General features: G+C 46.5%; 1 protein-coding gene across 5 annotated transcripts; it reads right to left on the bottom strand.

Moving 5' to 3' along the window:
• Nucleotides 1-25,257: 25,257 nt before the first annotated feature.
• On the bottom strand, nucleotides 25,258-108,985 carry EXOC7 (exocyst complex component 7). 5 transcript variants are annotated; one of them, XM_063960556.1, is made up of 21 exons: nucleotides 108,789-108,985; nucleotides 93,313-93,378; nucleotides 92,344-92,528; nucleotides 76,666-76,771; nucleotides 75,130-75,352; nucleotides 73,096-73,263; nucleotides 71,289-71,300; nucleotides 67,023-67,115; nucleotides 65,893-66,038; nucleotides 65,629-65,781; nucleotides 59,065-59,163; nucleotides 58,854-58,916; nucleotides 58,361-58,427; nucleotides 51,784-51,822; nucleotides 43,354-43,419; nucleotides 42,726-42,846; nucleotides 34,660-34,755; nucleotides 32,520-32,580; nucleotides 32,385-32,426; nucleotides 25,699-25,832; nucleotides 25,258-25,451 (listed from the first exon to the last, which is right to left on the bottom strand). In XM_063960556.1, exons 1-21 carry the CDS (start codon nucleotides 108,846-108,848, stop codon nucleotides 25,346-25,348), a joined length of 2,106 nt encoding a protein of 701 aa, XP_063816626.1. In that variant the 5' UTR covers nucleotides 108,849-108,985; the 3' UTR covers nucleotides 25,258-25,345. The 5 variants fall into 5 exon arrangements, with proteins under 5 accessions (XP_063816626.1, XP_063816628.1, XP_063816627.1 ...); XM_063960558.1 differs by lacking the exon at nucleotides 51,784-51,822; XM_063960557.1 differs by lacking the exon at nucleotides 71,289-71,300.
• Nucleotides 108,986-144,179: the final 35,194 nt, after the last annotated feature.

The following is a 144,179-nucleotide window of genomic DNA, read 5'->3' as shown; positions in this document are numbered from 1 at the left end:
TAGTACATGTCAACCTAATGACCATGTTGACCTATTGTCCCTGTCGATCTTCCATGGTTGACCTAATGACTGTCGACCTAAGATGTGTCTACCCAATGACCCATACCCCTTCAGAGGCAGAAAGTTTTGTTTGCAACCACATCATAGGATTCAAATACAATAACAAAGGTACATCGGCCCAAGCGGCACTCTCATTAATAAACATTTCAGCTTTCTTTGCAGCTGATACAGTATTTTCTGCTGGGAATTTACTAAAGACTATGACAACAAAGGAAATCATATCCTTTCAGGGTGGGAGCTCCACAATAAAAATCCATTGCAATATGACCATAATCTGGGAGGGATGGGTAAAGCCTGCAGGGTATTTGTGTACCGCTTCCCTCGCCATGCTTCACTGCACCCGGCCCAGGTTACTATTCTCAAACATAGTCCACGCAGATGGTAAAGTATGAAAATGATGGGAAAAAAAGGACCCCCCCAAACCTTGTGTTGACAATTGCCATGTTGATCTTTTGACCCTGTCGACATAATGCATGTCGACCATTAGTGGTTTACCTATTGACTGTAGACCTTTTTAGTGTGGCTCTATAGATCTGGTACTGCTCTATAGACCAGAGAGGCAGGTGGCAGGAATAGCCCCTGCCAGCATGGGTGCTTAAAAAGTGTATAACATCTTCACCACATTAAGTGTCACTGTCAGTGTGTGTAAAAGCTCTATTTTTTATACCAATTTAATATCACCACTAGTAAAGGCCCTGTTCTGTAAAACATTAAAGTCAGAGTGATTCTGTGACCTACGGATATGAGGTAAGGTAATACTGTAAATCTAGCCTTCCTTGATACTATGCCAGTTACCCTAAAGTGCTGATCCAAAGTATGAAGACTCTCCAGAGTAACAAGAGATGTGCTGCAGCAGTTACACACACAGCCTACAATAAATCAGGGGTGTAGTACGGGTGACCGGCGGTCTCCTGACCGCCGGTCACCTTACCGACGCCGGGATCCCGGCAGCATACCGACGCCGGGATCCCGGCGGGGAGGGGCGAGTGCAGCAAGCCCCTTGCGGGCTCGCTGCGCTCGCCACGCTGCGGTCGCCATGGGTTCTATTCCCACTCTATGGGTGTCGTGGACACCCACGAGTGGAAATAGTCCCTGTTGGTCGGCATGCCGACCATCGGGATAGTGAGCCGTCGGGCTCACGGAGGAGGTCATGTGACTGTCGGTCAGCCGACCGGCGGTCACATGACTACCACCCATAAATCAGTACCAGGTGCCAGTTGAGCAACTTGGTGGCAGAAACTATAGTGAGGGTAACATGTTGCCACATAGTTGACACACTTGTCGAGCGGTTGGTTTGGCCAAGTGGCACTGCTAGGAGTGGTCAGTAACCGCAGTAAAAGTAATGTCAAATGACAGAGTCTATAAATCTGTATTAACTTTTGCCAGCAGAGGGTAAGGGCATAATGTGTCATTTGTCCATGGAAGAAGATAGAGATCTAGAGAACAGTGCTGGATGGATGGAAAATATAGACCTAATTTGGGTGAAAAAGAGCCCAGTAAGCTTATAAGGGGTTTAATCATTTGGCAATCTCTACGTATACTACATTTTTGCAAACTGACAAGATCATTATTAGGATAGCAATGTACTCAATTAAATGTCTCTGTCCCTCCAGCGCTATAAACCCCAGGGGCTTATAACACATTTTGTACAGGAGCGAAAAAACTCTTGGAAATAAAGGTAGTGTTGTAATTTCGTTTCAAAATATTGCAGCGTGAGAGGACTGCGTTAGCCACAGTCTCAGAATCATTAACCTCTAAACTAAACTGCATAATAGGAGCCAGCTGACTGTGAAACCTGGCTGACAGACAGCAGTCACCTGAATATGCCCACCCACTTTGTGACATATTCAATGGCTGCTGCGATAGGTGGGCAGGTCAACCATACACACAGCCACATGTACATATCTGCATGATATATCAGTATCGGCTGCGCTGCAGTGCCAGCACAATTGGTCTGTGAATTACGTCGTTCACAGATATATCGGGTGTACACACTTGCCAAGGGTTACGGTCGTTAGGGCGACACTCATTAGGTCGACCACTGAAGGGCGACAATGACATTATGTCGACATGTCAAAAGGTCGACATGTCAAAAGGTCGACATGAGTTTTTCACATTTTTTCATTTTTTGGATTTTTTCATACTTAACGATCCACGTGGAATACGATTGGAACGGTAACCTGACCGAAGCATGGCGAGCACTTTACGGAGAAATCAACACCAAAAACAGTCAAAAACCTCATGTCGACCTTTTGACCTAACGCCCATGTCGACCTAATGACAATGTCGACCTTCAGTGGTCGACCTAAGTTGGGTCGACCCAACGACCCATACCCCCTGCCAATTTGCTAGGCATATTTCATTTGTTGAGCAAACAATATATTGACTAGTGTGTAGACTAGTTTAGAGAAAGACAGTTATGGATCAATGCCCCATGTCGACCACATTTGGTCAACATGGGACAGGTCGACACATGAAAAGGTCGACATGAGATTTTTAAAATAAGATTTTAAACCTACCGGTAAATCTTTTTCTCGTAGTCCGTAGAGGATGCTGGGACTCCGTAAGGACCATGGGGATAGACGGGCTCCGCAGGAGACATGGGCACTTTAAGAAAGACTTTGGATCTGGGTGTGCACTGGCTCCTCCCTCTATGCCCCTCCTCCAGACCTCAGTTAGAGAAACTGTGCCCAGAGGAGACGGACAGTACGAGGAAAGGATTTTTGTTAATCTAAGGGCAAGATTCATACCAGCCACACCAATCACACTGTATAACCTGTGATTTACTATCCAGTTAACAGTATGAAACAACAACATATCATCGGTCCAAAACCGACGAAACTATAACATAACCCTTATGAAAGCAATAACTATATACAAGTCTTGCAGAAGTAGTCCGCACTTGGGACGGGCGCCCAGCATCCTCTACGGACTACGAGAAAAAGATTTACCGGTAGGTTTAAAATCGTATTTTCTCTAACGTCCTAGAGGATGCTGGGACTCCGTAAGGACCATGGGGATTATACCAAAGCTCCCAAACGGGCGGGAGAGTGCGGATGACTCTGCAGCACCGATAGAGCAAACAGGAGGTCCTCCTCAGCCAGGGTATCAAACTTATAGAACTTTGCAAAGGTGTTTGACCACGACCAAGTAGCAGCTCGGCACAGCTGTAGTGCCGAGACGCCTCAGGCAGCCGCCCAAGACGAGCCCACCTTCCTAGTAGAATGGGCCTTTACCGAATTTGGTAACGGCAATCCTGCCGTAGAATGCGCCTGCTGAATCGTGTTACAGATCCAGCGAGCAATAGTCTGCTTTGAAGCAGGGCCGCCAACCTTGTTGGCTGCATACAGGACAAACAGTGCTTCTGAGTTTCTGATCCTAGCCGTTTTGGCCACGTAAATCTTCAAAGCCCTGACCACATCAAGGGACTCGGAATCCTCAAAGTCACGTGTAGCCACAGGCACGACAATAGGTTGGTTCATATGAAAGGATGAGACCACCTTAGGTAGGAATTGAGGACGGGTCCGCAATTCCGCTCTATCCATATGGAAAACCAGATAGGGGTTTTTATGTGATAAAGCCGCTAATTCCGAAACTCGCCTAGCCGAAGCCAAGGCTAACAACATGACCACCTTCCAAGTGAGATATTTCAACTCCACTGTTTTAAGTGGTTCAAACCAATGTGACTTAAGAAAACTTAACACCACATTAAGGTCCCAAGGCACCACCGGAGGTACAAAAGGAGGCTGAACATGCAGTACTCCCTTCACAAAAGTCTGTACTTCAGGCAGAGAGGCCAATTCCTTTTGAAAGAAAATGGATAAGGCCGAACTCTGAACTTTAATGGAGCCTAATTTTAGGCCCAAATTCACTCCAGATTGTAGGAAGTGAAGAAAACGGCCTAGATGGAATTCTTCCGTAGGAGCATTCCTGGCCTCACACCAAGAAACATATTTTCTCCATATTCGGTGATAATCTGTAGATGTCACGTCCTTCCTAGCCTTTATTAGCGTAGGAATGACCTCATCCGGAATACCTTTTTCCGCTAGGATCCGGCGTTCAACCGCCATGCCGTCAAACGCAGCCACGGTAAGTCTTGGAACAGACAGGGACCCTGTTGCAACAGGTCCTGTCTTAGAGGAAGAGGCCACGGATCTTCTGTGAGCATTTCCTGCAGATCCGGATACCAGGTCCTTCGTGGCCAATCTGGAACAATGAGTATTGTTCTCACTCCTCTTTTTCTTATTATTCTCAACACCTTGGGTATGAGAGGAAGAGGAGGAAACACATAGACCGACTAGGGCGTCCACAGCTACTGCCTGAGGGTCTCTTGACCTGGCGCAATACCTTTGTAGCTTTTTGTTGAGACGGGACACCATCATGTCTATTTGGGGCAGTCCCCACCGACTTGCAATCTGTGCAAAGACTTCCTGATGAAGTCCCCACTCTCCCGGATGCATGTCGTGTCTGCTGAGGAAGTCTGCTTCCCAGTTGTCCACTCCCGGAATGAACACTGCTGACAGTGCGCTTACATGATTCTCCGCCCAGCGAAGAATTCTGGTGGCTTCCGCCATCGCCACTCTGCTCCTTGTGCCGCCTTGGCGGTTTACATGAGCTACTGCGGTGACGTTGTCTGACTGGATCAGAACTGGTCGGTCGCGAAGTAAGGTCTCCGCTTGACGTAGGGCGTTGTATATGGCCCTTAGTTCCAGGATGTTGATGTGAAGACAAGTCTCTTGACTTGACCAAAGGCCTTGGAAATTTCTTCCCTGTGTGACTGCTCCCCAACCTCGGAGGCTCGCGTCCGTGGTCACCAGGATCCAATCCTGAATGCCGAACCTGCAGCCCTCTAGGTGGTGAGCACTCTCCAGCCACCACAGGAGAGATACTCTGGCCCTGGGGGACAGGGTGATCCGCTGATGTATGTGCAGATGTGACCCGGACCATTTGTCCAATAGGTCCCATTGGAAAGTCCTTGCATGGAACCTGCCGAAGGGAATGGCTTCGTATGTCGCCACCATTTTTCCCAGGACTTGAGTGCAATGATGTACTGACACTTGTTTCGGCTTCAACAGGTTCTTGACTAGAGTCATGAGTTCCTGCGCTTTTTCTATCGGAAGAAAAACCCTTTTCTGGTCTGTGTCCAGAATCATGCCCAAGAAGGGCAGGCGAGCCGTAGGATTCAGCTGCGACTTTGGAATATTGAGAATCCAGCCGTGTCGCTGTAACACCTTCAGTGAAAAGGATACGCCGTTCTGCAACTTCTCCCGTGATCTTGCTTTTATGAGGAGATCGTCCAAGTACACCCTGTGACACCCTGCTTGCGCAGGAGCACCATCATTTCCGCCATTACCTTGGTGAAAATTCTTGGGGCCGTGGAAAGCCCAAACGGCAACGTCTGAAATTGGTAATGACAGTCCTGTACCGCAAATCTCAGGTACGCCTGATGAGGAGGATATATGGGAACATGCAGGTATGCATCCTTTATGTCCAGAGATACCATAAAATCCCCCCCTTCCAGGCTGGCGATGACCGCTCTGAGCGATTCCATCTTGAACTTGAACCGTTTTAAGTAAAGGTTCAGGGATTTTAAATTCAAAATGGGTCTGACCGAACCGTCCGGTTTCGGGACCACAAACAGAGTTGAGTAGTACCCCTTCCCTCTCTGAAGCAGGGGAACCTTGGCCACCACTTGTTGAAGACACAATTTGTGAATCGCATGTAACACTATCTCCCTTTCCAGGGGAGAAGTTGGTAGCGCCGATTTGAAAAACCAGCGAGGAGGCACCTCTTCGAATTCCAGCTTGTATCCCTGGGAAACAATTTCTATTGCCCAGGGATCCACCTGTGCGTGAACCCAGATGTGGCTGAAAAGTCGAAGACGTGCCCCCACTGGAGCAGACTCCCTCAGGGGAGCCCCAGCGTCATGCGGTGGATTTTGCAGAGGCCGGGGAGGACTTCTGTTCCTGGGAACTAGCTGTGTTGTGCAGCTTTTTTCCTCTGCCCTTACCCCTGGCAAGAAAGGACGATCCACGTACTCTTTTGCTTTTATTTGAACGAAAGGACTACATTTGATAATGAGGCGCTTTCTTAGATTTTGAGGGAATATAAGGCAAAAAATTAGATTTACCTGCCGTAGCTGTGGAGACGATGTCCGAGAGGCCCTCTCCAAACAATTCCTCACCCTTGTAAGGCAAAAACTCCATATGCCTCTTTGAGTCGGCATCACCCGTCCACTGTCGGGTCCATAAGACTCGCCTAGCAGAAATAGACATAGCGTTTATTCTGGAACCCAGTAAACTAATGTCTCTTTGAGCATCCCTCATATATAAGACAGCATCTTTTATATGCCCTAAGGTCATTAAAATGGTATCCTTATCAAGGGTCTCAATATCCGCTGATAAGGAATCTGTCCATGCTGCAACAGCACTACAAACCCAGGCCGACGCAATTGCCGGTCTGAGTAACGTACCAGAATGTGTGTAAATGGACTTCAAGGTAACCTCCTGCTTGCGGTCAGCAGGATCCTTGAGGGTAGCCGTATCTTGGGATGTGAGCGCTATCTTTTTTGATAAGCGTGTCAAAGCTTTGTCTACCCTAGGGGAGGATTCCCACCGTATTCTGTCCTGTGACGGGAAAGGATACGCTATTAGAATCCTTTTGGGAATCTGCAGTTTTTTGTCTGGAGTTTCCCACGCTTTTTCGCATAACTCGTTCAGCTCAAGTGAGGATGGAAAGGTGACCTCAGGCTTCTTTCCTTTATACATGTGTACCCTCGTGTCAGGGACAGGGTGTTCCTCAGTGATATGCAAAACATATTTAATTGCGATAATCATATATCGAATACATTTAGCCACCCTTGGCTGCAATTTTGCATCATCGTAGTCGTGACTCCGTGTCGGTATCTGTCAACTATTTGGGATAGTGGGCGCTTCTGAGACCCCGAAGGTCCCGGCGACATTGGGACAGACATGGGTTGACTCCCTGACTGTACCCTAGCTTCAGTTTTGTCTAATCTTTTGTGCAATAAATTAACATTAGCACTTAAAACATTCCACATATCCATCCAGTCAGGTGTCGGCGCTGCTGACGGAAACCTAACATTCATACACTCCCCCTCCTCCTTAGGTAAGCCTTCAACCTCAGACATGTCGACACACGCGTACCGACACACCACACACACACAGGGAAGCTCTTTTCTGAAGACAGGTTTCCCACCAGGCCCTTTGGAGAGACAGAGAGAGAGAGTATGCCAGCACACACCCCAGCGCTATATGATCCAGGAAAAAACACAGAATGTTTACCCAGTAGCACTTTTGTAGCATGTATATGCGCCAATTATGTGCCCTCCCTCTACTTTAAAACCCTCTTTCACTGTGTGTCAAGCAGGGGAGAGTCCGGGGAACTTCCTCTCAGCGGTGCTGTGGAGAAAAATGGCGCTGGTGAGTGCTGAGGGAAAAGCCCCGCCCTCTCGGCGGCGGGCTTCTGTCCCGCTCAAATTTCTTAATAACATGGCGGGGGCTCTTTTTATACATGTACAGTGCTCAGCTGTACATGTATATATGTGTATTTGCCACAGGAGGTTTTTATTGCTGCCCAGGGCGCCCCCCCCTGCGCCCTGCACCCTTACAGTGACCGATGTGTGTGAGGTGAATGGGAGCAATGGCGCACAGCTTCACTGCTGTGCGTTACCTCTATGAAGATCAAGGTGTCTTCTGCCGCCTCTGAAGTCTTTTCCTCACATACTCACCAGGCTTCTATCTTCCGGCTCTGCGAGGAGGATGGCGGCATGGCTCTGGGACGGACGGCGAGGGTGAGACCTGCATACCGATCCCTCTGGAGCTAATGGTGTCCAGTAGCCTAAGAAACAGAGCCCTGAAACGCAGAGAAGTGGGTCTGTTTCTCTCTCGTCAGTCCCTCGATGCAGGGAGTCTGTTGCCAGCAGGCTCCCTGAAAATAAAAAAACCTAAATAAAATACTTTCTTTTACAGGAAACTCAGGAGAGCTCCCTGAAAGCACCCAGTCTCCTCTGGGCACAGTATCAAACTGAGGTCTGGAGGAGGGGCATATAGGGAGGAGCCAGTGCACACCCAGATCCAAAGTCTTTCTTAAAGTGCCCATGTCTCCTGCGGAGCCCGTCTATCCCCATGGTCCTTACGGAGTCCCAGCATCCTCTAGGACGTTAGAGAAAATGTTTTTGGTTTCGCTTTTTGCGAAACATGACCAGGAACACCAGCTAGTGCACCGTGTCCTTTTGCACAAGGTTACTAACCCCAATCGTAATCCATGTGGATGATAAAGTATGAAAAAGGTAAAAATAATAAAAAGGTCTAAAAAAGCCATGTCGACCTGTTTAGGTGTTGACCCGCCCCATGTTGATCATTTTACTGTGTTGATTTTTTTCCCATGTCGACCAATAGTGGTCATCCTACCATCCGGATACCGTTTAAAACCAATAAGAACAGGAGACCCATCTGAAAGGCTTCATTTGAAATAACGTATCTCAATTAGAAAGTTTCGCTTGGAATACTACATACAGTATCATATTTGAATTACAGTTGAAAAATGTTTACGAAGTGTGTATAGATGCAATATCGTCCAATATATCGTTCAGATACAGATCTGAATGATATAATCGGCTTTATCATCTAGTGCAGGGGTAGGCAACCTGCGGCTCTTCAGCTGCTGTGGAACTACACATGCCAGCATGCCCTACCACAGGTTTGCTGTTTGGATGTTCTAAAACTGTGGCAGGACATGCTAGGATGTGTAGTTCCACAGCAGCTGGAGAGCTGCAGGTCGCCTACCCCTGGTCTAGTGTGTACTCATGGTATGCACACTCCATAACAATATCCCCCGTCGGTGGCACTAGCAATTACATGCTGCAGAACGCATCATGTCACGCATCTCTCCCCAGTTGGACCTTGCATCAGCAAGTGTGTATGCACTTGCCACATGCCAGTCCCGTCTGCAGCAATGTCAGGCTGGGTACACATCGTCTAGTGTTTACCCAGCCTTAGACTCACGAAAAGATCCAACATATCGCAAAGCTATTAATAAAGTCATGGAAACGTGTTGGAGCATCACTGAGGATATGTCATAAAGGATTCAGCAGCAGAGTCTTGCATCCAACAGACATCCACTGTTTTCCATGTTCCCTTGTCCTGTATCATCTTCAGCTTGCCTGCGCCACTTCAATGTGTTGTCTCACGGCTCCTCCGCCAATTTAGAGGGTAGGCATGTCACCCTGGAACTAAATTCAAAACAGGCTCAGCCTATATAAGCCTGCTCTGAGTACTGATCCGGTTGTGTTTCATAGTTCCAGCGTTATATTCTATATTACCGGTCCCGTGTACTGGACCACTGGTTCGTGTTTGACTATGAATCTGAATCCATACTCGTGACCCTGACCTTTTGCCTGTATACCATATCTGAACCAGTGCCTGTGCCCTGACCTTTGGCTATATCACATACTGTATTAAGGGTGGCAGATAGAGGGGCATGACCTGCAGGCTCCTGGCTGCTTGACAGCAAATTCATTATCACCTTGCTCTGGTCCCTAAGGAATACTAGACATCGATGCAGCCAGTGTTAACCCCTAAGTGGCTTGGAATCCTAAATATTCAGCCTGAAATATTGAAACCAGTTTTCCACTCAACACTCTCTAATGCATATGAGAGTATAGGTTCTGCACAAGCCCAGTTTAATAAATTGGATTCTAGTACATGGCTGAACAACTCACATCATATTCAGTGAAAGACTACATAATTTACTGTATATCTATACTCTATGCCGACGCAAAGTATCCTGTATTTTATAAATAGTTACAATCCATACACGTCTGCACAGGAATCCTCCTTTAAGATTCTCAGTAATATAAATCTTCCTGTATTTGTTCTGTGGTTTGTAAAGACCACATGAAGTAATATGCCTGGCACCAGGTTAAATACACAGTACTATGGCCCTCATTCCGAGTCGTTCGCTCGGTATTTTTCATCGCATCGCAATGAAAATCCGCTTAGTACGCATGCGCAATATTCGCACTGCGACTGCGCCAAGCAATTTAACAATGAAGATAGTATTTTTACTCACGGCTTTTTCATCGCTCAGGCGATCGTAGTGTGATTGACAGGAAATGGGTGTTACTGGGCGGAAACACTGCGTTTTAGGGGCGTGTGGATAAAAACGCTACCGTTTCCGTAAAAAACGCAGGAGTGGCCGGAGAAACGGGGGAGTGTCTGAGCGAACGCTGGGTGTGTTTGTGACGTCAAACCTGGAACGACGAGCACTGAACTGATCGCACAGGCAGAGTAAGTGTGGAGCTACTCTAAAACTGCTAAGTAGTTTGTGATCGCAATATTGCGAATACTTCGGTCGCAATTTTAAGATGCTAAGATACACTCCCAGTAGGCGTAGGCTTAGCGTGTGTAACTCTGCTAAATTCGCCTTGCGACCGATCAACTCGGAATGAGGGCCTATATGAGGTGGAAAAATGTCTGCTTGCTGTTTGTAAAAAAAATATCAGAGTAGGTCAAACATTGATTAGGGAACAATAACGATGGAAACACTAGGGTGAATGGTGGAAGAGACTGGTATTGGAACCAGCAAACAAAAAATAAGATTTTAAACCTACTGATAAATCTTTTTCTCCTAGTCCGTAGAGGATGCTGGGGACTCCGTAAGGACCATGGGGTATAGACAGGCTCCGCAGGAGACATGGGCACTCTAAAGACTTTAGAATGGGTGTGCACTGGCTCCTCCCTCTATGCCCCTCCTCCAGACCTCAGTTAGAGAAACTGTGCCCAGAGGAGACGGACAGTACGAGGAAAAGATTTTTGTTAATCTAAGGGCAAGATTCATACCAGCCCACACCATCCAGACCGTATAACCTGGAATATACGCAACCAGTTTTCAGTATGAACAAAACAGCATCAACCAACGACTGATCTTAACTGTAACATAACACTTATGTAAGCAATAACTATATACAAGCCTTGCAGAAATATGTCCGCACTGGGACGGGCGCCCAGCATCTTCTACGGACTAGGAGAAAAAGATTTACCGGTAGGTTTAAAATCTTATTTTCTCTTACGTCCTAGAGGATGCTGGGGACTCCGTAAGGACCATGGGGATTATACCAAAGCTCCAGACCGGGCGGGAGAGTGCGGATTACTCTGCAGCACCGATTGAGCAAACATGAGGTCCTCGTCAGCCAGGGTATCAAACTTGTAGAATTTTGCAAAAGTGTTTGAACCCGACCAAGTAGCTGCTCGGTAAAGCTGTAAAGCCGAGACGCCTCAGGCAGCCGCCCAAGAAGAGCCCACCTTCCTAGTGGAATGGGCTTTTACCGAATTTGGTAACGGCAATCCAGCCGTAGAATGAGCCTGCTGGATAGTGTTACAGATCCAGCGAGCAATAGTCTGCTTAGAAGCAGGAGCGCCAACTTTGTTGGCCGCATACAGGACAAACAGTGCCTCTGTTTTCCGAACTCGAGCCGTCCTGGCTACATAAATTTTTAAGGCCCTGACTACATCAAGGGACTTGGAATCCTCCAAGTCCCCGTAGCCACAGGCACCACAATAGGTTGGTTCATATGAAATGACGAAACCACCTTAGGCAGAAATTGAGGACGAGTTCTCAACTCTGCTCGATCCACATGGAAAATCAGATAGGGGCTCTTGTGAGACAAAGCCGCCAATTCGGACACCCGCCTTGCAGATGCCAAGGCCAGCAACATGACCACTTTCCAAGTGAGAAATATTAGTTCAACTGTTTGAAGAGGTTCAAACCAGTGTGATTTTAGGAACTGTAACACCACGTTAAGGTCCCATGGTGCCACTGGGGGCACAAAAGGAGGCTGGATGTGCAGCACTCCCTTAACAAAAGTCTGGACTTCTGGATGAGAAGCCAATTCCTTCTGAAAGAATATTGATAGGGCCGAAATCTGCACCTTAATGGAGCCTAACTTTAGGCCCATATCCACTCCTGTTTGTAGAAAGTGGAGAAAACGGCCCAGGTGGAAATCTTCCGTAGGAGCATTCTTGGCTTCACACCAAGATACATACTTCCTCTAGATACGGTGATAATGTTTCGCCGTCACCTCCTTCCTAGCCTTTATCAGAGTAGGGATGACTTCCTCCGGAATACCTTTCCCAGCTAGGATTCGGCGTTCAACCGCCATGCCGTCAAACGTAACCGGGGTAAGTCTTGGAACACGCAGGGCCCCTGCTGCAACAGGTCCTCCCTGAGAGGAAGTGGCCACGGAACTTCTGTGAGCATTTCCTGAAGATCTGAATACCAGGCCCTTCGAGGCCAATCTGGAACAATGAGTACTGTCTGCACTCTTTTTCGTCTTATGATTCTCAATATTTTTGAGATGAGAGGAAGAGGAGGGAACACATAGACCGACTGAAAACACCCATGGTGTCACCAGGGCGTCTACCGCTACTGCCTGAGGGTCCCTTGACCTGGCCCCATACCTCCGAAGCTTCTTGTTGAGGCGTGACGCCATCATGTCTATTTGAGGAAGTCCCCAAAGACTTGTTATCTCTGCAAAAACTTCTCGATGAAGTCCCCACTCTCCTGGATGTAGACAGTGTCTGCTGAGGAAGTCTGCTTCCCAGCTGTCCACTCCCGGAATGAAGACTGCTGACAGAGCGCTTACGTGATTTTCCGCCCAGCGAAGAATCCTGGTGGTTTCTGCCATTGCCACTCTGCTCCTTGTCCCGCCTTGGCGGTTTACATGAGCCACTGCTGTGACGTTGTCTGATTGAATCAGAACCGGTAGGTTGCGAAGAAGATTCTCTGCTTGTCGTAGGCCGTTATATATGGCCCTTAATTCCAGTAAGTTGATGTGTAGACAAGCCTCCTGGCTTGACCATAGTCCCTGAAAATTTCTTCCCTGTGTGACTGCTCCCCACCCTCGGAGGCTCGCGTCCGTGGTCACCAGAACCCAGTCTTGAATGCCGAACCTGCGACCCTCTAGAAGGTGAGCACTCTGCAGCCACCACAGGAGAGACACCCTGGCCTTGAGGGACAAGCTTATTTTCTGATGAATTTGAAGATGGGACCCGGACCACTTGTCCAGAAGATCCCACTGAAATGTCCTCGCATGAAACCTGCCGAAGGGGATGGCCTCGTAGGTCGCCACCATTTTTCCCAGTACTAGAGTGCATTGATGGACTGACACTCTTTTCGGTTTTAACAGGTCTCTGACCATGTTTTGGAGTTCCTGGGCTTTTTCCATTGGGAGAAAAACCCTCTTTTGTTCTGTGTCCAGAATCATTCCTAAGAAATATAGCTGAGTCGTTGGAACAAACTGTGACATTGGTAGATTTAGAATCCAGCCATGTTGCTGCAGCACTCTTAGGGAGAGCGACACGCTTTTTAGCAACTGATCTCCCGATCTCGCTTTTATCAGGAGATCGTCCAAGTACGGGATAATTTTGACTCCCTGCCTGTGCAGGAGCATCATCATTTCCGCCATTGCCTTAGTGAAAATCTTCGGGGCCGTGGAAAGCCTAAACGGCAACGTCTGAAACTGGTAATGACAGTCCTGTACAGCGAATCTCAGGTACGCCTGATGAGGGGGATATATGGGGACATGAAGGTAAGCGTCCTTTATGTCCAGTGACACCATAAAATCCCCCCCTTCCAGGCTGGAGATAACTGCCCGGAGCGATTCCATCTTGAATTTGAACTTTTTCAAGTACAGGTTTAGGGATTTTAGATTTAGAATGGGCCTGACCGAGCCATCCGGTTTCGGAACTACAAACAGGGTTGAATAGTACCCCTTCCCCTGTTGAACTAGGGGAACCTTGACAACCACTTGTTGTTGACACAGTTTTTGAATTGCAGCTAAAACTATCTCCATTTCTGGGGAAGAAGCTGGTAACGCCGATTTGAAAAACCGGCGAGGAGGCACGTCTCCGAATTCCAGCTTGTATCCCTGGGATACAATTTCCATTGCCCAGGGATCCACTTCTGACTGAACCCAGACGTGGCTGAAGAGTCGAAGACGTGCCCCCACCGGCGTGGACTCCCTCAGTGGAGCCCCAGCGTCATGCGGTGGATTTAGTAGAAGCCGGGGAGGACTTCTGCTCCTGGGAACTAGCCGTAGCAGGCATTATTTTCCCTCTACCCTTACCTCTGGCGAGGAAGGAGGAGCCCCGACCTCTTCTGGACTTATGCGGCCGAAAGGACTGCATCTGATATTGTGGTGTTTTCTTTTGCTGTGGAGGAACATACGGTAAAAAAAGTAGATTTACCCGCAGTAGCTGTGGAAAACAGGTCCGCGAGACCTTCCCCAAATAAAACCTCAACCTTGTAAGGTAAGACTTACATATGCCTCTTTGAGTCGGCATCACCCGTCCATTGGCGGGTTCACAGGGCTCGCCTAGCAGAAATTGCCATGGCGTTGGCTCTCGAACCTAGCAGCCCAACGTCTCTCTGACCGTCTCTCATATATAAGACTGCATCTTTAATATTACCTAAGGTCAATAAAATGGTATCCCTATCTAGGGTATCAATGTCAGCTGACAAGGTACCTGTCCAAGCTGCTACCGCGCTACAAACCCAAGCCAACGCTATTGCCGGTCTGAGCAAAGCACCCGTATGTGTATAAATTGATTTTAAGGTAGGTTCCTGTCCGCGATCAGCAGGATCCTTGAGGGCTGCCGTGTCTGGAGACGGTAGCGCCACCTTCTTGGACAAGCGCGTTAAAGCCTTGTCGACCCTGGACGAGGATTCCCACCGTAACCTGTCCTGTGCAGGGAAAGGATACGCCATAAGAATCCTCTTGGGAATCTGCAGTTTTTTGTCTGGAGTTTCCCAAGCTTTTTCAAATAACGCGTTCAGCTCATGAGATGGGGAAAGGTTACCTCAGGTTTCTTTTCCTTAAACATGCATACCCTCGTGTCAGGGACAGAAGGGTCATCTGTGATATGCAAAACATCTTTTATTGCAATAATCATATAATGAATACTTTTGGCCACCCTTGGGTGTAACCTCGCATCATCGTAGTCGACACTGGAGTCAGAATCCGTGTCGGTATCAGTGTCTGCTACAGGGGACGTTTCTGAGACCCTGAAGGGCCCTGTGACATAGTCAAAGCCATGGATTGACTCCCTGTTTTATCCCTGGACTCTGCTTTGTCCAATCTTTTATGTAATAAAGACACATTTGCATTTAAAACATTCCACATATCCAACCAATCATCCGTCGGCGTTGCCGACGGAGACACCGCAATCATCTGCTCCACCTCCTCCTTAGATGAGCCTTCCGCTTCAGACATGCCGACACACACGTACCGACACCCCCACACACTCAGGGATATATCTATATGGAGACAGTCCCTCAATAAGGCCCTTAGGAGACGGAGAGAGAGTATGCCAGCACACAGCCAGCGCCACCGGACACTGGAATAAAATCCCAGTTAGTACAGCGCTTTTATATAAATATATAATTACACTCACTGCGCCAATTAAATGTCCCCCCCCCCCCCTCTTTTTGCCCTCTGTAACCGTGTTAAGCAGGGGAGAGTCCGGGGAGCCAGCTTCTCTGCAGTGTGCTGTGGAGAAAATAGCGCTGGTTAGTGCTGGAGGATCAAGCTCCACCCCCTCACCGGCGGGCTTCGGTCCCGTTTAAATTATTTATACTGGCGGGGGATTTTTAATATACCGCCTCTGCAGTATCTAATCTATCTGCCAGTGTCCCTTGAGGTTAATATTGCTGCCCAGGGCGCCCCCCCTGCGCCCTTACAGTGCCCGCTGTGTGTGCATGTGTGGGAGCAATGGCGCACAGCGTTACTGCTGCGCGTTACCTCAGTGAAGAACTGAAGTCTTCTGCCACCTTCGAAGTCTTCTTTCTTCTTAATACTCACCCGGCTCTGTGAGGGGGACGGCGGCGCGGCTCCGGGACGAACGGCGCGGGTGAGACCTGCGTTCCGACCCTCTGGAGCTAATGGTGTCCAGTAGCCTAAGAAGCAGAGCCCATCATATAAGTAGGTCTGCTTCTCTCCCCTCAGTCCCACGAAGCAGGGAGCCTGTTGCCAGCAGTGCTCCCTGAAAATAAAAAACCTAACAAAAAGTATTTTTCAGAGAAACTCAGGAGAGCTCCCCTGCAGTGCACCCAGTCTCCTCTGGGCACAGGATCTAACTGAGGTCTGGAGGAGGGGCATAGAGGGAGGAGCCAGTGCACACCCATTCTAAAGTCTTTAGAGTGCCCATGTCTCCTGCGGAGCCCGTCTATACCCCATGGTCCTTACGGAGTCCCCAGCATCCTCTAGGACGTAAGAGAAAACAAACAAAAAGAACTGCTACCTTTAGTTTCAAAAATGGTAAATGCTGGAACTCTGGGGCAGATGTATTAACCTGGAGAAGGCATAAGTGATAAACCAGTGATATGTGCAAGGTGATAAAGGCACCAGCCAATCAGATACTAACTGTTAATTTACATATTGGATCTGATTGGCTGGTGTGTTTATCACCTTGCACATATCACTGGTTTATCACTTCCTTATGCCTTCTACAGGTTAATACATCTGCCCCCAAATGTCTAAAGTCAATTGCATCAACAGATCATGGAACCTGTTCCAGAAGACAGGAACACCATGTTGAGTAGTAAAAGATGACCATAAAATCCCCTGCAGTTAAAGAATTCATTAGTACCATAATGTTTATAGGAGAAGCTACCAAAAACAAAGAGTACCAGGAAGGAGTAGATGGATAGCATCTAAGGAATGGCTTAGTAGAGACTAAAAAGCTTCTTGCTCTGAAGTAGGTTAGATAAAACAGGTGGAAATGATATAGTCTTTAACTCCAAATTACAAAGTCAAAGGTAACATCTGCACTATCTTTCATTGTTAGATAAGTAGAAGGTTCTTAAGGTGTTGACACTTAAAACTTGGGGGCTAGGCAGACATAAGATGCTGTTCTACACTTGTTCTTCATCTCTGCATTGTAAATAGCCAACTTATTACAAAAGGCAAAAAGCTCCCACAGTACTTAGGTGAACTGGACAGTCTACCTATCTTTAAAGGTGTTCAGAAAGTCCATGCCAAAAGCAGTCACAGGGGCCTCAACGTTTCAGCAGCAATGGGGTGAAATTCAGTATCATAAGTACTGTAATGTAGCCTCCCTGAGAAGTTCTGGAGCTGATTAGAATTGGAAGAATTACTCCTTGGTAAAAGGCACACACAATATTTAACAGTAATGTCTCCATCTGTCACACAGAAGATGCCACTGCCAGAGCAGTTCAAATTGGATGGAGAAGTGATTAAGAAAGCTTTGGCAGGAATGTGGGTTTACATAGTAACAGGAAGAACAAAAATACTCTTTTGCATGGCTTTGGAAACCCTTTCCAACTTGCCACATGGTTACCCAAGAGTTGTCCTTAGATAGAGTCAGCCAGCCCTACCTGTGCCAGATCTATGTTGGCCCAAGCAATATATAAAGATGCTTGTTACTGACTGAAATAGGACCTGTCTGGCACAGACCAGGACATAATAACAAACCTGTACTCTGATGAACTAGGAAGCAAATACAGGCAGAATACTAAGCAGACAGACAATGTGAGATAAAGGACCAGACAAGGTTTTATAACAGAAGTGCAAGGTCAGGTGAGAAAGGTAGAAATACAGAGACAGAGTGAACAACTGGCAGAGGAATCCTCAAAGCTAATGTTCAGTACTAATACCTTGCTCAGACAAGTAGTGCTGACAAAATGTGCTGTATAAAAGGAGAAATGCAGGTGTAAGCACTGATGAAACATTATGTCACAAACCCACGGTAATTACATACAGTTGCAGATAGGAACAGTAAATCCACATCCAATGTGTGGTGGGGTGCAAACTATGAACTAAACCGCTGCTTAGTAAATTTCACCCCTAATGTCTCTTTTTCAGCACAAACCTTAATATCCCTAGTAAGACGGGTTCATGGCTACTTTGATTTATGGATTCCGGCATGTATCAAGTTGTGGTAATGGTATGTTATTCTACTGACATGGTACTTTTAGGCTCTTTATTACTTTTTTTAATTTAACATTTTATATGTTATAGATGCCAATTTGATACTAAATTTGAAATGTAGTGGTATTAATTACACAATGTAAATACATGAACCCTGACAAAGTTTTGTACTCAGTGGTACAGTTTATACAGATCTTCCCAGCAACAGACAGATAAAATGCCATCAAAATTTGGGTCATGAAGTATAGGTCTCCTTTAAAACCCAACATTGCACAACTTCTTATACTGGAATTAATGACCGAAGTCATGTGGTCATCTCTGAACAAATAAATATTTTTAAACTCCAACGATGAGGGAAGATGGCGTCTAACCTGAAGATAATAGGATTTTGGTTACCTACCGGTAAATCCTTTTCTCGTAGTCCCTAGAGGATGCTGGGGTTCACATTAGAACCACGGGGTATAGAGGGGTCCACCAGGAGCCATTGGCACTTTAAGAGTTTGAGAGTGTGGGCTGGCTCCTCCCTCTATGCCCCTCCTACCAGACTCAGTTTAGAAACTTTGTCCGAGGAGATGGACATCTTCGAGAGAAGGATTTAACACGGATAGTGGCGAGATTCATACCAGCTCATACATACAACCAAGTAACAATGCAGTACATAACTAAAGTTGTACTGAACCAGATAACAATTGCAGGAAAACGAAGCGCTGGGCGGGCGCCCAGCATCCTCTATGGACTACGAGAAAAGGATTTACAGGTAGGTAACCAAAATCCTATTTTCTCTTACGTCTTAGAGGATGCTGGAGTCCACATTAGTACCATGGGGATATACCAAAGCTCCCAGAACGGGAGGGAAAGCGCGGAGGCTCCTGCAGAACTGATTGATACTTTGGCCTCTGATGATCTGAAGTTCAGTCAAACTTGTAGAACGTAGAACTTAGCAAACGTGTTCGACCCAGACCAAGTTGCCGCTCGGCAAAGTTGTAACGCCGAGACACCCCGGGCAGCCGCCCAGGAAGACCCCACCGTACAAGTAGAGTGGGCCTTAACAGATTTTGGACACAGCAATCCTGCAGTAGAATAAGCATGCTGGATAGTGAACCTAATTCAGCGTGATATAGTCTGCTTTGAAGCAGGACACAGTTTTCTTGGGATCATACAAGACAAACAAAGAGTCCGATTTCCTGTGACTAGCAGTCCTCTTCACATAGATTCTCAAAGCCCTAACAACATCCAAGGACTTTTACGAAATTGAGGAGTCAGTAGCAACTGGCACCACAATAGGTTGGTTGATATGAAATGCTGACAAAACTTTTGGAAGAAACTGCTGACGTGTCCGGAGCTCAGCTCTATCTTCGTGGAATATCAAGTAAGGGCTTTTACAGGAGAAAGCCTCCAATTCTGACACATGTCTAGCAGAAGCTAAGGCCAACAACGTGACAGCCTTTCATGTAAGAAATTTGATCTCAACCTCCTGTAGAGGCTCAAACCAGTCTGACTGGAGAAACTGCAACACCACGTTAAGGTCCCAAGGTGCCGTAGGCGGTACAAAGGGAGGTTGAATGTGCAGAACTCCCTTCAAAAACGTCTGAACCTCAGGGAAAGCAGCCAATTGTTTCTGGAAGAAAATGGACAGGGCTGAAATCTGGACCTTCACATATCCCAACCTCAGGCCCATATCCACACCTGCTTGCAGGAAGAGGAGAAAACGTCCCAGTTGAAACTCCACCGCAGGAAACTTCTTGGACTCACACCAAGAGATAGATTTCTTCCAAATATGGTGGTAATGTTTAGACGTTACCCCTTACCTAGCCTGTATCAGGGTAGGAATGACCACTTTCGGAATGCCCTTCCAAGCTAGTATCAGGCATTCAACCTCCATGCTGTCAAATGTAGCCGTGGTAAGTCTTGATAGGCAAATGGCCCCTGCTGCAGCAGGTCCTCTCGAAAAGGAAGAGGCCTCGGCTCTTCCTGCAAGAGATTCAGAAGGTCCGCGTACCAAGCCTGCCTTGGCCAGTCTGCAGCAATGAGGATCGCTTGAACTCTTGTTCTCCTTACGAGCTTTAGAACTCTTGGAAGGAGTGGGAGTGGTGGAAACACATACACCGACTGGAACACCCACGGACACACCAGGGTGTCCACTGCTTGTGGGTCCCTCGACCTGGAACAATAGCGTTGAAGCTTCTTGTTAAGACGAGAGGCCATCATGTCTATTTGGCGTAACCGCAAAGGTCTGTTATTTCCTTGAACACCTTCGGATGAAGACCCCACCTCCGGATGGAGATCGTGTTTGCTGAGGAAGTCTGCTTCCCAGTTGTCCACTCCCGGAAAGAGGATTGCAGAGTGCGCCAACGCGTGTTTTTCTGCCTAGAGGATGATTCTTGTCACCTCTGACATTGCAGCTCTGCTCTTCATTCTGCCCTGTCGGTTTATGTCAGCCACCATCGTTACATTGTCCGACTGTACTTGAATGGCCCGATTTCTTAGAAGATGGGCCGCCTGAAGAAGACGGCTTAGTTCCAGGATGTTGATCGACAGGCCGGCTTCCAGACTTGACCACCTTCCTTGGAAGGTTTCCCCTTGCGTGACTGCGCCCCAGCCCCGGAGGCTCGCATCCGTGGGTTAGAAGGACCCAGTCCTGAATCCCGAGCCTGCATCCCTCCAGAAGGTGAGGCAATTGGAGCCACGAGAGTAGTGAAATCCTGGCCTTTGGCGACAGACGAATTCTCTGGTGCATGTGTAGATGAGATCCTGACCACTTGTCCAGGAGATCCAGTTGGAAGGCCCGAGCATGGAACCTCCCGTACTGGAGAGCCTCGTAAGAGGCCACCATCTTCCCCAAAAGGCGAATGCATTAATGAACCACACCCAGTTTGGCTTCAGGACATCCCGGACATTTGTGTGTATCACCAACGCCTTTTCCTGTGGAAGAAACACCCTCTGCACTTCCATGTCGAGGATCATCCCCAGAAAAGAAAACCTCCGGGTTAGTTCCAAATGAGATTTTGGAAGGTTCAGAGTCCAACCATGGACTCTGAGTAGGCGGGTTGTGAGTACAATGGACAGCAACAGCTCCTCCTTGAACGATGCCTTTATCAGTAGATCGTCCAGATACGGAATGATGTTTACCCCCTGTTTTCGGAGTAGAACCATCATCTCCGCCATCACCTTGGTGAACACCCTTGGTGCTGTAGAGAGGCCGAATGGCAGGGCCAAGAACTGGAAATGACAGTCCAGTAATGCAAAACGGAGATAAGCCTGATGCGGTAGCCAAATCGGAATGTGGAGGTACGCATCCTTGATATCCAGGGATACTAGGAATTCCCCTTCTTCCAGGCCTGATATCACCACCCTGAGAGACTCCATTTTGAACTTGAACTCCTTCAGAAAAGGGTTCAGTGATTTTAGGTTCAGAATGGGCCTGACCGAACCATCTAGTTTCGGTACCACGAAAAGGTTCGAATAGTAACCTGTGGCTTGCAAATGAGGAGGTACTGGCACAATGACCTGTGCCTTCACCAACTCCTGGACCGCTACTTGTAGGACAGTCCTGTCCACCAGCAGAACTGGCAAGCCTGATTTGAAAAATCGGTGAGGAGGGAGATTTTAAAATTCCAACCTGTATCCCTGGGACACAATATCTATCACCCAGAGATTCAGGCTGGACGATACTGAACTGTCTGAGCCTCGCTCCCACTGGCCCCACCTTCAGGCCGCGCGGTCCACCGTCATGCGGAGGACTTCGGCGTACTGGAAGCAGGCTTAGTTTCCTGGGAACCTGCAGCAGCAGGTTTCTTGGATTCAGCTCGACCTCCCCTAAAAAAGATATTCGACGGTTTGGCCTTTCTAGGCTTGTTAGACCGAAAGGACTGTGATGCTGATGAAGACAAGGAATTTTTCAGAGCAGGTGCAGCTGAGGGAAGGAACGGAGACTTACCCGCTGTAGCCGTGGATATCCACGCATCCAAAGCTTCCCCAAAGAGAGCCTGACCTGTGTAGGGTAGGGACTCAACACTTTTCCTGGATTCCGAGTCGGCCGACCACTGGCGCATCCACAGTCCCGACGAGCTGAAACAGACATGGAAGAGATCCCCGCAGCCATGGAACCCAGGTCTTTCATGTATTCTACCATAAAACCTGCTGAATCGTGATGTTACGCAAAAACAATTCAACATCACCCTTATCCATTGTATCCAAATCCTCAAGTAAGGTGCCTGACCATTTTATTATAGCTTTTGCAATCCATGCACTAGCAATAGTGGCACGTAATATGGACCCCGAAGCGGTGTACATTGATTTAAGTGTATTATCAATTTTTCGATCAGCCGGCTCCTTTAAGGCGGTAGATCCCAAACAGGTAAAACCACCTTTTTGGAGAGTCTGGACACAGATGAGTCAACAATTGGCGGGCTTTCCCATTTTTTCCTATCCTCCTCAGGGAAAGGAAACGCCACCTGGACCCTTTTAGGGATCTGGAATTTTTTTCTCAGGGTTTTCCCATGCTTTCTCAAATATAGCATTTAATTCCTTTGATGCAAGAAAGGTTAGCGAGGCTTTCTTATTTTCAGTGGAAAAAGCCTCCTCAACCTGCTCAGGTGTTGTATCATTAATATTCAATACATCCCTGATAGCCTCTATCATCAATTGCACCCCCTTTGCAAGAGAGGCAGACCCCCGCAACACATCCCCAGTACCGTCTGTGGTATCAGAATCGGTATCCGTGTCATCTTGCATGACATGAACAAGCGCACATTTGTGGGGGTATATAGCGGAGCGTCCTGAGGTACCAGAATCGGGCCATACTGCCATAGAGTTCTGTAATACCTGGGTTGCAGATTCATTACTTGCAACCCTATCTGACATCTGAGAAATCCAAGATTTGATAGAGGAAAACCACTCAGTTTCCCTTGCTGGAATCTGTGCTAAACCAGTGCTATCCTGATTACATGGAATGGGATCATCCTGGGAGGACATATCCTCCGCAGCATATGACACAGTGTCCCTGGACATAGCTAAAGGAGACCACAAAACACCCCACACACACACAGGGGAGGGCAGACAGAGTTTCACCTCCAAGAATGGCAAGAGAGACACAGAGATTGGAGCCAACCCACACACAGCGCTTTTAACCAAAGGGAGACCCCTTGTCAGGGCTGACTGTGCACCTTAATAGGATAAACCGTCGTATTGCAGCCTCCCCACCCTTCTACGACCCCCTGATACCGTGAGAGATAGCTGGAGTTGCTGTGGAGGTACCTTCTTTCTCCTGATCAGCGCTGTGCAGGCAGGAAAATGGCGCTGAATGCTGCTGGGTCCGCTCTGAGAAGCTCCGCCCCCCAAATGGCGCTGTCTTCCCGCTCTTCATCTGATTATACTGGCCGGAGGATTGATGCTGGCTGAGATCCTGGGGCCCCGACAGGCTTTGTGACCACTGTAAGGTGTAAGCGCTGGCCTAGGGCGCCCCTCATCGCGCCGCACTATGTACCGCTGAGCCATCCCGGAGCGCAATTAATACTGCGCTCCTACCCTGCTGCCACCATCTTCACACCAGCCCCGCGCTTGCAAGGGGGTCTGTGTCTTACTCATCACAATCTTCAGCTCTGTAAGGGGGCATGCTGCTGGGGTGAGCTCAGTATCCTGTCAGCGGAGTAAGTGGCTCAGACCCCGCAGGGCGGACACTACTCCCCTTCCTTAGTCCCACGCTGCAGGGAGGCTGTTGCCAGCAGCCTCCCTGTAAAATAAAAAACTCTAAAATAACTTTTAACTAGAAAAGCTCAGGAGAGCTCCCCTAGCTGTGACCGGCTCCTCCGGCACATTTTCTAAACGGAGTCTGGTAAGAAGGGTATAGAGGGAGGAGCCAGCCCACACTCTCAAACTCTTAAAGTGCCAAAGCCTCCTGGTGGACCCGTCTATACCCCATGGTATTAATGTGGACCCCAGCATCCTCTAGGACGTAAGAGAAAAATGTTTAATCTAAAGCTGCATTAAGTTTATTACAATACAAAATACAAAGTAAGCTTAACAGAAAAAATATAACTAAGAATTTGGGTTGTATTTTTTTTCTAGGACCTAAAGGGACATTAGTGAATTGCTTGAGTAAACAGGCAAGTATTAAGTTTTTGAAGGACTCTAGAGTGGAAGCCTCTTGAACTGTGCAGGGAAGAGAGTTCTATATAGTTGAAGATGTAAAGCTAAAAGGCTCAACCCCCAGATGATTTCAGGTACTTCTAACAGTCCTTTATATACAGATCGCAGTAAGCTAACGAGGCAAAGAGGAATCAGAAGCTGCTTCAGGTACCTTTTATATGGTTACTATCTGAGGTTGCAAATTTCCTGGTGAGTCCGGCCGATGCTTTAAAGTAGCAATCATTAAAAAGCCCCAAAACAGTTTGGTTTTACCGGTTAATTGATTGCTACTCTAAAACATTTGACAGACTTGCCAGGAACTCGCTATTACATTTACCCCCATGTCTGTGACTTCCTGCTTGCATCTATTCCCGACCTCACATTTTGATACTGCTCCTCTAACTGAGGGGTTTTTATTTATCAAGAGTCAGGTTGTAAAACCAATCATTTTGGATTGTCTTTCTAACCGATATTTAAAAGAGTAATGCTTCTACTAGCAGGACAAGGTTAGTAGAAGCATTGCCCTTTTGAATATCGGGTATAAACACGATCCAAAATGACGGGCTTTATAACCAGACTCTTGATAAATAAACCTCTTATAGGGGTGTATTCAATAATTGTCGGAAGATGTCGTCTTGTCGGAAAGACGGCAGCTTCCGACAGGTTAAGTCGGAAGGGGCTCCGAACCATTTAATGCCGTTAGCTTTTTTCCGACAAGTCAGGAATTCCCAACTTGTCGGAATCCACGTTGGCTGTCTGAAGTGCGGGCAAACCCGACAGGTTTTAGCCCTGTTTCTCACAACGTCAATCTGACTTTAAAGAAAGTCGAATTGCCATTGTTGGGAACGTGCCAAACCTGTCGGGTCTGGCCCGGCATTGGATACTGACATGTCGGATCCTTTCCGTCAGAAAGGATCCGACAGGTATTGAATACACCCTATAGTCTTGCCCTCACCAAAAAATTAAATTACTGTCAAAAGATACATGATCCAGTACATTGGAAGTGTGTGACGGGATTTCAACATTTCAAATGTTCTATTTAAATACAATAAAGAAACATGGAAATAAACTATACAGGAACTTGCATCTCTACAATACAAACATCAAGTCCAGGTATTGCTTTTTATTGAGTATGTACAGTAGTATGGCATATATGTATAACAAATATATACAGGCTTAAATAGGAGTCTTTCATGCAGATGTGTCAAAGAGCCTCTCGATCATCTCCCCAACATGTTCCACTGAGTATTTAATATATTTATCTGGGTTCTTTGTGAAGTTTACACCAGTGCCGTACCTATTTAAAGAAAATAAAATCAAACATTAGAGGGCATGGGGTGATGTAGTGGAAATGAAAACACATACACGAGGGTGGAAAGCCAAACACATAGGAAAATGCAGGTGTAATGTCATGATTTGGAGCAACATTTAACTAGACACTGAACAGACAGTTATTTGGAATATAAAAGCATCATGAGATGAGGGCAAGAGTGGGATGCAAAGAGAACATTAATACTGGAGAAACCGAACACAGCTTGACTGACTTGTGTAAAAATGCGCCATATGCCTCCTGCACAATATTCTTCTGAGCCTGACGTATCCGCTCACGCTGTTTTTTGTCTGGAATAGCCCATGACTTCTGGATTTTGCAGATCTCTTCCAGACCTTCATTAAAACCCTAGGTTCAAATAAAAAAACTAGTTTTATGGTAAGAACTTACATTTGTTAAAACTCTTTCTGCGAGATACACTGGGCTCCACAAGGAATGGACAATGGGGTGTAGAGTAGGATTTTGATCTGAGGCACCAACAGGTTCAAAGCTTTGACTGTTCCCAGAATGCATAGCCCCGCCTCCCTGCACAGGATCTCAGTTTTTAGTTAACCAGTCCAATGCAGTAGCAGGAAAAGAGACGACAACGGTTAGTAGCCACAACACCGCATTCTCACGACAGGAGACGTGTCAGCGGCTAATGCCATACCAACCCAAAGAAGCTAAGTGCATCAGGGTGGGCGCCTTGTGGAGCCCAGTGTACCTCACAGAAAGAGTTTTAACAAAGGTAAGTTCTTACCATAAAACTCGTTTTCTGCTGCGGGGTACACTGGGCTCCACAAGGATGGACAATGGGGATGTCCTAAAGCAGTTCCTTATGGGAGGGGACGCACTGTAGCGGGCACAAGAACCCGGCGTCCAAAGGAAGCATCCTGGGAAGCGGCACTATTGAAGGCATAGAACCTTATGTACGTGTTCACAGAGGACCACGTAGCCGCCTTGCACAATTGTTCAAGGGTCGCACCACGTTGGGCCGCCCAAGAAGGTCCAACAGACCGAGTAGAATGGGCCTTAATGTGATCAGGAGCAGAGAGACCAGCCTTCACATAAGCATGTGCAATCACCATTCTAATCCATCTGGCCAGAGTTTGCTTGTGAGCAGGCCAGCCACGTTTGTGAAACCCAAATACAACAAAAAGAGAATCAGATTTCCTAATAGAAGCAGTTCTCTTCACATAGATACGGAGAGCCCGTACCACATCCAAAGACCGCTCTTTGGGAGACAGATCAGGAGAAACAAGTGCCGGAACTACAATCTCCTGATTAAGGTGGAACGAAGAAACCACCATAGGTAAATAGCCGGGACTAGTCCTAAGAACCGCCCGGTCACGGTGAAATATCAGATATGGGGAACTACAGGACAAGGCACCCAAATCTGACACTCTTCTAGCTGAAGCAATAGCTAGCAGAAACAGCACCTGAAGGGAAAGCCACTTAAGGTCAGCTGAACCAAGAGGTTCAAACGGAGACTCTTGTAACGCCTCCAAAATCACCGACAAGTCCCAAGGAGCCACAGGCGGGACATAGGGAGGTTGGATACGCAACACGCCCTGAGTAAAGGTATGCACATCAGGTAAGGTCGCAATTTTTCTCTGAAACCACACCGACAAGGCAGATATTTGAACCTTGAGGGAGGCCAGACGCAGGCCTAAGTCCAGGCCCTGCTGAAGAAAAGCCAACAACTTGGCTATACTAAACTTGGAAGCGTCATAACCGTTAGATGCGCACCAAACAAAGTAAGAATGCCAGACCCTGTAGTAAATCCGAGCCGAAGCCGGTTTCCGGGCCCGCAACATAGTTTGAATGACCGCCTCAGAAAACCCTTAGACGGAAGCTTCAAGAGCCACGCCGTCAAAGACAGCCGGGCTAGACACAGGGGCCCTGAACGAGGAGGTCTGGGCGTTGTGGAAGTAGAATTGGACGCTCTGACGATAGGCCTTGCAGGTCTGAGAACCAGTGCCGTCTGGGCCACGCTGGAGCTATGAGAAGCAGAATTCCTTTTTCTTGCTTGAACTTCCGAATTACCCTGGGCAGGAATGACACCGGAGGGAACACGTACGGCAGCTGAAACCTCCACGGTACCGCCAGCGCATCCATGAATGCTGCTTGAGGATCCCTTGTCCTTGCTCCGAAGACCGGAACCTTGTGATTGTGTCGAGATGCCATCAGATCTACGTCTGGAAGGCCCCACCTTTCCACTAGGAGTTGAAACACTTCTGGATGTAGGCCCCACTCGCCGGCATGCACGTCCTGACGACTGAGAAAGTCCGCTTCCCAATTCAGGAATCCCGGAATGAATATTGCCGATATGGCTGGTAGATGGCGTTCTGCCCACTGTAGAATCCGTGAGACTTCCTTCATTGCTAGGCGGCTTCGAGTGCCGCCTTGATGATTTATGTAAGCCACTGTGGTGGCGTGGTCCGACTGTACTTGAACAGGACGGTTCTGAATTAAATGCTGGGCTAGGTTCAAGGCATTGAAGACCGCCCGCAACTCCAGAATATTGATCGAGAGGAGGGACTCCTCCTTGGTCCACCACCCCTGAAGGGAGTGTTGCTCCAGCACCGAGCCCCAACCTCTTAGACTGGCATCTGTCGTCAACAGGACCCAGTGGGATATCTAGAACGGACGGCCCCTGCACAGTTGTTGGTCCCGGAGCCACCAGAGCAGCGACAGACAGACCTCCGGAGTCAATGAGATCATTTGAGACCTGATCCGGTGAGGCAGGCTGTCCCATTTGGCTAGAATCAGCCTCTGGAGAGGGCGAGAGTGAAATTGAGCGTACTCCACCATGTCGAATGCTGACACCATGAGGCCCAGCACCTGCATCGCCGAATGTATCGAAACTTGCGGACGAGATAGGAAGCAACGAATCCTGTCCTGAAGTTTCAGGTCTTTCTCCTGAGACAGGAACAACCGCTGGTTGTGAGTGTCCAATAGTGCTCCGAGATGCACCATGCTCTGAGCAGGGATCAGGGATGACGTCTTCCAGTTGATGAGCCACCCATGGGCTTGCAGAAACCGGACCGTCACATCTAGATGACGCAGGAGTAGTTCTGGGGAATTTGCCAGGATTAACAAGTCGTCCAAATACGGCAGGATCCTGACCCCTTGACGGCGGAGTACCACCGTCATCACCGCCATGACTTTTGTAAAGACTCGCGGAGCCGTTGTTAAGGTAAGGTAACGCCCGAAACTGGTAATGGCAGTTGCCAATCGCAAATCTCAGGTATTGCTGATGAGACACTGCCATAGGAATATGCAGGTAAGCATCCTGTATATCCAGGGAGACCATGAAGTCCCCAGGTTCCAAGGCCAGAACTATAGAGCGAAGGGTTTTCATCCGGAACTTGGAAACCTTCACAAACCTGTTCAATGCCTTGAGGTTGAGAATGGGCCGGGAGGACCCATTCGGTTTCGGGACTAGAAACAGCGGAGAATAGTACCCCCGGCCCCTCTGCGCAAGAGGCACCTGTACTACGACTCATGTATCCAGGAGGGTCTGTACCACCGAATGTAGAGTGTCTGCCTTTGTCTTGTCCAACGGGACATCTGTCTGGCAAAATCGATGAGGGGGTCGGTTTTTGAAGGCTATGGCGTAACCTCGAGTGACGACTTCCCGTACCCAGGCATCTGAAGTGGTCTTCAACCATTCCTGGGTATACCCTAGAAGCCGGCCCCCCACCCTGGGATCCCCCAGAGGGAGGCCCGCCCCGTCATGCGGCAGGCTTATCTGTCTTGGAAGCTGGCTGACGGGCCGCCCAGGCTCTTTTGGGCTTAGGCTTACCAGGTTTGGAAGTGCAGGCCTGCTTGTTGTACGCCTGACCTTTTACTTTACCTGAAGGACGAAAGGGGCGAAAGGTAGTACCTTTAGCCTTCGACACAGAAGGAGCAGTACTTGGCAGACAGGCAGTTTTGGCAGTAGCCAAGTCAGCCACAATCTTATTTAAATCCTCCCCAAACAGAATATCTCCCTTAAAAGGGAGTACCTCCAGGGTTTTTCTAGATCCACAGACCAGGATCTCAGCCACAATATCCGGCGAGCCAGGACTGACGTAGTAGAGGCCTTAGCTGCCAGGATACCGGCATCAGAAGCCGCCTCTTTAATATAACGAGAAGCTGTGACAATATAAGACAAGCATTGTCTAGCATGGTCAGAGGAGATTTCAGCACCTAACTCCAAGGCCCATGCTTCAATGGCCTCTGCAGCCCAAGTAGCTGCAATAGTGGGCCTTTGTGCAGCAACCGTGAGGGTGTAAATCTCTTTCAGACAACCCTCCACACATTTATCCATAGGCTCTTTTAGAGATGTGACGGTGGTGACAGGTAGAGCTGAGGAAACCACCATCCTAGCCACATGTGAGTCCACTGGAGGAGGAGTTTCCCAATTCTTAGACAGCTCCGGCGCGAGGGGATAGTGAGCCAGCATCTTCTTTTGAGGCACAAACTTCCCAGGGTTCCTGACATATATCAATTAGGTGGTCAGAGTGAGGTAAAACTTGTTTAATCACCTTCTGACGCTTGAACCTATCTGGTTTCTTAGGAGGAACGGATGGCTCGGGATCATCCGTAATCTGTAAAATTAACTTAATAGCCTCCAACAGATCAGGAACATCCACAAGTGAACCACCCTCCCCATCAGCCGTATCCGAGTCAGAACCTGTGGGGTCAGTGTAAGTGCCGTCTTCATCCGACGAGGTGTCAGTGACAGCAGTGGATTGTGAGGAGACGAGCGCTCGCTTAGAGGACCCCTTGGACGTAGGCGAGCGTCGGTCAGACTTTTTAGTAGTCAGGGACTGGTTCAACTTCTTTATTTGAGCAGATAAATCATCCGCCCATGGCGGGTTAGCTGCAGGGACCACAAACGGTTGTACCGGCATTGGGGGTCCCATAGGGGGTGTTAGTTTATGAACTAGCGTATGCAGAAGCGTGGAAAAAGCGGCCAACGGCGGGTCATTATTTGCCCCCGTTGCCACCGTCCCACTGGGGGGCAAGGAGCCCCCAGAACCAAAGCTGCTATATTCTCCTCATAGGTATCTGCGGCTTCAGCAACACCGGCAGTGTGTTTAGCCCCAGAACCGTTACCCTCAGAAGCAGACATGATATAACTTGCAGTATCAGGTAACACAGTACAATTTGTCAGCAGCACAATACCTAGCCCAAACCCCTGCGCAGTGTAGTCAGCACCAGCAGAAATAAAGGAGAGATATGGTGACTAAATCACAGAGAAAAATACGTAATACAGTATATCTTTGTGAAAATCCTATATTAGATAAAACCTGACGCACCAAGCCCCCTCAGGTTATAGAATATAGGGATAGCAGGTTGAGTGAAAGACACGAAATGGACACCACTCAGCTATCAAATGCACACAGAAATAGTCACAGTTTGTACAATGCAGAGGTTATTACTAACAATAATACTGCACTGGACTAGCTTACACAGCTATATAACAATAGATATAACAGTACACAGTAAGAACTGGATGTATATCACAGGGTAATTGTACTAGGAAACCCTGACTAAATGCACTCTTTCTTAACTAACACTGACTAAAAAAGGCAGGTAGAATACTTAAGTGTCTTGTAAAGTCACAGCACTGACAACCAGGCGGCTTTACATAGGAGGATTTGCCCAAGCATTCCCAGGAACAGTGAGCTGAGGGATAATGGCGCCGCAGACACTGCCAGGGAGTGAGGGAGAGACAGATATGCAGCTCCAGGGCGGGAACATTTTCAGAAAATGGCACCCTGGGGCTGGGGGAGGGGCTTCAGGTCCAAGCTCTATCCCCCTGCTGGCAAAACCACCGGGTACTGCGGGCTCTAATAAAACAGTTTATAGAGAAAACCTGACCTGTCCCATGCCCTGGTGATCTAGTGGGATCGCCTGTACTGCCACAGTGTCCACCGCCAGCGCGCGCTGCCCGCCTCCCACTGACCGCGCTGGATCGCGATAAAGACCGGGTCCCGCAAGCGGGACCCACTTACCACCTCCCGAAGTGCGGCCACGCGATCCCGGAGAGCCCCCGTCGTGTGTGCCTGACAAGAAGAAAACCGGAGCCTCCTGCTGTAGGTACCCGGCAACCAGGGCTCGGGAGTGTACAGCGCCGCTGGGGAGAGCCGGAGCTGCAGCCGTGAATGTCCACTGACATGTAACACTGCTGCTGCCCTTGAAGTCTTCACTTTTTTCCTCAGAAAAAATGCTCTTCTTAGGGCTGCCTGGAGCAGCCCCTCTGTTAAGTGCCTGCTACTGCAGCACCAACTACAAAACTGAGATCCTGTGCGGGGAGGCGGGGTAATATAGGAGGTGGCGCTATGCATTCTGGGAACAGTCAAAGCTTTGAGCTTGTTGGTGCCTCGGATCAAGATCCTAGTCTACACCCCATTGTCCATTCCTTGTGGAGCCCAGTGTACCACGCAGCAGAAACAAGAACCTTCCAATTGATGCTTCAGTGCTCCATCAACATTGATGGCCATACTTCATCATCCAAAAGGGATTCTGTATTATGCTGATATGAACGCACATCAAATCTATAACTCACGTGGCACAGAGGGCCTGATTCAGAAATGGACTCATACGCGTCTGTGTCTTTATGCAAATGATGCATCCCAATTTAAAACAACTGATCACCCACCTGCAGCATCTTAAGTCAGAACATTTCCGTCAATGTGCATATTTCAACTCACCATCGGTCCCACCATCGAAACTTGCACCTCCGAGGAACACCAACTATAACTCTCAGACAGTTTGTCTGAATCTGTGCTGCATCTCTGTGCGCAGACAATCAGGGTGCATGCGTGGTGCGACTCAGGTGCATGTGCAGACTTAAAACGTCAGCCAACTGCATGCGACATCAGCACTGCAGCCATGTCTGGATCAGGCACAGAATGCCTTATTTACCTTAAAGCGTTCTTTAATCATCTGCCGCTCCTTGTCCTTCAGCTGTAATAAAAGATTACAATATTAAGAGTAACTGTACAAATTCATACTTAAATGTATTAAGATAAGTATGTCCTTGGATCATTGGGCAATCACCTTTGTTCCTTGGAATGCTGGCATATTCCTGTCATTGACATATTCCGTCACTTTAAGCCAGCTGGAAGTAAAACATACACCATTAGTAATGGACAAAAACAAAAGCAGTATACAGGGTAATATATGGGAACACTTGTGTGACCAGTAACTGGACTGAATGGGTTTTCTGTATTCCCTATGAGAGAAACCCAGAGCTATGATTCAGAAATACCCCAGTAACAGGGCTGGGGCTGAACACATGTAGGTTTAAAAAAAGATGAAACGGACACTTTACTGCCCGAGAAACGTACCAAGGCACACCCCATTCAAGTGATAAATGCGGAATCTTCTATCCCCGCTCCAAGCGGCAGGGAATCCGTCAGACAGAGCTGACCAGGAAACAACCGGCTAGAGCCGCCAGCACACCAGCAGGGTGTGGTATGGTATGCCGGCGGCCGGGCTCCCGGCGACCAGCATACCGGCGCCGGAAACCTGACCGCCGGCATACAGACAGCGTGGCGAGCGCAAATGAGCCCCTTGCGGGCTCGCTACGCTCACCGCGCTGCGGGCATGTATTTATTCTCCCTCCAGGGGGGTCGTGGACCCCCACGAGGGAGAAAAACTGTCGGTATGCCGGCTGTCAGGATTCCGGCGCCGGTATACTGTGCGCCGGGATTCCGACAGTCGGCAACCTGAAAACCACCCCACCAGCGAGCTCCCAAATCCAGGTTACATCAGGATTGTGACTGGGTAGAGCTACCCACACGCCAGCAGGATTACCCAACTAGGTGCACAGCAAGACTGCAGCCTTTTTTGTATGCCCGCTGGCCACGGCACTGTCCTGGGCGTACTCAATACATCCATCACAGGGTAAGAGCAGTTATCTACAGCAAGGGTCATTTTTGGCCAGTAGACACTGCTGACAACCCCCACAGCACTACATCATTTCAGCAGACTTAAGGTGGGCACTAGCACAATGTCGGCACGATTTGCGATATCAGCACAACAGTCGTGACATCTTACAGACAGCCGCGCTGCACGGCCACCCGGAAAATATATTGCATGCAACCCGGTGCAGTGTAATGAAGGACAGAACGAATTACATCGGGCTAGTGTGTACCGGCAATCTGGCATGGTGCGGGCAAAGGGAAATAGGCCGACCGTCAGCCCGATTGCCGATTGTTTCAATGTGTAATCGGCCTTAGTCTACAGATTATAATAGTGAGGGAGTGAATGTACATTGGCTATTAACAAGCTATTCGGAAGAGACTGAGTGCCTTTATAAAACTGCTTACTAACAAGCATAAATAATCCTCTATAGTCTATACTGTTGCTTCTGCGGATACGAGACCAGCACTACATTACTAAAAGCTGACTGCAGGCGACTATGCAAGATTGTGATACATGGAATGTATACTTTTATAACTGTTTTCAAACACTTACATAAGGTTGGACTGAGCTTATCTACCTCTAATTGATGGCATGAAAAAATATAGCTATATGTGACTCCGATCTTCATATTGTTTGCCTAATTGAATAACCCTTTTAAAGGTAGTTAGGATAATTATTTTTAATAGTATATATTTTAACTGTATGGTTTTATTGTGAAAATAAACACATTTTCTAATATTCACTGAAAAGAGTCAATCCAATTAGCCGTGATGAACTCGCTGGTGCGAATCATCGCTGCAGCGAACGCACTTTACGGCAGCCCGAATTTGTACAAATGTACTCGCTGCCCCATAGGGGTCAAAGCAATTTTGTACAAATTCAGGCTGAAATCAGCCCACGAAGGGTGCGAGACCAGATGCCGTTGAAGCACTGCGGCAACGACCCTTTGTGTATAATTTATTGACCCCTAAGAGTATAGTGTTCCATCTATTTTTCTTTAAGTTTGACAGATGTATAAAGTTAAAAAACCAAGAATACATTGTGTCGAGCAAGAGTACAAAGACTGGCTTCTGGATTACCAGGCTATTGCCCAGTAGTTGCTAATCTCAGCTCCTGAACAACCTGAACAGGGCTGAAGAGCTACCCATAGCCTTGAATTGTTAATAATGGGTTTCCCAATCATGTTCTAACAATATGAAAAGTCCTCTGGTGTTCACTTTGCTGACATAAATAACATAAAGACACTTATATAGTGATTAATATGCTAGACCTTTGCTGGTATGTCTTGATCTGTTTTTCTATGTGGTCACGATACACACTGTCAGGGTTCTTCTGGGTCACAGAGACCACCTGCATAAGTTCTGACCTATGGAAAACCAAACACATACACACCCCTCATCACTGGTCCAGAGATGGTTCCACCCACCTCACAGCCTGTGGATATTCACTATTGTCTTATGTACTTCACTTTACGCTACAAAACCATCAAATATGCATATTATCTGTAATTTAACTGCCTTTCTCTCTTTATGGCATAGCCTCTTTCAGACTGTACTTTATGCAGATCTGTCTTGACAGCATAGTTGGCCCTGGGCAAACAAATGCACTGGGGCCCCATCCCACCTATTCACAGGAACCAATTTAAAAGATTAAGGGGTATATGCAATTTCGACCATTTTTAAATTCGACACAATTCTACAGTGTCCCGCCGGTACCCGAATTCGACATATTCAATAAAAAACGGATTCGACAGTCCCACTGTCGAAAAACGGACCAATTGACGATAGTGTGCGTCCTGGATTCGACTTCATGGACGGCACAAAAGTGTTTAAAAGAATCAAGAAAAAAAATGCGTGGGGTCCCCCCTCCTAAGCATAACCAGCCTCGGGCTCTTTGAGCCGGTCCTGGTTGTAAAAATATGGGGGGGAAAATGACAGGGGATCACCCGTATTTTCACAACCAGCACCGGGCTCTGCGTCCGGTCCTGATGCAAAAAATACGGGGGACAAAAGACATAGGGGTCCCCCGTATTTTTCACACCAGCACCGGGCTCCACTAGCTGGAGAGATAATGCCACAGCCGGGGAACACTTTTATACCGGTCTCTGCGGCCGTGGCATTAAATCCCCAACTAGTCACCCCTGGCCGGGGTACCCTGGAGGAGTGGGGATCCCTTAAATCAAGAGGTCCCCCCCCCCTTCCAGTCACCCAAGGGCCAGGGGTGAAGCCCGAGGCTGTCCCCCCCCCATCCAAGGGCGGCGGATGGGAGGCTGATAGCCAAGTGACAAAAATAAGAATTTACTCACCGGTAATTCTATTTCTCGTAGTCCGTAGTGGATGCTGGGAACTCCGTAAGGACCATGGGGAATAGCGGGCTCCGAAGGAGGCTGGGCACTCTAGAAAGATCTTAGACTACCTGGTGTGCACTGGCTCCTCCCACTATGACCCTCCTCCAAGCCTCAGTTAGGTACTGTGCCCGGACGAGCGTACACAATAAGGAAGGATTTTGAATCCCGGGTAAGACTCATACCAGCCACACCAATCACACCGTACAACTCGTGATATGAAACACAGTTAACAGTATGAAACAATAGAGCCTCTCAACAGATGGCTCAACAATAACCCGATTTAGTTAACAATAACTATGTACAAGTATTGCAGATAAACCGCACTTGGGATGGGCGCCCAGCATCCACTACGGACTACGAGAAATAGAATTACCGGTGAGTAAATTCTTATTTTCTCTAACGTCCTAGTGGATGCTGGGAACTCCGTAAGGACCATGGGGATTATACCAAAGCTCCCAAACGGGCGGGAGAGTGCGGATGACTCTGCAGCACTGAATGAGAGAACTCCAGGTCCTCCTCAGCCAGGGTATCAAATTTGTAGAATTTTGCAAACGTGTTTGCCCCTGACCAAGTAGCTGCTCGGCAAAGTTGTAAAGCCGAGACCTCTCGGGCAGCCGCCCAAGATAAGCCCACCTTCCTTGTGGAATGGGCATTGACAGATTTTGGCTGTGGCAGGCCTGCCACAGTATGTGCAAGCTGAATTGTACTACAAATCCAACGAGCAATAGTCTGCTTAGAAGCAGGAGCACCCAGCTTGTTAGGTGCATATAGGATAAACAGCGAGTCAGATTTTCTGACTCTAGCCGTTCTGGAAACATATATTTTCAGTGCCCTGACAACGTCTAGCAACTTGGAGTCCTCCAAGTCCCTAGTAGCCTAGGCACCACAATAGGCTGGTTCAGGTGAAACGCTGACACCACCTTTGGGAGAAACTGGGGACGAGTCCTCAATTCTGCCCTATCCATATGGAAAATCAAATAAGGGCTTTTACAAGACAAAGCCGCCAACTTTGATACTCGCCTGGCAGAAGCCAAGGCCAATAACATAACCACCTTCCACGTGAGATATTTCAGATCCACGGTTTTTAGTGGTTCAAACCAATGTGATTTTAAGAAACTCAACACCACGTTGAGATCCCAAGGTGCCACAGGAGGCACAAACGGGGGCTGACTCTGCAGCACTCCTTTTATAAAATGTCTGAACTTCAGGTACTGAAGCTAGTTCTTTTTGAAAGAAAATCGACAGAGCCGAGATCTGTACCTTAATGGAACCCAATTTAAGGCCCATAGTCACTCCTGCTTGCAGGAAATGCAGAAATCGACCTAGTTGAAATTCCTCTGTTGGGGCCCTTTCGGCCTCACACCATGCAACATATTTTCGCCATATGCGGTGATAATGAGTTGCTGTAACCTCTTTCCTGGCTTTAGTAAGCGTAGGAATGACTTCCTCCGGAATGCCCTTTTCCTTCAGGATCCGGCGTTCAACCGCCATGCCGACAAACGCAGCCGCGGTAAGTCTTGGAACAGACAGGGCCCCTGCTGCTGCAGGTCCTGTCTGAGTGGCAGAGGCCATGGGTCCTCTGATATAAATTCTTGAAGTTCTGGGTACCAAGCTCTTCTTGGCCATCCACGAGTATCGTTCTTACTCCTCGCCTTCTTATTATTCTCAGTACCTTTGGTATGAGAGGCAGAGGGGAGAACACATAAACCGACTGGTACACCCACGGTGTTACCAGAGCGTCCATAGCTATCGCCTGAGGGTCCCTTGAGCCGGTGCAATATCTTTTATAGCTTTTTGTTGAGGCGGGACGCCATCATGTCCACCTGTGGCCTTTCCCAATGGTGTACAATCCTATTGGAAGACTTCTGGAGGAAGTCCCCATTCTCCCGGGTGGAGGTCGTGCCTGTTGAGAAGATCTGCTTCCCAGTTGTCCACTCCGGGAATGAACACTGCTGACAGTGCTAACACATGATTTTCCGCCTATCGGAGAATCCTTGTGGCTTCTGCCATCCTGCTTCTTGTGCCGCCCTGTTGGTTTACATGGGCGACTGCCGTGATGTTGTCTGATTGGATCAGTACCGGCTGGTTTTGAAGCAGAGGCCTTGCCGGCCTCAGGGCATTGTAAATGGCCCTCAGGTCCAGAATATTTATGTGTAGGGAAATAACCTGACTTGACCAAAGTCCCTGGAAATTTCTTCCCTGTGTGACTGCCTCCCAGCCTCAAAGGCTGGAATCCATGGTCACTAGGACCTAGTCCTGTATGCCGAACCTGCGGCCCTCTTGAAGATGGGCACTCTGCAGCCACCACAGTAGAGATACCCTGGTCCTTGGAGACAGGGTTATCAGCCTATGCATCGGAAGATGCGATCCGGACCACTTGTCCAACAGGTCCCTCTGAAAAGTTCTTGTATGGAACCTGCCTAATGGGATTGCTTCGTAGGAAGCTACCATTTTTCCCAGGACTCGCGTGCAATGATGCACCGCTACCTATTTTGGCTTCAGGAGGTCTCTGACTAGAGATGACAACTCCTTGGCTTTCTCCTCCGGGAGAAACACTATTTCTGGTTTATGTCCAGAACCATCCCCAGGAACAGTAGACGTGTCATAGGAACCAGCTGTGACTTTGGACTGTTTAGAATCCAACCATGCTGTTGTAGCACTTTCCAAAATAGTGCTACCCCGACTACCAACTGCTCCTTGGACCTCGCCCTTATAACGAGATTGTCCAAGTACGGGATAATTACAACTCCCTTTTTTTGAAGGAGTATCAACATTTCGGCCATTACCTTGATAAAACACCCTCGGTGCCATGTACAGTCCAAACGGCAGTGTCTGGACTTGGTAATGGTAATCCTGTACCACAAATCTGAGGTACTCCTGGCGAGGATGGTAAATGGGGACATGCAGGTAAGCATCCTTGATGTCCCAGGATACCATGTAATCCCCCTCGTCCAGGCTTGGAATAACCGCCCTGAGCGATTCCATCTTGAACTTGAATTTTTGTGTTCAAGGATTTTAAATATAAAATGGGTCACACCGAACCATGCGGTTTCGGTACCCCAACCCGTGTGGAATAGTAACCCCGTCCTTGTTGAAGTAGGGGCACCTTGAGTATTACCTGCTGGGAATACCGCTTATTAATTGCCTCTAGCACAGCCTCCCTGCCTGAGGGAGTTGTCAGCAAGGCATATTTTAGGAAACGGCTGGGGGGAGACATCTCGAATTCCAGCTTGTACCCCTGAAATACTACTTGAAAGAAACAGGGATCCACCTGTGAGCGAGCCCACTAATTGCTGAAATTTTTGAGACGGCCCCCCACCGTACCTGGCTACACCTGTGGAGCACCCGCGTCATGGTGTGGCCTCACAGGAGGCGGGGGAATAATCTTGATTCTGGGAACAGGCTGACTGGTGCAGCTTTTTTCCCTCTACCCTTGTCTCTGTACAGAAAGGAAGCGCCATTTGACCCGCTTGCTTTTCTTGTCTGTGAGGAAACCTGAGGTAAAATTATTTCTTCCCAGCAGTTGCTGTGGATACGAGGTCCCAGAGACCATCCCCAAATAATTCCTCACCCTTATAAGGCTCTCTATGCGCTTTTTAAGTCAGCATCACCTGTCCAGTGACAGGTCTCTAATACCCTCCTGACAGAATGGACATTACATTTATTTTGGATGCCAGCCGGCAAAATATCCCTCTGTGCATCCCCCATATATAAGACGACGTCTTTAATATGTTTTTATGTTTGCCAACTAGTATCCCTGTTTGACAGGGTCACCGACCACGCTGCAGCAGCACTATCTGCAGGTCTCAGTCTAGTACCTGAGTGTGTAAATACAGACTTCAGGATAGCCTCCTGTTTTTTATCAACAGGTACCTATTAAAGTGGCCGTATCCTAAGACGGCAGTGCCACCTTTTTTGACAAACGTGTGAGCGCCTTATCCACCCTAGGGGATATCTCCCAGCGTAACTTATCCACCTGGCGGGAAAGGGTACGCCATCAGTAACTTTTTATAAATTACCAGTTTCTTAACGGGGGAACCCACGCTTTCACACACTTCATTTATTCATCTGATGGGGGAACAAAACACTGCCTGTTTTTTCTCCCCAAACCTAAAACCCATTTTTAGAGGTGCTTGGGTTAAAGTCAGAAATGTATAACACATTGTTTATTGCCGGGATCACGTCACGGGTGTTCCTAGTGGATTGTGTATATGTCTCCACCTTGTCGACACTGGAGTCAGACTCCGTGTCGACATCTGTGTCTGCCATCTGAGAGAGCGGGCGTTTTTGAGCCCCTGATGGCCTTTGAGACGCCTGGGCAGGCGCGGGCTGCGAAGCCGGCTGTCCCACAGCTGTTACGTCATCCACCCTTTTATGTAAGGAGTTGACACTGTCGGTTAATACCTTTCACCTATCCATCCACTCTGGTGTCGGCCCCACAGGGGGCGACATCACATATATCGGCCTCTGTTCTGTCACCATATAAGCCTCCTCATTCAACATGTCGACACAGCCGTACCGACACACCGCAGACACACAGGGAATGCTCTAAACGAGGACAGGACCCACAAAAGCCCTTTGGGGGGACAGAGTAAGAGTATGCCAGCACACACCAGAGCGCTATATATATATATATATATATATATATATATACACACATACAGGGACTAACTGAGTTATGTCCCTAATAGCTTTTATATAATATACTGTATACAGTGCCAATTTTAATGCCCCCCCTCTCTTTTCCCTCTTATTGTACTGTAGAATTGCAGGGAAGAGCCAGGGAGCTTCCCTCCAGCCGAGCTGTGAGGGAAAAATGGCGCCAGTGTGCTGAGGAGATAGGCTCCGCCCCTTTTTCGCGGCCTATTCTCCCGTTTTTTATGGAATTCTGGCAGGGGTATTTACCTCATATATAGCCCCTGGGGCCATATATTGAGGTATTTTAGCCAGCCAAGGTGTTTTTATTGCTGCCTCAGGGCGCCCCCCCCAGCGCCCTGCACCCTCAGTGACCGGAGTGTGAAGTGTGTGAGAGGAGCAATGGCGCACAGCTGCAGTGCTGTGCGCTACCTTGGTGAAGACAGAGTCTTCATGCCGCCGATTTTCCGGACCATCTTCTTGCTTCTGGCTCTGTAAGGGGGACGGCGGCGCGGCTCCGGGACCGAACATCAAGGCTGGGCCTGCGGTCGATCCCTCTGGAGCTAATGGTGTCCAGTAGCCTAAGAAGCCCAATCCGGCTGCAAGCAGGCGAGTTCGCTTCTTCTCCCCTTAGTCCCTCGCTGCAGTGAGCCTGTTGCCAGCAGGTCTCACTGAAATTAACAAATTCTAAGACTATAACTTTCTAAGAGCTCAGGAGAGCCCCTAGTGTGCATCCAACCTCGGCCGGGCACGAAATCTAACTGAGGCTTGGAGGAGGGTCATAGTGGGAGGAGCCAGTGCACACCAGGTAGTCTAAGATCTTTCTAGAGTGCCCAGCCTCCTTCGGAGCCCGCTATTCCCCATGGTCCTTACGGAGTTCCCAGCATCCACTAGGACGTTAGAGAAATAAAGAATATTGTTTTTTGTAGCAGAACTACAAGTCCCAGCAAGCCTCCCCCGCAAGCTGGTACTTGGAGAACCAAAAGTACCAGCATGCGGGGGGAAACGGGCCCGCTGGTACCTGTAGTTCTACTGCAAAAAAAATACCCAAATAAAAACAGTACACACACACCGTGATAGTAAAACTTTATTACATACATGCACACCGACACACACATACTTACCTATGTTGACACGCCGACTGTCCTCTTCTCCAGTAGAATCCATGGGGTACCTGTAAATAAAATTATACTCACAAAAATCCTGTGTAGATCTGTCCTCTTCTGCTTGGAATCCACGTACTTGGCAAAATAATAAAACGCAAAACCCGGACCACGCACTGAATGCCGGGACACCCCGTGACTCCTGTCACAGAGGGTCCCTTCAGCCAATCAGGGAGCGCCACGTTGTAGCACTCTCCTGATTGGCTCTGCGCGTCTGAGCTGTCAGGCGGCGCATAGCACTATGCCGCTCCATTATATTCAATGGTGGGAACTTTGCGGTCAGCGGTTGACCGCGAGTAACCTCAACCGCTGACCGCAAAGTTCCCACCAGTAAAAAAAAATAAAAAATATTCTTTTAAAAAATATATTAAATAATACTTGTGGCTCCTAATAGACAAACCAAGTAGATAATAATACATTCTAATATAAATAGATATGCTATTAGCAATAAAAAAACAAACACATGTTTTTAAAAAATGTTATTAGATCCCGCCAGCAAAATGAGGCGGACTGAAATTGACGAAATGACTGTCGAAAAGCACTGTTGTCGAATCGACATTCTTCAGTTGAATATACTTTTGTCGAAAAGCCGCATTTTTACCATTGCAGACATGTCGAATTTGACAAATGTCGAATTGCAAAAAGTCGAATTTGAAACAGACGTTTTTTTTGTCGAAAAGTACTGTATTGCATTGTCGAATCATTTTTTTGTGTCGAAAATGGCCCGTTTTTCGACATTTGCGGCAATTCGACCGCAATTGCATATGGCCCATAATAACCTGCACCTCCTGCGGTTCCATGCCTCCTCTCTACATGCTTCCATACATTGAATGGCTGTCAGCACTGGTGGATAGCTCCAACCATCCACCAATGAGCATGCTCACTGCCATTCACTGTATGGCTGCAGGCTGGGAGGCAGATAGAGAATGCTTATTGTGTGACCACCACCCACCCCTAGAATTGTGGGGCTGGGCAACTGCCCAATGTGCCTATACATTAAGGTCGCCCTGACTATATGTCCCACCAATTCTCACTGTTCGCAAATCCATCAGTAGAGTCACCGATTTCAGTGTGGAACAGCTCTGATGGGCAGCAAACAATACCACCATTTGTCACTATGAGTTTTTCCATTTGTCAATGAGACCTGCTCATTATCCCCCCACAGTAATTCACCAACCAGTTCCTCCTTACTTCTCCAGTGACTTCAGGATATAGTTATAGTTGTTGTGCAGAAATATGGCTCCCAGTGCCAGGTCCTCATACATCTTAGACTTGGACAGAAGTTTCAGCTGCAAGTAACCAAGAACTTTGCCTGCAGGAAGAAGAGTGACAGGTACATCACATCCATCATTTGCTATACACAAGGAGGCACAGATACACAGACATTGCATGTAAGCCACTACAAAGTGTAGAATTGGCAGCAGGTAGATTCCATACTAGATGTGTGTAGGTAAGACAGCCCTGCTAGCTATATTAGCAGCAAGAGGCAGTAATTGTTAGAAACAATGAAGGACATTAGATGCACAGGGTGGACATTTTGCAAATGTAGGCGACGCCTTGAAAATGGTTCCAACGCGTCCATGTTTTTGCCGCCACTCCCCGTTACCTGACACAAAAAACAGCCACTTCCTGTCAATCATTTGCTAATTAATCCTCACTACAAGCGGAATCGCAAAACAATCGCTGCGCTTGCCCCTTGCAGCAGTGACGCATGTGCAGTTTACAGATAATCACTCAATTATGAAAACATCGGCATAGTGAATCAGGCCCTACGTCCTGTATTCCACTAAACACGTCTAATAGGAGGTCCCATACTCACATATATAAGTACTGAGTAGGCGCCTGCTGAATTCAGAGATGTTGCTACTGGCCGTGGAGCTTGTCTCTAAAACACATGCAAGGGTGATAACATCACAAGATTGTTACATTCACAATTTATCATGTATTGTATATTATTACATAGCCAACTAGTAGTACACACCAATACAGTTAGTGACCAGAAAACCTGAAATACAAGTTATGTAGTTCTACTAACTAAATACTAATGTATACTATGGGCAAGTATATATATATATATATATATATATATATTTTTTTTTTTTCAATTGACCCATCAATGACTTGAAGATCCCTTTAAACAAACGAAAAATGTTATTTACAAAGCAATACCCCTGTCCTGTCGGAGTATTGGTATACTTGAATTACAGTCAGCAAGACCAGGTGGTAGGGAATATAGATTATAAGCTCCAATAGTACAGGGAATGATGAATAACTAAATATTCTCTGTAAAGCACTGCAGAATGTGTGTGTGCTACATAAATAAACAAAGGACATACTGTAATATCCAAGGCACAATGTTTGCTGTTCAATTAGGTCTTGAATAACCTATTCCTTCCTACAGCTCTAGCCTCATTTACCTCTGCTAATGACTGCCATCTTACCCCCTCCCCGATCACCACTTCCCACTCTCACAATCAGGATTTCTCCCATGTTACTCTTATCCTTTTCAATGCCTACCCACGCTCCATTAGACTTACATCCAGCATCCCAGCCTTCAAATATGCCCTTAATATAATGTTTTTTTGTTTTGTTTTTTCTCTACTACCTCCTGACTCTGCAGTCTCTGCCCTCTTCTGTGGGTGTGTCCACCTAGGGTAGCCAATTCCAGGATTCCCGATCACATATGTTTTTGAGTCCTAAAAATACCTGGGATTATAATCATTAAATCCCAGGTATTACGGAATTCAAAACACACTGGGCAAGAAGGCAGTGGGTTAATATGTACCTTGACAGTTCATGTCCTTTTAGGCACTCCCTGCTACCCGTAGAATAGATGGAGTGTATTCAAATGATATATCACGCCCAATCTCCTTTCTAAAGTGATCCCCGTTATCGCGCATATCGCGCTCATAGTAATCAGCTTTAGCTGTGTAAAGAGTTAGGGCGCCTCACTACCCTGGGGGTAGCGAGCTGAAATGATGATACCACGCCCAGTCAGCAGAAACAGAACGGATGTGGAAGGGAGTAAAAATAATTGAATACCGCCCATGGCGTACCATGATGAAGTTACTTTCAGTAATTGATAGGCTGGAAACACACTGAGTGGTGACATGATCACTAATTGGTGTACTACCAGCCTTTCAATCAGTGATTGAAAGCAGCCGCATCACACATCAGCCCTATTATTTGGTGAACAAGGAGCTGAAGACAATTATCCGCTTGGTGCTCTCTGATTTCCAAAATACCTGATGTATTGTAGAGGTTTGTGGATCACTGGATGCTGTTAATGCAGCAACTGCCTGCAAGTAACTCTCAGCAGGATTGTGTGTATATATATGAGGGGTGTGCAATAAGTTTCCAGATGCACAAAAGAATTATATTTCCATCCAAAGTGAACATTACATTTTTTCAAAGTATTCGCCAGAGGAGTCTATGCAAAGTTGCATGCGCTCAAACCACTTGGTGAAGCAGCTGGACCAGACCGAAGCAGGTATGTCTTCTACATGCTGGATGACGGTCTCCACTGCAGCCTCCGGTGACTCAAAACAAATCCTAAGCATCTTGTGCTTGATTTGTGAAAACACAAAGAAATCGCAGGCAGTCAGGTCTGGACTGTGCGGTGGATGACCAAGCTCCTGGATGCTTTCTTGGGCCAGAAAATGCACCACTTTCCTGAACTTGCAGACAGGTGCATTGTCATGATGGAGAAGGGCACGACGAGTGAGAGTTCTTGGACAGCACCTGGAAATGGCCACCAGCACTTGCGGCAGACATTAGTTGTCGTATCAGCCCCCAGTGACTGTACGTTACTGCATGAGTGGAACGATAGCTACATGACGAGTCTTGGTCACAAAAACAACCACCGTCTGCGTGGCCATGCTGTGCTTATGTCAGAACTTTTGTAGCAGTGCCCCTCCAACTCTGGTCCACTGGACCGATTGTTGTTTGGTCTTGGGGGGATTGAAACTGTAGATCCAGAGTTCATCGCCACTGATGATCTCCCAAACAGAGTTTGTACTACTGCCATCAAACCTGGCCAGAATGTTGCGGCACCAAGTCACCCAAGCCTCCTTCTGCTCTCAAGTCAGCTGATGGGGCACCCAACATGCAGAAACCTTGCTCAGGCCAAGCTTTTCGTGACACATCAAGCTATGGATCCTGGTGAGATGCCAAATTCCTTCTCTAACTGGGTTATGGCCACCCTGGCGTACTCCTCAACTACGGCCCATACGGCAGCAACGTTGTCCTCTGTGATGGTGGACACAGGTTGGCCACAGCACTAAGCTTCCAAGTCTCCCACTCCGAAGTTCTGCAAACCACTCAAAACACAGTGGTTCGGGATATTACTTCCTCACTAAAAGCAGCTCACAGTCAGTCAAAACTCTCCTGCTGTCGCGGACCTCTCTAGTCGTAGAAGATCATAAGTGGCCTCTGCTAAGCTCCATAATGAGTTTGTGAAGGAATTGAACATGTTCACTTCTTGGTGTACAGTGCTGCTTATATTCTGTTCTGTGACTTGACATTTTAACAGAACCACGTATTGTGTCTTGTGTGTGTGTGTCAGTGACATGCAGTGAGGTGAGGTAAAGCCTTTCCTGTCATACTCCAGTATACACAGTGACGTGCGGTGGGGTGAGGCAGAGCCTTTCCTGTCATACTAATGTATACGCCAGAGTTCTGACTATATAAAGTATATGAAAAATACAAAGAATATATTAGAAATATCGGGGGTCATTCCAAGTTGTTCGCTCTGTAAAAATCTTCGCATCGCAGCGATTTTCCGCTTAATGCGCATGCGCAATGTCCACACTGCGACTGCGCCAAGTAAATTTGCTATGCAGTTAGGAATTTTACTCACGGCTTTTTCATCGTTCTGGCGATCGTAATGTGATTGACAGGAAATGGGTGTTACTGGGCGGAAACAGGCCGTTTTATGGGCGTGTGGGAAAAAACGCTACAGTTTCCGGAAAAAACGCAGGAGTGGCCGGAGAAACGGGGGAGTGTCTGGGCGAACGCTGGGTGTGTTTGTGACGTCAAACCAGGAACGACAAGCACTGAACTGATCGCAGATGCCGAGTAAGTCTGAAGCTACTCAGAAACTGCTACGAGGTGTGTAATCGCAATATTGCGAATACATCGTTCGCAATTTTAAGATGCTAAGATTCACTCCCAGTAGGCGGCGGCTTAGCATGAGCAAATCTGCTAAAATCCGCTTGCGAGCGAACAACTCGGAATGACCCCCATCTTCTTTGTATTATTCTGATCATTTTAATAGTTAAAACTCTGGAGCAAAAAGTCTATGGCAGGTGAGGCACTGCCTACCTTTTCCTCACATCTCTGGTCAAAACTAACGAAATTTCCAGCAGTATATACTGCTGCACCTGTATATAATGCCTACATGAGCGCTTTGGCTCATATATTGTGTGTAAATCTGGCTCTGGTTCTAGCCAGTGCCTCCTGAGCCATTTACCTCCCAGCACGTCCCTGGTGGTGCGTGTATTTCTGTTTGTGTGTTTACAATTCAATGCTGGGATTGAGATTTTTTTTCAATCCCAAATCACGGGATTACAAAAATGGGACTTCCCTGTGTACACATATATCCCCAATAGATTGTAAATTTGTGAGAGCAGGGCAATTACGTATTTATGTGACATTGCTAAATATTTTGTATTTGTCTGTTCTTATGTAACTCTAAGTTTATTTCCCCTTGTTCGGCACTGCAGAACCTTTGTGGCTCCTTATAAATAAAAGATAGTAATAATAATTTTTAAAACATCCACTTGTTATTCTAATGATTACAAGATAGTGCTCTGATCAGAGAGTTCATAATGGTATCCGATCTATAGATCTACACTAAAAAAGTCTAAATCAATAGGTCGATCACTAAAGGTAGACATGCACTAGATCGACATGGTCAAAAGGTCGACATGACAATAGTCGGCACAGTTTTTTTGTTTTTTCAATGTTACATTTTTAAAAAAAAATTCATACTTTACCATCCACGTGAACTACGATTGGAAAAGGTAACCTGTGCCAAGCGCAGAAGTAGTGTAGCAAGGCACCTTGCCCGAAGCGAGCCACGAGAGGGAACGTGGTGCACTAATGGGGCTTGTTTGTGGCAGAAAGTAACAAACCCCCCCCCCCCAAAAAAAAAACAAAAACCCAATATAATAGTTTACCTTTTTTGTGTCGACCATTTCCAAGTTGACCTTTTGACCGTCAACCTTTTCTGTCTACCTATTCTATGTCGACCTTTTGACCCTGTTGACCTAGTGAATGTCTACCACTATTGGTAGACCTACTGACTGTAGACCTTTTTTAGTGTAGGTGTAATAATCCACACCCATTAGTAATACCTGATAGAAAGTACAATGGGGGACATGTTTGTTCACAATATACAACAATATCACTGCAGAATTATTATTTTTTATTAGCAATAAAACCCACTGTTACTACTGTAATTAAAGCCTTAAGATAAGGCACAATAACATGGAATTGTTTGTGGATATACAGGAGGTTGTTCTTGCCTTTGCTGTATTTAGTGTTCACAGCTGGTTAAAGGACTGGTTTGTTGAAGTGGGGAATGATAGGCAGATACCACTCAAACGTACAGTTTGTTCAGCTGTTAACAGGTAAAAAAAAAGTGGCAAATACTGTGGTTTTCTTTTTAAAATGTGTGGTTTAAGAAACAATTTAGCTCTCAGATCTGGGAAAGTAGCAGGTAACACTGCCTGGGAGAGACTATAGAACTCCTGATGTGAAGAAACATTGCTTCATATTGCTGTGTTTTGTTGGGATACTAAACATTCATTTAGAGAGGCACTGGCCGATTTGGTCAGGTAATTATGTTAGCGTATCAGGTTATCCGGTAACACACATCTGCTGGCCTGCGATCCTGTTGTATTTCTGGTTATTACAGACAACACGCATGGAAATATGATGTAGATGATTACAGAGGAAGACAGCTAGACCAGGAAGGGAACCTACAGTGTTAAATATCTTACCTAAGTTCTGTCACTGCACAACAACCAAATACTAAATGCTAGAAAACTAAATACTAATTCTAGATTCAATTAAATTCCTGGTATAAAGGTATGTTTCAGGCTTGTGTAACGTGATCACTGTCAGACTGTCCATTGTGTATTGCAATTATACAGAACACAGGCTCAGTGTGAGAGATAATTAGTAGGACCGCTTTCCTATATTATCTAAACACGTCAACAACTACTCTTTATTTACATTGGTTAATAACTATACAAGCTATAATCATGTATTTTATTAGCAGCTAAAGAGGTCATATTCTTGGTGGATTTGAAGAAGCACCTGGAGTGTTGACTCACAGCATTCAGCATATGGAGCACTAATGGTTAGGAAATAAGCAAATGATGGCGGCTGGGAATACACAACGTGCTCCATTGTCTCCCCGGCCCTAGATAGAGTTTCTACTAACGAAAAGCTATAAATAGAAGCCTTAGGTCTCATATGGTGCACTGCAGCCTTATTGTGTCCATACAATAAACCGTGTAGGGGGATAAATAAAAACAGCAATGCATAAAACATTGCGATTAGTGTGCGATATATTATACATGAAGCCACTGGAAACATCTATAAATTTGCAGTTTTTAATCCACTGTAAAACTAATCTATAGAAAATGGCTGTGTAGATACAAAATGGTCAATAGACACAAAATGGTCAATACAGAGTTCAACACAAGCCAGCGGTAACCGCTCCTGCATTCCATGCACAGAACAAAGGCCCAAATATATTAAGCCTTACTAAAAGATAAAGTGGAGAAAGATAAAGTGTGATAAATGACCAGCCAATCAGCTCCTGTCATTTTTCAAACACAGCCTGTAACATGGTAGTTAGGAGCTAGCTGGCTGGCTGGTCATTTATCACTCTTTCTCCGTCTCCACTTTCTCTTGTTAAGTCTTTTTGGGCCAAAATGTAGTAATTCGCCTGTATACACAGTTGTACTTATCTCTGTGGCCAAACAGCTACTGTCTGTCATTATCAGCGGGCACTTGTAACCACTCTATCCCTGGTGCAAAACATCCGTCTGAAAAATGAGTGTTAACGCCCTGTGACCACCCAATTCCTCCTTCAGCCACAAGTAGAGCTGTGGCTTAAGGGGGTCATTCCGACCCGTTCACACGCAGCGGTTTTTCGCTGTGGTGCAAATGGGTCGGAAACGCGCATGTGCGCCGGCAGCATTGTGCATGTGCGCCGTTGCCTGACGCCGCCAACGAAACATGTGATCACAGCGGCGATCGCAAAAAAACGGACAGGCAGGAGGCGTTCCAGGGCGGATACTCACCGTTTTCCAGGCGTGGTGAGTCCAACGCGGGCGGATCCAGGCGTTTGGAGGGCGGATGTCTGACGTCAGGACCGGGACCTTCATCGCTGGATCATCGCACTGGGTGAGTAACTGCAGGGCTAGTCTTGTTTTGCTTGAAACTTTTGTAGCATAGCAGGGCTGCACAAGCGTTCGCAGCCCTGCTATGCTAAAATACACTCCCCCATAGGCGGCGTCAGGTTCATCGCACGAGCAGCAAAAAGTTGCTACGTGCGATCAACTCGGAATGACCCCTATGTGCGTATGACTCTGCATTATCTGCAGGTGCATACTCTCCGCTCTAAACCAAAAGTAGTGCACCAACACCGTAGCAAGCAAGACATCCCCAAAACTGACTTACCATCAACTTGTATTCAGGGACCTACTATTACACTGCACATTAGATATACGAGTTTGTTACATATAGAGGGGAGTCTCCGATATCCAATATACATTTTTTTTTTTTTGTTTAACACAAGTGAGATAATGACTAATTTGCTGTACACATACATACATACATACATACATACATACATATATATACATACTAGCGTTTGCTTTGCCTCCATAGTTCATAAACAGTCCCTGGAAGTATATTTATACGCATATAGTCATCTTGGACTTGCAAATTGCATGAGCCAAATGTCAAGCGTCTGTGTTTTCCTCTATTGCCAGTCTCCCTGATGTCACATCAAAATAATACAAACCTCAGTTTCTTTCTAGGTCACTAAGATAAACAGTAGTGAAGACGCAAACCAAACTCATCCAGTAGTTTTTGCGTAATGCCAGAATGAACAAACAAAAATAACAACTTTATCTATCTCCAAATTTGTGCTTTGTATCATGTAACTAACTCTGGAACTAATATGGCTTGATGGTGCGTCAGAGCTATGTGTTTGGTCACCTAATAAGGAGTGTTTTGTGGAGATGCCCACATTATTGTGCTAACCAGATGCTGGGAGATTTTTTAAAAAAATGACACTTGAAGAATCAGTGGGTGGGGAGGGGGGGGGGGGGGGGGGACACTACTCCAATTGCTATAGATAGATAGATAGATAGATAGATAGATAGATAGATAGATAGATAGATAGATAGATAGAGAGAGAGATGTATTTACAAGTGGAACTACATTCATCAACACAATCAATTTATAATCCATATTTTGAGAAAACTGCTGTATAAATCTGTAATAGGTGAATCCCTCAACATGAAAGGAATCATCCATAGGTACCAACTGCTAGTATCTTGCAGATTATTGCACAAATCCCTGGGTGTTTAATAGTGAGTGTGACATACTATTTGGGGGATTTTTGTACTTTGAGAGACCAGATGCTTTGGTTTATGATCAACTCTTTCACTGCCATACGTCACGATTGCCCGGATTAGAATGTTGTGACACCTTAACGTAATATAGTCTTCTGTTGCATTCTCTTTCTAACGTCTAACCCTCAATGTTGTGATTTCTGGTTTTCCTGCTTACACACTAACACTGCCTTTGTGACACACATAGATTGACAAGTCAAAGGTTCCCACAAGTTTACGTGCTAATCTCCTGATGTGCTGTGATCATTTGGATGATATGATTGGCTAGATGTTGTTCTAATTTATATCCTTTCCTACTACAAAACCAAAGATAATGATCGTCAAACACAGCTCAAAAAGGGGTTTCAATGCTTGTGAAATGAGGATGTGGTGCTTACACTGCCTATAGTGCATAAATTGTGACTTTGTAAGTCAGAAGACATAGGCTTACATAACACCTGGGAAATACTAGACTAATACTGAAATGCTCACAGGAATGTATGCAGATACACATAATGGAATCTGGAAGTCATGCAGCGAATAATCAGACATACTGTATGGGTACTGAAAACTATGAAGAAGGGAACCCCTAGAAGTGTTACCCTGCTTACCTCTGGGATCGATAGGTATATTGTAAGTGTCCCCAAGAACTATTAGCAAGGGAGGGAAGGGAGACAGGAAACAGAAGCAGAAGGGAAAGGAAGGGGCAGAAGAACAAGAGGACAGAACAGAATATCAGTTTAGTGCACTAAAAGGAGAAGATCAAAATTACAAAGCAAAAATTACTAGTATAGCTTTACTTAGAACAGAGGTGAGTGAGATAACGCAATGGAGAAGATGTGGTTAAAAACTAAAACAGATACAGATAAGAAAGAAACACATAATATGGGATGAATAGGAGGAAATTGTCATAGGAGCTACTAAGGAAACAGTGGGAATGGAAAGAACCAAAAACACCACCTTAATGATAATCAGAAAGACAACGGGGGTCATTCCGAGTTGATCACTCGCTAGCTACTTTTAGCAGCCGTGCAAACGCATAGTCGCCGCCCACGGGGGAGTGTATTTTCGCTTTGCAAGTGTGTGAACTTGAAGTGTGTGCAGCCGAGCGCAGCAAAAACATTTTGTGCAGTTTCAGAGTAGCTCTGCACTTACTCAGCCCTTGCGATCACTTCAGTATTTTTGGTGCCGGATTTGACATCAGACACCCGCCCTGCAAATGCCTGGACACGCCTGCGTTTTCCCAAACACTCCCAGAAAACAGTCAGGTGACACCCATAAACGCCCTCTGTCAATCACCTTGCGTTCGGCTGTGCGAATGGAATCTTCGCTAAATCCATCGCCCATCACCGATCCTCTTTGTACCCGTACGACGCGCCTGCGCATTGCGGTGCATACGCAGTTTTGCCTTTTTTTACCTGATCGCTGTGCTGCGAAAATCGTCAGCGAGCGATAAACTCGGAATGACCCCCAATATGAATATCTAAGAGGATGAAAGGAAACCAATGGATGAGCAAATAGTAATGAAAACAAGCAAAGGAGATACAGGGAAATAAATAAAACAGACATTAGAGACACAGGCAGACTGAGCAGGCAGTAGAATCAATGAGACAGAAGGCGAAGAGGGAGTAATGACGAGATGGGATTTAGTAATAGGGGATACTGAATATGGACACGTCACCTACACACAGTGTAGGCAGATATTTTGTGGTGTGAAACAAAGTTGTGAGAACACAGTCTACCAATTAAGGGGGCGTTCATGACATCATTGCAGATATACAAAGTATAAGAAAGGGGTAGATGTGGTTCATGCGATATGTGAGGCAGCAGTAGTTTAGCAGTAAGAGGAATGAACGCTGAATGGGAAAATAGGATTTTAAGTACCTACCGGTAAATCCTTTTCTCGTAGTCCATAAGGGATATTGGGGACAGATTAGTATGATGGGGTATAGACGGGTCCAAAGAAGCCAGTGCACTTTAAATTTCCTCAACTGGGTGTGCTGGCTCCTCCCCTCTATGCCTCCTCCTACAGGTCAGTTATAGATAAAACAGTGCCCGAAGGAGAATGACATACTTGAGAGAAGGAACATAACAAAAGGTGTGGTGAGATTTACACACCAGCACACCAACATATAACTTAGCCAGCAACGCCTGGCAACATTAACAGCAACAGCTGAACAGGAAACACAGAACAGAGAACCTGCAGAAAGTTACCGCACAGAGGCGGGCGCCCAATACCCCTTATGGACTATGAGAAAAGGATTTACTGGTAGGTATTTAAAATCATATTTTCTATAGCATCCATAAGGGATATTGGGGACAGATTAGTACGATGGGGATGTCCCATAGATCCAGAACGGGCAGGAACGTGTGGAGACATCTGCAGCACCGCCTGCCCAAACTGGGTATCCTATTTGGCCAGGGTATCAAACTTGTAGAACTTCACAAAGGTGTTCTTCCCCGACCAGGTAGCAGCTCGGCATAGTTGTAGGGCCGAGACTCCACGGGCAGCCGCCCAGGAAGAGCCCACCAACCTGGTAATGTGGGCCTTCAGAGACTGTGGAACAGGTAAGGCTGCTGACGCATAAGCCTGTTGGATAGTAAGCCTACTCCAATGAGCAATGGACTGCTTTGAAGCAGGACAACCCTTTTTCCGTGCATCATAGAGCACGAACAAGGAATCCGTCTTTCTGATCCGAGCCGTCCTCTTGACATAGACTTTCAAGGCTCGCACTGCATCCAATGCCTCCAGATGAGCAGAAGTGTCAGAACTGGACGGAATCACAATAGGTGGTCTCTGCATTTCACTTGAATCAACCTTCGTCAGGAACTGCTGTCTAATCCTGAGTTCCGCTCTGTTCTCGTAAAAGACCAAGTACGGACTTTTGTACGACAAGGCCCCCAATTCTGAGACACGCCTAACAGTAGCCAGGGCCAGTAACATCACCGGTTTCCACGTGAGGTACTTATCTTCTACAGTCGTCAGAGGTTCAAACCAGGAGGACTGTAGAAAGCATAACACTACACCCAGATCCCAAGGTGTCGTAGGTGGCACGAATGGAGGATGTATGTGAAGCACCTCTTGCAAGAAGGTCTGAACTTCCGGCAAGAGAGCCAACTCTTCTGGAAGAAGATGAAAAGAGCTGAAATGTGGACCTTAATGGATCCCAGACATAAGCCTTTATCCACTCCAGCCTGCAGGAAACGTAGGAACCTTCCCAAGTGGAATACCGCAGAGGGTTATGTGCGTTCCTCGCACCAGGAGACATATCTCCACCAGATATGATGATAGTGCTTTGACGTCAGGTTTTCTGGCTTGCACCACAGTTTCATGGAAAGCCCTTTGTGAGCTAGGATGTTCCACTCAACTTCCATGCCATCAAACGAAGCCGTCGTAAGTCCGAGTGGACCTTGTTGAAGAAGATCCCTTCTTAGCGGTAGAGGCCAAGAGTCCTCTACGGACATGTCCAGAAGAGCCGCGTACCACGCTCTTCGGTGCCAATCAAGATTGCTCTCACTCTTTTATGCCTGATCCGCTTGAGCACCCTTGGGATCAACGGAATCGGAGGAAATAGGTAGACCAGCTGGTAAGGCCAAGGCGATGTCCGACTGAACTTGGATCGCCTGATCCCGGAGTAGAGGGGAGGCCTGAATCAGAGCATTGTAAATGGCCCGAAGTTCCAGGATGTTGATCGGAAGGAGGGCCTCTTGGGCAGACCACCTGCCCTGGAACTGCGCCCCCTGGGTGACAGCTCCCCATACTCTCAGACTCGCATCCGTCGGGAGGAGGATCCAATACTGAATCCCAAAGCGTCGACCTTTCAGCAGGTTGGAAGACTGTAGCCACCACAGGAGGGAAATCCTGGCCTGGGGTGACAGCCAAATCATCCGGTGCATCTGAAGATGGGAACCAGACCACTTGTTCAGGATGTCCAATTGGAACGGTCTGGCATGAAACCTTCTGAACTTAATCGCCTCGTACGAGGCCAGCATCTTTCCCAACAATTTTATGCAAAGATGAAAGGAGACTCGAGCAGGTCAGAGGACCATGCGAACCATTTCTTGAAGAGTTCTCACTTTTTCCTCTGGGAGGAACACTTTCTGTCCTACAGTATCCAGTAGCATTCCCAGAAACAGGAGCCACTGAGACGGTTCCAGATTGGACTTCTGCAGGTTGAGGATCCACCCGTGGTGAGACAGAAGTTGGATAGTGCGATCTATATGGAGCAATAGAAGCTCCATGGAACTCACTTTTATCAGGAGATCGTCCAGGTATGAAATTACGTTGACCCCCTGCACCCTGAGCTGAAACATCATATGCGCCATCACCTTCGTGAACACCCTTGGAGCTGTAGACAGGCCGAAAAGGTAACACCTGAAACTGGTAGTGATCGTTCAGCAGGGCAAACCGCAGATAGGTCTGATGAGGAGGCCAAATTGGGATATAGAGGTAAGCGTCCTTGATATCCAGAGACACTATGAATTCCTGTTGTTCCAGGCCTGCGATCACAGCTCTCAAAAGATTCCATCTTGAATTTGAAAACCTTCAGGTAAGGATTCAAGGACTTCAGATTCAGAATGGGTCTCACAGACCCGTCTGGTTTTGGTACTACGAACAGACTGGAGCAGTAACCTTGTCCTTGTTGTTGTAGGGGTACTGGAACAATGACCTGGGACTGGACCAACTTGTTGATGGCCAGTAGCAGCGTACCTCGCATATTTTCCAAAGCTGGTAAGCTTGATTTGAAAAATCATTGGGGAGGAGCACCGTCGAACTCCAGCTTGTAACCCTGAGAGATAAGGTCCCTTACCCAGGCATCCTGGCAGGAACCGTCCCAGATGTGGCTGTAGTGACGTAACCGAGCTCCCACCATGAGATCCCCCCTCAGGGTGGGTGAGCACCGTACCGATGAAGTCTTTGCAGAAGCAGAATTGGTGCTCTGATCCTAAGATCCGGCAACGGCTGGTTTCTTAGGCTTACCACTGGTGCCTCTAGCTGCGTTGGAGGCCCCCCTGGCCCTAGATCGAAATCTAGAGGACCGAAAGGTCTGAGTAGACCGTCCCGGGTAGGTACGTCGAGCAGGCGGAGCTCCTGAAGGGAGAAACGTGGATTTACCAGCAGTAGTTTGGAGGTGAATTGGATGCATGGATCTCCAAAAGAGCCATTCACCTGTTAAGGGAAGAGATTCCACATTACGTTTGGAGTCAGCATTAGCAATCCACTGACGCAACCATATGGCTCTGCGCGCAGACACAGCCACAGCAGAGGTCCTAGCATTAATATTGCCAATCTCTTTGCCGTGTCCTGAATGTGTTTTAGAAAAGTTACAGTAGTAACTAAGGTCATATCACCCGAAAGACCTTTCTGAATTTGAGAACCCCAGGAATGAATTGCATGTGTCATCCAGCAACCAGCAATGACCGGTCTTTGAGCTACACCTGCAGCAGTGTAGATAGATTTTAGAGTGGCCTCAATTTTCCAATCTGCCGGGTCCTTTACCGTAAAGGAGCCCGGAGCATAAAGTACTGCCTTTTTAGTACTGCCGTAGATTCTTCCCAGAATTTTCTGCCTTCAGGGGCAAATAGGAATGTATGCAGAAACCATTTGGACACCTGATATTTTTTATCTGGATTTTTCCAGGCTATTTTAAATAAGTCATCAAATTCCTTGGAATCAGGAAATGTGACAGTCAGTTTGTCTTGTGGGAGGAAAAAGGACTGCTGAGTATTAGCATCCTCCAGGGGGAGCTTTAACACATCCCGAATAGCCAATATGAGGGGTTCAATACCCTGGGTAAGGGTGGAATCCCCACTTATGGGGTCCACATCATCCCCATCATCCTGTATATCATCATCAGTATCTGATAGAAGTGCAGGTAGAGCACGTTTTTGTGCACCTGTTGCAGACAGGGGGGAAATGTTTAGCAGTTAGACTTGCCACTGCTTGTTGCAGTTCCTGAGTTTTATTTGCATTTGCAGTGAGATGACATATCAGACATCATAGTTTTGATAGCCCCCAACCAGGAGGGCTCTGGACTCTAGCCCACATTGATGTCAGCATTCTGAGATGATTGATTACACTGCTCACATGATATTGAGCCAGATGAACTAGGGGAGAATCTAGCATTACAAACACTGCATAACTTCTGTTTTACCATGTTGAATAACAAAAACAGGTACAATACACATACAACACAGCCTGAAATACAATACAAGCCTGCCCTAATGCATGTGAGAGGAGACACAGGAGAGAGGACACCAGCGCACCCAACGCTGCACAGCCCCAGTGAGGACTTTATATATGTAAACAACAGTGAGACTGTATTATGAAAAATCCCTCAGAAGGATGTTACTTGTGCACACCATAGCGGCTCTCCCCCTCTACACCCGGTACCAGTGATCCAGGGACTGTTATGGAGGAGCTGTTGAGGCTGCTGCTATGCAGAAGAAGGCACCAAAATGTCGCTAAGCACGCTCTCATGTAGCTCCGCCCCCCCATCATGGCGCCGGAGCTACTGTTTTATATTTATACTGGCCATGTCTCCCTATGTTTGTATCCTCACATAAATGCTTGGTACAATGTATTTTAGCCAGTCTCACGCAGGGGCTACAGCGGGTCGCCCCCAGGAGGGACCCGTACGCCTCAGCCGCGCTTCAGCCGCACAGTGACCCGGGGGGGACCCCCCTAGTGGGGTCCCCGGCGAGTACTCACTACCGATGATCACCTTCAGGCAGCGTTAGGGGTGTGCGGCATGCAGCCACAGCCAAGGCGCCATGCCCCACTGAACAAACAGAATCTCAGGACTGTGGTCCTGCAGCGGGGAAGAGGCTCTGCACCTCAAGAGGCCAGTGACCGTTACCCCCCTAACTCCCACGGTGCAGGTATGCTGTTGCCCAAACAGCATACTGAAAGAAATAAAACGTCAAAAGAAATTGAACAAAAACTCTGGAGCTCCTGAGGTCACTTTTTTCTAAACTGACCTGTAGGATGAGGCATAGAGGGGAGGAGCCAGCACACCCAGTTGAAGAAATGTAAAGTGCACTGGCTCCTTTGGACCAGTCTATACCCCATCGTACTAATCTGTCCCCAATATCCCTTATGGAAGCTAGAGAAAACGTCTTGTGAGTGAAAGTGCTTGTGTAGATGCTCCGGGTTCATGGATGTGAGACAACGGAAGAACCAATTACCTTGTGAGGCCAGCATGGCTCCTGCAGTCTCCTGGAATTCCAACAGCTGTTGCAGGAACAGGATTGCCTGGGCAGAGAGCAGAAGGTAAAATCACTCAAGACACCCAAAGCTACAATAAAAATTTAAAATTACCATGGCCACACATTATATAAACACTTGTAAATAGACACAGGGAGGGTGGAAATTTACCAAGCTGGGATGTTGCCTATAGCAACCAATCATATTCTTCTTCTCATTTACCTAGCACCTTCTAGAAGATAATACCTGGAATCTGATTGGTTGCTATGGGCCACATCCCATCTTAAATAGAACTCCCATCTTAGTAAATGTACCCCAGAGATTTTGTACAAGACACACACACCTAAACACAGTTATATTGGTAGCTGACTAGCAGAAAACCAATATAATAGAATAACTGGAATAAAACAAAACGGTAACTATATCTACACATAAAACTTCCACTAACATCCCAGCTGGGCAACTGCTACTCACATTGCTGGTCAATTCATGTACTGTACCATCCTTGGACATGCTGTTCTCCTTATCAGGGTCATTCTATGGGATATGGAGCAAGATTGAAACCACTCGTAATCTCTAGATCAGCATAACTGCTAATAATGCAAATGTTATGTTTGAATCAATTACTTAGCAACAAATTATAGATAGATCATGTCACACAGATGGAATTACAACATGTAATTACCTTAATACTGTCTGCAAAATCCTCTAAGGCTTTGGCTCCTGTTGTCTCTATAGAGGTTATAAGGTTTGGCAGCTTGTTCTTGGTGCTCGCAGCAGTGCCCTGGGAAAGGCAGAGGAAAGAAATAATAGGATTTATGTCTTACCTGGTTAAATCCTTATCTTTGAGTCCATAGGGGGCACCGGACCAAAGTCTTAACGCTGTGGATAGGCTGGCTGGGAGCAAACAGGCACCAAAAGGTTTACTTTTAAAGTACCCAGCAGGCCTTACCTGACTATACCCCGCCCCCAAAGATAGGCCCGCCAGTTTGTTATAGAAAGCCAAAAGAGGAAGGAAGAACACCTCACACAGAAGAACACTTCGAAGAAGGATGATAGCACACAACCTACACAAGAACACAATCCTGCAGGACAAGTGCGATAGGGAGGGTGTCCGGTGTCCCCTATGGACTCAAAGAAAAGGATTTAACAAGGTAATACATAAATCCTATTTTCTTTTTCGTCCACTAGGGGACCAAAGGCTTAACGCTGGGACATCCTACAGCTGTCCCCACCCGGGCACGAACGCTCCTGGCCTGCATTCAGGACCCTTTGCCCGAAGACTGCGTCCTCAGACGCAAAGGTGTCGCACGCATAAAATTTAATGAAAGTCTGGACAGAGGACCATGCAGCAGCCTTACAGAGCTGTTCAACTAAGGCCCCATGCAAAGCTGCCCAGGAGGCTCCCACAGCCCCTGTGGAATGAGCCTTGACCCCCAAAGGGGTAGGAAGGTTGGCCATGGAATAGACATGGTGAATAGTCAACTATAGCCATCTGGCTAAGGTCTGTGTGGATGCAGGACAACCTCTTCTGCGAGCATCCAACAAGACGAACAGGGAGTCCGAACGTCTGAGATCCTTGGTCTTGTCCACGTAGATGTGAAGCGCTCGGACAACGTCCAAAGAGGCCTCCTCTGGAGAAGCCGCTGATAATGATGGTACCACAATTTCCTGACTGAGGTGAAATTTGGAAACCACTTTAGGAAGGAACCATGCCCGAGTACGAAGAACTGCTCTATCAGAGTGCTGGGAAAATCCTTAAGACTTCAGGACGGATGTCTCAATAGCCAGGCCGTCAAAGCGAGGCGCTGAGGATCTGGGTGTACACAAGGACCCTGAGACAGAAGGTCCGGGCGTAGAGTGAGGCGCCACGGTTTGTCTATGGACAGACTTAGCAGTTCCGCACACCATGGGCGACGTGGCCAGCCTGATAACCACCAGCATCATCTCGCCTCCTTCCTGTTTGAATTTCCTGAGTAGTCTGAGAATCATGGAGATCGGTGGAAAGACGTATATCAGGTGAAACTACCAATGAGCCGCGAGGGCGTCTACAAGACATGCCTTTGGGTTTCCTGTCCGAGAGCCAAACTTGCTTATTTGGTTGTTGTGTCGGTATGCCATGAGGACTATGTCTGGCATCCCCCACTTGGACACCAATTGTTCGATCACTTCTGGGTGGAGCATCCACTCCCTGAGTGCACTTCCTGTCGACTTAGGAAATCCGCTTCCCAGTTGATTACTCCTGCGATGAAGATAGCGGACAGTGCTGGAAGGTTTTGTTCTGCCCATTGAAATATCTTGGACACCTCTCGCATGGCTCCTCGACTGCGAGTGCCCTCTTGTCGATTTAGGTAAGCTACCGCTGTCGCATTGCCCGACTGGACTTTGAGTGGGCAACCCCTGACCAGAAATTGTGCTGATCGCAGCGTGTTGAGGATTGCCCTCGATTCCAGTACATTGATGGGGAGTGAACTTTCTTAAGGAGTCCAGCGACCCTGGAATGTGTGGGATTCGATACCGCTCCCCAACCTCGAAGACTTGCATCTGTGGTGACAACAGTCCAGTGCTGAATCCAAAAGGGGCGACCTTTGCCTAGGTTGTCATGAATGAGCCACCATGCTAAGGACAGTCGAACTTTCGGAGTGTGTGTTATGGTCTGTGAACGGATATGGAAATGGGAACCATTCCATTTGCAAAGAACTTCTAATTGTAGAGGACGAGAATGGAACTGCGCGTACTCCACCATATCGAATGTTGCTACCATCGAGCCCAGGATTCCAATGCAAGCATGGACTGAACCCGTGCGCTGATGTCCGAATTTTGGACTGCATGACCATGAGTTTCTCCAGTGGCAGAAAGACACGCTGTTCTGTGGAATTGAGGAGCGCCCCTAAGTGAGGGATTGTTCGAGAAGGCGTCAACGATGATTTTTTACAATTTATCCTCCAGCCATGAGATTGTAACATATCTATTGTTGACTGAATGTGGAGTGTAAGCGTTTGTTGCGATTGTCCTAATAGTAGGAGATCGTCCAGGTAGGGCAGAATTCGGATTCCGCTGCGTCTGAGATGTGTTGCGATGACTGCCATGACTTTCGTGAAGACTCTTGGAGCCGTGGAGAGACCAAATAGTGAGGCTCGGAATTGGAAATGTTTGTCCTGGACAGCAAACCGGAGAAACATTTGATGACTTGAACGAATTGGGATATGTAAATATGCATCCTGTATGTCCAGGGATGCCATATAGTCTCCCGGTTACAGCGCCATGATGATCGTTCCGAGGGATTCCATGCGAAACTTGGGGACTCGCAGGTTTAGGTTCACGTCTTCAGGCTGAGAATAGGACGGTGGGAACCGTCCGGTTTCTGGACCAGAAAGATTGACGTGTAAAACCCCCGTCCTCTCTGGTCCCGGGGTACCGGAACAATGACGTTGGAGGCGAGTAAAGAGCCGACCGAGTTGTGTAGAGCTTCTGCCTCTCCGAAATCCCTCGGAATTCCCGTGGTGAAGAACCCGTTTGGGGGACGGCGCCAAAATGTCAAGGCGTAACCTTGTGTCACGATGTCCCTGACCCAGGCATCCGTCGTGATGTCCCAGCACTTTGGAGGAAAAGACAGAAGTCGGCCCCACACTCTGGGATCCCCCAGAGGAGGGCCCACCCCTTCACGCTGCGCTGCAGGTTTGTCGGCTTGTTGTTCGGCTGGGCGTCTTGAAGACCAAGGTTGTTTTGTGCGAGGCTTGGTGGTCTTTGCTTGGGCCTGGCCCTTAGCTCGTCCCTGGACACGAAAGGGACGAAAGACAGTTTTATGTTTGGGGGCTGATGCTGAGGGTAGAAAAGAAGTCTTAGCAGTAGCAAGTTGAGTGACAAGATCATTGAGCTCTTTCCCGAATAGGGTATCTGCTGCACATGGCAGAGCTTCCAGAGTTTTTTTTGGGAGAAAGCGCACCATGAGGATCGCCTTGCTGCCACTGTAGAAGCAGACACTTTAGATGTAAGCACGGCCGTGTCTAGGGCTGCTTCCGACAGATATGCGGTTGCTGTTTGAATATGAGCTACCAGTGTCAGTAGTGGTTTCCTACTAACTGAGGAGGATAGGTCCTGTTGAAGTTGGTCAGCTCAACAGGAAACTGCTTTGGTTACCCATGCCGAAGCTAATGCCGGTCTGGTTATAGCTCCCGCATGATAATATGCTGTCTTAAGAAAGGTATCCAATTTGCGATCCGTGGAATCTTTAAGAGATGAAGTATCCAGGCTCGGGAGAATCGAGGAACGCTCTATGCACGCTACATGCGCGTCCACTGGTGGGGGAGTTTCACACTTGGGCCTCTCCTTAGCCGGGAACGGATAGAATGATTGATACCGCTTAGAGAGCGGATACCGTTTATCCAGTTTAGCCCATGCTGCCTCTAGTAAATCTTCCAACTGTGCAGAGGAAGGAAACTGTGCCGAATCCTTTTTAGGTTTCTTAAACTCTGGAGTCTTGCTCAATATCCAGTACTAACATCACTTGTTTGACTAGGGCCTCTACTTCAGCTACAGAAAGAGAATCTCCTAGACCTGAAGCTGCGCCCAGAGCAGACTCCCATGACCTGCTTTCTTGGTCAGAATCTGGGGTGTCTGAGTCCAAACCCCCTACTGAGCGTGGGGTAGCAGTTCCGCTACAAGTGCGCATCAGCCTGGGACGCTTCCCTCTATCCAAAAATTGCTGCATGGAAGCAGAGATCTGAGATAATCCCTGGACTGATTGTGCTAGAGTGTCAACCCATGGGGAATCCACCTGTGGGAGCGGATATATATGTGACTGACCTTGTGCCGAAGTTGACGGCGGTGCCATTTGTGGAGCCACCTGCTGCGTATTCAAACGGTCCTCTAGTTGCGTCATAACCTGCAACAGTGTGGTTGCCCATGCTGGATCCTTAGGAACCGGTGGAGGTGGGGGATCCTGTTGCGGTTGTACTACCATGCAGGCTCTGCATCTGCCAGTATCCTGGGGATCCTGAGGAGACAAAATAGCATAACACGCAGCACAAGTGGGAGGCTTAGGTGTGATCACCTTTTTTCCCCTGGATGACATTGCACAATATACTGGAAAACAGCACTGTATATTGTAAAAGTGCCCCTTAATAAGCAGCGGCCTGTCCCTGAGCAACCTATGCTGAAACAAGTCCTTGTGCAAGAATCAAGCTCCACTCAGTGTTAAAACACTCACAGACACAGTTACTCAGCCACTCAAATGCTACAACAAGAGAAGCCAAGCTTCTCAACTGTGATATCAACAGGCAGGAGAAAATAACTGAACCCGGCTGCAGAAGCGGGGTACAGGGGAGAGAGTGGCCAGACCCTCCTCTCTCATCTACTCCCAGCCAGCATGTGCTCTAAAATGGCTGCCGAGTGTGGAAGGGGAGCGACTGGGAGAGGAGGGAGGAGATATAGCCCATGGGCAGACCTTGAGCAAGCTACTGGTCTGTCCTGGGTCGGGGGTGGGGCTGGCACCCTACCCCCTCAGATGTTACACCCCAGGGCTATGCCCACCTACCCTGCTGGCTGATGCCCTGATGGTCTAGTGGAAAACAGGCCCAGTGCACTGGGCCCCCACTCATCTGCCCCCCCCCCCCCCACACACACACTGGTTCCCTTCAGCGGGAGGGGATCGCCGCATGTCTACTCACCCTCGGAACCCGTTGTGGCTGTGGGGGATGCTACTGAGCATGCTGTTAGTCTCCCCCAGTGGAAGACCCCGGCCCCATTACCGACGTTGCCACCAGAGTCCGGGTGCTGGAGAGGGCATGCTGGGCTCTAAGTGCGCCAACGTTCCGCTCTGAGCGATGCGCTGCAGCACTGGAGAAAGAAAAAAAAAAAAAAAAAAAGTAACCATGGCTGTTTTAACAGCCATCTCTAAACAACGGTGCTGCTCCTGCGGCACCAAAAGAAAAACTGTCGGGCCTGTCGGCGAGGGCGGGGTATAGGGAGGCAAGGTATGCTGGGTACTTAAAAGTAACCCTTTTGGTGCCTGTCTGCTCCCAGCCAGCCTATACCCAGTGTTAAGCCTTTGGTCCGGTGCCCCCTAGTGGACGAAAAAGAAATATAAACACCTAATAATAAGCATCTGAAAACACAACATGAGAGTGAGAGTTTCAGAAAGTTAGAGATTTGAAAAGGTTTTGCATTTTTTTTTTAAGTTTCAATCATTTACACTGCACAACCAGGTTGATCTTGTTGTGTAAATGATTGCCACTTTTAAAAAAAACTGCAAAACCTTACCAAATCTGTCACTTTTTGAAATTCTCATTTGGCCCCTGGTGTTATTTTCTGGCATAGTGCTCACTCTCTCTATCACCAGGACAGACCTTTTATTAAAAAAGAGGACAAATTAAAATGGGAATAAATGAATCCCTATTATGGGGGTATTCAATTAAGTGCCGTTTTTCGACTGGTTGAAAAAACAGCACTAATCAGACACAGGGTATTCAATTGCGGGCATTTTCACCCGTTTTTTAATCCATTTTTGTCCATGCCATTTCACTTTATTTTTTGTCGAAACGGCATGGGCGAAAATTGCACCAAAAAAGAGCGAAAACACCAAAACATCAGGTGCAATACACGTGGTTTTCGCCAGTGCTGGATTTTTCGACCAGTCAAAAAAAAAGGCATGGGCATTGAATAGGTTGAATGTAAATTCGACCTAAAAATGGGCGAAAACTGCAGTTTTTTCGACTGGTCAAAAAAACGGCACTAATTGAATACCCCCTCCCCATGTATTTTGTAGAGAGAATATGGGGGATATCCAATTATCCCAGGTAAAACATCGGGTCCGAATAACGGCCGTTTTATGACGTTTTTTCCGATGTTTCACAGGCTATCCAGATTGATCGCCTGTAAACAAAAAAAAACAAAAAAAGCAACTTCCTCCCGAAAACACACAGGTTCAGTGAAACCTGTGTGTTTTTGTGTGAAACAGCCCCTGTTTCTGGGGATTAAACTCATGTCGACCTAGTTCATGTCGACCTAATGACCATGTCGACCAATAGTGGTCAAACTAATGACTGTCAACCTAAGTCTTGTTGACCTAATGAATGTATCCCCTGGCTGATTACTTCCATTATTCATCATGCAATCATCTGAGATGCACCACAATGAAAGGTATTGCTTCCAAAGGGTTTCTCATGGGCTGGCCATAGCTAGTACCATAAAAACTACCAAGTTTATTCATCAGACATTGAATAAGTGCCATGTTTGCTCTTCTACTAACCTGAAGAACTTTGTCAAACTCAGGTTTGGTAAGTTTGAGGTGCCGTAATATGGGGAAGATACTGAGAACAGAGGTAAAATCATGCCGGGAGTTGGCCTTCTTGGCAGCCAAGACAATGTTCTCTCCCTCTAGAATAAGGTTATCCAAGGTCTCCTGATGGAACATAAAAGTGGATGAAGACCAGCAAAACTTTATCACCATCATGTATACAATATTTCCTTCACAAACAACCGCAAGTGCCTATAACAGACAATAATGGCAGACCTGAATTAGAGAATCAAAGGTCTTCTTCTGGTGGTGTTCAGGAATGATGTCCATAAGTAATCGGTACTCGCTCTGTGCAAGGTGCACAAAGGCACTTACACAGTAAATGTATGTATCAGTCTCAAGATCCAGCACATCCTCCTTTCCTGTAATGGTTAATAGGAAGAAATCATATAAATGGTCACAAGGGTTTGGTATGATTTACCGCCGCACGGGATGCCGGATGTCAGTATACAGACATCGGCATTCCCAGGCGGGAGAATGCCGGCAGGGGGGCGAGCGCAATGAAGCCCCTTGCGGGCTCTCTGCGTTTGTCACTATACGAGCTCGGTGGCGAGTTTCTATTCTCCCTCTATGGGTGCTGTAGACACCCATAGAGGCAGAATCATCTACCTTGCCGGTATACTGGAGGCGGTATTGTGCCCTCGTCGGGATCCCGGCGTCGGTATTGTGACAGCCGGGATCCTGACGAGCGGTATGCTAACCGCATAGAAGGTCACAATAAGAGTGCATACGTCATAGGAACAGTCAAGCCTTGCAAAATAACTTCTAGATCTATTTCAATCCACTAAATTCATTTTATATCTGTCAGTCAAGGAAATCCCCAGAATCCAAGGGAATCTGTACTCACCTAAAGTTGTCCCGTGTTTTTCTCCCATGGCATCTTGTTCATGACCTGATCAGTGTGGAGGGGGGAGGCAGGGGAGACCGTTATCCAGTATGTCACACTTAGGCCTGGGCCACACAGAGTGGCTGTCCGGTGTCCGAAATGGGAGAGGATTTGTAGCAGGGAGTATGATCAATTGAGGATTCCTTCCCAAACTAAGGCCATCCCACAGTCCATGCAGGCTACAATCTTCTATATTCCAATTATTTTTAGAATCCTCAATTTGTTTACCAAGCAAGTTGTAAAGTAATGTTTTCCCTGTTTCACAGAGTAGCAAGGATTCTATTTTTTCAGAAGGATGTGGCCTGCATTTAGAGATCCCCACCACGAGATTATATGCATGCACAGTCCTGGTTTTACATCTTCCGTCAGGACCACTCCAAACAGGACACAGACTTCAGATTCAGACCAAGTCTTTCTTGTACTTAAAACCCAATCAGCCACAAAAGGGAAGCACAATTACCTTCAAGAACTCCGAGGCTGGACCCTCCCTTTTTCCCATCAAGCCCGTGTTGTGAGTACTGTTTGAGAAGATTCTGAGCCTTTCGGATAGTGCCTGTCACCAAGAGGAAAGTGGGAAAAAGGAGAGCAACAAGGAAGGGAAACATTTTGAGCAGGAAGATATCCAAACACCAAAATATAAGATGAAAGATCACCAAGCAGTAGCTCAGAAAAGCATGACGTCCCGCATGTGTTAAAAAGGTCCTTTATGAAAGGGGTCTGAGAAACATGTGACTGCCGCTATATCCCATTGCATGCTGTTAAGCCACCGACAAGTGATTTTGAATACAACACTTGAAAATAGAAACTACTGTATTCATTCAAGCCAAAATATAAAAATTCCTGCTAAACGGATACTGGAAAATGGGATTTGGTTCTTAATATTTGTGATTGGTAGAAAAACCGGCACTCCCCAATATCCATTATTACAACTGCCTGCTGAAAAGTATGAATTACATCTAAAAATAGGCTTAGAAAATTATTACTTAAAATATATCGATTTAGTCCACACTGTACTAGTAGTATTATTTTTTGGTTAATGTTATACTCAAGACTTTATAGGACAAACATGAACGAAAGTATAATTCCCTTATTTCTAGCCTCAGCATGTGCTGCATGAGATGACTGGAGAGACAACACTATACTAAGTTTTCTTTGTAGTGCACAACTGACAGGCCATATACCATTAGTAAACTATGGCTATTGTGATCTAGCATGAAAAACATTCCACACTATCTTTAACCACATGCCCTGCAAGTGCTCTATCTGACCTGGTCACACAGGATGCGACTAGTCAGATAGAGTGTGTTAGCAGAGGGAGGGAAGAGAAACTTCCCTCCGCTGCTGCTGTCAGAAGGACCCATAAGGTCCCTCTGCCTCTCTGCACTCTGCCCCTGTGTCTGCCGTGCTGCTGATCACTACTGATCGGTCAGCACGGCAGGATCCCCTCCCCCCCCCCCCCCCCCCTCCAGCGGCTGCAGACAATAGCAGCCGCTGGGGAGTGTAAATAACCCTCCCAAGCCACCCCCTGACCCCCCCTGCATACCTGCAGGCTGTCCCGGCTTTCAAAATGAAAGCCGCGATGTTCCGATGGTCGCGATGTTCCCGAACAATGTTTCGATGTTGTGTGGGGTTAAGAAAAATATATATATATTTTTTTTTAACTAAAATCATTTGGGATAGGGTTAAATTCATGTTCTTCACCTAATTCACTACGGATCGGTTTTTGGCTAAATAAATCGTCAGTTAAATGGTTAAACAGGAAGGGGTCTTGGCTTTGATGCCTTGTCCCAGCATCTAAATTGAATGCTCTTGCAACACCAGAATGGAAGCCTTCTCCCGAACCAAAGAGAAGTTGTGGTTAATATAAACGGTAAAGGACAACCTGGTCATAAGTGGATTGTTAACATTTGTACAATGGCTAGCTCATTCTTCCCCAAGTAATATTACAGTATAGAGCCCACACCGTGACTCTCTCTGACTATCAGATTAAACTACTAAAATATAAGATATACCTCTAATGTTAACTCAGCCTAATACTGTATGTACTTATTCTCTATTTTGAGATTTACAATGCTGCAGGTGAAGTCTCATTATAACAGGCATAAAATGAGGCTTCTATGTAAGATGTATGCACACCAGATAAAAGAAAAGGACCTCTTCCTAAATTTAAAATTGTCAAAGTTAACTTACGAGTAACATATAAATGTGACAGACTGGTCACAGAGGATGATGCATATAAACATATAAACGTACAGAGTATTTCAAAGGTGGCACCCACAAGGTCAAATCAATCTTTATGCTGTAGGAATATATAAAAAAAAAAATCAAACCCTGGCACGTAACACTTAAAAAAACAAAGGAAATAACGCACTACCACAATAGCAGTCATACATCCCATTATGCCTGGACCCCCTGGCTGTTCGCAGAGAGCAGACGTCTGCCTCTCACTGTCCTCTGATCTTCCTTCTTGGCCCATACATGGTGGCCAGTGTCTCTACCTATATATTTCCCTTCAGCCTGCCTCAGCAACATCCTCCAAAGACTTCTCCCTTACCCAGCTACTCTGATTTTACTAGAAACCATCTTTCTCCTCATTTGTCCTGTACCCTCATCTCCTCCCCTTACTTCACCCACTCGCTACAAACAGATGCATACTCATACATCTAACCTCAATATGCCGTGCAGCAATAGATGCCTGGCGTGAGTGAGCCACCAGGTCTGTGCAACTCTGCTAACGTCGGGCGTCTTTCTGCCAAAAATGTGACTAGGACGCACAAGGAGACTGCTGATTAATTTGATATATGGCACTTGTATATTGTGTGTGACTGAGTCTAATGAGCAGAACAGAACTTGTATTGGGTAATAGCTGCGACTGCTACATAGTAGCACTTCGTATACAGATTCAGAGACTCAGTCGCACAGAGATATACAAGTGTCATATCAAATTAAGACACAGGAAGATTCTCATGAGACCTGGCATGCCAAGAGGGGCTGTTAAGCACAACTGCAGCAAAGATGTATGAGGACACATCTGTATCACCATCCTATGCCTTTTAAAATGTTCCCATGTTTATTATTGTCTAGGCTTGATAGTAGCTCAGCAATGCCTTTAAATGTACGCCCACATAGAACATAATTCTGTATCTGTTGCTTTTTTCTGTGCTGTTCAATTGTATTAGTCTTGCCTATACAAAATAAAGATTTATAAGAAAAAAAGAATCAAACCACTTCAGAAAGGTGAAATATAAAATAAAAATCAGGAGAGGTTATAGGGTTTATTTTCTAAAGTGTGGGTTTACACTAGGGGAGATATTGTCCATAGCAACCAATTAGATTCTACTTATTTATCTAGCACCTTCTAGATGATAATATAAAGGGGGGAATTTCAATGTTATCACCCCCCAATCTCCTGTGTAAAGTGATGGGAGATCACAGGGACGATATTCAATTGATGCCTGTTATTGCGACTATCGCGCCCATTAGTGTCGGCTTTAACCGCGTAAAGCAGCTAAACCAGATTAAAAGAATGGGCGTGACGCGAAAAGTCCCGTTGAGCGATCAAACGGGTCATGCATTTCAGCTCGCCACCCCTGGGGTGACTTGAATAGCTACATGGGCACCATCTGCTGGTGAAAATAACAATGTAATTCCCCCCACAGAAAATGATTGGTAGCTATGGGCAACATCTCCACTTTTGTAAACTAGGCACTTTAGTAAATATACACCTGGGTATCTATCACTTAACCCCCCACACACACTTACACATTACCCCTCTCTGAATGGCAATAAATATATATATATTAATGACTTAACCCTGTAAGTGCCTCCCCTGAAATACTTTCTTGTCTCTCCATTTTTTACTTTACTTTTGTAAGAACCAAACCAGACACTCAGCAGATTCTAATATTTTGGCTCAATGTGGTATCGTACAATAAATGCAGATATTTCCAAAAGCTTCATAGCCAATTTGGCACAAGGAGGTTCAATGGATTGGGAATTTAACAAATGGTCTAATAAATTAAACTGCAGTATAGATTCAGCAATTCGTATTCATAAGAACGTGCAGCTGGGGCATACAAGACTTTCATAGGAGATTTGCAGCAGATTAAAGCATGCATGACACAGAGAATACACCCAGAGTTATTGAGACTGGCAGCAAAGACCCAGGCCAACCGTCTGTTAGGGGAGGCAGGGAAGAAAGTGAGAACTCTTTTCTCCCAATCACTAGCCCGGACACGCGGAGAGGCCTTAACTCTGGGGAGGCTGCAGGCTGACAAAACAATGGTTAACATGTTACACAAATACTTATTTAACAGCATGGCAAGAAACACAAGACAATGAAATGTATAACGTATAAAAACATACTGTGTTGTTAGGGAATAGAATGACACCTTGCGATGCCCTGAGACTGAGTACAGCACGTACAGCATCTTTGCAATCCAGCTAGTGCTTGCCTTTATCACATAGGATGCTTAGCTAATCTGGGACTAGCTGAGCACGCCAGTACTGCAACAGGATTACTACCCACAGCTGACCATCTATGGTATACTGGTTACAGGACAGATAGGAGAAAAGAATAATGCTTGCTTATTAAACAAGGAAGCTGGCTTAAAGCAGAGTGACTGACCACGCTGCACACACGTGTGAGGCGTCTATTTTTGTTAGTGCTGGCACTGCACACTGCAGGGAATTATTATTTTAAAACTGGATTTTTTTTTTTTTTTACCTGGCAGGAAGACTGCTTGTCATCAGGACATACAAGAGAGGAAACAGCTGTGTCAGTATCTCCCAGGCAGGAAGAAAAAGGAGTTATTTCTCATCTATAACACAGTACAGTCTGAAGCTTGGAAATGAAGATATCTAGGGATGGGGAATTGCGCGTATTTATAGGATCTGCTTAAATGACACTGTTCCTATGTGACTATCCTGTCTTTTGTGCACATGGGCATATAACAAACATAAGGAGTGCTTCAGAGATGTGGAAAAGAACATCTCTCTTCCGTATCTTCTCGCATGCAAAACGAATATATTCCGAAGCAATCTTACAACTGTGGCTACATGTCTCAACATGAACAGCTGGAGACTTTATAGAAGACCATCTAAGACCATATAGAGAAATGTAGTTATCCGTTATATGTAGTTTTGTGGGGGGGGGGGTTTGTAATAAATGACTGTAGTGTTGCAAGTGGGCAGATTGGTTGATTATAATCTTCCAATCTATTTTCCTTTCAAATGCATCAGTTTTTCGCCTAGTTAACACATTTTCCAGCAATGTGCCAGATCATATATAATTATACATATGAATTTAACTGGCACAACAAAGCCAAACACTACTACCCTGTATTACTGCAGGTATTATTTGTGGAATGGGCTGTGGAAAAAACTGGCAGACACCATGCAGAACTGGCTGTATTAGGAATATGCTCATTACATAAGGGTTTTCTGTCGAATGACAAAGAACTTTTCAAAAAAATTAACTATTACCCTTCCAGCAAAATAGTGAAGTAATATATCCCCACTGCAATACACAGAATCCGGTGAGCATAGCGGCAATCGGGATCCCGGCAGTCGGAGTACTGACGCCAGAATCCCAACACTAGTCAGAAGAGCGACGCCGGGATCCCAACATCGCTCTCAGATTAGGTTTACGCACTAGAGGGAGGGTTAGGGTCAGGCTGAAGGGGGGTCTAGGGTTAGACACTGATGGGCAAGTTTAGGGTTAGGCTGCATGTAGGGAGGGAGGGAGGGTTAGAGGGTAGGGTTAGCATACGTACCTAAAAGGTGTTGGGAAACTGACCATCAGGGACCCGCTGTTGGTCTTCTGACTGCTAGCATCACAAGCACCGGGTTCCCAATATCATCCCCAATACACACAGCGGAAGCTGCTCCCACATCTTTAGGGCAGTATTCCATTGTGATACCACAGAAACTAAAAATATGATTCTGCAGGCATTTTGGCTAAAGTTCAACACTTATTTTTCCGGTTTATAAAACAACCAAACAACGCAGTGCACATCGGCAAAGCAAGCCTGATATCTTTGGTCTGCTTAGTTAGAGAAGCATATTTGATGTATATTACTCAGTAATACATAACTCTTACTATATAATAATGTAAAATAGTGGCTTAATACGTCCTTTAATGACATTATATTGAATACTAAGACAGAAAGGGATCATTTCTTATTATAGCATATTTGGTACATTTAAAAAAAAAAAAATGGAGCCTGCCAATAACGCATTGGATTAAAATAACTATCTTCAGCTTTAAAGGTTTTAGGTGAAAATTACATTGGACGATATACGCTTTCTGGAGCAAAGGATGGGCAATATACGGGGGTAATATAACATTAGTAGTAATACAGCTGTACTGACAGGAGATGGATTCTAGATCTCAATAAGTACAGCTGTGACAGAGATACTAGGTCAGTTATAGGGCAGTTAGCATGCGTCTCTGCAGCATTCATTCTATAGATCTTGCCTGTAAAAACGATGGTGGTTTGTGCTGAAATAAGATTAGATAGATCTAGTCTGACCTGGTCTCTTGGCTGGCTTCTTGGTTGGCGTATCCTTCCTTTTGTTTTGAACAGCAGGTGAATAAGGGACCACGCTGGATGAGCTGCTCTTTCGAAAATGTTCCTTCAGTCCTTTAATAGAGCGGTCTAGCTGACTGGAGCGAATCTGGTAGTACACATTCATGAAGTCTAGAAGAAGAGTTTAAGCAATCATGATGGAAAGGGACAAATGAGAAGAGAGATTGAACAGGAAAGAATAAGATTTGAAATGTAACCTAGAAAAGAAGTAGAGTAGTGAAAGATGAGAGCAGGGAAACAACCAACGCAGCAGAAGAAAAAAAGAAATATCAGATCATGCTCTGAACATATGAAAGGACAAATTGACAACGGTCACCCCCTGCTCAATCCTACATGACTCAATTCTTTCATTTACTGGATACACAAAGATGGCCTTCATATAAGATTAAGGGCCTGATTCAGAGATCGATGGAAGTTCAATGCCGCATGCAAGCAGCATTGTATTACCATCCGATTTGAAGGAGGGAACATGTAGGAGAAATCTCAGTAGAAGAGACACCTCATGCATGGGATCCAACATTGCGACATCGGTCGTGATGTTACACGCAGTCGGCCAGCTGAGTAAGCCTCAGCTTGCACAGCTGGCCAACAGAAGCAAGGAGAAGCGAGGCCAGGAAATCATTCCTTATTCTCCTAATATATTCTAAGATTTGTTGCTACCCCTTAGAAAAGATATAAAATAATTGTATTCTAGTAATTATCTACTTTCTTGAATTAGCATCACACATATCGTCCATCCCATAGTCAGTCATTCAGTCTATATAAACTGAGAAAAGCCTACATAAATTGTAGAACCGCAAGTGTCAGAATGCAGTCATTAAGGGTCTTAGCAAAATAATAAACTGACAAACTTTATCTATGAAGAGTCATTTGCGGTCACTCTCCATAGAAATGAATAGGTATGCACTGTTTGGCGAAGAACGCCGCTCTCAGCTAATCTGCGCATCCCGTTCATTTTTATAGAATGACCAGGGCTAACATATTCACACTCGTGACAGGACCCCACAAAAGGACAAAACATTGGGTTTTTAATTTTGCGAATGTTATATGGAATGATGTGGTAAATGAGGCATTTGTGAGGGAGTAATTATTTATTGATATTTTACAACACTCTTTGTGTGTTCTGTCCTTATTTTAATATTTTTTATTACACGTGGAGTAGAATCACAAACAGGCCCTTAATAACAGGGAATGCTGGAACTTGTGGTTCTACAGGTGCCATCAAGTCAGAGCAGGCTTGCTGGGATTTGTAGGCCACCTGTTAAGAACAATGTTATTAACTATTTTGTTACCATTAAACGCACACCCACCACCCAGGGGTTATGACTGTTGACATTTTAACTGTTGATATTATGACTATCATTTAATTTTTCGATGTTGACATTTTGACTGTATCTGTCTACATTTTACTGTTACACAGAAACATAGAATGTGACGGCAGATAAGAACCACTAGACCCATCTAGTCTGCCCCTTTTTTTTTACCATATTTTTACCTCAAACCTAATTTGATCCTTATTTCTTTGTAAGGATATCCTTATGTCTATCCCATGCATGTTTAAATTGCACTACTGTCTTAGCCTCTACCACCTCTGATGGGAGGCTATTCCACCCATGCACTACCCTTTCTATGAAGTAATTTTTCCTCAAATTTCCTCTGAACCTATCACCCTCCAGTTTCAGTGCATGTACCCGTGTTCTAATACTTCTCTTCCTTTGGAGAATGTCTCCCTCCTGTACCTTGTTAAAACCCTTGATATATTTGAAAGTTTCTATAATAGCTGACAATTTTACTAGTTGGTTTTCCAAACAGAGCAACTTGTATTGATTTCTGTCTTAGGTTTCCAGCAAGGAATAAAAGTTACGAGCTGACTGGGCATAGGAGTAAAAAAAGCAGGAGGGGGGCCAGGTTCTGGTTGGAAAACTGGAAAAATTATATTATATTTTTTATATATCTTGTTCCCTAGAAAGTTCTCACCTTGGTTCCTGCCAAACTCCACCAACCACTGTGAGATGCGTATAATATCCTGTAAGATTCCCTCCGGGAGATGGTCCAGTATCCCTTCCTCCTGTCCTTCTATCTCTTCGTCTGTACCAATCAAGTCCAAGATGAGAATAGGAGGAACTGGCTTACTGTGTCTCTGCAGTAGGTTGCGGAACTCCGCATCCAGCGACTCTTTTCCCTTTTCAAATAGTGATTTCTGCAAAAATTGATCAGCAACCCATTACAGAGAACCTTGTTTCCATTAATATACTGCGACAATGTGCATTCCCTACAAAACTGTACACCTGCATTTATATCTATCCTTAGACAATAATGCCTCCAGATAGAATGACTGAACTCATATTCTTGCACGGTTATAGACACTAGAAGGCCTAGGCAACCCCCAGGGCTCACATTATCAAAACACTGCAGATTGCAGGTTTAGGACCTTTTTAATTGCAGTAGGCATGGGGAACATACCTTTTCCCTCCAGGTTATTAACTTGCCATTTGTGGAACAAATTGAAAGGAGACAAAAGCACAAAACTTGATTGCGTACTGATATCAGCAGTTGTAGTTTCATTGGGGACCCAACTTCAGAATCAGAGTCAGCTTTACTGAGCAGGTATACTAGGAATTTGTATTCGGTTTGCTATACAACAACCAAGTAGATAACAGATAAGCAGGTGGTGGGGGGGGGGTTATAGTCATACAGATAGTTATACCGTAGGGCACAAGTGAGTTACATGTACGTCTAGTGTCATATATAAGAGAAGACTCACACTACACACATTTGCAGAGGTCTCCTGTCAATGCCCAGCTGCCACCGGTGCGTCACAAACCTGATAGCTGGATTTCAACTAAGAAGCTCTTCTGTAACTCATTTTAGTTTTGTTGTTCCTGTTCAACTTTAATGGTCTCTATGCAAGTTCATAAATCCTGACCATACTGTAGACCTCCCAACTGTCCGTTTTTTTTCTGGGACTGTATCGCTGTTCCACCAACGGGCCGCAGCATCCCACAGTGGGGGGATGGGGCACACTGACAACTGTTGAGCAGCAGAGAATGGATGATGGGAAAATGTGTCATCTACACACACTGTGCCGGCTCAGGAATAAGACTGGGGCTGTCCAGCAGCTCCTGGGAGCGCTTGACAAGCCCCCAGCATGATGAAAATTAAAACGGGCGTGGCTTGTGGAGGTTGGTAAACCCACCAAGTCATGCCCATTCACTGGTAAGCCACTCCCCCTAACTCTGGGTGCACGCATTGGTCCTGGCTTTCTCTCCAGAAAAGTTGTGAGGTATGATGTGAAATGATAGAAGCTGGCTGGTTGCTACTTTATCTCTCTCCACTGTATATCTCTTCAATGTTTGATCCATCTCCCCCACAATTTGGTAGAAAGTGCAACAAGCGCATGATTAAAATATCACATCTGCAAAAGAGAACCTTAAGACAGACAAATTAAACTCCATTAAAAGGTTTTTTGTGTTTTTTTTACCCTTTAATCAAGGGTTAGACTTTACAACGTACCACTCTATTTAGCTCAGGACTGTCTGGATTGTTATCTTGAAAGTATTCTACCGCCTTCTGAATCTTGGCAATACAGCTCAAGTATTCCTCCAGCCGTCCTGAGGGCCTGGTAAAAACAAACATGCAATATGTACGCAGATAAAAATGAAGTTCATAAATCCTGTGAAAACATTTGAAAAATTCAGAGAAAATCATATTTTAGTTGATCCCTAGGGATAGCATTGCCTAGTGTAAGTCCTATAAAATCATTTATTCTCAAAACAACACTTTAGTATGTCAGAGGTAAAAGACAAGCCTTCCATGGGGACGTACGACACCTATCACCCTTCTTCATTGTAGAGGCATATCGTGTATGATTAAGTAGGTACCATACATGGTATCGAGTGGCAAGCACTGTGTGTGTAACATCACACAAAGGCACTTTGTCATTCCCATCTGGAGAACAAAGCAAGAGCAGAAGACAACCAGAATGCTACAATATAACTATTTGGTCATAAGAGCAATGGCACAATTGATTTGACGCAAATTTGAAATGACACAAGACAATGATTAAAAATAAGACATGTATGGAAAGGATGAAAATGAATAAGAATGTTAAATAAAAAAATGTTAAGGTGTGGAAACAATAGCTAAAGTCTCAGGATACAAGTGGCAAGTGGTAAATCCTGGTATAAATATTTATGTCACTGTCTGCAATGTTATTTAAAGAGGGTGCTCAAACAGCCAGGGTAGAGGTGTCTGTTTATGTCTCAATAATAAGAAAGAGAGACCATACCCAGTACCGAGCAGCCTGTCTCGCCAATCAATGGAACTGGAATCAACAGATATACACAATGGGGGGGAAGTGTGCGTACTGTGAGCGGGCAGTTTTGGTCTTCTGATTTGGGAATAAAGTAAGAAACAGCAAGTAACAGCAAGTGCACCTGGGCAAAACCATGTTGCAGGTGGGGCAAATGTAACATGTGCAGAGAGAGTTAGATTTGGGAGGGGTGTGTCCAAACGCAAATCTAAATTGCAGTGTAAAACTAAAGCAGCCAGTATTTGTAAGCTACATGGAAAAACAGCCAGTATTTACATGGCATGCAAAAAAAAAAGTATTTGTACCTTTTGCATTGCAACATGGTTTGTCCATGTAGAGTTACTTGCTGTTAAGGGCCGTACTGTTGGGGAGATTTCCCCAGAGATGTGTGCTGAGCGATCTAGTATAGACCGCTCAGCACACATCTCTCCCCCCGCTCAGCACAGCGCAATGTGTGCTGAGCGAGGGGTGCCCACTCATTTCACCCAGCAGTAAAATGAGCGACCAGCTAGATTGTGCCTGCATGCAGGCCAATCTAGCACCTGAGACAGCGACGCGCGGGACCGCGCATCGCTGACGCTGGCACCCCTACACACGGAGTGTTCTTAATTTCTAAGAGATCTAGTCAGATTGCTTAGAAATTAAGTGACCATCGCTCCGTGTGTACCCCCCTTTCCTTTAATCGCAAATCAGAATCAGGCCCTTAGGCTGCTAATGGATGTATAGACTCCTGGAGGTAGAAATGAGCAGACAGCTGTATGGATTCTGTGGCTGATCGTGAAGACTGCATCCAGTGGTCTGAACACTTGTTAGGTACATGGTATGCCTTTAATATCTAAAGAAGTGCAGAAGCTACTGGTGTCCTGATGGTATGTATGGATCATGGAGGATGGGCAGAGCTATTTAGTAGTTACAAAAATATGGCAACCATTTAACATGTTTTACTGCTGCTACGTAATTTCCTCAGAGAACATTGTATATTATGGCATTCATTATTGATGTGTTCTCCAGACTTACACACTTTCTCCTAACATTTAGGAATCTGCAGACTCCCAAACACAGCTGCGTTACTTCATCATACTCCGCACCTTCATTCACATAGTAATTCACATACTGTAGTAACATATCCATTGCACATGCAAGCAGGAACATTAAAGGGAAACATACAGCTCCAATCTCGCTATATAATAGAAAATGGTAAGGTACTCCCAAGATGGGAACAGCAGCATTTTGGGCCAACATACCTGGATGGGCAGACAGAATACACCCTGCTGTAACCACTTCACACCTATGAATCTCAACTAATCCATAATAAACGCAAAGATTTGGGTGCTATTTAAATAGTGTCTATAGCAGTAGTTCACAAACTCTGTGCCGTGGCACCCCGGGGTGCCTCGGGACACTTGCAGGGGTCCCTTGGATTGGTGGTCCAGGACCAATTCAAATTATCTATAGTCAATGTAACAGGCAAAACCAGTGCTTGTGGCTGTCAATCATAAAATATGTTGTCCAACAGAATCAAACCTAGTCCCTCACCACACAATTGAACCTAAGGATGATCAATAAATAAACACAATTTACTTAATTTAATATATCTTTCTAAATTTCTCAATAAGGAACTTTTGTCCTGGGATAATAAATTTTGATAGTCTAGGGCGCCATGATTCAAAAAAAAGTTTGGGAATCACTGGCAGTGAATACGGATACATTTCTGTTTCCAAAAAGCATATATTCATCTAATAGAAAAGGAAAACACAGCCTTGCAGTGTCTTTACAGATTAGTTTTTCTTGTCCTACGTGATATTACCCTCTAGTGGCCAAAGAGTGATATTACTAGATTGGTGCATTTTATATATAAAACACAAACTCATTTAGTTAGGTCATTTATTTAATTTATGAGAAATCACTCCTTATGCTGGAAATCTAAACGTGTTCATTTTCACCCTCCTGGGACATTGTTGTACCACAAATACCGAACAATAGTTTAACATAAGGAAGGGGGGAAAGGGGGAATAGGAATTGAATACCTACCAGTAATTTCTTTTCTCGTAGTCCGTAGTGGATACTGGGGATGTACTTTAGTACCATGGGTATAGATCGGGTCCACTGGAGCCTGGCACTTTAAGGAAACATAAGTGTGTGTTTGCTGGATCCTCCCCTCTATGCCCCTCCTACCAGACTCAGTCTAGGAAAACTGTGCCGAGGAGACGGACATACCATGAGAGAAGGAATATATGTGTAGATAGCGGTGTGGTAACAAGCCAGCACACAACAATAAACGGGACAGCATCGCTAACCAGAACAGAGGACAGCAACGCTATAACCAACAAAGGCAGCAATGCTAGCCAACATGGAACACGGACCGCCACGGCGGATCCAACCAAGAAACCTTACAACCACGTAAGCAGGAATACGAAGCACAGAGGCGGGCGCCCAGTATCCACTATGGACTACGAGAAAAGGAATTACCGGTAGGTATTAAATTCCTATTTCCTCTAACGTCCTAGTGTATACTGGGGATGTACTTTATACCATGGGGAAGTCCCAAAGTTCCCAGAACGGGTGGGAGAGTGCTGAGACCCCTGCAAATCCGCCTGACCAAACTGAAGGTCATCTCTGGCCAAGGTGTCGAACCTATAGAACTTAACGAACGTGTTTGAACCATACCAAGTAGCTGCACGACACAACTGTAAGGCTGAAACAACCCGGGCAGCCGCCCAGGAAGAACCCACCGACCTTGTGGAGTGGGCCTGGATAGAACTCGGCAGCGGCAATGCTGCCGAAGAATAGGCCTGTTAAATGGTCAACCTGAGACAACGAGCAATTGACTGCTTAGAAGCAGGTCGACCAATTTTGGTAGCGTCATAAAGGACAAAAAGCTAGTAAGATTTCCTATGACAAGCTGTCCTTTTGACGTAAATTTTCAAAGCCTTCACAACGTCCAAGGACTTTGGAGCAATAGATGTGTCCACCAGCACCAGAACTACTATTGATTGATTTACGTGAAAGGCAGACACGACTTTTGGCAAAAACTGCGGGCGAGTCCTAAGCTCTGCCGCATCCTTGTGAAATATCAAATACGGGCTCTTACAGGATAAGGCCCCCAATTCTGACACACGTCTTGCAGAGGCTAATGCCAGCAACATGACAGTCTTCCAAGTTAGATATTTCAATTCCACCCTTTGCAAGGGTTCAAACCAGTCCGACTGGAGAAGAGTCAAGACCACATTGAGATCCCATAGAGCCGTGGAAGGTACGAAGGGTGGTTGAATATCGAGAACCCCCTTCAAAAATGTCTCTTCTTCTGGCAACACTGCAAGTTGTTTCTGAAAGAAGATGGAGAGCCAAAATCTGGACTTTGATGGAACCTAACCTTAGGCCCATATCCACTCCTGCTTGCAGGAAGAGAAGAAAAGTCGAAATTCCACAGGAGAATATTTTCTGCCCTCACACCAAGAAACATATTTCTTCCAGATCCGGTGGTAATGCTTTGATGTAACCACCTTCCGGGCCTGGACCATAGTGGAAACAACCTTGGAGGGAAGACCTTTTCTTGTTAGAATTTCCCTCTCAACCTCCAAGCCGTCAAATGTAGCCGCTGCAAGTCTGGATAGACAAATGGTCCTTGCTGCAGAAGGTTCTTGAGAAGCGGCAGAGGCCAGGGTTCCTCCAGAGACAAGGTCAGGAGGTCTGCATATAAGGCCCGTCGAGGCCACTCCGGGGCAATTAGAATTGCCTGAGTGTTTTCCCTTTTGAGTCTTTTTAGAACTCTGGGAATGAGAGGGATTGGAGGAAACAGGTATACGAAATGGTAAGTCCACAACGCCGTCAGAGCGTCTACTGCTGCAGCCTGCGAATCCCTCGTTCTGGAAAAGTAACGACAGAGCTTCTTGTTAAACGAGAAGCCATCAGGTCTATCTGCGGACAGACCCACCGGTGAGCCAGTTGTTGAAACACCTGAGGATGAAGGCCCCATTCCCACGGATGGAGGTTGTGCCTGCTGAGGAAGTCCGCTTCCCAATTGTCCACGCCTGGAATGAATATGGCTAAGATGGCCTTTGCGCTGGCTACCGCCCAGATGAGTATTCTTGACACCTCTCGCATTGCGGCCCTGCTTCTTATTCCTCCCTGTCGGTTTACGTACGCCACCGCTGTGGCGTTGTCCGACTGTACCTGGATGGCTTGATGCCTGAGAAGATATGAAGCTTGCAGAAGAGCATTGTACATTGCCCTGAGTTCCAGGACATTTATTGGGAGTACGGATTCTTAACTCGACCACTTCCCCTGGAACTGGGCCCCCTGGGTCACAGCACCCCAACCTTGGAGACTGGCATCCGTTGCCAGTAGTATCCATGACTGGGTACTGAAACTCCGGCCCTCCACAAGGTGAGGGACTTGTAGCCACCATAACAGAGAAATCCGTGCTTTTGGTGACAGAGTTACACTCTGGTGCATCTGTAGGAGAGATCCCGACCATTTGTCCAGCAGATCCAGCTGGAACGGACGAGCATGAAATATGCCGTACTGGATTGCCTTGTAGGAGGCTACCATCTTGCCCAGTAAGCAAATGCAAAGATGAACTGAGATACTGCGGGGTCTGAGCACCGAGTGGACCATAGCCTGGATAGTCAAGGCCTTGTCCATAGGAAGGAACACCCTCTGAGGCACTGTGTCCAGTATCATTCCCAGGAACTGAATTTGTTGTGATGGTTCCAGGTGAGACTTCTGGAAATTTAGGATCCACCCATGATCCGTAAGCAGGCGAGTCGTCTGGTCGATGCTGCGTAGCAGATGTTCCCTGGACATTGCCTTTATTAGAAGATCGTTCAAGTAGGGGACTATGTTGACTCCCATTCTGCGCAATTGCATCATCATCTCCGTAATGACTTTTGTGAATACCCTTGGAGCTGTGGAGAGACCAAAGGGAAAGGCCTGAAACTGGAAGTGGTTGTCCAGTATAGCGAACCGGAGGTAAGCCTGATGAGGAAGCCATATGGGAATGTGTAGGTAATCATCCTTGATGTCCAGGGATACTAGGAATTCCCCCTCCTCCAGACCGGAGACCACTGCCTGCAGGGATTCCATCTTGAACTTGAACACTCGTAGATATGGGTTCAGAGATTTTAGGTTCAAGATGGCCCGTACCGAACCATCTGGTTTTGGTACTACAAAAAGACCGGAGTTAAAAACCCCTGTTGTGCAATGGAGGAGGCACCGGGACAACAACCCCCATTTGTAGCAGTTTTTGAATGGCGTCTTGCAAGGTAACTCTTGCTATGCGTGAAGCTGGTAAGCTTGACTTGAAGAATCTGGGATGGGGAAGTACCTGAAAACCCAACCGGTATCGTCCCTCACCCAAAGATCCCGGGAGGACTGTGCCCACACATGGGCGAAGTGCAGAAGGCGAGCACCTACCCGGAAGTCGCCCTGCTGCTGGGGCCAACCGTCATGCTGAGGGCTTCGTGGATGAGGATCCGGAGGCCTGGTCCAGAGATCCAGCAGCCGTTGGTTTACTGGATTTACCGCGAGTGCCTCTAGCATCATTGGAGGCACCTCTGGCTCTGCCTCTGAATCTGGCCACACGAAAGGACTGCAGAGAGGGCCCAGGGTAGGGACGTTTAGCAGGAGGTGGCGCAGACGGCAGATAGGTAGACTTACCTGCCGTCGCCTGAGAGATCCACTTGTTCAATTCTTCCCCAAACAAGGCCTCCCCTGTAAAAGGAAGATTCTCCACACATTTTTTGGAGTCAGCATTCGCTGACCATTGTCGCAGCCACAGAGCTCTACGAGCCAAGACCGCCATAGCTGTGGTACTGCCATTAATGAAACATAATTCTTTAATTGCCTCACTCATAAAATTTGCAGCATCCTGTATATCTTGCAGCAGTGTAATGATGTCCTGCTGAGGCAGGGAGTCAAAACCACTTATGATATTATCAGACCATTTTACCACGGCCCTTGAAATCCAGCCGCAAGCTATAGAGGGCTGTTGAGCTACGCCCACTGCAATATAAATTGATTTGAGTGTGGACTCAATTTTACAGTCAGCTGGGTCTTTGAGAGATATAGCCCCAGGTACTGGCAGTACAAGTTTATGTGACAGCCTGGACACAGACGTATCCACGGACGGGGGATTTTCCCACACTTTCCTGTCCTCGGGAGGGAAAGGAAAGGAAGATAATATCTGAGGAGTTTTGAATTTCTTGTCAGGATTGACCCATGCCTCCCTGGACAGGGAGTTTAATTCCTTTGATATAGGAAACGTGACTGAGGATTTTGGTTTAACATTTAAATACAATTCCTCTTCTGGTGCTGCTTCCTTATCCGGTATGTTGAGGACCTCCCTAATAGAATATATTAGGGCCTCAACACCAGAGGACAGAATTGTCCTCCTCCATATCAACTTCCGCCTCATCCAGCTCCGGTAGTTCAGTATCAGAATCTGACTGGAGTATCTGTGGAAGTGTGCGTTTATGTGAGACCAACAGAGGGGACTGAGGAGCCCATCTGTGGTCAGTAGCCTTAGCAACCATGTTATCAACAGATTGTCTAAGGGTCTGTCGTTCTTGTCTAGCCGTAGCTAACTCTGTATTAATATTATGAATCATGTTTTTGAATGATTCTCACCAGTCAGGTGCCTGCATGCTATTACCCTAAGAGGGTAAGGAACATTGGTTACACAGGAGAGACCCTTCAGAGGAAGGTGTAAACTCAGTGTTACATGAAGTACACACTGTCTTATTTGCAGACATGTTAATGCAGAAAACACACAGAATTATGTGAAAAATACAGTGCAGTGACAACACAAACAGTGAAACAGCAAAGCAAACCCAGACAGCCCAAATGGAGTGACACAGAGAGGATTGGGACCAGTACACAATACCCGGCAAAGCAGCACTCCACTTATACTTAATATAATCAAATTTGTATGGCCGCAGTGTCACCCCCGCTGATATGCTCCCCTCTTCCTATAAAACCCCCTGGTACCAGTAATATTGATGGTTCAGCCGGGTCTGTGGAGGAGCAGTTTCTACATGCAGCCTTTCAGTCAGCAGCAGCAGGAAATGGTGTATTTCCAGCCTCTGGTCCTGCTCTCCTGGAAGCACTGCCCCTTCAATGGCGCGCGGTCCCTATCAGTATTATAATGGCTTTATGAGGAGCTTAATAACCCCTTCTGTGAGGAAGTTTCCTTTTTAGAGCCAGTTATAGGTCCGCGGCGGGCACCTCAGCTCGGAGCCCGTGACCGCCGCCACATGTCACTGGGGACCCACTAACCGGGACCCCAGTGTTAACACTCACCACACCTGCGTCTATCTTCAGCATCTGTTAGGTGGTGGCGGCGTGCTGCTGGCGTGTGCACACACAGTGTGGTATGTGAAAAAGCGCTTCAGGAGCTCAGTGTCCTGTCAGCTGGGATTACGAACCATTAACTCTACGGAGGTTGGTTCGGTCCACCCCCTAAGTCCCACAACGCAGGTAGACTGGTTGTCAACCAGTACTACCTGAAAATAACAAACTAAAATAACGTTTTGAAGAAAACTCTCTAAAGCTCCAGAGGGATGCACCCGCCTCCTTGGGCACATTTTTCTAAACGGAGTCTGGTAGGAGGGGCATAGAGGGAGGAGCCAGCACACACACACACACTAATGTTTTCTTAAAAGTGCCAGGCTCCAGTGGACCTGATCTATACCCCACGGTACTAAAGTGCATCCCCAGTATCCACTAGGACGTTAGAGAAAAACAGTTAGAGAAAGGAGCAACCACTGGGGTCCTGTATTATTTCACAGCACAATGAAGGCAAATTGCAAATATTGCCCCCTCCCCTATCAGCTTCTGATCCTAACTTGTCAGCTACAAAAGCATCAGCAGACATTGGTTCAGCAGAACCAGAACTCAGTCATGGCTAGACTTTAGAAAACTGCAGGAGAGATAAGGAGAGACATCACCAAGTTATCAAAACTGGTGGGAGGTGCAAAAAATGAAGCACATGGTGCAGAAAATGAAGCACATGCCAACTCTGTGATGCCAAGTGACTACAAGAGACTGACAACTTGCACAAGGAGAACTAGTTCATAAAAAGGACAAAACTGAGGACCTCTAGAACAATGAACACAGGAACATCTCAGGAACATCTTGTGATTCAAAATATTCACGGATCAATTGATCCCAATAATCTTGAATAATACCTCAAAAGCCTTCCATCTCTTGTTCCAAGTTTGGCAGACAACCAAGCTCACACTGAAAAGGCATATACAGTAGGGAGCTTAACATTGCGTTCAAAGAATCAGAGCCATCTATGGCTGTTGTAATGAATTTCCTGTCTTAAGACAATAGAGCAAATCGCCACTTGCAGGAATAATTTTAATGCTTACTTTGAGAAACAAATTCTAATATTTCAGGATTTAGCACCCTTGCCAATATTTCTAGAACAATAAGAAAGAACATTGCTATATAGATGGGGGTTTTCCTTTACAATGATCATGGAAGTAAAACATACAGGAGCTCATTTATCAATGTGTGCTAAAACTCATTGTGAATGATAAAACTTGTTGCGTATGCTAAATGGTGCTCCAGCCAATTAGGTCCTGTCATGTGTTTGAAAAATGACAGCTAGGAGTTGATTGACTGGACCACCATTAATCATACGCAATGAGTTTTATCATTCACAACGAGTTTTAGCACTCGTTAATAAATGGGCCCCATAGTCATATTACTATCCAAACCCCCAATGAAGGGAAAGACTTACTTCACAACTAAACTTACATCCATAGATTCCAGATCATCATCAACCCAATATAATCCGCCTTTAACACGCTCCAGACTCCACTGAATCTTTCATCTTAATAACTTTAAACAAAAGGGAGAAAGAAGAAGGCTCTTGTGTGGGCGCACTCATTAATGGTAGTTAAATAACTAGAATGAATAACACTAGGTTGATTAGTCAGCAGATAAAACAAAATTTATTTGGAAATATTAAGAATATAATTGCCCCTGGTTGAGGAGATGTGAATGATCCCAGATAAAAATGTTCTGGTCCTGCCTCAGGAAATGAGATGGAGAGGGGTAGAGACACTGCAAGTCATAAACCCTTTCTCACCCGGCCAGTACAGATGATCTGTGTTAATGAGATCAATTAAGTCAATTGATTTTAGATTCTGTCATAATCCTAATGAAGGAATAACAGCTATTATGGCAATGAGTAATAATAGAAACAAATCAAAGGATATACCAGGGTAAAGAAAGAAAAGGATAGGAACAAATGGTGATGCTGCTGTTGGAGTCACATACCACACATCATATGCAATGATTGATGTTCTACAACACTGAGTATTCCCTGTGAGTCTCCACCTCAGGTACTAACTCAGCCCACACTGTTTCGCTTCCAAGATCGGACGAGATCGGGCATTAGCAGTGTGGTTTGATAGTAGAAGGATTTGGTCAGACGTCCAATGAGAGTGCACCTATATAGGGGGGGATAATTAGCTGGGTCTTATAGATACAGTGTGGATCTGCTTTTTGTGTTAGGCAGGAGACATCAAGTCCCACACCGGTGGTATTGTGTCCCTGGATCACAAATGAGAGTCCACGAAAAAGGAAGATATATAGATTTATGAAAAAAACGAAGATATATAGATTTATGAAAAAAACCCTAAAAAGGAAAATGGAGATCAATTAGGCTGTAGTTATTAGGAACGGGTGATAAAAATTACCCGTCCGTATAGATACAAATGGATAAGGAAACACGGATCAAGAAATTTTTTTATATATATGTGTACATTGGTACTGGTGTAAGGAACAGAAAATATGTCAAAAATAATTGTAGATACAAATAAATAGTACTGGTATATGCAATGAAATAATCACTAGTGACATGGGTGTCATTAGAAACACTTTGTGTGAATTGGAGCTGTTATAATCATTAGGATATAGGGAAATAGACATGAAATTCTCATATAACCCATGCAGCAATATGACAACAGGATCTGCAGGAGGAAAGTCAAAGAAGAATGCAGTATTACTTTCCTATAAAATGCAGTTTTTAATCCTGATGCAATAAACTAAGATGCATAAGCCTGGAAAAAGGCATAAATGAAGCCACACAAAAAGCAGATAAATAGTACTGGTATATGCAATGAAATAATCACTAGTGACATGGGTGTCATTAGAAACACTTTGTGTGAATTGGAGCTGTTATAATCATTAGGATATAGGGAAATAGACATGAAATTCTCATATAACCCATGCAGCAATATGACAACAGGATCTGCAGGAGGAAAGTCAAAGAAGAATGCAGTATTTCTTTCCTATAAAATGCAGTTTTTAATCCTGATGCAAAAAACTAAGATGCATAAGCCTGGAAAAAGGCATAAATGAAGCTGCACGGATATAGATACAAGTGAGCAAGCCCCACAGGGGTGAAACATGTTTTCCATTCCAATGGGTCCTGTTTTGTCCAACTGCAAGTGATTCACTCCTAGCCTCAGGTCAGATCATTCCATCCTGCCATTTTGGGCTAATTTTTGCCCAGCTGTCATAGAAATTGTATCTATATCCGTGCAGCTTCATTTATGCCTTTTTCCAGGCTTATGCATCTTAGTTTATTGCATCAGGATTAAAAACTGCATTTTATAGGAAAGAAATACTGCATTCTTCTTTGACTTTCCTCCTGCAGATCCTGTTGTCATATTGCTGCATGGGTTATATGAGAATTTCATGTCTATTTCCCTATATCCTAATGATTATAACAGCTCCAATTCACACAAAGTGTTTCTAATGACACCCATGTCACTAGTGATTATTTCATTGCATATACCAGTACTATTTATCTGCTTTTTGTGTGGCTTCATTTATGCCTTTTTCCAGGCTTATGCATCTTAGTTTATTGCATCAGGATTAAAAACTGCATTTTATAGGAAAGTAATACTGCATTCTTCTTTGACTTTCCTCCTGCAGATCCTGTTGTCATATTGCTGCATGGGTTATATGAGAATTTCATGTCTATTTCCCTATATCCTAATGATTATAACAGCTCCAATTCACACAAAGTGTTTCTAATGACACCCATGTCACTAGTGATTATTTCATTGCATATACCAGTACTATTTATTTGTATCTACAATTATTTTTGACATATTTTCTGTTCCTTACACCAGTACCAATGTACACATATATATAAAAAAATTTCTTGATCCGTGTTTCCTTATCCATTTGTATCTATACGGACGGGTAATTTTTATCACCCGTTCCTAATAACTACAGCCTAATTGATCTCCATTTTCCTTTTTAGGGTTTTTTTCATAAATCTATATATCTTCGTTTTTTTCATAAATCTATATATCTTCCTTTTTCGTGGACTCTCATTTGTGATCCAGGGACACAATACCACCGGTGTGGGACTTGATGTCTCCTGCCTAACACAAAAAGCAGATCCACACTGTATCTATAAGACCCAGCTAATTATCCCCCCTATATAGGTGCACTCTCATTGGACGTCTGACCAAATCCTTCTACTATCAAACCACACTGCTAATGCCCGATCTCGTCCGATCTTGGAAGCGAAACAGTGTGGGCTGAGTTAGTACCTGAGGTGGAGACTCACAGGGAATACTCAGTGTTGTAGAACATCAATCATTGCATATGATGTGTGGTATGTGACTCCAACAGCAGCATCACCATTTGTTCCTATCCTTTTCTTTCTTTACCCTGGTATATCCTTTGATTTGTTTCTATTATTACTCATTGCCATAATAGCTGTTATTCCTTCATTAGGATTATGACAGAATCTAAAATCAATTGACTTAATTGATCTCATTAACACAGATCATCTGTACTGGCCGGGTGAGAAAGGGTTTATGACTTGCAGTGTGTCTCTACCCCTCTCCATCTCATTTCCTGAGGCAGGACCAGAACATTTTTATCTGGGATCATTCACATCTCCTCAACCAGGGGCAATTATATTCTTAATATTTCCAAATAAATTTTGTTTTATCTGCTGACTAATCAACCTAGTGTTATTCATTCTAGTTATTTAACTACCATTAATGAGTGCGCCCACACAAGAGCCTTCTTCTTTCTCCCTTTTGTTTATGCATATGTCACTGGCTCTGGGCGCACCCCCAAACTGGACATTATATTAAAGATTTTACTTGAAAATTGTCCAAATTTGGTTTTTCTGTAATCAAAAACTATTTTTAGACCGGTGCCGGGTCGCCCCCTTTGTGTAACATCTTAATAACTTTGCAGGGTAACAGTAAGCAGTTACCTTGGTTCTAGGGGGCATATTTAATAACGAGTGATATTCTTGTTCTCACCCGTTACTAATTTTAAATGGTGTTCCAACCAATCCGCTCCTGTCATTTTTCAAACACATGACAGTTAGAAGCTAATTGGTTTGAGCACCATTTAAGATTAGTATCGAGTGAGAACAAGATATCACTTGATATTAAATATGACCCCTAGGTTACAAGTGGAGCATGCCAAAGAATTCAACAGGTAGTTAAACACTGACCACTTCACTTCTTTTTTGGTTAATGTTTTCTTAACATGGATCACATTTGTTATTCATGTCAGCTCATTAACAAATGCTCCCTGAAATTTTATTTACTTCACATCTCTCTTACCCTAAGCAAGTGGAACCCCCTATGTGCATTGGTAATTTAATTTCTGTGTTAAACACTCCCTACCGCAGAGCCTTGCTTCTTTGTTTCTAAGTAAACAAATCAGCTCATTTGTCCCTTTGTAGCTTCTACCTAAGTGGTCACTCCTCATATTGTTGAGGTGCATTGCCCACTGTCCTCTATTCAATTGGTTCTCATCTCCCTCAATGTACCCCAATCAGTGCTCTAGGACAGGGGTGAACAACATGTGGCACTCTAGCTGCTCTGGAATTACACTTCCCAGCATGCTCTGCCACAGCCTTCTGTAATAGCATGCTACAATATGGCAAGGCATGCTGGAAAGCATAGTTCCATAGCAGCTGGAGCGCCGGACATTGCCTACCGCTGCTCTAGGAAATAGTTTTTCCAACTACTCATTGTAGCTTGTAAGGTAAACATTCCACAGGTGTCTATGGTTTCACTAAAATCCGCACTTAGGGGGTCATTCCGAGTTGATCGCTCGCTAGCAGTTTTTAGCAGCCGTGCAAACGCTATGCTGCCGCCCACTGGGAGTGTATTTTAGCTTAGCAGAAGCGCGAACGAAAGGATCTCAGAGCGGCGGCAACATTTTTTTGTGCAGTTTTAGAGTAGCTCAATACCTACTCAGCGCTTGCGATGACTTCAGACTGTTCAGTTCCTGTTTTGACGTCACAAACACGCCCTGCGTTCGGCCAGCCACGCCTGCGTTTTTCCAGGCACGCCTGTGTTTTTTCGAACACTCCCTGAAAACGGTCAGTTGACACCAAGAAACGCCCACTTCATGTCAATCACTCTGCGCCCACCAGTGCGTCTGAAAAGCTTCGCTAGACCCTGTGTGAAACTACATAGTTTGTTTTAATAGTACTTTGCGCGTGCGCATTGCACCGCATGCGCAGAAGTGCTGTTTTTTTGCCTCATTGCTGCACAGCGAACGAATGCAGCTAGCGATCAACTCGGAATGACCACCTTAGACAGGTAGGTTTTTTTCTTTGTAGAACTCCACATAATGCAAAAAGAACTCAAGTTGGTGGGGGACTATTATATGTATCTACACAATATCTAATCACCAGACATGGATAAATCTGAACCCAGAAACGTCTCATACCTTGGTGCAATATAAAGCACTAATTAAGTATATTGAAAGGACAGGTTCGTTTGACTCATGAAGGATAGTCAACTCAGCATCGAGAGATGATATATCCTTCTCACACCCTCAACACTCTTATTCCAAAGACATGTTTCCTGGCTCTAGTCACTCAATTCAGCTCATCTCCAGATAATGCCAGTCTAAATTGTATCATTTGCCGACGTGGGCGTCCCTTCACCCTAATCATACTAGTAATCAGCACTTCTTATAGAGTTATCAGACTGGCAATGTAAGTCTTTACACATACATATTACATGTGCTGTATTGAGTCACTACAACTAGTTTATGTGCATGTGTATATAGTAAACTACACGGTATATAGTAAATTACATGCATGTGAACTAATTGCAGTATGTGTAATGTATATGCGTACAGATATGCAAAGTCAACCTTCTAACTCTAAACATTTTGATTATTAAATTCAGTAGAAAAATAGAATAGCAGGGTTTACTATCTCTGGTGAATATTTTATGCTTGTGCTACCAAATATTCATTACTAAGTAACCTTGATAAACCTCTGTTTTTTTTATTTATTTACATTTTTGTTTTGTAGAGGATAATTTCCATATATGTGACTAGTCAAGGGATTCTCAAAACTGTGTGCCGTGGCTCCCTAGGGTGACTCGGGACACTCACAGGGGTGCCTTGGGTTGGTGGTCCTGGACCAATTCAAATTATTTGGTTAATGAGTCGACAAAACCAGTCCTGGTGGCTGCCAATCATAACATATGTGGACAAACAGAAGCGAATCCTGTCTGGCACCACATAATTGAGCCTAATATTTTTTTCGAAACTTCTCAGTATGAAACTTTTATGCCGTGAAAAAAATTCTGATACTCTAGGGCTCTATGATTCAAAAAAAGTTTGGGAACCACTGGACTAGTCTATTCAGTGGCATCTACACTGTTATTACCTCTGCTTGGCTTCACTGTAGTAGCTCGGTAATAACTAGTGAAAATAAAATGTCACCTGTTCAAACAGCTGGAGAGGTCTAAACAAAAAACATCTCACATTCACCTGTGATCCAAAACAATGTCGCTGTAACAGTGTATATATCCATGTTACTAGGTATACAAGGGTCCTGTTCCCACTCTTACCCTTCCCTGATGACCTTCTCAGTCTCTGTGGCTACGTGATAGTAACTAATGACATGGTCTAGACAGGATAGAGTGCTCTCCACATTTTCCTGCAGCCGCTGCAGGGTCTCTGTCTGCTTGTGCACTGGGATAATGGAATTTTCCAACTTCATAAGGCGGCTCTCGAAGGAAGAAAGAATGGACACCTGAAGAGGAAGAGAAAAAGGCTGCTATGATGGCTGGATATTTCCCAAAAAACAATCTTCCATTGCTTGTTTGCAAATATAATTCCACTCTTCTTAGTAATTACATTTCTTAAAACAGCATGTTGAATAAGCAATTTATTTAGTTAGTCTTAATTATCTACCATCTACCGTTCCCCTTGCATATTTCTGGGAGCCACTTTACCACGCAGTGTTAAAAATAAAGGCACACTGGATGCTGCACTGCTGGGTTGTCTCAGCTCAGTAGGAAGCATAACCTCCACGTTAGTGGACATCTACCACTCCCAAGATTCAGCGCCATCTCGCTTCCACTCCACAAAATAAAGCATTGTGTGGGGATGTAATTCTGCAGCAGGCATTAAACTGCAGCTCCTCATTAAGTAAACGGAATGCTAGAAATTGCCAGATTTGGTGCAGAATTGGAAATCGCATAAGAATACTGACAGGAAAAACAGTCGTTTGGAAAATAGCAAACAAAGGCCCAGATTTATCAAGCCTTAGAGAGTGATAAATAGCACGGTGAAAAAAGTACCAACCAATCAGCTCCTGTCATTTTTCAAACACAGCCTGTAACATGGAAATTAGGAGCTGATTGGCTGCTGGTACTTTATCACCGTGCTATTTATCACTCTCCAATGCTTGATAAATGGGGGCCATAATGTCAATAAGAATGTGCAAGAAAACCAATGTACTTGCAATGATTGGCAGTAGAGTCAGTGGATGCTGGTTAAATGTCATTGTGATTGCACCAAGCATTTAAACTCACCATATTGTTGGTTAGTTGATCACTTTTGTCTAGACTCTCTTTGATGAATGTCAGCATTTCCTCCTCCTGTGACAAAAAAACAAACAAGGTCAGAGGTATAATCCATCTATACCAGAGGTTCTCAAACTCGGTCCTCGGGGGCCCACACAGTGCATGTTTTGCAGGTCTCCTCACAGAATCGCAAGTGAAATAATTAGCTCCACCTGTGGACCTTTTAAATGTGTCAGTGAGTAATTAATACACCTATGCACCTGCAAAACATGCACTGTGTGGGCTCCCGAGGACCGAGTTTGAGAACCTCTGATCTATACCATATACCTATGGTCATGTTTCGAACTCTGCTTAATGGCGTCAGTTTATCAGTGAAACACAAACACTTAATAATATGTCAGATAACCTAGATAAAACTATGGGGGGGAATAAATTAGCTGTGGGAATTTACCGCAGGCTTATTGATCCCCCGGGGCTATTCAATTAGACTGCACTTAATGGAGATTTCCCTTTGGGTTTGAGCAGACCAGACGGGAAATACGTGATAAATAGCCTGTTATTGGGTGCAAACACCGTATTAACACAGAGGGCGGAATTCAAATGTTTTTCCACCAGCATGGATTGCAGCTTGCACCCCATGTGGGTGGCGAGCTAAAAAAAAAAAAAGAAAAAGCGAAGTGACCTGTTTGGGCGCCCAAATGACAGTTTTCACGATTGCACTGATAAAGCTAAATATTTATCGTGTATATAACCCTTTATGAGGTCTAAGAACACTGTACGCTAGCTACGTAAGAAGTACCGTAAGGGTACGCAAGTTGCGTAACGATCGCTCAGCCGTAGGCGAGACGCTCAAGCGTCACGTTCGCTTACGGCTTAGTGATCACTGGCAGGCACGCTATTGGCTGACGACTAACGTAATGATTAACTATAGCGTAGCGGACGCTCGGGACCACGAGGAGATCACCAGCGATGCAGACGCTCACAACGTTAAACCTTTATATCTATACCTTCAGCAATGAAATACACAGTAAACCTTAGTGTGGAGACAATGTGTAAGTGCAACCTTGTGTAACCTGATTACCTACAAAGCTGCTTGAGCGTCACCGACGCTCAGAGAATACTTAACACTATAAAGAATACACAGATACCTGACTTAGGGTCCGAAACCTATTATATGTATTATGACTATTACTTGCAAAAAGAATCACAGTACAAAGCATACACTACAGTATAACATAAACCAACTAACCAGATAACTACACAGGAAATACAATACGATATAATTCAAGTCTAATCAGGGGAAAATACGAGAGAAAGAGAAGAGAGGGAGAGAGAGAGAAATGGCTCACAGTAAGACAATATGATTACGGAGAAAACTTACGCACAAGGGGAACGATCGCATGCGCCTCGATATCCAGCTCCCGATTATCAGCAATGAGAACCGTTGAAGAGAGTGAAGTTGGATATGGTCGGCCTGCTATTTATGCCCCACACACAATACAATTCAATGGTCCCTACAATCTCATTGTTCATTGGACACAGGAATTCGGCTTCGCATTATAACAAAAGGTCATAGGTTGATTCATACAGGTGGGCTGTGACTATTTCCAACTGCTCAGGTGGGAGGGAAACTGGGTTTCCCGCCGCATGGGTAATAAAGTGCAAATAAAGTAAATGTTCATAAACTTCTTATGTCCATAACTATTCGCACGAGCGATTGATCTGCTTCAAACCAACACCGGAATATTTCTAATTAAATATTCTTCCGATGGATACTAAACACCACTGTATTACTCCTATCTGACCCTTCGTATCAAACAAAGAGGGATTCCTCTGTTCATGAACATTCTATATTAACCAAACTTTCAGAATCTATCAAAGGGACCATGATCTACAAAATACATTATTAGTGAAAATATGTAATGATTGAGTCGCACGCTATGATCGCATAAACTCTACCGTAAATACGCATACCATGCGCCTGCGGGTGCCCGCGACTGTGAGTATGCGCACGCACGGGAGAGCGTACGCACGCGCAGCACGGACCTGTGTGAGGTGCAAATATGGTAGTGTGCATAGAGATATTTTTCTGACTTTGACAGTCCACCCTTTGGCAGTCAATAATAACTGCCACTTCCTGAAAACATTTCAAAAGGAGAAAAATATATGTCAGGGGTTAATTCATTTCCATGGTTGGGTAAGGGAGGAGAGAGGAGTAGGTGGGAAGAGGGTATGACCTAGTGAGATAGCAGAAGCATGTGTGTATGAGTCCATGTTTGGGGGGTCATGTATCATCGTGCCGTACGTGTTGTAAATCAAGCTTCGAGGTATTGCGAAGTATACATTTGAATTCCTTCTTATCCCGTGGTACAGGTCTGTGGATGGGCTGTCAAACTTTACCGAGCTCTTTTCGGATTTTGAACAAAATGGGGAGCACATTTTAGTTGATGATACATGAATGGGGGAATATGTGATTGCTGATATCTGTGCCTGTATTCCCTATACTATGTGTGTCATTACCTGAGGGTTGTAGAAATGAAGAAAAGACATAATTACGGTAAATGCGGTGGTATTCTATGTCAGGTTAATGTACATCTGTCGGTTGAAGTTTTGTTCGGTATCAGTTGAAAGTCGTCTTCTTTGCGCTGTTTTGCTCATTAAGCGTGAGCAATAAGCTTTGTCAATGCCATTAGATTTACAAAAAATGTTGGGCTAGCGTAATTTTAAGAATTCTAGGGAAACTGGGGATCCATGGCAAAGTTCATCAAGTGTCCATATCTCAAGTGGTCAAAACTTCTTCTTTGGTCTATCCGTTGTCTGTATAGCGTCTCATCAACTTCCTCGTCCAAGGGGGTCTTGTTATCTTGGAGAAAAACCAGAAAAACAGGTGAAAGAAACGGACCGTAGAAATCGCATTTTCATCACATCATTGTTTCTATCGTTGGGTCGTAAATCAAATCCAGGTTAATTACAGTTTCCTCACTCCTCAAACTCATCACTCTGGTACTTTGTTTGCACCTCATTAAAGCCTGCCCGCATCTAAATATCAATCCAATCGATATAACGACACCTAAGATACATAGTAGAAACTTCCCAACATCCATTAGGACTCCTTGAGCCCAGTCTCCTAAACCAGAGAACCAATTTCGCGGGTTCAACCATGACACCCAACCAGTCAGCTCATTACCTACAGCAGCAAGAGTGAGATTGTGTTTTCGACGAAATTCCCACTTTAATTGGAGAATATCGTCCATCTTTTGGTCTATGACCTCTACCGGATCCTCGGTGCTATTTGTGATATACGTGCAACACTTCACGCCGTACTGTGTTGCTAATGTAACACAATATCCGCCTGTCACTGCTGTGAGGTAATTAAGAACCATTCTATGCTGTACCAGTTCTGTTTTATAAGCCTGAAGTTCTCTTCCAGTATATCTAAACGTGTCATCATACATTTCAGTGATATTATCTAACAAATTGGCGAGTGCGGAAATGTATCTATAATTCATCACTCCTCGAGCGGTGCGAGTGAAATCTAACGCCACCAGAACCTGAATCCCGGTGGATTCATGGATCAGATCAGAGGCCGGATGCTCTAACCTTTCTGACAGTTGTCTTTTAACGAGGTGCTCGTAGTGAGTGTGAGTATAAGGAGCTTGGGCACCACGGTGTATGTCTTTCATTTTATCATGAGTTACAGTCATTACTTCAGGCAATACTCTTCCAATATAACACAATCCTTCAGAGTTTGGGGCAAGCCACTTGTACGCCTTTCTCCCGCATATGAAATATGCATCATCGGGGAGAACATATGGGACGGAGAAAGACATCACCATATTACACACCTTCCAGGTGAAATCTCCTAGCCCTAATTCTTCCATCTGCTTAATGCACGTATCAGGTTGTACGATATGTGCACAGTATCCTGGTGATACTTCTCCAACTCTAGTAATCCTATTTCCTAAGGTGTATCTATACCGGAAAGATTTTCCTCTACTGGCTATGTGGCGTACAAGCTCTGTATCTGTAGGCATTCTATCTGCTCTATGTGAAAAGGTCATGGTGTGGTCACTCCATGATACTTCCCAATTTCCCGGCTTTCTGGAATTGGAGATGTTAAAACATAATAGGGACCTATCCACGTGGTATTGGTGGAGCTTCAAACTAGGAGGGCTGGAGATATTAAACCTCCGGTCCACCGGTCTCCCACCATTTAACTCAAGTACCTCCCCTATCGTTAAAGGAAATGGTACTAGCCCTGATTTGCTATGACCCTGAGGTACTTGAGAGCATACCCAACAATCTGTTTTGTTTAATACATTACCCACTAAGGAGTGATAATCACTCAATGGATGCCGGTCCATATGGATATTAAAACTGGATTGGCATTTCTTAATGCACCCATCTTCAATGACATTGTTACAGAGCCTACAGATACAGTTTTCTTCAGCTAACAATCCGTCACAATTTCTTCTATGGTCAATGCTATCGGATCGTTTTCTGATACTCGCCTTTGCTTGTTGGTTAGGTTGATCTTGGAAAACTAGGCCTCCATCTTTATCATCAGAACCCACTCCAGAACCTCTATCGACCTCCATGGTACTCTCGCCGGAACAGACTGCTCTGGTCAACATCATGGTCAACAGGAAAATCCGGATCACAGTCTCTTGGGGCAAGTCCATCTTTGAGGAGGAGACGAAGAAGAATGAGAAGGAGGAAAAATACATTTGAGGGAGAGGGGATGGGAAGTGGAGAAAAACAATAAAAGGGAGTGGGGAGTCGACAACAGCTCTCGGTCTTCAAGGCTCAGGTGCCGCCTCAGTCCTCCTGGAACAGACACTCCAGTGATACAACCTCTACCGTCTGTTCCTTATCACGGGACTTCTCTGGATCAGCAACCTTCTTGCAGTGGGATGAATGGACCCAAGTCTCTCTCTCAGCAACCTTCAATGCTGTCGTGCTAGTCAATAAGACCTGGTATGGTCCTTCCCATCTGTCAATAAGGCAACCTGAGCGTAGAAAATTTCGTATCATTACATAATCCCCAGGTTCAATGTCATGACAACTACTATCAGGTAGATCAGGAATCACCAACTTTAGATTATCATTTTGATTCCTTAACTGTTTACTCATGTTAATCAAGTACTTTACAGTTACTTCATTGTTACATTTCAAATCATCCTGAGGGTTAATCATGACATGCGGTTGTCGACCAAATAAGATTTCAAAGGGGGACAGATTAAGAGGGGACCTGGGAGTGGTTCTGATACTGTACAATACAATGGGTAAAGCTTCTGGCCATGTCAATCCTGTCTCTGCCATCACTTTACTCAATTTATTTTTAATAGTGCTGTTCACTCTTTCGACCTTCGCACTCGCCTGTGGACGGTACGGAGTGTGCAGCTTGCTATCAATTCCCATCAACTTACACATTCCTTGAAAGACATCACCTGTAAAATGGGTACCCCTATCACTCTCGATTATTCTAGGGATACCATATCTACATACAAATTCCTGCACAATTTTCTTAGCTGTAAACATAGCGGTATTTGTAGCTGCAGGAAATGCTTCGACCCAATTTGAGAAAACATCTATACAAACAAGTACATATTTCAAATTCCGACAAGGGGGTAATTGAATGAAGTCAATTTGTATTACCTGGAAAGGGCCGCCGGCAGGTGGGATATGGGATGGTTCTGTTGGTATTGCCTTTCCAATATTCTTTCTCAGACAGGTAAGGCATGACATTGCTCTTTTACTCGCATGAGAGGAGAATCCTGGGGCGCACCAATAGGCTCTTACCAATTTGCACATTCCCTCCCTGCCTAGATGAGTCAGCCCGTGAGCTGCTTCAGCCAGACATGGAAGATATGCTCTGGGGGCCACTGGTTTACCATGTCCATCCGTCCAGAGTCCTGAGGACTCTTGGCCACATCCCTTTGCCTTCCAGACTGCCCTTTCCTGTGTGGAACACAAATTTTGCATTTTACACAACTTCTGTGTGTTGATGGTATTGAATACCATCAGTTGTGTGGTGTCTGTCTGTATGGGGGTAGCAGCTGCTAACTTAGCAGCTTCGTCTGCTCGGCTGTTACCAAGTGATACCGGGTCTTGGCTATATGTGTGTGCTTTACATTTGATAACAGCCACTCTGTCGGGTTCCTGTATCGCTGTTAGAAGCCTTTTTATGTGAGCTGCATGCGCTACCGGTGTACCAGCTGCCGTCATGAAATTTCTGAGGCGCCATAGGGCTCCGAAATCATGGACTACCCCGAATGCGTATCTAGAATCGGTGTAGATATTGGCTGACTTACCCTTAGCCAATTCACATGCTCTGGTTAGGGCGACCAGTTCAGCAACCTGGGCTGAGTGAGGTGGGCCTAGCGGTTCCGCTTCTATGGTGTCTTGGTCATCTACGACTGCGTATCCAGTACACAAGTCTCCCGAGTCTGACTGTCTGTGACAACTACCGTCCGTGTAGAACGTGAGTTCTGCATCTTCCAGTGGGTTGTCACTGATGTCAGGCCTTGCGGTAAAATTTTGGGTCAAATATTCCATACAATCATGTGTATCTTCCTTTGTATTAAATCCTCCTTCCCCAGCACTCTCACCTTCCACCCTTTGTGCCTGACCAGGCACACCTGGGAGATATGTTGCAGGATTTAATGCACTGCATCTCCTTATGGTGATGTTTACGGGGGCCATTAGTGCTAATTCCCATCTTGTAAACCTCGCTGATGAGACGTGTCTGGTTTGGGCAGAATTCAATAAGGCTGATACCGCATGTGGCGTATGGATTGTGAGGTTGTGGCCTAGCACGACATCTTCGCTTTTTGTCACTAGCAATGCTATCGCAGCAATGCTTCGCAAGCATGTGGGGAGGGATCGCGCTACCGTGTCTAGCTGAGCGCTGTAGTATGCAACTGGCCTGCTAGCATCACCGTGTTTTTGGGTTAGTACGCCTGCCGCGCAACCAGCACTTTCTGTTCCGTATAGTTCAAAGGGTTTCCCATAGTCTGGCATACCTAGTGCTGGTGCCTGCGTTAGGCACTGTTTAAGTCTCTCAAATGCTGTTTCGGACTCGTCTGTATGCGAGATCCTATCAGGTTTGTTTGAGGAGACCATTTCCTGCAAAGGTAACGCTAAAATGGAAAACCCTGGGATCCAATTACGGCAATACCCACACATTCCTAAAAACGTTCTGATCTGTTGCTGGGTTTGTGGCAGGGTCATGTCTCTAATTGCTTGGATTCTATCAGCGGTCAGGTGTCTCAGTCCTTGTGTTAGACAGTGTCCCAAATATTTTACCTTAGTTTGGCATAATTGCAACTTGTCTTTGGACACCTTGTGTCCGGTGTCTGAAAGATGAAACAGGAGCTGTTTCGTATCCTTCAGAGATGCTTCCAGTGAATCTGAACACAGTAATAAATCGTCCACATACTGTATCAATACTGATCCACTGTCTGGTTGAAAAGACTGTAAACAATCATGCAAAGCCTGAGAAAATATACTTGGACTATCTATGAAACCTTGGGGTAATCGAGTCCACGTATATTGGACTCCTCTGTATGTGAATGCAAACAAATATTGGCTGTCAGGGTGCAGAGGTACCGAAAAGAAAGCGGAGCAGAGGTCAATAACAGTGAAAAATTTGGCAGTGGGAGGGATTTGCATTAGGATGACAGCTGGATTTGGCACTACGGGGAACTGACTCAACTATTTTGTTAATCCCCCTTAGATCCTGCACTAGCCTGTAACCCCTCCCCCCACTCTTCTTAACAGGGAAGATGGGACTATTGGCAGTGCTGGACGTTCTTACCAGAATGCCCTGTTGTAGCAAGCGCTCTATTACTGGGTAAACTCCTAACTCCACCTCTGGCTTCAGAGGATATTGTGGGATTTTTGGAGCTATCCTACCATCTTTTACTTGTACAACTACTGGAGCTACGTTTGCCATTAATCCAGTGTCCTGTCCGTCTTTTGTCCAAAGTGACTCTGGTATCTGAGATGTCATCTCTTCTACTTGGGATGGATTCCTATTTGTCATAATGGTATGTGACATTAATTTTGATGGGGAGTCTAACGTGTCTCGCACTTCCTGAGCGTGTTTCTCAGGTATGTCCAAGAATACACCTTCAGGAGTACAATAAATGACGCACCCCATTTTACACAGTAAATCTCTTCCCAGGAGATTGGTTGGTGCCGATGCAGCCAGCAAAAAGGAATGCTTGGTATGCAAAGGCCCTATTGTAATCTCGGCTGGTTTGCTAACAGGGTAGTGCTGGACTACTCCTGTTACTCCCATGGCTGGAATTGTCCTACCAGTGGTCCTCATGCCCACTGTCGAATTTATCACTGACTTGGCCGCCCCTGTGTCTACAAGAAAGTTTAAAGTTTTACCAGCTACATTAATTGCGACCTCGGGTTCACTTTCAAGGTTGGCAATCAATTTCACTGGCTGCAGATTACAGGTATGGCCACACCCCTATTGGGTATGGTGACCTCCCTGAATCCCGCTGGCAGCAACTATTTGTGAGGGAGATAGTTGGGAACTACCAGAGGCATGCCAGTCTCTGTTTGGGGGATATCTTTTTGTTTCCCCTGTATGTGGCTCATAACTCCGTTTCTGCGGACCCTGATCCCAATGTCGTGTGTCGTGTCGTTGTCTAGGGGGTTGGTATGATCTTTGCGAATTTTTCGCTCTACAGTCTCGTGCATAGTGCCCCTGTCTTTGACAAGAATAACATGTTATCATAGTTGACTTACCCATAGGGTTGGATGGTACATACGCAGGCTGCTTTGTGGTCAGAGCCTGTATACTTACTGACATTAGCTTATCACTCTGCGACTCCCTGTGTCTGGTGATGTTTCGGTCGTGATCAATAGCAGCCTCTCTCAAAGTGGACACTGACAGACCTCGCCAACATGGTTGCGTGGTCTGTACCCTTGCCTTTAATGTTTCCTTCAAACCATCCATTAGTACAGATACTGCTATTTCTCGATGGTTTGGATTTGTCCTAATGTCCTCTTTACCAGTGTACTTTGCCATTTCTAATAGTGCCCGGTGAAAATATTCTGCAGCTGTTTCTGACTCTTTTTGTTTATCCTTCTTACGTTATCTTTGTTGTACACATCTGTAAGAGGTACATCCAGATCTAGTCCACAATCAGCTAAAAATTGAGCTGAGTCGACATTGGAGGGTAAACAAGCTTTTAGCAATATCTGCCAATCTTTATTATTGGGCTCTAAAGTGTTTCCTAAGTCTGTGATGTATTTTTGGCTGGCAACTAAATCTTTTCTAGGGTCAGGGAATTCAGACACTATGGTCCTTAATTCCATTCGGGAAAATGGGCTGTACATGGCAATGTTCCTTATGGGAGTGGCTCCTGATACATCTGTTTTCCCGTTGGGAACTGCTATTACCCTAACAGGAGTAATTCTAACAACCTCATTCTGTGTAGATTCTACAGCTTGTGGTGAAATAGTCTCAGCATAATGCATGGTGCCGTACTTACCAGTTGATACGACCTCACCTATCCCTCCGCTAGGGGCCTTTACTAATCTCGTGGGTGTTGCTGTGCCTACTGTGGTCTCTGCTATGGTGGCTGCTAGAGAGAGCGCTGAAATCGTTGTCGCTTCGTCCTCTTGATCACACTCCTGAGGAAAGTTCAAAACAGGGTACAACTTGCACGGGTTAATACTTGCATGGGTTAATGGGTTAACATTATCATTAACATTTACACAGTTACTAAGTGATTTTGTGTTACACCTTAGTGCGTCTTTCTCCGTAATCAACTTCTCTCCTGATATATATGGTGGCGGCGGGGCCGTGGCAATCAGTTTTCTGTTAGAGCCAGATCCTGCCGCCTGAGCCAAACCTCTCTGTATCTCACCTTCCTGTTGCCACAACTGTAAATAATCATAATGCTGAACTCGTCTCTTTGTTGATTTTATGAGACATATCCTCCTCCTTAAATTTTGTAACACCTCTGGGCTGAAGCTACCTATTCTTGGGAATTTCTCCCGGTCTTGTACCGTCATTCTCTCCCATTCATCACATAAAACCTCTGTGTGACTTCCATATTTTTCACACATGATATACCTGGCCGACCCAATTGGTCGGACCACTGAATCAACCCGAACCGAGGTTGATCGCCCCCTACCTGAACAACTGGCCCCCATAACTCTGCAGGCGTTGCTTACTCTACCTCTGATCTCTATATCAAGGTCTTCAGCGAACCCTTACAGAAAACCAGATTGTTCACAATAGGCCGACGGTGGCGGTTTACCGAGTACCCCACTCACTCGCCCACGCCGACCAATACGACCTGATCACACCGATATGGTGCTGGCGTACTCGACCCAGGGCACCTATAAAAACCGTTGTTTACTGGAACATGTGAGGGTTATCCGCAGAACACTTACTCTTTCCAGTAAAGGTGAGGTTTGTCAGATAGTTCCTGAGTGACCAGCGAACTTCCCTTCTTGAAAAATAAAAAATTACACAAATCACGTCAGAATGTACAAATAGCGTTTGTGACCCCTTTACTCTAATGGTACTAGGTCAGATTACTAACTACTGTACACAATTACGTGCGGTCCAGTCGTTCAGTACACAAACAACTAAGCTTGTGTACAGAAAGACCAATGGAATCGAAACTTACGACTGCGAATTCCTTCAGCCAGAGCTTGTACGGCCTATATGGGTCTTGCACCAACCCTTCTCGGTGTTGTGCCTCTGAACTGTATAGCGGACTTCCCTGTTTACTGTACCTGGACCTCCTGGTCTGTTATGACCTCCTGGTCTTGTTCTGTACGACCTCCTGGTCTGACCTCCTGGTCTTGTTCTATACTGGTCCGCTATACTCTAATGCTCAAATATTATGTTTAACCAAGGATGCCTCCCTAGCCACCGTGCACGTCACTTACACGCGTGTACCTCACGAGTACTCGACTTTTCTTGTGGTTCAACCTTTAAGTTATATAAACTTATGTAATACAAAAACACTCACTCATCACATGTACACTTTTGCTTCTATTTCTATGCAGAAATTTTTCTTTAGCCCAGCTGTGTTACCAATTAGGAGCAGGATCTGTTAATTTAAATTTTGGATTTCCAAAAAATAGACTTGCGTTATTTATCGCCTGTGGCGCTATTTACCGCTTTGCGTTACTTATCGCGTTGCGTTAAAATCAACTTATCGTGACTTGAGCTACGTGGGCGTAACCGGACGCTCCGTTGCGTAATGTACGCTGCGTGCGTCCGCCTTTGGATTGCGTACACAAGTCTTTTGTTAGGGACACGTGTACGCAAAGCAAAGATCCACCGTAACACAATTTATATTTTTATCAATGTAGATGATCCCTGGTCATCTACCACACAACACACTGACTTCGCCTTATCTCCCAGGCAAAACTGTGTGTTTGTCTATCTTTTAACTATATTACCTTTACTCTTAAACTATGAAATAACAGCAAATCTCTTTTGGCACTTTTTTTATCAACTATAAAACTGGCAGACAGGAGAATGATATACGAAAATGAAACGGAAATGCAGATATATATGTGTGCGTGCGTGTGTACGCAAGACAGAAAAATAAACAGTTTTAAAAGACACTAGCGTTTTGTTCTTACCTCCGGTTCCCGGATTCCTTCAGCACTCTTTTATCTAAGCGAAGCAGACGCTTATCCCGTCAGCACTACGAGACAACCTCCCGCCCTTTGCTGAGGGATAATGTCTGCTGATCTACCTAGTGCAGATATGTGAAGGACAGGACGAGCCGCCAATTGATAAAGCTAAATATTTATCGTGTATATAACCCTTTATGAGGTCTAAGAACACTGTACGCTAGCTACGTAAGAAGTACCGTAAGGGTACGCAAGTTGCGTAACGATCGCTCAGCCGTAGGCGAGACGCTCAAGCGTCACGTTCGCTTACGGCTTAGTGATCACTGGCAGGCACGCTATTGGCTGACGACTAACGTAATGATTAACTATAGCGTAGCGGACGCTCGGGACCACGAGAAGATCACCAGCGATGCAGACGCTCACAACGTTAAACCTTTATATCTATACCTTCAGCAATGAAATACACAGTAAACCTTAGTGTGGAGACAATGTGTAAGTGCAACCTTGTGTAACCTGATTACCTACAAAGCTGCTTGAGCGTCACCGACGCTCAGAGAATACTTAACACTATAAAGAATACACAGATACCTGACTTAGGGTCCGAAACCTATTATATGTATTATGACTATTACTTGCAAAAAGAATCACAGTACAAAGCATACACTACAGTATAACATAAACCAACTAACCAGATAACTACACAGGAAATACAATACGATATAATTCAAGTCTAATCAGGGGAAAATACGAGAGAAAGAGAAGAGAGGGAGAGAGAGAGAAATGGCTCACAGTAAGACAATATGATTACGGAGAAAACTTACGCACAAGGGGAACGATCGCATGCGCCTCGATATCCAGCTCCCGATTATCAGCAATGAGAACCGTTGAAGAGAGTGAAGTTGGATATGGTCGGCCTGCTATTTATGCCCCACACACAATACAATTCAATGGTCCCTACAATCTCATTGTTCATTGGACACAGGAATTCGGCTTCGCATTATAACAAAAGGTCATAGGTTGATTCATACAGGTGGGCTGTGACTATTTCCAACTGCTCAGGTGGGAGGGAAACTGGGTTTCCCGCCGCATGGGTAATAAAGTGCAAATAAAGTAAATGTTCATAAACTTCTTATGTCCATAACTATTCGCACGAGCGATTGATCTGCTTCAAACCAACACCGGAATATTTCTAATTAAATATTCTTCCGATGGATACTAAACACCACTGTATTACTCCTATCTGACCCTTCGTATCAAACAAAGAGGGATTCCTCTGTTCATGAACATTCTATATTAACCAAACTTTCAGAATCTATCAAAGGGACCATGATCTACAAAATACATTATTAGTGAAAATATGTAATGATTGAGTCGCACGCTATGATCGCATAAACTCTACCGTAAATACGCATACCATGCGCCTGCGGGTGCCCGCGACTGTGAGTATGCGCACGCACGGGAGAGCGTACGCACGCGCAGCACGGACCTGTGTGAGGTGCAAATATGGTAGTGTGCATAGAGATATTTTTCTGACTTTGACAGCACCCAGCACATTGGTCTATACACATTGGTCACAGCCTTCCTGACTATATATGGTGTAGATTTGCCAGCCAAGGTGTCTTATATTGCCCTCAGGGCGCCCCCCCCCAGCGCCCTGCACCCATCAGTGACCGGAGTGTGAGGTGTGCATGAGGAGCAATGGCGCACAGCTGCAGTGCTGTGCGCTACCTTGTTGAAGACCGAAGTCTTCTGCCGCCGATTTTCCGGAACACTTCTTGCTTCTGGCTCTGTAAGGGGGCCGGCGGCGCGGCTCCGGGAACGAACACCAAGGTCGGGTCCTGCGGTCGATCCCTCTGGAGCTAATGGTGTCCAGTAGCCTAAGAAGCCCAAACTACCACCAGTTAGGTAGGTTCGCTTCTTCTCCCCTTAGTCCCTCGCTGCAGTGACTCTGTTGCCAGCAGATCTCACTGTAAAATAGAAAACCTAAAATATACTTTCTTTCTAGGAGCTCAGGAGAGCCCCTAGTGTGCATCCAGCTCAGCCGGGCACAAGATTCTAACTGAAGTCTGGAGGAGGGTCATAGTGGGAGGAGCCAGTGCACACCAGTTAGACCTAAAGCTTTCTTTATAGTTGTGCCCAGTCTCCTGCGGAGCCGCTATTCCCCATGGTCCTTGCGGGGTCCCAGCATCCACTTAGGACGTCAGAGAAATAATATCGCCCATAGAATCTGGGAAAAGTTCCCAGACCTATGTGAATCTGGCCCTAAATATTCTACTAATCAGGGTTAAAGAGACCGCAGAATGCAAAACCCTTTTGTTCCTCCGTGATAATTCCCAATTACACAGCCATCTATACAGAAGTCTGATCCATAAGAAACGTCTTACTTTGGGGTTTTTTTGTTTGTTTTTTTACAGCAATGATGTAGTTACTTACTAGTAAAAAGAAAACCACAGTCCTGGTATGAGATTTTACTGCAAACAAGAAATTTATATTGATTGGCAAAACTAACTACTGTAAATAATATAAATTGACGTGTCCTGCAGACACCTTGGGGCCGATGCAGAGCTGAACCCAGTAATTGCTTCCTAAATGCATGCACGGAACTAAATGTGTATATTTGCCTCTATACAGACTCATACACATCTCTGCATCCAGAACGCTAGTAGCCGTACTCTTGTTTTCATACCTGCATTAGCCCTACCTTTAGTGCAAAAATTACACCTGACTACAGTTGTACTTACAGTATGCTTTCACACAACTTGGCACAGTCCACAATTCCATCAAACACTGCCCACATGAGAACGCCCCATTACAGCCCTTCAGTCACAAGTGGAGATGCAAGTGTATTGCGTATGCCTCTGCCACGCTCGTAACTGGGTACAATATACACTCTACACAACTCATGCTAGGCTATTACTAAGGCCTCAACAACAGTGCATATTGTGTGGCTCTCTTCACATGTAGAATAACGTGTGTCCCAACAATACAATACAGCCACCTTTGTGAAAAACTATAGATGAGAACCCAGCACAGGTTGAATAACCACTAAACAAGCCTACCCTCTGGTTGCTGGGTTCCTCACTGTACTGTTTGACAAGATTAAATAGTCAGTACTGGAGCAGTCCCCTAACAGCACTAGATTTTGTATGATGATATTATTATATTTTTATTACGGATGTGGATCATCAAATCGACAGTGTCTAGGTCGACAATGTTCAGGTCGACCACTATAGGTCAACAGGGTTTTACGGTCAACAGAGTTTCTAGGTCGACATGTGCTAGGTTGACAGGTCAAAAGGTCGACATGAAGTTGTTGTTTTTTTGGTGTCGTTTTCTTCGTAGAGTGACCGGGAACCCCAATTAGTGCACCGTGTCCGCTCGCCATGCTTCGGGCAAGGTGCCTCGCTTCGCACGGCACAGATTACCGTTCCAATCGTAGTCCACGTGGATCGTTAAGTATGGAAAAGTAAAAAAAAAAAAAAGAAAGAAAAAATTGGAAAAACTCATGTCGACCTTTTGACCTGTACTTACAGTATGCTTTCACACAACTTGGCACAGAAACCCTGTCGCCTTTCAAACCCTGCGACCTAGTGACTGTCGACCTCTAGTGGTCGACCTAGACAGTGTCGATCTTCAGACCGGATCCCTTTTATTACACCAATGAATTAGATTAATGAAGAATCTGTGATCTAAGGTAAAATAAAAATAACTGATAGCTTGTAGATTAGCATAATAAACTATTACAACACCAAGGATAGTGACGACCTATATATATATATGTTTACACATACACATACACACACAGTAACAGTACCAGGCTTATTCACACTTGTATAAATAAAATAGAAAAAAATGACCTGCTTGAGCTTCTGCTCGATTTCCCGCTTCCTAGCGGAGCTGTCCTCGTTAGGAATCATGCTGTTTATTAAATCACCGAAAGAAATCCGAAAAGACGAATGAATATAGAACCGTATCCTCCACCCTTCCTGGCAGACACAAGCATCGGATTCAGATGTCAATATGCCACACTTCCGCCCAAAGATCAGCTCACATTTCCGTCAACAAGTTTAACGCCATCTTTTGAGAGGCAATGACTGCAATGAACCCGCCATGTTGGAGGTGGCTAACTGTAGGCATAAACTAGTAACAAACACTTATCGTTCCACGAGTTTTCTTATTAAACCAAAAGCATGAATTGATCACACTGAGCGGGGCAACTTAGTTATGTGAGACAGCAACCGGCAAGTCAGTGGATAATGACAAATGTAAAAATTTTTTATTTTCTGCTACATTTTATGCGGTTTCTGGTAAAAGCTCTGAACATAGGGTAAACTAACTCACTACCTATCTAAGATATATATATATATATATATATAAACTTGCTCATGGACCGGCGCTCCTCATAGCCGTGGTAAATAGCTCCGGTGCCTCCAGAAAAAAACGTATAAACAAACGTAATGAAGAAAGACCTGCGGCACTCAGAGACTTAAACGGTGATAATCATGTATTCACATCAGCAAACGAACCAACGTTTCGGGGCTCACACGCCCCTTTGTCAAGGTGATCAGAAAATTCTGATCACCTTGACAAAGGGGCGTGTGAGCCCCGAAACGTTGGTTCGTTTGCTGATGTGAATACATGATTATCACCGTTTAAGTCTCTGAGTGCCGCAGGTCTTCCTTCATTACGTTTATATATATATATATATATATATATATATATATATATATGATTTTCTGAAGTTATCACCTTATTAGCTGTTACATCTGTGCTGAATGAATGATTGGGTATTAAAGAAAAAAAAACCTCATCAGTTTATTTATTGGCGCAGGTAACTGGAGTCACAGGATCCAGCTTTTCAGCAACCCCTATATTTGTGCCGCCACTAAACCATGTCTGTGCATTTCTCCTTCGTAATGACATCACCCCTAATCTTTTTTAAAAGATGGTTCCTATGACTGGAGTAGTTGAGTAAGTGGGGAGTTCAGGAGCACTGCAGAGCATTGTGTCACAGCCAGGGCAGTCGTGAGCCGGGCTGGGCCCAGGTACTTTTCAAGGGGCGTGGCCTAATCACAGGAGGTGTGGTCATATACCCTTAGAAAAAAATACTGAAAAAAATAGTATTTTAAGCACCTTCATGGCCACACTGCAGCCCAGTACACAGCAGCGTGTGCTGGGCTGAGGAGATGAGCTGCAGCTGCTGCTGCCAGGTAAGAGGGAGGGGGCCCAGGGCTCCCTCTGAGCCCTCACTGGGCCCGTCCATCAGACCTGTGCCCGGGTAATTTGTACCCTCTCCCCCCTCTCTCGGCACCACTGGTCACAGCTTCTGGGTGATGCACCGGATGCAGCCGGGTCTCCAGGAGCTTGCTCTAGGAGGTTCTTGTGCTTGTGGCTCAGCTGCGGTTTGCGCACAGCAGCAGGATCATGGGGGTAATTCAGAGTAGATCGCAGCAGCAATGTCCAGATTTCCAAATATCTGGCAAAAAAAATGATAGTTACTATATATTATTGACCATTTCATTTGGAACAAAATCTCTGGTTCCAGATTTCTCATTCATCCTCTTACAGTTGTAATATGAGCTGAACTAATGCTTTATGTTTATAAACCCGCCTATTATTTAATGTAGTATAGTTAACTATAATAGTAAGACGTGGCAAATGTGCTATTTATTTTATTCTAATTCCTCTAACTGTTCATGCATGCCGGCACTTAGGAACTTGTGGCGCCTAATAAATAAATAATGATGTTGATGAGAGTAGGGCGTGTTGCACTGAGTGGAATAGGTCATGTGACTTCGTTATCTATGTCACAGGTTCCATGTTCCAAAATAACAACTTACAATCAGGGTTGGACTGATCCACAAGAGTACAGGGGAAACTCCTGTTCCTCTAGGGAACAGGTTCCAGACTGTGCACTTGAATTATACATTATACATATGCTATTTTATACCTCACAGGACTATGGTGTATTTTCTATAGTGCATTGCTGTTATTACTCTGATACTTTATCATGCATGCACTAGCAGTATTTACCAGTGGCGAATTTCCCATTAGGCATGCAAAGCACGTGCCACGGGGTGACCCTTGGAAGCTTGTGATGGTACTGTCAGCCCAAAAAATACCAGTAACTGCAAAATATTTCTACTGTACTGTACCATATGCCATCTTGAATGGAGTGTAAATGGGTTGGACATTCACATACTGCCCCTGTAAGCTGTCCTACTTATCAAATTAGTTTACTTAATTATAAATAAGAAATGTCATGGTGGCTTTTTTTTATTCTATAGAATTGGCTATCATCAAATGAGGGCTTATAAGCAATCAATAAAAATAATGAAATTAGGCAGGCGGGGGGGGGGGGGCATCCATTACTGTTGTGCCTAGGGGCCAGTGGCGTAACTACTGCCCCCGCAGCCCTCGCGGTGGCTTGGGGGCGAAGGGCTGCGGGGGCGCCACTGATTTACAGCAGACTGACATGCGGACGAGCGTCCGCATGTCAGTCTGCGGTCTCCTTCCCTCCGCCACTTGAACTTGGAGGGACACGGAGGGCACAGCGCGCCTCCCTGTGTCCCTCCTGCATCATCTCCGGCGGCCGCGGGCCTAATAGGGGGAAGTGCCGTCCGTGAGCTCTAATTGGCTCACGAACCGGCACTTCCCCCTATTAGACCCGCGGCCGCCGGAGATGATGCAGCAGGAGGGACACAGGAGAGGTGAGCTGTGCCCTCCGTGTCCCTCCAACCAACAAGCGGCGGCGGGAGGTGGGGGAAGAAATATCTGGCACTGGGGGCATATATGGCACTGGGGGGGGGGGTTTGAATACCTGGCACTGGGGCATATATGGCACTGGGGGAAATATCTGGCACTGGGGCATATATGGCACTGGGGGGGAATATCTGGCACTGGGGGCATATATGGCACTGGGGGGGGGGATATCTGGCACTGGGGGCATATATGGCACTGGGGGGGAATATCTGGCACTGGGGGCATATATGGCACTGGGGGCATATATGGCACGGGGGGAATATCTGGCACTGGGGGCATATATGGCACTGGGGGGGAATATCTGGCACTGGGGGCATATATGGCACATGGGGCATATTTGGCACTGGGGGGGAATATATTGCACTGGGGGCATATCTGTCACTGGGGGCATATGTGGCACTGGGGGGGAATATCTGGCACTGGGGGCATATGTGGCACTGGGGGGGTATATGTGTACCTGGCACATGGGGGGGGGGCTATATTTGGCACTGGGGCATGTGAGTACCTGGCACCGTGGGGGAATATCTGGCACTGGGGACATATGTGGCACTGGGAGCACAGCCCTAGCAACAAGGACTACCTCCTAGCAACGAGCATGACACCCAGTGCATGAAACACCTGGCAACGAGCATGACACCCAGTGCATGAAACACCTGGCAACGAGCATGACACCCAGTGCATGAAACCCCTGGCAACGAGCATGACACCCTGAGCATGAAAACCCCTGGCACCGTGCATGGAACCAAGAGCATGAAACCCCTGGCAACGAGCATGACACCCAGTGCATGAAACCCCTGACAACGAGCAGGTAATTGAAAAGTAATTAGAAGCCTTACTGTAGGACTTAATGTGTAATGGACATTACGGTGTGTGGCATAATGTATCACGGACATTGCGGTGTGTGTCATAATGTGTCACAGGCATTACGGTGTATGGTATACTATATCGCGGGCATTGTGATATGTGGTATAATGTCTCAGGGTCATTGCAGTGTGTGACATAATGTATCACGGACATTGCGGTGTGTGTCATAATGTGTCAGGCATTACGGTGTGTGGTATACTATATCACGGGCATTGTGGGATGTGGTATAATGTCTCAGGGTCATTGCAGTGTGGCATAATACATAACGGGCATTGCAGTGTGTGGCATAGGGTATAACGGGCAGGGCATTGCGGTATGTGTCACAGGCATTACGGTGTATGGTATACTATATCACGGGCATTGTGGTATAATGTCTCAAGGTCATTGCAGTGTGTGGCATAATGTGTCACAGGCATTGTATGTGCTATAATGTATCGGGCATTGCAGTGTGTGGCATAATGTATCACGGACATTGCGGTGTGTGTCATAATGTGTCACAGACATTGTATGTGCTATAATGTATCGGGCATTGCAGTGTGTAGCATAATGTATAACGGGCATTGCGATTCCTGTCATAATGTGTCACAGGCATTACGGTGTGTGGCATAATGTGTCACAGGCATTACGGTGTGTGGCATAATGTGTCGGGGGCATTACAGTGTGTGCATATTGTGTCATGTGCATTATTGTGTGCGGCATAATGTCTAAGGGCCATTGCAGTATGTGGCATAATGTATACTGGGCATTACTATAAGGAGGAAAAATGACAAATAATGTAAGGGGCATGAATCAGGATTATTTTTCTTTCCTGTGGTGGCCAACGTATGGGCGTGCAGGTTGCAAAACTGGGGTATAAGGTAGTCTTTTCCTGCAATGCCACGCCCCTTTATGCGAAACCATGCCCATTCCAATGAAACCACGCCCCTTTTTTGACGCGCGCGCCTTAGGCGCGCGCATATTTATCCCTTTCTTGCTCCCGATTATGGAGCATGAAGGGGCAGGGGGGGGGGGGGCGCCGAAGAATTTTTTGGCTTGGGGGAGAATTTTTTTTAGTTACGCCACTGCTAGGGGCACCCTCACCCCTAAATCCGCCCTTGGTATTTACTATATATATTTATCGATGGGCCCAGATCATGCGCTCTCTAATGGTTAGCTAAGCCTTTGTGGTGGCTGGCCTCACCCCTCTGGGGACTCGCCTCACCCCTACACATGGGCCCCTACCACTGCATTCCCCTTGTGGGCCCTTCATGGCCGAGTCCAACACTGCTTACAATGCTTGTCCCCTTTAGAAAGATCACCATTTTGTCAAGTTATGTGGATAGATAGCCATCTCCTTCAACTATGCCCTTATATTTCTGTTGAATATTGTTAATTATTACATACTGTACATAGAGTGTCCATGTACTTTCACTATCCCATATTTATATAATGTATACTGGAATTTCTCTCTCTCTCCCTCTCTCTCTCTAGCCCCGTACACACGGGGAGAGATGTATGCTGAGCGATCGCTCAGCACACCTCTCTTCACCGCTCAGCACACAGCTCAATGTGTGCTGAGCGAGGGGGGCGGCAGGGGGGGTGCTCATTTCACCCAGCAGTGAAATGAGCGACTTGCTAGATTGTGCCTGCATGCAGGCAAATCTAGCACCGGCGATAGCGCCGCACGGGGCCGCGCATCGCTTTTGCTGTGGGCATACACACAGCTAGTCAGATTGCAGTTTCATTATTGTCATTGTTTTGGGACCCAAAGAGGGTCCAATAGAATGCAGAATGCACAATGTTACTGCATATCAACTGGACTTAATGCATACCTCCCAACATGACCCTCTCCAGGAGGGACACAATGCTCTGCTTCTGGACTTACTTCTTAATTTGTGATTGCCAGCACCTGTTTTGAACAGGTTACTGGATAAGAAAGGTGTTTCAGCACAGGTGATGACAATCACAAATTAAGAGGGAAGTCCAGGAGCAGAGTATTCTGTCCCTCCTGGAGAGGGTCATGTTGGGAGGTATGCTTAATGGGCCCTACACACTTGCCGATGTGTGCGGCCAATATGAACAATCTGAACGAGAAATTGTTCATATCGCTCAGTGTGTAGGCACCAACGATGAACGATGCGTGGCCTCGTGGACATTATCGTCCATATTAGCATGCAGGGCTACGGGGCTGGGTGACGTCAGGGAGTGAAGAAACTTCACTCCCCCAGTCACCCCTCCATCCGCCGCAGGGTCTTCCATCAGCCGTCGGGCACCTCTGTGGCAAATCGTTAAATGTGTAGAGCAGGGCTGGCCAAACCGGTCCTCGAGATCTACCAACAGTGCATGTTTTCCAGGCCTCCTGGAGATCTGTAGAATTGTCAGGAATGAATGCAGCACATCTTAATTAGTAATGACTACACCTGTGCACCAGCTAGGTGGTCTGGAAAATGTGAACTGTTGGTAGATCTCGAGGACCGGTTTGGCCAGCCCTGGTGTAGAGGCTATAAGACATAAATCAGGCAGTCTTCTGATTAGGCATATTTTAATACACCAGTATTTTAGTGGAATGAAAATTCCACGATGCATGCATGTTTCCCAATCACAGAACAGGATATTCCCTATGTGTTACATAATAAAAGCTTTTGGCAGTCACTAGCTCGCACCCCGTAGAGGTGCACAGGAAACTTGTGAGACTATTATAATAGGCAAATATATTCGCAGCCAAACATGGCGGGATGTTCGACTGGGGAGATACTCGATATCCCGGCTTTCGGGATCATGGCGCCCAGCATACCGTCGCCGGAATCCCGACTGCCGGGATACTGACAACTATTCTCCGTCTTGCGGTGTCCACCACTAAATAGCGTGGTGCGCCCCCGTTCCCGCAGCGTGTCGAACGCAGCGAGCCCGCAAGGGGCTCTTTTGCGCTCGCCCTGCTGCCGGCATTCCGACGGTCGTGAGCCCAGCGCTGGTATGCTGGCCACCGGGATCTTTTACACCCGTTCGACGGCATGTTGTTCAGAATTGATTTGGACTCTAGAGCGTAAACTGGATACTTGGATATAGACACTGCGGGAAGACATCTGTCTGATTTGCCTTGGAAAGTTGTGTGCATGTAATATTTCTTACAATAATAAAGCTTAGGAAAGGTTCATGTTAAAGTTCGGAATGCAGCCACGATCTTGTTTGGGGGTCACTGTTGCCCAGGCACCCCATTCCGGCCTGGGACTGATTGGCAGGATGGTCCCTCCCCAGTCACATAACTGCATGTAGTCATGAATCTACAGATCTATTCCTCTTCTCTTCTCCTCTCTTATACATGTCACAGCATGGAACCTGATTCAGAGATGGACATACTGCCGATGTCAGATGTAGTGGAGCAGTTTTTTGTTGTGTCCCTGCAGAGTCGCAGTTCTAATTTCAGGCGTACCCAGGGAGAAGTGTATGGAAAATGAACTGGGTGTGCCTGGGTGGTGACAGGGAGGTGTCTTAGCGTACACACGGAGATTGCCGGTCTTATGGGCATGCGATGGGAGTATCGCGACATGTCGGTGATACTAGTTGTATACACAGATTATCGCCTGCCAATATATGAGGCCATACAAGGACGGAGACTCAGCATGCCATAGGGCTAGTGTTAGTTTCCATGGTGCGTGTATGGATGCTGAGAGTGGGCGTCTCAGTACATGCACATTCGGACGCACAGCTTTACACCAGGGAAGGGAGCGATGTATCAGCATTTGCGTAATGTCTCAGATGGGTGAGCGCCAATAGATGCAGCCGTGGGTGTTACTCGTCCACCTCTGAATCAAGCCTATGGGGTGCACACCTATGATGTGAGCGCCAGGGAAGAGTCCGGTCTGTTTATTACATTTAAACAATGCATACTTGACATCAGGGCTGTTTGGTTGGAAATAGGTGTATTTGTTAAATGTGGAATATTATTGTTCGGGTCTTTATTTTATTCTGAATTATATTAATTTACTGTTGGTGCTGGTTAGGGGAAAATATTTCTTAAATGTGAATACTATTAATTTAATGTATCTATTCTTCTTTTCCAAACAGGAAACTATGGGGGTCATTCCGACCCGTTCGCGCGCTGTGGTTCATCGCAGCGGTGCAAACGGGTTGGAAATGCGCATGCACGGCGCCCGCAATGCGCACGAGCGTCGTTGCCCAGCGACAGCCGGCGCCGGGCAACGACCAGAAAAAAAAGAAAGTGATCACTAGCGCGATCGCAAGAAGATTTACAGCGGGGAGGCGCTCCGGGGCGGATAGTCACTGTTTTCCGGGCGTGGAGATCCGAATGCAGGCGTGTCCAGGCGTTTGGAGGCGGTTGTCTGACGTCAATTCCGGGACCTTCATCGCTGGATCCATCGCACAGGGTAAGTAACTGCAGCCCTGGTCTTGTTCTGCACAAAACTTTTTTAGCATAGCAGGGCTGCACAAGCGATCGCAGCCCTGCTATGCTAAAATACTCTCCCCCCTAGGCGGCGTCTAGTTGATCGCACGAGCAGCAAAAAGTTGCTACGTGCGATCAACTCAGAATGACCCCCTATACTCTGTCACAATGGTGCTAAAATCCAGGTACATTTTACACTGGTATGTGACCCCTCATACTTTTGATATTGGGGGTCATTCCGAGTTGCTCGCTCGCTCGCTAGTTTTAGCAACCATGCAAATGCTATGCCGCCGCCCACTGTGGAGTGTATTTTAGCTTAGCAAAAGTGCGAACGCATGCGCAGCCGAGCTCTGCAAAAACAGTTTGTGCAGTTTCTGAGTAGCTCTGAACCTAATCAGCGCTTGCGATCACTTCAGCCTATTTGTGTCCGGATTTGACGTCATACACCCGCCCAGCGTACGCCCAGCCACGCCTGCGTTTTTTCAGACACGTCTGCGTTTTTGCAAACACTCCCTGAAAACGATCAGTTGACACCCAGAAATGCCCCCTTCCTGTCAATCCACTTGCGGCCGCCAATGCGACTGAAAACTTCGCTAGAACCTGTGCTCAACCACAATGGGCTTTGCACCCGTACGTCGCACGTGCGCATTGCGGAGCATACGCATGCACAGAAATGCCGATTTTTAGCCTGATCGCTGTGCTGCGAACAACGGCAGATAGCGATCAACTCGGAATGACCCCCATAGAAGCAAATGTGACATAGATTTTCTATAGGCCTGTCTTTTTATAGGTCCAAAATGTTAACTAAACAGCTATTATTATCCCATCCTCATTAATTCTGTGTATACAAATGAATAAAAAAAAAAAAATCACTATTCTTACAGATTTTCAGGAAATTGTTTGGTATAAACATAGGCCCTCATTCCGAGTTGTTCGCTCGGTATTTTTCATCGCATCGCAGTGAAAATCCGCTTAGTACGCATGCGCAATGTTCGCACTGCGACTGCGCCAAGTAACTTTACTATGAAGAAAGTATTTTTACTCACGGCTTTTTCTTCGCTCCGGCGATCGTAATGTGATTGACAGGAAATGGGTGTTACTGGGCGGATACACGGCGTTTCAGGGGCGTGTGGCTGAAAACGCTACCGTTTCCGGAAAAAACGCAGGAGTGGCCGGGGAAACGGTGGGAGTGCCTGGGCGAACGCTGGGTGTGTTTGTGACGTCAACCAGGAACGACAAGCACTGAAATGATCGCACAGGCAGAGTAAGTCTGGAGCTACTCTGAAACTGCTAACTCGTTTGTAATCGCAATATTGCGCGTACGTCGGTCGCAATTTTAAGAAGCTAAGATTCACTCCCAGTAGGCGGCGGCTTAGCGTGTGTAACTCTGCTACATTCGCCTTGCGAGCGAACAACTCGGAATGAGGGCCATAATCCCAACATTTAAATAGGGACAAAGAAAGCCCTGCCATCAGTTAGGCAAACTGCTCTAATTCATCCACATATATGTCAAGAAACACCCTCTTTCAAGTGAAACTCTACCCCCTTTGGGGTTTGCAAATTGGGACTGTGGGAATAATTCAGTAAGGATCTTTAGTGCAGTTTCCCGATGGTTGGGAAACCGCTCATGCGCAGGACCCGTTCTGTGTATATGCAGAACGTGTCCTGCAGTCGCAATGTAGAAGGTTCCCCCTTGCCTGTTTTGTGGGCCCAATGTGGGTCGGGTGTCTGTTACACTTATCGAGGGCGGTCCCTCTGCTCCCCTTCTGATGCTCCTGGTTCCCCCTCGGGGGTGGCTCTGGCTCGCTAGACATGAATGGCTGGGAGTCCTGGATGTTTCCTGTAAAGGAGACAACAACCTACATACACACAGACAGAGAGGAGGGGAGGAGGGACTGGGTGCCCGTGAGGTGCGGAAGCACCCGGTGCGACCCCGGATGGAAATGCCCACAAACAGGGGGAGGGGTGAGGAATGGAGTGACGAACTTACGTAACACATACGGAACACAGGATTGCTCACCCGACTCTGGGGGTCATTCCGACCCGATTGCACGTTGCAGTTGTTCGCAGCGGTGCAATCGGGTCAGAACTGCGCATGCGCCGGTGCATGCCAGACGGCCGAAGGCCATCGTTGCCTAGTGATCGCCTCTGCCTGATTGACAACCTACTTCCCCGAACTGGTCTCTATCGCAGCGGGGCGGCCAGTGTCCTTGTTCCATCCAGTGGCGGATGTTCCTCAAGTCTGGGTCCCGCCCTTGTTCTGTGGCCCAGTCCTGGGGGATTTCTGCAATTGGAGGCCACAACTAGCGACCTGCTGGATCTCCGGAGGGGGCCAAAACCGGGCGAAATCTGGTATTTCCCACCCCTCTTGCTCTTCATCAGTAGGACCGGTGGGGGCGTCTACTGGAAAGCGGGACAGGGCGTCTGCATTGACATTGTCCTTCCCGTGCCGATAGCGTATTTTTAGGGGGAACTTGGCTAACCGGGCATTCCTGCGCTGTTCCAAGGCTCTCAGTTTGGCGGCGTCCAGGTGAGCCAGCGGGTTGTTTTCTGTGACCATTTCGACCTCGCCCGTCGTCAGATAGTCCGGGAATTTCTCCATCACGGCCCACACCAGGGCGAGTAGCTCCAGCTTAAACGAGCTGTAGTTCTCTGGGATTTCGTTCGGACTCCTGAAGGCCCCGGCTCCCATAGGCGATCACCCTCTCCTGGCCTCCCTGGACTTGGGAAAGCACGGCCCCCAGGCCCTTGTGGCTTCCATCAGTGTAGAGTATGAATGGCTTGTCGAAGTCTGCATAAGCCAACACTGGGGCTTGGGTGAGGGCCTCCTTGAGCTGGAGGAAAGCGTCTTTCTGCGCTTGGCCCCACTTGATCGCTCTTTTCCGTGAGTTTGTTGCTATGCCCCTTATCAGCTCGTGTAGGGGACCAGCGATCTTGGCAAAACCCTTGATAAATCGCCTGTAGCAGCCTACTAGACCCAAGAAAGCCTGCACTTCCGTCACTGTGGTCTGCGTCTTCCACCCTTGTATCGTGGCCAGCTTGCTAGGGGTGGGTTGCACTCCCTCTGTGGAGGCCACGTGGCCAAAGTATTCTAGGCTGGGCTTCAGGAGGTGACATTTCCGGGGCTTCAGCTTCAGACCAAAATTTTCCAAACGCTGTAAGACCAAATCCAGCCTCCGCAGGTGTTCGTCAAGGGTAGGGGTGAACACAATAATGTCGTCCAAATAAATCAAGATGGCCTCAAAGTTCAGGTCCCCCAGGTAACGTTACATGAGGCGTTGAAAGGTGGCGTCCAAATAAATCAAGATGGCCTCAAAGTTCAGGTCCCCCAGGTAACGTTACATGAGGCGTTGAAAGGTGGCGGGCGTGTTGGAGAGTCCGAAAGGCATCCTGCAGAAGTCAAAAAGCCCCATGGGGGTGATGAAGGCCGTCTTTGCTAGTAACCGCTGGCCAAATCCAACGTCGAAAAGTACTGGGACTTCCCTAGGGTGGCTGACGACTCCTCGATGCTGGGAAGGGGGTACGCGTCTCTCACGATGCAGCTGTTCAGCTTCCGGTAACCCACACAGAAACATTGCGCTATATCTTTCTTCTTGACTAGGACAATTGGGGCCGCCCAGGGGCTCTTGCTTTCCTTAATGACCTAGCATCTGGCAGATCATGGTTTTTACCTCCTGATATAACCGGGGCACTAGTGGATGGGGAGACTGGTGCCAGTGTTGATCTCGTGTTCTAGCTCCCGGGTGTAGCCGAAGTCTTCTTCACTGCGTGAAAACACCTTCTGCTTTTTCCACAGCATGCGCTCTAAATGTTTGACATCCGCTGGGTGGGTTTGATCTAGGGTCACGTCTGTCTGTTCCAGTATGGCCCGGCCATTCCAGCTGTCATTGGGCATTTCTTTTTCCTCGACCGTCACCGCCAGTGTCCACGGGGTATCGGCATCCGGGTGGAGTGTCAAGCATCGCTCCTGTTGGATGTGGTCTCCCGGGATGGGGTGTAACTGGGCCATGGTCGCCCTTGCAGGTATTTGGGCAGGGTGGTCTCCGAGATTACAGATCCGGACGGGTACCGTGCCCCCTCGGACCACGGTGAGGTCTCGGGCCACCACCAGCCTGGCCTCTGTTTGCCGGAAACCAACATGGCTCGATGAGGGCATCCATTCCCTCCAGTCGCCATTGCAACCGTACTGGCAAGTCCAGGATCACCTCCTGTCGGGCGGGAATCTTCACTTCCTGCTTGTTTTGGGTTCTGATTTGGCCAACGGGTCCCTCTTTTCCAGTGGATTTCGGCTCCTCACACAGTTATACCACCCTCTGGAGGGCTTGTTGCACGGGCTTCTGCACCTTTAGGTGTCTCCAGTATCGGGGGCCTTTCTCTTGGACCAGGGCCCGGTCCAGGCAACGCAAGATATTCATGCCAAGGATGCCGGGTCCGTGGGTCAATTCCTCCCCTGCGACTACAATGACACCCTTCTTCCCCAGGGGCTGGTCATACAGTTCCACCTTGATCCACACCACCCCACAATGAGGATGGGTAGGTTGTTGGTGGCCTTGAGAGTCACCCAGCTCCATACGCTCGCCTTCGTCAGGTAGGCGTAGTGCTCCTGGAAACATTGTTTGGACATGGTCGATACTTGTGAGCACATATCTAGGAGGCATCGTTGGTCCTTACCTGCCAGCCGGGCTATAACAGTAGGGCACTCTCCAATTACTGTAGGTCCGAGGAGTAGTTGATGTCCACGTGCTCGGTCTTTTTCCTCGTGGTTTGGCCCGTAACAACGAGGGAAGTTAGTTTAAAGGTCTCAGTCGATAGTCCCCGGTACGCCTTGCTTCCGGGCATTCCCGGGCAAAGTGCCCCGGTTAGTTGCACTCCCAGCATCTGGGCACTTAGGTGTTCCTTCTTTGCGCCCCGGCCGTCCCTTGGCTGGTGGGCGCTCCCCACCTCCGGTGGTGCTGAGCCGCTGATCACCGGTCTGGATGGGAATCCTCGGGTCTGGTGCTGTCCCTCTGGGTCTCAGTTTGCTCTACCCACAGTCTTAGCTGGGACATCTCCTCAGGCATCTGTAGGAGTAGCGTAGTCAGTGTTTCCACACCACTGTCCGGCAGGCTGGCTTCCGGCATGGTTAGGGCGACCGGCAGGGCCTGCTGCGAGGCCACAGTGCAGATGCCAGCCCTTAGTTCCTGGTACTTGGCCAGAGCTTAGGTCAACACATCGTGCAACGTCAGTGTACCGTTTTCCTCAATCCGGGTCCGGAGGTGAGTTTGCAGGCGTTGATTCTGGAGTCCGGCCACGAATCGTCCTCGCAAAGCGAAGTCGGGGTTGGCAGTTAGCAGGAACTCATCTTCTCTGGCCAGTACATCTTCCATATATTCTTGGAGAGCATTGGTGAACTCGGAGATGCTTTCATCCTTCCGCTGCTTGCGGGTGAAAAGGCGTTGCTCGAGCTCTGTGACCGTGACTTGCTCTCGGTAGACCGTCTTGAGGGCCTCAAACACCTCCTTGTCGTCCTTCTTCTTAGCGTCAGGCCACCTCAGTAGGGTTTTCTTGGCGTCCCCTTGGAGGGTGTCCAAGGCTAGGTTCACCTGTTCGGAGTCGGGTACGTGATACTGGCAAATTGTGGTATCCAGTTGGTCATTCCAGTCGTCCAAGTCCATGTTCCGGCCATCGAATTTCTTAAAAAATTGCCCGGCGGTCTCAATGGGCAGTCCGGACCGCAGGGCGGCCGTCACTGCCGTGGTCAGGTCGGACGCCATGGTCACTGGGCCCGTGGGGGCCACGAGGGTCGGGGCTGGCATATCCTGGTCCATGGTGCTGGTACTTTCAGATCCTGCCGACTACGCCAAATGAAGAAGGTTCCCCCTTGCCTGTTTTGTGGGGCAGGTGTCTGTTACACTTACCAAGGGTGGTCCCTCTGCTCCCCTTCAGATGCTCCTGGTTCCCCTCAGGGGTGGCTCTGGCTCGCTAGACGTGAATGGCTGGGAGTCCTGGATGGTTCCTGTAAAGGAGACAACACCCTATATACACACAGACAGAGAGGAGGGGAGGAGGGACACCCCCCAGGCGAGCTCAATGATGGGTCATCATTGGCATTTGGGGCCTCAGACTGGGTGCCCGTGAGGTGCGGAAGCACCCGGTGCGACCCCGGACCGAAACGTCAACAAACAGGGGGAGGGATGTGGAATGGAGTTACGAACTTACGTAACACACACGAAACACAGGATTGCTCACCCGACACTTCCGGTACCTAGGACAGAAATACACAAGAGAAAGCACTGCGGGCGGAGGTGCACGGCAGCAGGCAGGAGCAAGCGGCTCCCGGCCACCGGCCGGACTTCGCGCAGCTAACAGCCTACCTGCGAGGGGAGCCTGACCGGGAAGTAATGCGCGGGGGTGGACCTCAACGGGGTACCTGCGGCCTAGCGCCTAAGCGATGCCTGCGGCCTGTCCAATCTACAGCCCCCTAACCACTATGCGGTGGAATACCTCCTCCGCGCCATTCCTTACATACCCCCCTGCAGGGGCTTCTGGGCCGGATGACGTGGCGTGTCCTTATTCGTCGCCCCGTGATGACTCGCCACACCACGTGGGAGCGCCTGGCGACGTAGGGGACCAGTGCTGGCTTCCGGCCGGGCGGCTGTGAGAAGGGGATCTGTCTCTGCTTCCGGCCAGTTGGGGAGGGAGGGATGGGTGGGGTTGGAGCCTGTAACGTCTCACAGTATCACAGGGGTGCGAACAGGGGGCGAATTTACTCACCGGTAATTCTATTTCTCGTAGTCCGTAGTGGATGCTGGGAACTCCGAAAGGACCATGGGGAATAGCGGGCTCCGAAGGAGGCTGGGCACTCTAGAAAGATTTAGGACTACCTGGTGTGCACTGGCTCCTCCCACTATGACCCTCCTCCAAGCCTCAGTTAGGACACTGTGCCCGGACGAGCGTACACAATAAGGAAGGATTTTGAATCCCGGGTAAGACTCATACCAGCCACACCAATCACACCGTACAACTCGTGATATGAATCCCAGTTAACAGTATGAAACAACTGAGCCTCTCAACAGATGGCTCAACAATAACCCGATTTAGTTAACAATAACTATGTACAAGTATTGCAGATAAACCGCACTTGGGATGGGCGCCCAGCATCCACTACGGACTACGAGAAATAGAATTACCGGTGAGTAAATTCTTATTTTCTCTAACGTCCTAGTGGATGCTGGGAACTCCGAAAGGACCATGGGGATTATACCAAAGCTCCTAAACGGGCGGGAGAGTGCGGATGACTCTGCAGCACCGAATGAGAGAACTCCAGGTCCTCCTCAGCCAGGGTATCAAATTTGTAGAATTTTGCAAACGTGTTTGCCCCTGACCAAGTAGCTGCTCGGCAAAGTTGTAAAGCCGAGACCCCTCGGGCAGCCGCCCAAGATGATCCCACCTTCCTAGTGGAATGGGCATTTACAGATTTTGGCTGTGGCAGGCCTGCCACAGAATGAGCAAGCTGAATTGTACTACAAATCCAGCGAGCAATAGTCTGCTTAGAAGCAGGAGCACCCAGCTTGTTGGGTGCATACAGGATAAACAGCGAGTCAGATTTTCTGACTCCAGCCGTCCTGGAAACATATATTTTCAGGGCCCTGACAACGTCTAGCAACTTGGAGTCCTCCAAGTCCCTAGTAGCCGCAGGTACCACAATAGGCTGGTTCAGGTGAAACGCTGACACCACCTTTGGGAGAAATTGGGGACGAGTCCTCAATTCTGCCCTATCCATATGGAAAATCAGATAAGGGCTTTTACATGATAAAGCCGCCAATTCTGACACACCCCTGGCTGAAGCCAAAGCCAATAACATGACCACTTTCCACGTGAGATATTTCAGATCCACGGTTTTTAGTGGCTCAAACCAATGTGATTTTAAGAAACTCAACATCACGTTGAGATCCCAAGGTGCCACAGGAGGCACAAATGGGGGCTGAATATGCAGCACTCCTTTCACAAATGTCTGAACTTCAGGTACTGAAGCTAGTTCTTTTTGAAAGAAAATCGACAGAGCCGAGATCTGTACTTTAATGGAGCCTAGTTTTAGGCCCATATTAACTCCTGCTTGCAGGAAATGCAGAAAACGACCTAGTTGAAATTCCTCTGTTGGGGCCTTTTCGGCCTCACACCATGCAACATACTTCCGCCATATGCGGTGATAATGATTTGCTGTAACCTCTTTCCTAGCTTTAATAAGCGTAGGAATGACTTCCTCCGGAATGCCCTTTTCCTTCAGGATCCGGCATTCAACCGCCATGCCGTCAAACGCAGCCGCGGTAAGTCTTGGAACAGACAGGGCCCCTGCTGTAGCAGGTCTTGTCTGAGCGGCAGAGACCACGGGTCCTCTGAGATCATCTCTTGAAGTTCCGGGTACCACGCTCTTCTTGGCCAATCCGGAACCACGAGAATTGTGTTTTTACACCTCGCTTTCTTATTATTCTCAATACCTTTGGTATGAGAGGTAGAGGAGGGAACACATAAACTGACTGGTACACCCACGGTGTCACTAGAGCGTCCACAGCTATCGCCTGAGGGTCTCTTGACCTGGCGCAATACCTCTCTAGTTTTTTGTTTAGGCGGGACGCCATCATGTCCACCTGTGGACGACCCCACTGATTTACAATCATTTGGAAGACTTCTGGATGAAGTCCCCACTCTCCCGGGTGGAGGTCGTGCCTGCTGAGAAAGTCTGCTTCCCAGTTGTCCACTCCCGGGATGAACACTGCTGACAGTGCTAGTACATGATTTTCCGCCCATCGGAGAATCCTTGTGGCTTCTGCCATTGCCATCCTGCTTCTTGTGCCGCCCTGTCGATTCACATGGGCGACTGCCGTGATGTTGTCTGACTGGATCAGCACCGGCTGGTGTAGGAGCAGGGATTTTGCTTGACTTAGGGCATTGTAAATGGCCCTTAGTTCCAGAATATTTATGTGAAGGGAAGTCTCCTGACTTGACCATAGTCCTTGGAAGTTTCTTCCCTTTGTGACTGCCCCCCAGCCTCGTAGGCTGGCATCCGTGGTCACCAGGACCCAGTCCTGTATGCCGAATCTGCGGCCCTCCAAAAGATGAGCACTCTGCAGCCACCACAGAAGAGACACCCTGGTTCTTGGGGACAGGGTTATCAAGCGATGCATCTGAAGATGCGATCCGGACCACTTGTCCAACAGGTCCCACTGAAAAATCCTGGCATGGAATCTGCCGAATGGAATTGCTTCGTAAGAAGCTACCATCTTTCCCAGGACCCGCGTGCAGTGATGCACCGATACCTGTTTTGGTTTTAGGAGGTCTCTGACTAGAGAAGACAACTCCCTGGCTTTCTCCTCCGGGAGAAATACTTTTTTCTGGACTGTGTCCAGAATCATTCCCAGGAACAGTAGACGTGTCGTCGGGACCAGCTGTGACTTTGGGATATTCAGAATCCAGCCGTGCTGGCGCAGCACTTCCTGAGATAGTGCCACTCCCACTAACAACTGTTCCTTGGATCGTGCCTTTATTAGGAGATCGTCCAAGTATGGGATAATTAGAACTCCCTTTTTTCGAAGGAGTATCATAATTTCCGCCATAACCTTGGTAAATACCCTCGGTGCCGTGGAGAGTCCAAACGGCAGCGTCTGGAATTGGTAATGGCAATCCTGTACCACAAATCTGAGGTACTCCTGGTGAGGATGGTAAATGGGGACATGCAGGTAAGCATCCTTGATGTCCAGGGATACCATGTAATCCCCCTCCTCCAGGCTTGCAATAACCGCCCTGAGCGATTCCATCTTGAACTTGAATTTTTTTATGTATGTGTTCAAGGATTTCAAATTTAAAATGGGTCTCACCGAACCGTCCGGTTTCGGCACCACAAATAGTGTGGAATAGTAACCCCGGCCTTGTTGAAGTAGGGGTACCTTGATTATCACCTGCTGGGAATACAGCTTGTGAATCGCAGCTAGCACCGCCTCCCTGCCTGAGGGAGCAATCGGCAAGGCAGATTTTAGGAACCGGTGGGGTGGAGCCGCCTCGAATTCCAGCTTGTACCCCTGAGATACTATTTGAAGGATCCAGGGATCCACCTGTGAGCGAGCCCACTGATCGCTGAAATTCATGAGGCGGGCCCCCACCGTACCTGGCTCCGCCTATGGAGCCCCACCGTCATGCGGCGGACTTGGAAGAGGAAGCGGGGGAGGACTTTTGCTCCTGGGAACCTGCTGTTTGTTGCAGCCTTTTTCCCCTACCTCTGCCTCTAGAGAGAAAAGACCCTCCTTTTCCCCGCTTGTTTTTCTGGGTCCGAAAGGACTGAACCTGATAAAATGGCGCCTTCTTAGGCTGTGAGGGGACATGGGGTAAAAATGCTGACTTCCCAGACGTTGCTGTGGAAACTAGGTCGGAGAGACCATCCCCAAATAATTCCTCCCCCTTATAAGGCAAAACTTCCATGTGCCTTTTGGAATCTGCATCTCCAGTCCACTGGCGAGTCCATAAGCATCTCCTAGCAGAGATGGACAATGCACTTATTTTAGATGCCAGCCGGCAGACTTCCCTCTGTGCATCTCTCATATATAAGACTGAGTCTTTGATATGGTCAATTGTTAGCAGAATCGTGTCTCTGTCTAGTGTGTCAATATTTTCTGACAGTTTATCCGACCACGCAGCGGCAGCACTGCACATCCATGCTGACGCAATAGCTGGTCTAAGTATAATGCCTGAGTGTGTATATACAGACTTCAGGATTGCCTCCTGCTTTCTATCAGCAGGTTCCTTAAGGGCGGCCGTATCCTGAGACGGTAGTGCCACCTTTTTAGACAAACGTGTGAGCGCTTTATCCACCCTAGGAGGTGTTTCCCAACGTAACCTATCCTCTGGCGGGAAAGGGAAAGCCATTAGTACCTTCTTAGGAATTACCAATTTTTTATCAGGGGAAGCCCACGCTTCTTCACACACTTCATTTAATTCATCTGACGGGGGAAAAACTACAGGTAGTTTTTTCTCCCCAAACATAATACCCTTTTTTGTGGTACCTGGATGTAAATCAGAGATATTTAACACCTCTTTCATTGCCTCAATCATGCAGTGAATGGCCTTAATGGGCATTAAATTTGACTCATCGTCGTCGACACTGGTGTCAGTATCCGTGTCGACATCTACTTGTGCCATCTGAGATAGCGGGCGTTTCAGAGCCCCTGATGACTTTTGAGACACCTGGACAGGCACGAGCTGAGAACTCGGCTGTCCCGCAGTCGGCATGTCGTCAAATTTCTTATGTAATGAGTCTATACGTGCACTCATTTCTTTCCATAAGCACATCCACTCAGGTGTCTGCCCCCCAGGGGGTGACATCCCTTCTAAAGGCATCTGCTCCGCCTCCACCTCATTATCCTCATCAAACATGTCGACACAGCCGTACCGACACACTCCACACACACAGGGAATGCTCTATATAGAGGACAGGACCCACAAAAGCCCTTTGGGGGGACAGAGTGAGAGTATGCCAGCACACACCAGAGCGCTATATAAGGCAGGGACTAACTGAGTTATGTCCCTTATAGCTGCTTTTTAATATAACTATATACTGCGCCAAATTAAATGCCCCCCCTCTCTCTTTTTTACCCTTTACTGTAGAGTAGTCTGCAGGGGAGAGCCAGGGAGCTTCCTTCCAGCGGAACTGTGAGGGAAAATGGCACCCAGTGTGCTGAGGGAGATAGCTCCGCCCCTTTTCCGCGGCCTATTCTCCCGCTTTTTTATGGAATCTGGCAGGGGTATTTACCTCATATATAGCCCCTGGGGCTATATATTGAGGTATTTTTGCCAGCCAAGGTGTTTTTATTGCTGCCTCAGGGCGCCCCCCTCCAGCGCCCTGCACCCTCAGTGACCGGAGTGTGAAGTGTGAGAGGAGCAATGGCGCACAGCTGCAGTGCTGTGCGCTACCTTGGTGAAGACTGATGTCTTCATGCCGCCGATTTTCCGGACCATCTTCTTGCTTCTGGCTCTGTAAGGGGGACGGCGGCGCGGCTCCGGTACCGAACATCAAGGCTGGGCCTGCGGTCGATCCCTCTGGAGCTAATGGTGTCCAGTAGCCTAAGAAGCCCAATCCGGCTGCAAGCAGGCGAGTTCGCTTCTTCTCCCCTTAGTCCCTCGCTGCAGTGAGCCTGTTGCCAGCAGGTCTCACTGAAAATAATAAACCTAAGACTATCTTTCTTCTAAGAGCTCAGGAGAGGCCCTAGTGTGCATCCAACCTCGGCCGGGCACAAAATCTAACTGAGGCTTGGAGAAGGGTCATAGTGGGAGGAGCCAGTGCACACCAGGTAGTCCTAAATCTTTCTAGAGTGCCCAGCCTCCTTCGGAGCCCGCTATTCCCCATGGTCCTTTCGGAGTTCCCAGCATCCACTAGGACGTTAGAGAAATGGGGGCGATGGTTTAAGGCGGCAGGAGCATCAGGGATGTTCCAGTGTCAGGAACTGCATCGGAAGATGCAGTTCCTATAATCCAGGCAGACAATTTCCGATGGACATTTTGAGCAACCATAGGACTGCTATTGCCTTAGCTTGCACACCATTTGCACTCATTATCTGTGTGTGTTCAATTCAGGGTTCACTACGGCTGGCCGGCGGTCGGGCTCCCGGCGACCAGCATCCCGGCGCTGGGAGCCCGACCGCCGGCTTACCGACAGCGTGGCGAGCGCAAATGAGCCACTTGCGGACTCGCTGCGCTCGCCACGCTACGGGCACGGTGGCGCGCTACGCGCGCCACACTATTTTATTCTCCCTCTCTGAGGGTCGTGGACCCCCATGAGGGAAAATAAGTGTCGGTATGCCGGCTGTCGGGCTCCCGGCGCCGGTATACTGAGCGCCGGGAGCCCGACCGCCGGCATACAGAAGACCACCCTTCAATTCATACTACAGTCTAGTCATCACCATTATTTTCTTATCTGTATTCAGCTTGTGTTTTATTATAATTACCCGTGCTTTATCATTTGTTTTATATTGTACCTGTGTGTTGTATCTTGTGATTTAACAAGGAAGTAATAAAAACGATTTCGTGTACATACTATCCCAGAGGCAAAACAGTTGGAGAAATATGTATTTCTCCTTCATCCACTAGGGGACATTGGAGCGTAAGACACTGGGCATTTTTATATATATATAGAGGAAAAGAGATTCTAGATCAGTGGTCTCTAAGGTGCTGTGTTCCTGTTACTCTTCATTTTCTTCTCTAACTGCTGCAGATTGATAGAGTGTAAAGGCCCGTACACACTGGCCGATGTATCGGCCGTTCTCTTGGACGGCCGATACATCGCGGGACCGTCGGCCAGTGTGTACGGGCGATACGTCTGTGAACTCTGTCGTTCACAGAAGTATCGCGTCGGCCGTGCAGCACAGCCGACGGCCAATATATCTAACGATATATTGGCGCGTCGCTGTGTGTGTAGGGGGCGGTCGTCCGACCGCCCGTACACATGCTGCGGCGGCCGGCGGTGAGTGACAGCTGAACTGGGCGGGCGGGCGTGAGCGCCCGCCCAGTTCATGACGTCAGTCCCCTGACGGATCGGGCAGTGTGTATGCACAGCACACTGCCCGATCCGTACATAGATATATCTGCAGATCAATTGATCTGCAGATATATCTAATAGTGTGTACCCACCTTAAGATATAGTGGTTAGATACAGCGATTAAACACAAACATGCCCTAGCCTGGGATCCGGTCAAGATGCCGCCGGACGGAATCCCGGCGGTCGAAATACCGACGCCGGAATCCCGACCGCCACAATCCCGACATATTCTCCCTCCGTGGGTGTCCACGACACCCATAGAGGGAGAATATAATAGTGTGCCGAGCGTAGCGAGTCACCGTGCCCGCAAGGGGCTGCGTTCCGCTCGCCACCCCTGTCGGCATTGTGTGGTCGGGATTCCGGCGTCGGTATTTCGACCGCCGGGATTCCGACCAGCGGCATTTAGTACTGATCCCCCTAGCCTTTCTCATTCTGCCCATGTAAAAATATAAATTCCCTGTGGATATAATGTACTTACTGCACATATGATGCACTTAGTGTTACTGGCCACTAGGTGCTGCTGTGGGACCTTATATTGTGTTCTTGTGACAGGACTTTTTGTTCCTGGATAGGACAATGGGGGTCATTCTGATTTGATCGCATGCTGCCGATTTTCACAGCTCAGCGATCAGGTTACTACTACGCATGCGTATGCACCGCAATGCGCCCGCGCGTCGTACGTGTACAAACAGCATCGTTGCTGTGCATTGCTTCTAGCGACGAATCTATTCGCACAACCGATCGCAAGGAGATTGACAGAAAGAGGGCGTTTCTGGGTGTCAACTGACCGTTTTCTGGGAGTGGTAGGGAAAACGCAGGCGCGTCCGGGCGTTTGCAGGGCGGGTGTCTGACGTCATTTCCAGGACCGGACAGGCTGAAGTGATCGCAAGGGCTGAGTAAGTTCAGACCTACTCAGAAACTGCGAAAAACTTTTTCGTCCCGCTCGGCTGCACATGCGATCGCACGCTTGCTAATCGAAAATACACTCCCCCGTGGGCGGCAACTATACGTTTGCACGGCCGCAAAAAGTAGCTAGCGAGTGATCAACTCGGAATGACCCCCAATGTGCCATTGAAGGTTTGATGGTATTAAAATTAAAAATGATACTTATGTTCTTACCAAGGCTTACACCATAAAAAATGAAAATATCTGCCCTTAATGTAAACAAAAAAGACGACGCTCAAGGCCAAATACTTTTATACACATACCTTCAAAAATGTCCCAAGTATCAGGACTTTTGTCCCAATTCAGGGACAGTTGGGAGATATGTCCCTTTAATTGATGCTACTTCAATGCCGCACTAATGGCCTGATTCACAGGTGGATGGAAGAGGGATTGGATCTGAGAAGTCATATAAATTCTACAGGTGCCATCTTTTGAAATAAGATGCCCACTGCCAGCTGCTCAGATCTGCTGCATGAGTCCAAGACGCACCATCGGAGGAACATTGGTAACACATACCCTCCAACTGTAACTTTTTGACAGGTACAGTAACTTTTTTTTAATTGTCTGTACCGATTTTTGACTCTCCAAACATCCACTAAAAGTATAGCCAAGGGCCCTTTATCCGTGGCCACGCCCATTCCTAATTTGTACCGATTTTTGGGGGTAATTCCAAGTTGATCGCAGCAGGAATTTTGTTAGCAGTTGGGCAAAACCATGTATACTGCAGGGGGGCAGATGTAACATGTGCAGAGAGAGTTAGATTTGGGTGTGGTGTGTTCAATCTGCAATCTAATTTGCAGTGTAAAAATAAAGCAGCCAGTATTTACCCTGCACAGAAACAATATAACACACCCAAATCTAACTCTTTCTGCACATGTTATATCTGCTTCCCTTGCAGTGCACATGGTTTTGCCCAACTGCTAACAAAATTCCTGCTGCGATCAACTTGGAATTACCCCCTTTATGTGCAAAATGTTGGAGGATATGGTACCATCATGCGGGACATCGGATATCTGAGCAACTCTAAGGTTGCTGTAGGAAAGAGAATAAGAAAGAAGAAAGAACTCGTGTGTGGGGGCACTTTTATTTTGAACTATGGGGGTCATTCTGAGATGATCGTAGGTGTGCTAAATTTAGCACAGCTACGATCATTCACATTGACATGCGGGGGGACGCCCAGCACAGGGCTATCCCACCCGCATGTCAGTGCCGCCCCCCCCCCCCCCCAGCAGAAGTGCAAAGGCATCGCACAGCGACGATGCCTTTGCACTTCAAGAGTAGCTCCCGACCAGCGCAGCTTTAGCGTGCTGGACGGGAGCTACTCATCATCACACACAGCCGCTGTGGCCCGCCGCCCGTTCGGTCCAGCCACGCCTGCATTGGCCGGACCGCGCCCACAAAACGGCAGCCAAATTCCGCCGTTCCGGCCCGCCCCGCCACCGCCTCTGCCTGTCAATCAGGCAGAGGCGATCGTAGCGGCCCGACGGCCTTCGGCCGTCTGGCATGCGCCAGCGGACTGCAGCGCCAGCGCAGTACTGACCCGATTGCACCACTGCGATAAACTGTAGCGTGCGATCGGGTCAGAAGGACCCCCTATATTGCTATTTATAACTTAACTTATTATTGGCTAACCTTACCAATAGAGACATACAAACATAAAAAAAAATTAAATAGTGAAAGAATATGAGTGAAAGTGTGTGGTGACATTTACTGAGATTAACATAAACAGACCTTATGGTCTGGATAAATAATTCAGAATCTGCGAAAGTATTAGAGAACAGTAAAGCAGGTATCACATACAATGAAAAATCAATATAGTAAAATGCAGAAGACCAATGTAAGGTATTATTGCTTATTACTGTTAAGGCCCATACACACTAGCCGATTTTGAGCTCAAAGTAACTCACTTTTGGCGTTTTGAGCTACTGTGGGCTCAAACTCGGCCAGTGTGCATTATCGCTGGCCGCTGCCGCCCGTCGGGCTGTTTGAACAGCCGAGTGAAGTACTTTCCACAGTCTCCTACTGTGGAAAGTGCTTCACCCCCGTGAACATCGATGGGCACACTGAAAATAGCTCAGTGTGTATGCACTGAGCTATTTTCCGCCCAGCGATGTTCACATCATCGCTGTGCATACACGCTGGGCAAAAACGCCCAGTGTGTATGCACCTTTACTGTATTTAGAACAGTACTATTGATGTACAGTTGTCACATAATAATGTAGACTAGTTATAGAAAAAAAAGATAATAGATAGGATAGTATTAATTTCTTTCAATATTTTGCTGCTCACTGTGGGCCCGATTCAGACCTGATTGATGATGTGTGAAATCGCATAGCGGGCGATTATCGATTGACTATGCATGCGTATGCCTCGCAATGCGCAGGTGCGACGCCAAACAGCGACATGATGGTATGAAAATTGCGATCGCTGGGCGTACACAAGGTGATTGACAGGAAGAGGATGCTTGGGGGTGGTAACTGCCCATTTTTCTTTGAGTGTAAGGAAAAACGCAGGCCCAAGTGTTTTCTGGGAGGGTGTGTGACGTCAGCTCCGGCCCTGATCAGCCTGATTCTATTGCACTGTAGGAGTAGGTCCTGGGCTACGCACAGACTGCACAGTATGGAAAAATCATTCGATAGTGATGTGCAAACGGATTTGCGGATGGCCACAGCCTGGCGAAGTTTTCGCACGGCGTACACATGCATTCGCACACTTGCACGGGGTGGGTTTTCACTCTCTATGGGCAGAGGAGTGATCAGGTCTGAATTAGGCCCTGTATGTCAAGGACAGGGAACAGTGAGTAAAAAATACTGTAAGTAAGTCACAACTATCCTATGATGAGTAAGCCATCTGTAGCATGTTGGTCTTGTCTCCTTTGTAATGGTCCATTTTGTAGGCGTGCCAAGGCCAGTGTCTGCGTCTACTGATGCTGATTAACTAACCTCTGCAAAGGAGTTCTGGCAGCCATTCTGAGTAATCCTGAGTAATCTTCAATGGCCTATGTCTACCCAATGGTGATCTGTGCTGTATCTTCGGATGCAGCAGCGCATCATAGAAGCCAGTAGTGGGCGTCTTTTACTTTAGACAACTCTTGCGGCTTTTGCATAATATCGCACAACTTCTGCGTACAAAGATGCAGCAGCTGTGTGATTATTGTCCCCCTCTGAGACAGCCCCATTGTGTAATGAAATTAATTGCTCATAGCTGACAGCGAAGGAGACAGTAGTTTGGACTCCCATTCATTTTGAAGTGTGAGGCCGGGATGTAATGAAGTCGGAGTTCGGTGGCCGTGCGGGATGCCGGCCAAACTCCGACGTTTTTTAAAGGGCAGTCATGTTCAAGGCATGATTTAGCCATGTACATTATTGCACCTTCAAAAAAACTTCCAAGTTTGGCCGGCATAGCGCACGGCCGCTGATCTCTGACTTCAGTGTGTGTGTGTGTGTGTGTGTGTGTGTGTGTTCTGCTGCTTGTGATGGCATTTCTTGGTATTTATACTGCCTGTACAATGGAATAACCTAGTATTGAGTTGGAATGTATCTTCAGCTGTGATCACATACAGTTCTAACATTATAGGTTGGGTCACTCTCAAGCCTAGTACACGGTTTTATGTCATCCAGAGCTTACTTTGTGCTGGAACACACTTAAAGGCAGTTCCAGCACTTGTTATGGCCCCATGGGGCTGATTTACATTTGGGAGTAAATCCGCCTAGAAGGTACCTTGGTAATACCATGTTGATTTGCAGGGGAGGCAACTGTAAAATATGTGACTGATTTAGATTTGGGATGGGGTCGCATCTTTGCTCAACTCTAAAACACAGTGTAAAACTAAAGTTGACCATTATGTTCATGCTATCTGTTAAAAAAGTATGCAGTACATTTGTACCGCTGGCATTGCAACATTGTTTGTCCCGGTGAGAATTTGCATCCTTGCGCCTTACTCTTTAATAAAGGTCTCTCTTATGTTCTCCCAGCATATGGCATAAATATTAAAGTTCCATTTCTTTTTCATGATTCTCTTACTGGAAACACTGGACGGCACACAGGGCCGGTGCAAGGTTTTGATAAAGCTAAATATTTATCGTGTATATAACCCTTTATGAGATCTAAGAACACTGTACGCTATCTACGTAAGAAGTACCGTAAGGGTACGCAAGTTGCGTATCGATCGCTTAGCCGTGATCGAGACGCTCAGGCGTCACGTTCACTCACGGCCAAGTGATCGCAGGCAGGCAGACTATTGGCTGTTGACTTATCGTAATGATTCGCTATAGCGTAGCAGCGCTCGGGACCACGAGGAGATCACCAGCGATGCAGACGCTCACAACGTTAAACCTTTATATCTATACCTTTAGCAATGAAATACACAGCAAACCTTAATGTAGAGACAAAGTGTAAGTGCAACCTTGTGTAACCTGATTAACTACAAAGCTGCTTGAGTGTCACCGATGCTCAGGGAGTACTTAACACTATAAAGAATACACAGATACCTGGGCTTAGGGTCCGAAACCTATTATGTGTATTATGACTATTATACTTGCAAAAGGAATCACAGTACAAAGCATACACTACAATATAACATAAACCAACTAACCAGATAACTACACGGGAAATACAATACAATACAATTCAAGTCTAATCAAGGAAAAATACGAGAGAAAGAGAAGAGAGGGAGAGAGAGAAATGGCTCACAGTAAGACAATATGATTACGGAGAGAACTTACGCACAAGGGGAACGATCGCATGCGCCTCGATATCCAGCTCCCGATTATCAGCAATGAGAACCGTTGAAGAGAGTGAAGTTGGATATGGTCGGCCTGCTATTTATGCCCCACACACAATACAATTCAATGGTCCCTACAATCTCATTGTTCATTGGACACAGGAATTCGGCTTCGCATTATAACAAAAGGTCATAGGTTGATTCATACAGGTGGGCTGTGACTATTTCCAACTGCTCAGGTGGGAGGGAAACTGGGTTTCCCGCCGCATGGGTAATAAAGTGCAAATAAAGTAAATGTTCATAAACTTCTTATGTCCATAACTATTCGCACGAGCGATTGATCTGCTTCAAACCAACACCGGAATATTTCTAATTAAATATTCTTCCGATGGATACTAAACACCACTGTATTACTCCTATCTGACCCTTCGTATCAAACAAAGAGGGATTCCTCTGTTCATAAACATTCTATATTAACCAAACTTTCAGAATCTATCAAAGGGACCATGATCTATAAAATACATTATTTGTGAAAAATATGTAACGATTGAGTCGCACGCTACGACTACACAAACTTTACCGTAAATACGCATACCGTGCACCAGCGGGTGCACGCAACAGTGGGTATGCGCCTTCACGGGAGAGCGCACGCATGCGCAGCACGGACCAGTGTGAGGTGTAAATATGGCAGTGTGTATAGAGATATTTTTCTGACTTTGACAGTCCACCCTTTGGCAGTCAATAATAACTGCCACCTTCTAAAACATTTCAAAAAGGAGAAAAATATATGTCAGGGGTTAATTCATTTCCATGGTTGGGTGAGGGAGGAGAGAGGAGTAGGTGTGAAGAAGGTATAACCTAGTGTGATAGCAGAAGCATGTGTGTATGAGTCCATGTTTGGGGGGTCATGTATCATCGTGCCGTACGTGTTGTAAATCAAGCTTCGAGGTATTGCGAAGTATACATTTGAATTCCTTCTTATCCCGTGGTACAGGTTTGTGGATGGGCTGTCAAACTTTACCGAGCTCTTTTCGGATTTTGAACAAAATGGGGAGCACATTTTAGTTGATGATACATGAATGGGGGAATATGTGATTGCTGATATCTGTGCCTGTATTCCCTATACTATGTGTGTCATTACCTGAGGGTTGTAGAAATGAAGAAAAGACATAATTACGGTAAATGCGGTGGTATTCTATGTCAGGTTAATGTACATCTGTCGGTTGAAGTTTTGTTCGGTATCAGTTGAAAGTCGTCTTCTTTGCGCTGTTTTGCTCATTAAGCGTGAGCAATAAGCTTTGTCAATGCCATTAGATTTACAAAAAATGTTGGGCTAGCGTAATTTTAAGAATTCTAGGGAAACTGGGGATCCATGGCAAAGTTCATCAAGTGTCCATATCTCAAGTGGTCAAAACTTCTTCTTTGGTCTATCCGTTGTCTGTATAGCGTCTCATCAACTTCCTCGTCCAAGGGGGTCTTGTTATCTTGGAGAAAAACCAGAAAAACAGGTGAAAGAAACGGACCGTAGAAATCGCATTTTCATCACATCATTGTTTCTATCGTTGGGTCGTAAATCAAATCCAGGTTAATTACAGTTTCCTCACTCCTCAAACTCATCACTCTGGTACTTTGTTTGCACCTCATTAAAGCCTGCCCGCATCTAAATATCAATCCAATCGATATAACGACACCTAAGATACATAGTAGAAACTTCCCAACATCCATTATGACTCCTTGAGCCCAGTCTCCTAAACCCGAGAACCAATTACGCGGGTTCAACCATGACACCCAACCAGTCAGCTCATTACCTACAGCAGCAAGAGTGAGATTGTGTCTTCGGCGAAATTCCCACTTTAATTGGAGAATATCGTCCATCTTTTGGTCTATGACCTCTACCGGATCCTCGGTGCTATTTGTGATATACGTGCAACACTTCACGCCGTACTGTGTTGCCAATGTAACACAATATCCGCCTGTCACTGCTGTGAGGTAATTAAGAACCATTCTATGCTGTACCAGTTCTGTTTTATAAGCTTGAAGTTCTCTTCCAGTGTATCTAAACGTGTCATCATACATTTCAGTGATATTATCTAACAAATTGGCGAGTGCGGAAATGTATCTATAATTCATCACTCCTCGAGCGGTGCGAGTGAAATCTAACGCCACCAGAACCTGAATCCCGGTGGATTCATGGATCAGATCAGAGGCCGGATGCTCTAACCTTTCTGACAGTTGTCTTTTAACGAGGTGCTCGTAATGAGTGTGAGTATAAGGAGCTTGGGCACCACGGTGTATGTCTTTCATTTTATCATGGGTTACAGTCATTACTTCAGGCAATACTCTTCCAATATAACACAATCCTTCAGAGTTTGGGGCAAGCCACTTGTACGCCTTTCTCCCGCATATGAAATATGCATCATCGGGGAGAACATATGGGACGGAGAAAGACATTACCATATTACACACCTTCCAGGTGAAATCTCCTAGCCCTAATTCTTCCATCTGCTTAATGCACGTATCAGGTTGTACGATATGTGCACAGTATCCTGGTGATACTTCTCCAACTCTAGTAATCCTATTTCCTAAGGTGTATCTATACCGGAAAGATTTTCCTCTACTGGCTATGTGGCGTACAAGCTCTGTATCTGTAGGCATTCTATCTGCTCTATGTGAAAAGGTCATGGTGTGGTTACTCCATGATACTTCCCAATTTCCCGGCTTTCTGGGATTGGAGATGTTAAAACATAATAGGGACCTATCCACGTGGTATTGGTGGAGCTTCAAACTAGGAGGGCTGGAGATATTAAACCTCCGGTCCACCGGTCTCCCACCATTTAACTCAAGTACCTCCCCTATCGTTAAAGGAAATGGTACTAGCCCTGATTTGCTATGACCCTGAGGTACTTGAGAGCATACCCAACAATCTGTTTTGTTTAATACATTACCCACTAAGGAGTGATAATCACTCAATGGATGCCGGTCCATATGGATATTAAAACTGGATTGGCATTTCTTAATGCACCCATCTTCAATGACATTGTTACAGAGCCTACAGATACAATTTTCTTCAGCTAACAATCCGTCACAATTTCTTCTATGGTCAATGCTATCGGATCATTTTCTGATACTCGCCTTTGATAGTTGGTTAGGTTGATCTTGGAAAACTACGCCTCCATCTTTATCATCAGAACTCATTCCAGAACCTCTATCGACCTCCATGGTACTCTCGCCGGAACAGACTGCTCTGGTCAACATCATGGTCAACAGGAAAATCCGGATCACAGTCTCTTGGGGCAAGTCCATCTTTGAGGAGGAGACGAAGAAGAATGAGAAGGAGGAAAAATACATTTGAGGGAGAGGGGATGGGAAGTGGAAAAAAAAACAATAAAAGGGAGTGGGGAGTCGACAACAGCTCTCGGTCTTCAAGGCTCAGGTGCCGCCTCAGTCCTCCTGGAACAGACACTCCAGTGATACAACCTCTACCGTCTGTTCCTTATCACGGGACTTCTCTGGATCAGCAACCTTCTTGCAGTGGGATGAATGGACCCAAGTCTCTCTCTCAGCAACCTTCAATGCTGTAGTGCTAGTCAATAAGACCTGGTATGGTCCTTCCCATCTGTCAATAAGGCAACCTGAGCGTAGAAAATTTCGTATCATTACATAATCCCCAGGTTCAATGTCATGACAATTACTATCAGGTAGATCAGGAATCACCAACTTTAGATTATCATTTTGATTCCTTAACTGTTTACTCATGTTAATCAAGTACTTTACAGTTACTTCATTGTTACATTTCAAATCATCCTGAGGGTTAATCATGACATGCGGTTGTCGACCAAATAAGATTTCAAAGGGGGACAGATTAAGAGGGGACCTGGGAGTGGTTCTGATACTGTACAATACAATGGGTAAAGCTTCTGGCCATGTCAATCCTGTCTCTGCCATCACTTTACTCAATTTATTTTTAATAGTGCTGTTCACTCTTTCGACCTTCGCACTCGCCTGTGGACGGTACGGAGTGTGCAGCTTGCTATCAATTCCCATCAACTTACACATTCCTTGAAAGACATCACCTGTAAAATGGGTACCCCTATCACTTTCGATTATTCTAGGGATACCATATCTACATACAAATTCCTGCACAATTTTCTTAGCTGTAAACATAGCGGTATTTGTAGCTGCAGGAAATGCTTCGACCCAATTCGAGAAAACATCTATACAAACAAGTACATATTTCAAATTCCGACAAGGGGGTAATTGAATGAAGTCAATTTGTATTACCTGGAAAGGGCCGCCGGCAGGTGGGATATGGGATGGTTCTGTAGGTATTGCCTTTCCAATATTCTTTCTCAGACAGGTAAGGCATGACATTGCTCTTTTACTCGCATGAGAGGAGAATCCTGGGGCGCACCAATAGGCTCTTACCAATTTGCACATTCCTTCCTTGCCTAGATGAGTCAGCCCGTGAGCTGCTTCAGCCAGACATGGAAGATATGCTCTGGGGGCCACTGGTTTACCATGTCCATCCGTCCAGAGTCCTGAGGACTCTTGGCCACATCCCTTTGCCTTCCAGACTGCCCTTTCCTGTGTGGAACACAAATTTTGCATTTTACACAACTTCTGTGTGTTGATGGTATTGAATACCATCAGTTGTGTGGTGTCTGTCTGTATGGGGGTAGCAGCTGCTAACTTAGCAGCTTCGTCTGCTCGGCTGTTACCAAGTGATACCGGGTCTTGGCTATATGTGTGTGCTTTACATTTGATAACAGCCACTCTGTCGGGTTCCTGTATCGCTGTTAGAAGCCTTTTTATGTGAGCTGCATGCGCTACCGGTGTACCAGCTGCCGTCATGAAATTTCTGAGGCGCCATAGGGCTCCGAAATCATGGACTACCCCGAATGCGTATCTAGAATCGGTGTAGATATTGGCTGACTTACCCTTAGCCAATTCACATGCTCTGGTTAGGGCGACCAGTTCAGCAACCTGGGCTGAGTGAGGTGGGCCTAGCGGTTCCGCTTCTATGGTGTCTTGGTCATCTACGACTGCGTATCCAGTACACAAGTCTCCCGAGTCTGACTGTCTGTGACAACTACCGTCCGTGTAGAACGTGAGTTCTGCATCTTCCAGTGGGTTGTCACTGATGTCAGGCCTTGCGGTAAAATTTTGAGTCAAATATTCCATACAATCATGTGTATCTTCCTTTGTATTAAATCCTCCTTCCCCAGCACTCTCACCTTCCACCCTTTGTGCCTGACCAGGCACACCTGGGAGATATGTTGCAGGATTTAATGCACTGCATCTCCTTATGGTGATGTTTACGGGGGCCATTAGTGCTAATTCCCATCTTGTAAACCTCGCTGATGAGACGTGTCTGGTTTGGGCAGAATTCAATAAGGCTGATACCGCATGTGGCGTATGGATTGTGAGGTTGTGGCCTAGCACGACATCTTCGCTTTTTGTCACTAGCAATGCTATCGCAGCAACGCTTCGCAAGCATGTGGGGAGGGATCGCGCTACCGTATCTAGCTGAGCGCTGTAGTATGCAACTGGCCTGCTGGCATCACCGTGTTTTTGGGTTAGTACGCCTGCCGCGCAACCAGCACTTTCTGTTCCGTATAGTTCAAAGGGTTTCCCATAGTCTGGCATACCTAGTGCTGGTGCCTGCGTTAGGCACTGTTTGAGTCTCTCAAATGCTGTTTCGGACTCGTCTGTATGCGAAATCCTATCAGGTTTGTTCGAGGAGACCATTTCCTGCAAAGGTAACGCTAAAATGGAAAACCCTGGGATCCAATTACGGCAATACCCACACATTCCTAAAAACGTTCTGATCTGTTGCTGGGTTTGTGGCAGGGTCATGTCTCTAATTGCTTGGATTCTATCAGCGGTCAGGTGTCTCAGTCCTTGTGTTAGACAGTGTCCCAAATATTTTACCTTAGTTTGGCATAATTGCAACTTGTCTTTGGACACCTTGTGTCCGGTGTCTGAAAGATGAAACAGGAGCTGTTTCGTATCCTTCAGAGATGCTTCCAGTGAATCTGAACACAGTAATAAATCGTCCACATACTGTATCAATACTGATCCACTGTCTGGTTGGAAAGACTGTAAACAATCATGCAAAGCCTGAGAAAATATACTTGGACTATCTATGAAACCTTGGGGCAATCGAGTCCACGTGTATTGGACTCCTCTGTATGTGAATGCAAACAAATATTGGCTGTCAGGGTGCAGAGGTACCGAAAAGAAAGCGGAGCAGAGGTCAATAACAGTGAAAAATTTGGCAGTGGGAGGGATTTGCATTAGGATGACAGCTGGATTTGGCACTACGGGGAACTGACTCTCAACTATTTTGTTAATCCCCCTTAGATCCTGCACTAGCCTGTAACCCCTCCCCCCACTCTTCTTAACAGGGAAGATGGGACTATTGGCAGTGCTGGACGTTCTTACCAGAATGCCCTGTTGTAGCAAGCGCTCTATTACTGGGTAAACTCCTAACTCCACCTCTGGCTTCAGAGGATACTGTGGGATTTTTGGAGCTATCCTACCATCTTTTACTTGTACAACTACTGGAGCTACGTTTGCCATTAATCCAGTGTCCTGTCCGTCTTTTGTCCAAAGTGACTCTGGTATCTGAGATGTCATCTCTTCTACTTGGGATGGATTCCTATTTGTCATAATGGTATGTGACATTAATTTTGATGGGGAGTCTAACGTGTCTCGCACTTCCTGAGCGTGATTCTCAGGTATGTCCAAGAATACACCTTCAGGAGTACAATAAATGACGCACCCCATTTTACACAGTAAGTCTCTTCCCAGGAGATTGGTTGGTGCCGATGCAGCCAGCAAAAAGGAATGCTTGGTATGCAAAGGCCCTATTGTAATCTCGGCTGGTTTGCTAACAGGGTAGTGCTGGACTACTCCTGTTACTCCCATGGCTGGAATTGTCCTACCAGTGGTTCTCATGCCCACTGTCGAATTTATCACTGACTTGGCCGCCCCTGTGTCTACAAGAAAGTTTAAAGTTTTACCAGCTACATTAATTGCGACCTCGGGTTCACTTTCAAGGTTGGCAATCAATTTCACTGGCTGCAGATTACAGGTATGGCCACACCCCTATTGGGTATGGTGACCTCCCTGAATCCCGCTGGCAGCAACTATTTGTGAGGGAGATAGTTGGGAACTACCAGAGGCATGCCAGTCTCTGTTTGGGGGATATCTTTTTGTTTCCCCTGTATGTGGCTCATAACTCCGTTTCTGCGGACCTTGCTCCCAATGTCGTGTGTCGTGTCGTTGTCTAGGGGGTTGGTATGATCTTTGCGAATTTTTCGCTCTACAGTCTCGTGCATAGTGTCCCTGTCTTTGACAAGAATAACATGTTATCATAGTTGACTTACCCACAGGGTTGGATGATACATACGCAGGCTGCTTTGTGGTCAGAGCCTGTATACTTACTGACATTAGCTTATCACTCTGCGACTCCCTGTGTCTGGTGATGTTTCGGTCGTGATCAATAGCAGCCTCTCTCAAAGTGGACACTGACAGACCTCGCCAACATGGTTGCGTGGTCTGTACCCTTGCCTTTAATGTTTCTTTCAAACCATCCATTAGTACAGATACTGCTACTTCTCGATGGTTTGGATTTGTCCTAATGTCCTCTATACCAGTGTACTTTGCCATTTCTAATAGTGCCCGGTGAAAATATTCTGCAGCTGTTTCTGACTCTTTTTGTTTAATGGAAAATATTTTGTTCCATTTAACAACTGCTGGGAAATGCTCCTTTAACTGTAAGTTTATCCTTCTTACGTTATCTTTGTTGTACACATCTGTAAGAGGTACATCCAGATCTAGTCCACAATCAGCTAAAAATTGAGCTGAGTCGACATTGGAGGCTAAACAAGCTTTTAGCAATATCTGCCAATCTTTATTATTGGGCTCTAAAGTGTTTCCTAAGTCTGTGATGTATTTTTGGCTGGCAACTAAATCTTTTCTAGGGTCAGGGAATTCAGACACTATGG

The sequence above is a fragment of the Pseudophryne corroboree genome, chromosome 3 (genome assembly GCF_028390025.1).
Source record: "Pseudophryne corroboree isolate aPseCor3 chromosome 3, aPseCor3.hap2, whole genome shotgun sequence".
In the NCBI taxonomy this organism is placed as follows: Eukaryota; Metazoa; Chordata; class Amphibia; order Anura; family Myobatrachidae; genus Pseudophryne; species Pseudophryne corroboree.
This window is presented reverse-complemented; position numbering and strand designations above follow the sequence as displayed.

What these genes read in the sequence shown, in the direction of transcription:
- EXOC7 (XM_063960556.1), bottom strand. Translation starts at nt 108,848, where the DNA reads ATGATTCCTAACGAGGACAGCTCCGCTAGGAAGCGGGAAATCGAGCAG. An exon ending in GAGAAGGTCATCAGGGAAGG is followed by an intron (nt 76,772 to 92,343) that starts GTAAGAGTGGGA and finishes TGTTTTTACCAG; the next exon opens with GCCCTCAGGACGGCTGGAGG. An exon ending in AGTTTGACAAAGTTCTTCAG is followed by an intron (nt 59,164 to 65,628) that starts GTTAGTAGAAGA and finishes TGCCTTTCCCAG; the next exon opens with GGCACTGCTGCGAGCACCAA.